At 42.8% G+C, this 144179-nt stretch overlaps 3 protein-coding genes across 7 annotated transcripts in view; 1 reads left to right on the top strand and 2 right to left on the bottom strand.

The window, feature by feature from the left end:
• Positions 1-47247: 47247 nt before the first annotated feature.
• Positions 47248-80292, bottom strand: LOC124034519 (major facilitator superfamily domain-containing protein 3-like). Of its 2 annotated transcripts, XM_046347826.1 has the most exons (6): positions 80236-80292; positions 77947-78712; positions 69170-69317; positions 62296-62396; positions 55012-55121; positions 47248-48679 (listed from the first exon to the last, which is right to left on the bottom strand). In XM_046347826.1, exons 2-6 carry the CDS (start codon positions 78635-78637, stop codon positions 48488-48490), a joined length of 1242 nt encoding a protein of 413 aa, XP_046203782.1. In that variant the 5' UTR covers positions 78638-78712; positions 80236-80292; the 3' UTR covers positions 47248-48487. The 2 variants fall into 2 exon arrangements, with proteins under 2 accessions (XP_046203782.1, XP_046203783.1); XM_046347827.1 differs by lacking the exon at positions 80236-80292 and having other exon boundaries at positions 77947-79141.
• Positions 80293-93075: 12783 nt separating this feature from the next.
• On the top strand, positions 93076-118216 carry LOC124034518 (annexin A1-like). 3 transcript variants are annotated; one of them, XM_046347825.1, is made up of 13 exons: positions 93076-93154; positions 109928-109987; positions 110882-110972; positions 111426-111520; positions 111710-111823; positions 112974-113064; positions 113154-113233; positions 113325-113381; positions 113520-113613; positions 116366-116461; positions 116851-116909; positions 117223-117345; positions 117801-118216. In XM_046347825.1, exons 2-13 carry the CDS (start codon positions 109940-109942, stop codon positions 117858-117860), a joined length of 1008 nt encoding a protein of 335 aa, XP_046203781.1. In that variant the 5' UTR covers positions 93076-93154; positions 109928-109939; the 3' UTR covers positions 117861-118216. The 3 variants fall into 3 exon arrangements, with proteins under 3 accessions (XP_046203781.1, XP_046203779.1, XP_046203780.1); XM_046347823.1 differs by lacking the exon at positions 93076-93154 and adding an exon at positions 108835-108928; XM_046347824.1 differs by lacking the exon at positions 93076-93154 and adding an exon at positions 108897-108997.
• Positions 118217-124394: 6178 nt separating this feature from the next.
• The window catches only part of LOC124034517 (annexin A1-like), a 20028-nt gene continuing 243 nt past the window's right edge, over positions 124395-144179 (bottom strand). For both annotated transcript variants that reach the window (XM_046347821.1, XM_046347822.1), the window contains exons 2-13: positions 143373-143444; positions 142870-142960; positions 142162-142256; positions 141861-141974; positions 137514-137604; positions 137346-137425; positions 137211-137267; positions 137002-137095; positions 126245-126340; positions 125799-125857; positions 125386-125508; positions 124395-124783 (exon numbers count right to left, since the gene is read on the bottom strand). In XM_046347821.1, coding sequence (XP_046203777.1) covers positions 124724-124783; positions 125386-125508; positions 125799-125857; positions 126245-126340; positions 137002-137095; positions 137211-137267; positions 137346-137425; positions 137514-137604; positions 141861-141974; positions 142162-142256; positions 142870-142960; positions 143373-143444 — 1032 coding nt within the window. In that variant the 3' untranslated portion in view covers positions 124395-124723. The remainder of the gene's footprint in view (positions 124784-125385; positions 125509-125798; positions 125858-126244; positions 126341-137001; positions 137096-137210; positions 137268-137345; positions 137426-137513; positions 137605-141860; positions 141975-142161; positions 142257-142869; positions 142961-143372; positions 143445-144179) is intronic.

The following is a 144179-nucleotide window of genomic DNA, read 5'->3' as shown; positions in this document are numbered from 1 at the left end:
AGCCCTATTTTAACAGTAAAATATAACAATAGCATATTGTCAACCCACAATTCATGACATTCACTGGATTAGGTTGCACATCACAATATTTTGAATCTGTAACGATGTGCGCTGAAAGTCAGGAAGCAAGTTCAGGGAGTGAGTGTTTTAATAAAAATAAACAGACCATAATACAAAACAAGAAGCACTAACAGTACACAGACAAGAAACTGGAACAATGCCATCTGGGGATGGAACCAAAGGGAGTTACAGATATAGGGAAGGTAATCAGGGAAGTGATGGAGTCCAGGTGAGTCTGACGATGCGCATGTGCGCGTAACGATGGTGACAGGTGTGCACCATAACGAGCAGCCTGGTGACCTAGAGGCCGGAGGGAGCACATCTGACAGAATCATGCATTCCTGCTGTGACATGTTAGATGAAACAACTTATTTCTTAAATAGCATATCTCAGTAGTCTATTATTCAGTCCAAAGCACTGTGAATGACTTTATAAGGTGATAAAAACAATATATACATATTGCGTGGCGCTGCAGAAAAAAATTGGTGCGACCAAATCATGGGCTGATGCCACCAACTGAAAAGGTTAGTGGCACCAGTGCCACCTGGGAATAGTGTAAGTCTGGAGCCTTGTCAAGGGGTGTGATTTTTCATCTGCTGCAGAGTAATTGGTTCTTCTGCCAATTTGTCTGTTGGGAAGAGAATGATTGCGATAGGATGTTATGCCGAAAAATATGTTGGTTGGACAAGGTTATGTAGGTTTGTGCACATGGAAGTCAGTGATTTATGTTTACTATTGGTTAATGAGGCAATACATATCTGATGTGACTAACTAAAATAAAAGGGCATTTCCACTGATAAGAAAATATAAAGGCAACATGTAAAGTGTTGGTGCCATGTTTTATGAGCTGAAATAAAATATCCCAGAAATGTTCCATATGCACAACAAGCTTATTTCTCTCAAATGTTGTGCACAAATTAGTTTACATCCCTGTTCGTGAGCATTTCTCCTTTGCCAAGATAATCCACCCACCTGACAGGTGTGCCATATCAAGAAGCTGATTAAACAGCATGATCATTGCACAGGTGCACTTTGTGCTGGGGGAAATAAAAGGCCACTCTAAAATGTTCAGTTTTGTTACACAACACAATGCCACAGATGTCTCAAGTTTTGAGGGAGCATGCAAGCGGCATGCTGATTGCAGGAATGTCCACCAGATCTGTTGCCAGATAATTTAATGTTCATTCCTCTACCATAAGTTGCCTCAAACATTGTTTTAGAGAATTTGGCAGCACACCCAACCGGCCTCACAAGAAACAAACCTATCTGCGTGCTTGTCGTCCTCACCAGGGTCTTACCCTGACTGCAGTTCGGCGTCGTAATCGATTTCAGTGGGAAAATGCTCACCTCGATGGCCATCCTGAGGCCCATTGTCATGCCATTCATCCGCTGTCATCATCTCATGTTTCAGCATGATAATGCACAGCCCCATGTTGCAAGGATCTGTACACAATTCCTGGAAGCTGAAAATGGCTCAGTTCTTCCATGGCCTGCATACTTACCAGAAAAGTCACCCATTGAGCATGTTTGCGATGAACTGGATCGATGTGTACAACAGCATGTTTATATTTTATATTTATATTTGATATTTTTAAGTGTAGTTTAATAAAATGGCCCACTGTTTGTCAGTTTGACAATAACTGGATTAAATCACGATTCAAATGATAAAAATGTCACTACGACTTACTGATATTTTAGTGAAAATGACTCAAACTAGAATCAATTTGAAAAAAGAGTGTCAAAATGAACGTTGCTGTAAAGACAATCACACATACACACACACACACGCACACACACACACACACACACACACACACACACACACACACACACACACACACACACACACACACACACACACACACACACACACACACACACACACACACACACACACACACACACACACACACACACACACACACACACACACACACACACACACACACACACACACACACACACACACATACTCAGCCAACACCAGATTTGGCTGCAAAACACCAGAAGAGACCAGAGTGTCCACCCATCATCAATAACAACAGGTTTGTCTGATCTACTATTGTCTGTAGAAGTCACAACGTCTTGACATCCATGTTTATTCAAAGTTGTATAACATTATTACCTCTAATGTGGATTTAGGGGTTAAATGTAACCATGGTCCTTGTGTAACGTACTTGAGTCAGACTCATGGTCTCGTGACGAGGTAGCCCCTACCTGCGACTTCAAAACCAGTTTCACCCTCGTCCCAAGAGGGAATTTCCCCTTGGTCGAACGCAATACCTTAGTTACTCCCATGGGAGACCTGGGTTCAGATACCGCCCGTGACACCTGGTTGTTCCTCTAGATTGCAGAGAGTGTGACGTCGGCCTGGATTCAAAGGAAACCAGATAAACGACATGTGCCTGTAAAAGTGATGTCTTTTTAAGCCGACATCTGCAGCGTTGGACATTTAAAATGGACACCATATGTAACTTCACCTCCACTTCAAAGATGCAATGCTAGGCATTATGTCCTCGTACTGTGTCTTCCACATCCTAACATCATGCTTACTGTTTATTACATTCATTTGCTTTCATGACCAAACAGATACATTCAACTCTAGCACATATAAATTACAACATGTCAAGCAACATCTACAATGGCTCCACCATAACATCTATTTCATACATTACACTGTAAGACCTTTAACGACAAGAGGTTCATATTAGATTCTAATACGCTTAATGAAAACTTGTCAGATGTACAACATACCCACTATCCTTTAAACATCCCATACATGACAGTATAATACCATCACCCCAGAAATCTCCATCTGCTAATACCACTACCAGATTGAGCATACACACACCCATAGCAACTAAACATAGCAACTAAACATGCAGGTTACATTATGTATAATTATCAATTGAAATCAAATGTTCATTGTCACATGCATCAAATACAACAGGTGTAGGTAGACCTTACAGTGAAATGCTTACTTACCAGCCCTTAACCAACAGTGTAGACCTTACAGTGAAATGCTTACTTACAAGCCCTTAACCAACAGTGTAGACCTTACAGTGAAATGCTTACTTACAAGCCCTTAACCAACAGTGTAGACCTTACAGTGTAATGCTTACTTACAAGCCCTTAACCAACAGTGTAGACCTTACAGTGTAATGCTTACTTACAAGCCCTTAACAGTATAGACCTTACAGTGTAATGCTTACTTACAAGCCCTTAACCAACAGTGTAGACCTTACAGTGTAATGCTTACTTACAAGCCCTTAACCAACAGTGTAGACCTTACAGTATAAGTAACCAACATAATGCTTACTTACAAGCCCTTAACCAACAACAGTGTAGACCTTACAGTGTAATGCTTACTTACAAGCCCTTAACCAACAGTGTAGACCTTACAGTGTAATGCTTACTTACAAGCCCTTAACCAACAGTGTAATACAGCTTACTTACAAGCCCTTAACCAACAGTGTAGACCTTACAGTGTAATGCTTACTTACAAGCCCTTAACCAACAGTGTAGACCTTACAGTGTAATGCTTACTTACAAGCCCTTAACCAACAGTGTAGACCTTACAGTGTAATGCTTACTTACAAGCCCTTAACCAACAGTGTAGACCTTACAGTGTAATGCTTACTTACAAGCCCTTAACCAACAGTGCAATTTTAAGAAAAAATACACCAAAAAATGAAGGGGAATAAAAGAAGAAAAATGTAAATGCTAAAAATACTAATAAAATGAAAATGTGCATAAATAAATATAAAAAAAAAGTTTTTTAAAATAATGACAAATAATATAATAAATAATAACAATAAAAAATATAATTCAAAAATAAATAAAAGTAACAAATTGATATATAGGGCAGCAGTAAAATATCAATAGGGAGGCTATATACAGGGGGAACCGGTTAGTCAAGGTAATTGAGATAATATGTACATGTAGGTAGAGTTATTACGGGGGGGGGGGGGGAGTGCAAATAGTCTGGGTAGATATTTGATTAGATTTTCTTAGTCTTATGGCTTAGGGGGTAGAAGAAAGAACAGTTTTTAGGGCCTTCCTCTGACGCAGCCTAGTATAGAGGTCCCGGATGGCAGGAAGCTTGGCCCCAGTGATGTATTGGGCCGTACACACTACCCTCTGTAGTGCCTTGTGGTTGGAGAACAAGCAGTTGCCATACTAGGCAGTGATGCAACCAATCGATGTTGCAGCTGTAAAAAATAATTGAGGATCTGAGGACCCATGCCAAATCTTTTCAGTCTCCTGAGGGGGAATAGGTTTTGTCTTGCCCTCTTCACGACTATCTTGGTGTGCTTGTCATGTTTTGTCTTATATTGTCTTGTCATTTTGCTTTTCCTTCTGTTCGTTTTCCCCCTGCTGGTCTTTTTAGGTTCGTTCCCCTTTTTCTCTCTCCCTCCCTCTCTCTCTTCTCTCTGTCGTTCCGTTCCTGCTCCCAGCTGTTCCTATTCCCCTAATCAATCATTTAGTCTTCCCACACCTGTTCCCTATCTTTTCCCCTGATTAGAGTCCCTATTTCTCCCCTTGTTTTCCGTTTCTGCCCTGTCGGATCCTTGTATATTGTTCACCGTGCTGTGTCTTTGTATCGCCCTGTCGTGTCGTGTTTCCCTCAGATGCTGCGTGGTGAGCAGGTGTCTGAGTCTGCTACGGTCAAGTGCCTTCCCGAGGCAACCTGCAGTTTATTATCGAGTCTCCAGTCAGTTCTCGTGATTACGAGTGATATTGTTTTTATGCTTTATTTACCACTCCGATTTGTCTAGGAGTATTGCTATTTCCTTAAACTAGATTAAAGACTCTATTTTCGCCAAGTCGCTTTTGGGTCCTCATTCACCTGCACAACAGAAGGATCCGACCAAAGAATGGACCCAGCGACTACAGACGCTCGTAACACTGCCGTCGAGATCCAAGGAGCCATGCTCGGCAGACACGAGCAGGAATTGTCTGCTGCTCGTCATGCCATGGAGAACCTGGCCGCTCAGGTTTCCGACCTCTCTGGACAGTTCCAGAGTCTTCGTCTCGTGCCACCTGTTACTTCCTGGTCTGCCGAGCCTCCGGAACCTAGGGTTAATAACCCACCTTGCTACTCCGGGCAGTCCAAGGAGTGCCGCTCCTTTCTCACCCAGTGTGATATTGTGTTCTCTCTCCAACCCAACACATACTCTAGAGAGAGAGCTCGGGTTGCTTACGTCATTTCACTCCTTACTGGCCGGGCTCGAGAGTGGGGCACAGCTATCTGGGAGGCAAGGGCTGATTGTTCAAACAATTACCAGAACTTTAAAGAGGAGATGATTCGGGTTTTTGACCGATCAGTTTTTGGTAGGGAGGCTTCTAGGGCCCTGGCTTCCCTATGCCAAGGTGATCGATCCATAACGGACTACTCTATAGAGTTTCGCACTCTTGCTGCCTCTAGTGACTGGAACGAGCCGGCGCTGCTCGCTCGTTTTCTGGAGGGACTCCACGCAGTGGTCAAAGATGAGATTCTCTCCCGGGAGGTTCTTTCCAGTGTGGACTCTTTGATTGCTCTCGCCATCCGCATAGAACGACGGGTAGATCTTCGTCACCAAGCTCGTGGAAGAGAGCTCGCGTCAACGGTGTTTCCCTGCTCCGCATCGCAACCATCTCCCTCCTCTGGCTCAGAGACTGAGCCCATGCAGCTGGGAGGTATTCGCATCTCGACTAAGGAGAGGGAACGGAGGATCACCAACCGCCTGTGCCTCTATTGCGGATTTGATGGACATTTTGTCAATTCATGTCCAGTAAAAGCCAGAGCTCATCAGTAAGCGGAGGGCTACTGGTGAGCGCTACTACTCAGGTCTCTCCATCTAGATCCTGTACTACTATGTCGGTCCATCTACGCTGGACCGGTTCGGGTGCTACATGCAGTGCCTTGATAGACTCTGGGGCTGAGGGTTGTTTCATGGACGAAGCATGGGCTCGGAAACATGACATTCCTTTCAGACAGTTAGAGAAGCCTACGCCCATGTTCGCCTTAGATGGTAGTCATCTTCCCAGTATCAGATTTGAGACACTACCTTTAACCCTCACAGTATCTGGTAACCACAGTGAGACTATTTCTTTTTTGATTTTTCGGTCACCTTTTACACCTGTTGTTTTGGGTCATCCCTGGCTAGTATGTCATAATCCTTCTATTAATTGGTCTAGTAATTCTATCCTATCCTGGAACGTTTCTTGTCATGTGAAGTGTTTAATGTCTGCCATCCCTCCCATTTCTTCTGTCCCCACTTCTCAGGAGGAACCTGGCGATTTGACAGGAGTGCCGGAGGAATATCATGATCTGCGCACGGTCTTCAGTCAGTCCCGAGCCAACTCCCTTCCTCCTCACCGGTCGTATGATTGTAGTATTGATCTCCTTCCGGGGACCACTCCTCCTCGGGGTAGACTATACTCTCTGTCGGCTCCCGAACGTAAGGCTCTCGAGGACTATTTGTCTGTGTCTCTTGACGCCGGTACCATAGTGCCTTCTTCCTCTCCGGCCGGGGCGGGGTTCTTTTTTGTTAAGAAGAAGGACGGTACTCTGCGCCCCTGCGTGGATTATCGAGGGCTGAATGACATAACGGTTAAGAATCGTTATCCGCTTCCCCTTATGTCATCAGCCTTCGAGATTCTGCAGGGAGCCAGGTGCTTTACTAAGTTGGACCTTCGTAACGCTTACCATCTCGTGCGCATCAGAGAGGGGGACGAGTGGAAAACGGCGTTTAACACTCCGTTAGGGCATTTTGAGTACCGGGTTCTGCCGTTTGGTCTCGCCAATGCGCCAGCTGTTTTTCAGGCATTAGTTAATGATGTTCTGAGAGACATGCTGAACATCTTTGTTTTTGTCTACCTTGACGATATCCTGATTTTTTCACCGTCACTCGAGATTCATGTTCAGCACGTTCGACGTGTTCTCCAGCGCCTTTTAGAGAATTGTCTCTACGTGAAGGCTGAGAAGTGCTCTTTTCATGTCTCCTCCGTTACTTTTCTCGGTTCCGTTATTTCCGCTGAAGGCATTCAGATGGATTCCGCTAAGGTCCAAGCTGTCAGTGAGTGGCCCGTTCCAAGGTCACGTGTCGAGTTGCAGCGCTTTCTAGGTTTCGCTAATTTCTATCGGCGTTTCATTCGTAATTTCGGTCAAGTTGCTGCCCCTCTCACAGCTCTTACATCTGTCAAGACGTGTTTTAAGTGGTCCGGTTCCGCCCAGGGAGCTTTTGATCTTCTAAAAGAACGTTTTACGTCCGCTCCTATCCTCGTTACTCCTGACGTCACTAGACAATTCATTGTCGAGGTTGACGCTTCAGAGGTAGGCGTGGGAGCCATTCTATCCCAGCGCTTCCAGTCTGACGATAAGGTTCATCCTTGCGCTTATTTTTCTCATCGCCTGTCGCCATCTGAACGCAACTATGATGTGGGTAACCGCGAACTGCTCGCCATCCGCTTAGCCCTAGGCGAATGGCGACAGTGGTTGGAGGGGGCGACCGTTCCTTTGTCGTTTGGACAGACCATAAGAACCTTGAGTACATCCGTTCTGCCAAACGACTTAATGCTCGTCAAGCTCGTTGGGCGTTATTTTTCGCTCGTTTCGAGTTTGTGATTTCTTACCGTCCGGGTAGCAAGAACACCAAGCCTGATGCCTTATCCCGTCTTTTTAGTTCTTCTGTGGCTTCTACTGATCCCGAGGGGATTCTTCCTTATGGGCGTGTTGTCGGGTTGACAGTCTGGGGAATTGAAAGACAGGTTAAGCAAGCACTCACGCACACTGCGTCGCCGCGCGCTTGTCCTAGTAACCTTCTTTTCGTTCCTGTTTCCACTCGTCTGGCTGTTCTTCAGTGGGCTCACTCTGCCAAGTTAGCTGGTCATCCCGGTGTTCGAGGCACTCTTGCTTCTATTCGCCAGCGCTTTTGGTGGCCGACTCAGGAGCGTGACACGCGCCGTTTCGTGGCTGCTTGTTCGGACTGCGCGCAGACTAAGTCAGGTAACTCTCCTCCTGCTGGTCGTCTCAGACTGCTCCCCATTCCTTCTCGACCATGGTCTCACATCGCCCTAGACTTCATTACCGGTCTGCCTTTGTCTGCGGGGAAGACTGTGATTCTTACGGTTGTCGATAGGTTCTCTAAGGCGACACATTTCATTCCTCTCGCTAAACTTCCTTCCGCTAAGGAGACGGCACAAATCATCATCGAGAATGTGTTCAGAATTCATGGCCTCCCGTTAGACGCCATTTCAGACAGAGGTCCGCAATTCACGTCACAGTTTTGGAGGGAGTTCTGTCGTTTGATTGGTGCGTCCGTCAGTCTCTCTTCCGGGTTTCATCCCCAGTCTAACGGTCAAGCAGAGAGGGCCAATCAGACGATTGGTCGCATACTACGCAGCCTTTCTTTCAGAAACCCTGCGTCTTGGGCAGAACAGCTCCCCTGGGCAGAATACGCTCACAACTCGCTTCCTTCGTCTGCTACCGGGTTATCTCCGTTTCAGAGTAGTCTGGGTTACCAGCCTCCTCTGTTCTCATCCCAGCTTGCCGAGTCCAGCGTTCCCTCCGCTCAAGCGTTTGTCCAACGTTGTGAGCGCACCTGGAGGAGGGTGAGGTCTGCACTTTGCCGTTACAGGGCACAGACTGTGAGAGCCGCCAATAAACGTAGGATTAAGAGTCCAAGGTATTGTTGCGGCCAGAGAGTGTGGCTTTCCACTCGCAACCTTCCTCTTACGACAGCTTCTCGTAAGTTGACTCCACGGTTCATTGGTCCGTTCCGTGTCGCCCAGGTCGTCAATCCTGTCGCTGTGCGACTGCTTCTTCCGCGACATCTTCGTCGCGTCCATCCTGTCTTCCATGTCTCTTGTGTCAAGCCCTTTCTTCGCACCCCGTTCGTCTTCCCTCCCCCTCCCGTCCTTGTCGAGAGCGCACCTATTTACAAGGTACGTAGGATCATGGACATGCGTTCTCGGGGACGGGGTCACCAATACTTAGTGGATTGGGAGGGTTACGGTCCTGAGGAGAGGAGTTGGGTTCCGTCTCGGGACGTGCTGGACCGTTCACTTATTGATGATTTCCTCCGTTGCCGCCAGGATTCCTCCTCGAGTGCGCCAGGAGGCGCTCGGTGAGTGGGGGGTACTGTCATGTTTTGTCTTATATTGTCTTGTCATTTTGCTTTTCCTTCTGTTCGTTTTCCCCCTGCTGGTCTTTTTAGGTTCGTTCCCCTTTTTCTCTCTCCCTCCCTCTCTCTCTTCTCTCTGTCGTTCCGTTCCTGCTCCCAGCTGTTCCTATTCCCCTAATCAATCATTTAGTCTTCCCACACCTGTTCCCTATCTTTTCCCCTGATTAGAGTCCCTATTTCTCCCCTTGTTTTCCGTTTCTGCCCTGTCGGATCCTTGTATATTGTTCACCGTGCTGTGTCTTTGTATCGCCCTGTCGTGTCGTGTTTCCCTCAGATGCTGCGTGGTGAGCAGGTGTCTGAGTCTGCTACGGTCAAGTGCCTTCCCGAGGCAACCTGCAGTTTATTATCGAGTCTCCAGTCAGTTCTCGTGATTACGAGTGATATTGTTTTTATGCTTTATTTACCACTCCGATTTGTCTAGGAGTATTGCTATTTCCTTAAACTGGATTAAAGACTCTATTTTCGCCAAGTCGCTTTTGGGTCCTCATTCACCTGCACAACAGTGCTTGGACCGTGTTAGTTTGTTGGTAATGTGGACACCAAGGAACTTGAAGTTCTCAACCTGCTCCATTACAGCCCCGTCGATGAGAATGGGGGCATGCTCGGTCCTCCTTTTCCTGTTGTCCACAATCATCTCCTTTATCTTGATCACGCTTGATCACGATAATGGTGTTGTGAGCCATGACCAGCCTTTCACAGCACTTCATGTCTACAGACGTGAGTGCTACGGGTCGGTAGTCATTTAGTCAGGCAACCTTAGTGTTCTTGGGCATAGGGACTATAGTGGTCTGCTTGAAACATGTTGGTATTACAGAGTCAGACATGGAGAAGTTGAAAATGTCAGTGAGACACTTGCCAGTTGTTCAGCGCATGCTCGCAGTACACGTCCTAGTAATCCGTCAAGCCCTGCAGCCTTACTCACATCGGTTACAGAGAGCGTGATCACACAGTCATCCGGAACAGCTGATTCTCTCATACATGCTTAAGTGTTACTTGCCTCAAATCAAGCATATAAGTCTTTTTAGCTCATCTGGTAGACTCGTGGCTGTGCTCCATTTGTAGTCTGTAAAGTTTGCAAGCCCTGCCACATCTGACGAGCATCAGAGCCGGTGTGGTAAGATTTAATCTTAGTCCTGTATTGACGCTTTGCCAGTTTGATGGTTTGTCAGAGGGCATAGCGGGATTTCTTATAAACTTCCGAGTTAGAGTCCCGTTAATTGAAAGTGGCAGCTCTACCCTTTACCTCAGTGCGGATGTTGCCTGTAATTCATGGCTTCTGGTTGGGGTACGTACAGTCACTTTCGGGACAATGTCATCGATGCCCTTATTAATGAAGCCAGTGACTGATGTGGTGTCCTCCTCAATGCCATCGGAAGAATCCTGGAACAAATTCCAGTATGTGCTAGCAAAACAGTCCTGTAGCTTAGCATCTGCTTCATCTGACCACTTTCTTATTGACCGAGTCACTGGTGCTTCCTGTTTTAGATTTTGTTTGTATGCAGGAATCAGGAGGATAGAATTATTGTCAGATTTGCCAAATGGAAGGAGAGGGAGAGCTTTGTACGCGTCTCTGTGTGCAGTAAAGGTGGTCTAGAGTTTTTTTTCAGTCTGGTCGCACATTTAACATGCTGGTAGAAATTTGGTAAAACGGATTTGAGTTTTCCTGCATTAAAGTCCCCAGCCACTAGGAGCGCCGCCTCTGGGTGAGCATTTTCCTGTTTACTTATGGCCCTATACAGCTAATTGAGTGCGTTCTTAGTGCCAACATCGGTTTGTGGTGGTATGTAGACAGCTATGAAAAATACAGATGAAAACTCTCTTGGTCAATTGTGTGGTCTTCTATCCTGCCAAAAATGATTAAAACCCGCCAGCTATATGTTATTCATGTGGACGTTCAGGGATGACTCGGTGAAACATAAGATATTACCATTTTTAATGTCCCGTTGGTAGAATATACGTGATTGTTGTTCGTCTATTTTATTATGGATTTATTGTACTTTGCCTAATAACACCGATGGTAAAGGTCTCTTTCTCCTGCGAATTACTGGGATGAGGGCCTTGTCGGGCGTCTGAAGTAAATCCTTCCCATCCGACTCGTTGAATAAAACGTATTCCTCCAGTATGGGGTGAGTAATCGCTGTCCTGATATCTAGAAGCTCTTTTCAGCCATAAGACACGGTGGCAGAAACATTATGTGCAACATAACTTACATACACAATAGCACAATTGGTTACAGAATCGTAAAACTGCAGCCACCTCCTTCTGTTCCATTGTCTCTCCTATACAACCCCATATGGCGATGAAGACTTCTGGCTGGGCTGTCAGGGTTTGGCTTTATGTTGTAGGAGTGGGTGGGCAGTGTTGACTGTGCGTATTCCTTCACTCACTCATTCATTAATTTTCACTTGGGTTAGCCAGAGGCAGGGTAATGTAGCATATAGACAGTATGTGCTGCTAATATGGCCACCACTACTGACGGTCATCTAGATAGCCTTTATAAGCTGGAAAATAATATTTGACATATTATGTTTGTTAATATTATGCCTGTGAAGGTCCAACTACTGGAGTAGACCACTACTGTTGTGGCTGATGTCGTATAGGCTACTTATGCATTTAAAAAGGTTCAGACGCTATAGCCCTTATTGTACTAGCTGTTTACCAATCACTTTGTATCTTTACTAGATGAAGGTTTGAAATAAAAGTCTCTCATACTGTAAACATGTACACACACACACACGCATACACACACGGACATGCATACACACATTGACACACACACACACAGCTACGCTCACACATATGCACGCACACACACACACACGCACACACGCACGCACGCACGCACGCACGCACGCACGCACGCACGCACGCACACACACACACACACACACACACACACACACACACACACACTATAGTCCTGTATCTACAGGGGCAGAGGAGACAGGATTTGATCATCGGAAAGAATCTCCATGTATGTAACGTGATAATGAAAAGGAAATATTCATATTAGGGGAAAACAAACTATTGAAAAGCTCCTCATTAGACCTCATTAATATATGCAAATGCTCTTAATTAGACAGAGGACCTTGGGATTCCTTCTTTCTCTTTGGCTTGTTTTTCCCCCCTGTTTGTTTTTCTCTTTTTGTTGTTTTGAAGTCCTTTCCCATTCCCTTTCGTCCTCCTTCTCCCACTTTCCCAGCCCTACAGTATCTTCCTCTCCCCCCCTCGGGTTCCTCTTACCGTCCTTTCATCCCTGGGGTGACAACCTGACCTGTCCCTTCTCCTCTGACACCCACAGCTTTCTGCTTTACTGTACTGGAGGATGGAGCTGCTCCACAGGAGGAGTCCTGGTTTGGTGTCTCTCTCTGTCGTTCCGGCCAAACCCCATCACTCACAATGACTGGCACAGGCCCAATCTGTCATCCACAGTGAGCTTCTAGTAAAGACACTTTCAATTGGGGCTCATGAAATCTCATCAAGGCTGTATAAGTTTGATTAAGTGTGGTGCCTTAACAAAGTCAAGGTGAAGGTATGTTTTAAGAGCTGAATGACATGACTTTTATGACCCACTCCAGTTCAAGTTCCATATACATTTATTTGCCGTTTGTAACATTGGAATATCTCCTCGACGAGACCTGGTAAAAAAAACGAAAGAAATATATATATATTTATATATATAAAATCTATACAAATAGACACTCATTGAACATGCAAGTGTAAGTGAGATGTATATATGTGTTATACTGTTATTTTCTACAGGTGCACATTTGTCTCATAATTTACGGTGAACTTATATCGCTTTTATTTTTGGCACTTGGTTATTGTTAATTAGTTACAGACATCTAATTGGCTCTTGTGTTCAGGGCAAAGGAATTGTTCATCTTAAGGGGTTTGGTGCCACCGCAATTTCCTTTTCCCATTTTTACAACATTTTTACAGTATTCTCAGTATTATTTACAGTATTCTCAGTATTATTTACAGTATTCTCAGTATTTTTACAGTATTCTCAGTATTATTTACAGTATTTTTACACTACAATTTTCCCCACTAAGTCATGTAGTCAGTCAGAACATTAAACCTTGAGTCGCCTTTGCATCACCATTATGAGACCCTCGGTCAGCTTCTGCTAGTAACCAAAATAAATTGGTTTCTTACTCAGTAAGAAAACTCCAAGCAAACAGAAAAGTAAACAAATTAAGATCAAAATTGAACAGAGGAGTAAACTGAAGGTGCAGCAGCAGGCTGCCAAGATGTGACGTGATTGACGGCTCAGAGGAATCACAACTTTTGTTTAACATAATCCCAGGAGTGTGACAGGGTGTCCCTTACACATGGCCTACATGCAGCCCATACTCAGGGCCGTACCTACATATGAGGACACCAAGGTCTCGACATTTTGTTTGTTACTTTACAGCCTTATTCTAGAATAGATTAAATATTCCCTCATTGATCTACACACAATACCCCATAATGAAAAAGTAAAAACAGGTTTTTAGAAATGTTTGCAAATGTATATATATATATTAAAAAAAAACTGAAATATCACTTTTACATAAGTATTCAGACCCTTCACTCAATACTTTATTGAAGCACCTTTGGCAGCGATTCTAGCCTTGATTCTTCTTGGGTATGACGCTACAAGTTTGGCACACCTGTATTTGGGAGGTTTCTCCCATTCTTCTCTGCAGATCCTCTCTAGCTCTGTCATGTTGGATGGGGAGCGTCGCTGCACAGCTATTTTCAGGTCTCTCCAGCGATGTTCGATCGGGTTCAAGTCCAGGCTGGCTGGGCCACTCAAGGACATTCAGAGACTTGTTCCGAAGCCACTCCTTTATTTTCTTGGCTATGTGCTTGGTGTCGTTGTCCTGTTGGAAGGTGAACCTTGGCCCCAGTCTGAGGTCCTGATTGCTCTGGAGCAGGTTTTCATCAAGGGTCTCTCTGTACTTTGCTCCATTCATCTTTCCCTCAATCTTGACTAGACTCACAGTCCCTGCCGCTGAAAAACATCTCCAGAGCATGATTCTGCTACCACTACTACCACTGTAGGGATGGTGCCAGGCTTCCTCCAGTTGTGACTCTTGGCATCAGACCAATGAGCTCAATCTTGGTTTCATCAGACCAGAGAACCTTCATTTTTATGGTCTGAGAGTCCTTCAGGTGCCTTTTGGCAAACTGTAATGTGCCTTTTACTGCGGAGTGACTTACGTATGGCCGCTCTACCATAAAGGCCTGATTGGTGGAGTGATGCAGAGATGGTTGTCCTTCTGAAAGGTTCTCCCATCTCCACAAAGGAACTCTGGAGCTCTGTCAGAGTGACCATCGGGTTCTTGGTCACCTCCCTGACTAAGGCTCTTCTCCCCCAATTGCTCAGTTTGGCCGGGCGGCTACTTCTTCCATTTAAGAATAATGGAGGCCCCTGTGTTCTTGAGGACCTTCAATGCTGCATACATTTTCTGGTACCCTTCCCCGAATCTGTGCCTTGACACAATCCTGTCTCAGAGCTCTACGGGCAATTCCTTTGACCTCATGGCTTGGTATTTGCTCAGACATGCACTGTCAACTGTGGGACCTTATATAGACAGGTGTGTGCCTTTCCAAACCATGTCCAATCAATTGAATTTGCCACAGGTGGACTCCAATCATTGCATAAGTCATGTCAAACTGTGTAGAATTGCAGGAAATTTGCTTTGAAAAATGTAAAAACCTCTCTCCACCCTATTGCAAAATGTTTAGATTTGCGGGAAATTTGCTGTAAAACTGCAACAACAAAAAAGTTTTGTAAAGCAAACATATTGGTTTACCTTTTGTTAATAAAATACCTTTTTGTATTAAACGTGTAGCGGCTAATTGTATAGCTAATAGGCTATGTGTTTGTCGATCGACTGAGGTGAATGAAGCTACAGCAACCAATGTGATGATGGCTGGGGTCATTTCTTCTTGTTTTTGCTGTACTCTAAATAGCCTTTTATAGTTTTTTTAATTGTATAGAAATGCAGTGAGACACCCCTCTGGACCTCACTGAAACTCAGACCCTGGATACAGCTCTGGCCATACATACTGTCACGCCCTGACCTTAGAGAGCCTTTTTTATTCTCTATTTGATTAGGCCAGGGTGTGACTTGGGTGGGCAAATCTAGGTTTCTATTGCTTTGTTGGCCTAGTATGGTTCCCAAAAAGAAGCAGCTATTTATTGTTGTCTCTGATTGAGGATCATACTTAGGCAGCCCATTTTCCCACCTTCAGTTGGGGGATCTTGATTTTGTTAGTTGCTGTAAAGCCTGCAGAAGTTTACATTCGTTTATCTTTTTTTTGGGGGGGGGGGGTGTTCATCAAAATAAAGAGAAAAAAAAATTGGGGGGGGGGTACTGTCACGCCCTGGCCATAGAGAGGCTTTTATTCTCTATTTTGGTTGGCCAGGGTGTGACTCGGGGTGGGCATTCTAGTTTCTATATGTCTATGTTTTTGCCAGGTATGGTTCTCAATCAGGGACAGCTGTCTATCGTTGTCTCTGATTGGGAATTATACTTACTTAGGCAGCCTTTTTTCCACCTGTGTTTTGTGGGTAGTTGTTTTCTGTATAGTTTAAGCATCTTTACAGAACTGTTTCGGTTTTCCCTCTTGTGATCAAATAAAATCATGAACACTTACTACGCTGCGCTTTGGTCCGATCCTCATTACGACGAGAGCCGTGACACATACAGTACATGCATACTGTACATTCTGAACGTACACACTCTGACACATATAAGTGTTATAGTACATACAAACACTGTTTAAAATGAAGCGTTTCACAATATGCAAGTACACTGTCACCATTTTTGACAGTGTTGGGAATCACCTGAAAGACTGTGCAAAAGGTGTTTCTGCTGCTGCTTTACAATTAATCTCATGAATGTTAACTTAACAATACATCAATAACCAGTAATATTGCATTGTAAAGCATACCCATAAAGAAGCACATTACAGATCCCTTTCAGGTGTATCCAAACACTTGCAAAAGGGTGGCAGCTGGTTGTGAGAATATATACATTTTTGTGTGTTTCAGATCTGTTTACTGTATACATAGATACATCACTACTCTGATGATTTAAACTCAATTAAATCAAACCCATTGTTTATTTGTTACGAAGAAGGCTATTTTTCCCAGGGTCACATTAATATAGTTTTTTGATACTGTAAAAAAAACTGTTACTGTTACCAGGTAGACTGCTCTCACAGGGAGATGGTTGCAGTTTTCAGTCTTGGAAATAGACGGCTTACTAAAGTAGTCTGCTGCTGGACTGCAAACGCATTCTCTAAGCGCTCAACAGAGGAAGACATTATGATTATTTCAATGTTACAAAAACACCCGATGGACAACTCATTACAGTAAATGACCCAAAATAATTGAACTTATTCAAATGGTCTTCATCTTTCAGTCCGTAGGCGAGCCTCCGCTGGCATGAACTTTCCTTTTGATTCTTATGTTGTTTCCCCCCCCCTGCTTTTAATTATTCAATATTTGTTTGAATAAGTGAACATGAAAAATAATCTCTGTAGACTAAAGAAAGCAATAGTTAATTGGAGTTCAAGAAAAGTTGAGCAATTTCTTCTTCTTTTATACGTTTCTTGCATTGTACCATTGGACTTATTTATGCTTTCATGTCAGTTCATTACATTTCATTTATTAATATCCAATATTTAATGTGCCAAAAATGTCAGATTCAAAGACGTGAAAATGGGGCATTTTTTCCTCGTAAGGGGATGCTCAATCTGTTTGGTGCCTGTTGTTGTGACTCAGGGGGGCTCAGACATAGAGGGAGGGTAAGGAGAGAGACAGAGGGAGGGTAAGAGAGTGAAAGAGTGAACTCATCAGTCAGACCTGAAGTTTATCTTTAAACTATGCTCTGAGTCCCAAACTACAGTTCTGCTGTGTGCCAAAAGGCATAACTTTACTCAAACTAACCTCAAAACACAATATAAGACAGTTACAACTTAGCATAAACAAACATCAGTTCAGGGCTGTATTGAAGGCAATAAGAACTTTACTCAAACTAAACTTAACCCAAAACAAAAATATATTTTCAGACAGTTACGGTGCTGTCAGGACTGCAGAAGAGTTCATGGTGTCTATACATGAAGTTTAGACACACACACACACACACACGCACGCACGCACGCACGCACGCACGCACGCACGCACGCACGCACGCACGCACGCACGCACGCACACACACACACACACACACACACACACACACACACACACACACACACACACACACACACACATTGATCTGCTGGCTGTTTGCCCTTGACGTCTGTCCCTCTTTCAGTAGAGATGATCGATATTTCATTGACTGGCCGGGAGAGACACCAATACACACATTCACATTTACACACACACGCATGTACGCACACACACACACGCATCCACACATACACACAAAAACACACACATACACACACACCTGAGTTTACTGCATTCTTGACAAACATCATTTTACGGCAAGATTCTGCATCAGAACAGTTTGCTTGCACTGTCATAGGAAATGACGTGGTTTGAGATGCCGTTCATCCACTCTCCTTTTCCTCTTTGTTCAGCAGCAGGCCGTTGTGACAGAAGCTCTAGTTTCTCCTCGTCTCTGATATCCCAAGTATGTCCCAGGTATAAGTAGTGTAATTACTAACAAATGACAGCTATGAATGGGATGACGGGGGAAACTATTGTCATGTTTATTCATAGCACTTTATTCTCTCCTTCAAGGGCACTCACCGCAACACTAAACACACATTTAAAACTCTTCAACTGTGAGTGTTCTCGGAAAAGCTACGTAAAAGACAATGCGAGAGTTTCAGACAATAAGGTATCTGCATTTTTGTCAAAATTGTGTTATTGATATAGCCTTGTTGTGTTCAATGTTCTCTAGCTATACAGTAGTTTAAATAGTTCAATTCATGTTGTTAAGTTCAAAAGAATACAATATAAAAATAGCTGACACCATTCAAGCCAAACAGCATTTGGAAATTTAAAGCCAGTTTTCTCAGAATCATCTATTTGCAAATAGAACCTTATAGTCCTAAGCTCTTGAATAACCACATACATTAAAGGTACATGTGTTTGTGAGTTTGAAAGACAGAGGTGAGACAGAGGTATGTGAGAGAGTGAGTGAGTGAGAGAGTGAATGAGCAAGTGAGTGAGTGAATGAGTGAGTAAGTGAGAGAGTGAATGAGCAAGTGAGTGAGTGAGTAAGTGAGAGAGTGAATGAGCAAGTGAGTGAGTGAATGAGTGAGTAAGTGAGAGAGTGAATGAGCAAGTGAGTGAGTGAGTAAGTGAGAGAGTGAATGAGCAAGTGAGTGAGTGAGTGAGTGAGTAAGTGAGAGAGTGAATGAGCAAGTGAGTGAGTGAGTGAGAGAGTGAATGAGCAAGTGAGAGAGTGAGTGAGTGAGTGAGAGAGTGAATGAGCAGTGAGTGAGTGAGTGAGTGAGTGAGTGAGTGAGTGAGTGAGTGAGTGAGTGAGTGAGTGAGTGAGTGAGTGAGTGAGTGAGTGAGTGAGTGAGTGAGTGAGTGAGTGAGTGATTGAGTAGCACATGTGTTTGTGAGAATGAATGAGTTATTCAAAATGCACATTACTCGTCTCTGTCTGACTGTGTGAATCAGACTGTGTGCCCTTAGCGGAATCGATTGATAATCATGTGTGACTCAATCATTTCCTGATACACACACATCAAATATAGAGTTTCTATGGCAACCTCTGACTAGCACAGAATGTTCAGGAGGCAGTTTTGCGTACCATTTGCCAATTTGGTTAATTTAGTCTTTGTGCCGGTGAATAGGGCTTGATTTCCCCCCACCCTCCCCATCTCCTCATCTCCAGCTACAGCCAGCAATAACCCAGGCGGCAGCAGTGCAGAGAGTCTTCTGTGTACTCTCTCTCTCTCTCTCTCTCTCTCTCTCTCTCTCTCTCTCTCTCTCTCTCTCTCTCTCTCTCTCACACACACACACACACACACACACACACACACACACACACACACACACACACACACACACACACACACACACACACACACACACACACACACACACACACACACACACACACACACACACACACATTGTTTGGGGGGCTGGAAGCCGGCGGACACAGGAACAGAGTGCGCGGTAGCCCTAATGAGTGACTGGCTGTCAGAAACGGTTAGGGCGCTGCACACAGAGAGGCGGGGCCAGAGAGGGGCGGGGGTGCCCAGACTCAGTTGTGGAGGAGGGGAGGACATCTCTCTCTGCATCTGTCTCTCCTAGTCCTCTTTACTAGATCACAATCTCTGGCTGTCTTTCTCTCTACATCTGTCTCCTAATCCTCTTCACCAGCTCACTATCTCTGGCTTTCTCTTTCTCTCTTCATCTGTCTCTCCTAGTCCTCTTCACGACCTCACTATCTCTGGCTGTCTTTCTCTCTTCATCTGTCTCTCCTAGTCCTCTTCACTACCTCACTATCTCTGGCTGTCTTTCTTCATATGTCTCTCCTAGTCCTCTTCACCAGCTCACTATCTCTGGCTGTCTTTCTCTCTTCATCTGTCTCCTAGTCCACTTCACTAGCTCACTATCTCTGGCTGTCTTTCTCTCTTCATCTGTCTCCTAGTCCACTTCACTAGCTCACTATCTCTGGCTGTCTTTCTCTCTTCATCTGTCTCCTAGTCCACTTCACTAGCTCACTATCTCTGACTGTCTTTCTCTCTTCATCTGTCTCCTAGTCCACTTCACTAGCTCACTATTTCTGACTGTCTTTCTCTCTTCATCTGTCTCCTAGTCCACTTCACTAGCTCACTATCTCTGGCTGTCTTTCTCTCTTCATCTGTCTCCTAGTCCACTTCACTAGCTCACTATTTCTGACTGTCTTTCTCTCTTCATCTGTCTCCTAGTCCACTTCACTAGCTCACTATTTCTGACTGTCTTTCTCTCTTCATCTGTCTCCTAGTCCACTTCACTAGCTCACTATTTCTGACTGTCTTTCTCTCATTCCCTCTCTTTCTCCCCTTTTGCTCCTTTTGCTCCTTTTCTCTCTCTCTCTCTCTCCCTCTCTCTCTCTCTCTCTATCTCTCTATCTGTCTCTCTCTCCCTTTCTCTCTCCCCTCTCCCTCTCTCTCCCTCTCTCTCTCTCTCTCTCTCTCTCTCTCTCTCTCTCTCTCTCTCTCTCTCTCTCTCTCTCTCTCTCTCTCTCTCTCTCTCTCTCTCTCTCTCTCTCTCTCTCTCTCTCTCTCTCTCTCTCTCTCTCTCTCTCTCTCTCTCTCTCTCTCTCTCTCTCTCTCTCTCTCTCTCTCTCTCTCTCTCTCTCTCTCTCTCTCTCTCTCTCTCTCTCTCTCGCTCTCTCTCTCGCTCTCTCTCTCTCTCGCTCTCTCTCTCTCGCTCTCTCTCTCGCTCTCTCTCTATCTGTCTCTCTCTCCCTTTCTCTCTCCCCTCTCTCTCTCTCTCTCTCTCTCTCTCTCTCTCTCTCTCTCTCTCTCTCTCTCTCTCTCTCTCTCTCTCTCTCTCTCTCTCTCTCTCTCTCTCTCTCTCTCTCTCTCTCTCTCTCTCTCTCTCTCTCTCTCTCTCTCTCTCTCTCTCTCTCTCTCTCTCTCTCTCTCTCTCTCTCTCTCTCTCTCTCTCTCTCTCTCTCTCTCTCTCTCTCTCGCTCTCTCTCTCTCTCGCGCTCTCGCTCTCTCTCTCTCTCTCTCTCTCTCTCTCTCTCTCTCTCTCTCTCTCTCTCTCTCTCTCTCTCTCTCTCTCTCTCTCTCTCTCTCTCTCTCTCTCTCTCTCTCTCTCTCTCTCTCTCTCTCTCTCTCTCGCTCGCTCTCTATTTCAGTCTGTGTTTCACATCCTCTTGCATGCATCTGTCAATTCCAGTACCAAAATAAAGTGAAGGTGACCACAGCTCATATACCTCCTCCTTTCCTTCTTCAATTCATACTACAGACGCGTCCACACAGACACAGACACAGACACATACAGTACAGTAAACACAATACAACTCACACACACAAATAAGTGCACAAATGATCCAACGTATCTGCACAGGAAACGACTCTCCTGACATAAAACATGAGCACACATATAGGTGGTATGTGTGGTATGTGCGGGTGGTAGCCTCGTGTTTAGAGAGTTGGTGGTTTGAACACTGGAGCCGATAAGGCACTTAACCCTAATTTATCCAGGGGTGCTGTACAATGACACCCCTAGTCATGACCACAGTCTCTGCACGTGTCTTGGGGGAAGTTGGGATATGCAAAAAAACACATTCCCATTACACACTTGTATATAACAGGGAAAATATCATAATAAGTATTATGTTTGTAATTGTCAGGGCAGAAGTGTTTGTGTGTTTGTGTTCTTGTTCTTCTAGCCTCCTGGAGACCTGAAATCCCCCAAAGTCCCCACAAGGATAGTAAAACAAGTAAATTCTCCCTCATGGGGACATGTCTCACATCCCCACGAGGACAAAGTTAGGGTTAGGGTTACAATTAGAGGGTAAGGTTTAGGGTTCGGGTTAACATTAGGGTTGGGAAAAATAGGATTTTGAATGGGAATACAGGTCCACATGAAGATAGAAAAACAAATGTGTGTGTGTGTGTGTGTGTGTGTGTGTGTGTGTGTGTGTGTGTGTGTGTGTGTGTGTGTGTGTGTGTGTGTGTGTGTGTGTGTGTGTGTGTGTGTGTGTGTGTGTGTGTGTGTGTGTGTGTGTGTGTGTGTGTGTGTGTGTGTGTGTGTGTGTGGTTTTTGGTTGAACGTGCAGCCTTTAGTACGACTCAATGAGTCCTGCTGTCCACTACATATGTCTGGTATGTTCCTCTGCCTCCATTACATAAATGTGCAAACAAGCTCTCATACAATGACAACCATCTGTCTCCCCTGCCCCAGTCCTCGCTGCATCTCCAAAGTGGAGGGGAAACTGTTCCGCTTTTACAGCAGATCAAAATCAATACACACCTAACAATAGTTCATCAAATGACAATTGTTCTCAATGAAACTGTAACTTGCTCCGTTGCCTCTCACTCGCCAACAGATGTCAGAAAGCTGTGGAAATGGGTTTATCAGGGCACACAAAGGAACACGTTTTAAAACCTTTTGCAACGGAACAGAGGTCACCTGATTCAGTCTGTTTAGAATCTCACATACTGTGCATTCAGAAAGTATTCAGACCCCTTGACTTTTTCCACATTTTGCTACATTACAGCATTATTCTAAAATGGATAAATAAAACATTTTCCTCATCAATCTATACAAAATAATCCGTAATGACAAAGCAAAACATTATTTATTATATATTTTTCAAATTCATATTTTTATTTTTACAGAAATACGAGACTTGATATTGAGCTCAGGTGCATCCTGTTTCCAATGATCATCCTTGAGATGTTTCTACAATTTGATTGGAGTCCACCTGTTGTAAATTCAATTGATTAGACATGATTTGGAAAGGCACACACACCTGTCTTTATAAGGTCCCACAGTTGACAGTGTATGTCAGAACAGAAACCAAGCCATGAGGTTGAAGGAATTGTCTGTACAGCTCTGAGACAGGATTGTGTCGAGGCACAGATTTGGGAAAGGGTCCAAAAAATGTCTGCAGCATTGAAGGTCCCCAAGAACACAGTGACCTCCATCATTCTTAAATGGAAGAAGTTTGGAACCACCAAGCCTCTTCCTAGAGCTGGCCTCCCAGCCAAACTGAGCAATCTGGGGAGAAGGGCTTTGGTCAGGGAGCTGACCAAGAACCTGATGGTCACTCTGACAGCGCTCCAGAGTTCTTCTGTGGAGATTGGAGAACCTACCAGAAGGACAAACATCTCTGCAGCACTCAATCAGTCCTTTATGGTAGAGAGGCCAGACGGAAGCCACTCCTCAGTAAAAGGCACATAACAGCCCGCTTGGAGTTTGCAAAAAGGCACCCAAAAAATCTCAGACCATGAGAAACAAGATTGTTTGGGCTGATGAAACCAAGATTGAACACTTTGGCCTGAAGTCAAGTGTCACGTCTGGAGGAAACCTGGCACCATCCCTACCGTGAAGCATGGTGGTAGCAGTATAATGCTGTGGGATGTTTTTCAGCAGCAGGGACTGGGAGACTAGTCAGGATCGAAGGAAAGATGAATGGAGCAAAGTACAGAGATCCTTGATGAAAACCTGCTCCAGAGCACTCAGGACCTCAGACTGGGGCCAAGGTTCACCTTCCAACAGGACAATGACCCTAAGCACTCAGCCAAGACAACACAGGAGTGGCTTCGGGACAAGTCTCTGAATGTCCTTGAGAGGCCCAGCCAGAGCCCGGACTTGAACCCGATCAAACATCCCCATCAAACCCGACAGAGCTTGAGTGTGGATCTGCAGAGAAGAATGGGAGAAACTCTACAAATACAGGTGTGCCAAGCTTGTAGCATCATACCTAAAAAGCCTAGAGGATGTAATCACTGCCAAAGGTGCTTCAACAAAGTACTGAGTAAAGTAGGGTGGCTATAAATGAATGTTTTTACTATTGTCATTAAGGGGTATGGTGTGTAGATTGTAAAAACTATTTAATCCATTTTCGAAAAAGGCTGTAACGTAAAACAAAATTTGGAGAAAGTCAAGGGGTCTGAATACTTTCCGAATGCACTGTAGCATGCAAATAAAACAGTTAAACCCACAGAGATTTTCCAAAATGGTACCCTATTACTTCAGAAGGCCTGTGTAGTATGTCTGTTTGTGTGTGTGTGTGTGTGTGTGTGTGTGTGTGTGTGTGTGTGTGTGTGTGTGTGTGTGTGTGTGTGTGTGTGTGTGTGTGTGTGTGTGTGTGTGTGTGTGTGTGTGTGTGTGTGTGTGTGTGTGCGTGCGCGTGCGCGTGTGGTGGACGTGTTTAGCTATTGTTTTGGGGACCAAAACTTGTTGGTCCCCACAAGGTCAAATGCTATTTCTACGGGGCTTAGTGTTAAGTTTAGAATTAGGGTTAGGATTAGGTTTCGGGTTAAGGTTAGGAGCTAGGGTTTGTTTTGAGGTCAGGGTTAGGAGCTAGAGTTAAGGTTAAGGTTAGATTTTGGGGTTAGGGTTAAGGTTAAGGTTAGGGTAAGAGTATGGGCTAGGGTTAGGGGTCAAGGAAAATGACAAGGTCAGCTGTTCACGACTGTGTGTGTGGTCTAACTTGACTATCCTTTTGGGTTTCAAAAGTCTTCACAAGGACAGTAATAACAAAAAAGATACTAAAACAAGAAAAAGTGGAGTTAAATTAGGGTTAGGGGTTAGGATTAGGGTTAGGATTAGGGTTAGGATTAGGGTTAGGATTAGGGTTAGAATTAGGGTTAGGATTAGGGTTAGGATTAGGGATTAGGGTTAGGATTAGGGTTAGAATTAGGGTTAGGTGTTATGTTTCAAATTTGTTTTAGGGTTAGGTGTTAGAATTAGAGTTAGAATTAGGGTTAGGATTAGGGTTAGAATTAGGGTTAGGGTTAGAATTAATGTTAGGGTTAGAATTAGGGTTAGTGTTAGAATTAGGGTTAGGTGTTATGTTTTGAATTTTGTGGGGTTCGGGTTAGGGTTAGGGTTATTTGTGTGTGTGGGTTGTGTTTTCATGTGCCACTTAGAAATCTGACGTCTGTCCAGGCACAAGGGACTTCGGGAGATGCTTTCAAGACCGGCCACTAGGTGAGAGCTATTACCATCAAGTAGGCTTTCCATGTTGTTCTCTGGAGGGGGATGGCGGATGGCCATAAACCGTGAGCTTAGGCTCTGAGGGTCTCTTGTTCAATCCCAGTAATAGGCACACATTTTTTTTTACCCTATCCCAAACCTTAATGATCTGCAGATGGACCCCCCCCCCACCAGCCATGAGTAATCTGATGAATAGTTGTGGATTACAGTTAATTCATATACATTTTTTAAATCGCAGAAGAGATGCTGGTGATGAGGAGGATGATTGTTATCATTACCATAATCATTACACTTCGTCTACACGTGTCTGTGTGTGTGTCTGTGTGTCTGTGTTTGTGTATGTCTGTGTGTTTGTGTATGTCTGTGTGTGTGTGTTTGTGTATGTGTGTGTGTGTGTGTGTGTGTGTGTGTGTGTGTGTGTGTGTGTGTGTGTGTGTGTGTGTGTGTGTGTGTGTGTGTGTGTGTGTGTGTGTGTGTGTGTGTGTGTGTGTGTGTGTGTGTGTGTGTGTGTGTGTGTGTGTGTTTGTGTATGTCTGTGTGTGTGTGTTTGTGTATGTCTGTGTGTTTGTGTATGTCTGTGTGTGTGTGTATGTCTGTGTGCGTGAGTTGTGTTGCGTGGCCGTGTAAATACTGTATACCCGCTCTTAGAGGTTTATAAACTCATATTCATTTGCATTTTGTCTAGACATGACATCACAATTATCCTTTTGTTTTCCATAAACAATATGTATTGACCTTGTGTCAGTGGGGACGGCATCTCTACTTACGCTTTCAGACCGTCCGATAACAACACAGATAAAACCCCTTTTGTTTTAAGAGAGGGGGGACAGGAATCAAAGACTCATTTCCCATCTCTCCTCCTCTCTCATTCCATAGACGAGGTTGAGACACGGAATGAAACATAATTATGAATGCATGGATAATGTGATAATGTGGATAGACAACAGGGAGGAATGTCTTCAGCAGAGGGATGCTGCTACAAGGTCAAGGTTAGGCCAAAGTGCCCATGGGGTAAGTCATCAATGCTTTAGTGGTGGCTTTTGAAACAACAAAAAAGGTCCTCTTGCAGCATGCAGACTGAGCCTCTCTATCTCTCTGTCCAGTTACAGCAATACGGCGATCTCAGAAACAACAGGGAGGAGCAGCACAGCCAGTTATAGGTTTCCCTATGTAGTGTTCTCCTTGAGACCAACTCTTGCCCAGCTCCACTCATGCTTAGATGCTTCAATAACTTGTGTAACAATGACTTCAAGCATGGCTTTGGAAAGAACGCATAGATATACGCCACATGTCATATTTGTCATATATTGTAAACAACATATGTCATATATGTAACATGTATAAACCGGGTGGTTTGAATCCTGGTTGCTAATTGGCAGAAACAGCATTCCAGTCATATGTGTCAGATGATATACCACGGGTACGAACCAAAAATACTTGTTTAATGTTCTATCTTATTATCACTGCACTGTTCTTGATCTGCCATGGCAAATGACAAAAGAAAAGCAATTAAAAAAGCTTTTATTAACACACTATTTACCCGTGCTAACGTCTAACCTAGTATTTGGTTTACAACAGTGGGGGTTTGTATTAATCTTCCTGTCTTCCGCTGTGACCTCGGCAACAATGTTTCAATTTAGAAATGTAATCTCCCGTTTACCATAGAGACTGAACGTTGTCCTGACAAGACAACAACTTTTCTGAGCCAGGTGAAACCAAGTACCAGCATCATTATTATTGATATGTTCAAATAAATGTCAATAGAAAATAGCTAACAGAAAACAAAAATGAAGCTAGTTTTGCTATCATTCCAGCTGACGAGTTTGACATGATTTTGTTAGCTGTAGATGGCTAGCTAACAAGGTAGAAGAAGGTTAGCCGGTCTGCATAGCAACCATCCATGTTTATAGACCCTAGGATCAAACTCAAGCAACGTCTTTGTGCTACCACTTAACTGCAGCACTTGATTTTGACTTCCAAGATAACAAGCCTGGTTTTCTCCTCAGCGGAGATCCACAATAGAAGACATGATCATAGAGAGATTGTTAACACTCAATCTCACTGGATGAATATCATTTGGAGTGGGAGACATTAAGCCTTGTTAAACATCGTTAATGTTACTATAGGACATCCCTGCCAAACTCAGGCTTGACGCGTGAGACTATGGGAGGGAGTCTAGTTGGACATGGAGAGGCGCTGGGAGAGGTGAGGCTGTCACTTCAGCTGTCTGTCTGTCCATGGCGAGGGTGGGCGTGAGGACGAGACTGGGCGCCCCTAACGAGCAGGTCCCTAAAAGCCAGCCGATTACCCCAATTAAGCAGCATTCCCATCACCATCCAACAGTTCCCATCACCAGCCCGGCAGCCTGTCTGAATCAGTTTACTTAGACCACACTGACAAACCCAGCGCACATCACCCCCCCCCACATAGATACGCAAACTCATTCCCAACACACAAACTCAAGCCCCATCACAAACCCCCACCATCCCACATATACATACACATCACCCCCAGACACCCCTACCCTCCATCAGATAGAGAACATACACATGCCCCCCCCCACCACACACACTGCCCTCCTAAAACACACACACACACTGCCCTCCTAAAACACACACAGACACGACAGCTCCTGTAACTCCTCCCATGAAGCAACCCTACTCATTAGAGGCATTGATTTAATGCACCGGGCCAGTCACTCTGTCTGAAGGACATCCTCATACACAGCCTACACAGGAACAGTGTGGACACACACATTCACACGCACACACACAGCGCGCTCCTCTAGTCCCATTCTGTGTCTGGCTGTCACAGCCCCATGGTTGGGCCTTCTGCTCATTCTGACAAGCCCTCTCTGGGCAGATCATATTTAGACAGATTAGAGAACCCACGTCCAGCTGTCTACATCAGCAAAACACTGCCTCTCTGATCTTTTAACCTGATATGCTCTCTCTCTCTCTCTCTCTCTCTCTCTCTCTCTCTCTCTCTCTCTCTCTCTCTCTCTCTCTCTCTCTCTCTCTCTCTCTCTCTCTCTCTCTCTCTCTCTCTCTCTCTCTCTCTCTCTCTCTCTCTCTCTCTCTGTCTCTCTCTCTGTCTCTGTCTCTGTCTCTCTCTGTCTCTCTCTCTCTCTCTCTCTGTCTCTCTCTCTCTGTCTCTCTATGTCTCTCTCTCTTTCTCTCTCTCTATGTCTCTCTCTCTCTCTCTCTGTCTCTCTCTCTCTCTCTCTCTCTCTCTCTCTCTCTCTCTCTCTCTCTCTCTCTCTCTCTCTCTCTCTCTCTCTCTCTCTCTCTCTCTCTCTCTCTCTCTTTATTTGTGTGTACTTTGTTCCTGTAAGAATGTTATTTTGTGCTGGATGTTTGTCGACTGCTGTCAGGGTTTTTTGCTGCTGAATTAGATTAGGTCAGGTGTTTCTGAGCATGACTGTGTAAGCCTTTTTTCCTCCTTGAAGAACATATACAGTTATCCATGTACAGAGCGAGAGATTGCAAAATAACAACGCTTCCATTAATGATAATATGAATCTAAACAATAATGTGCATAAGCCTGTGTGTGAGTGTGCATGTATCAGTCTGTTTTGTGTGTGTGTGTGTGTGTGTATGCCTAATGCTTGCCTGCAACCACTTAAATATCCATTCGTTCCTAATAAAACTTGTGTCCGAGCCCACACACTGGAAATGTAAAGTAAATATCTCATTATCTCTGCTTTGTTTACATATGACCACTGCCCCTTTGGAGCCAAAATGGAAGATGATTTTCCAGGTTCACCAAGCCTACTGTTCTTTGGGACTGCCAAGGGGGAATGAGCAGGTCCCTCTTGTCAGGGAGTGTGTGATGGCTGAGGGTTATTCTAGTGAATGTTCTAATGACACAACAAGTGCTTTGAAGGGGGATTAGAGGTGTTTACAGTACATGTGCACTCAACAAACCTCCCCTTTGCACTTTCTCCCCCTCCGTCAGTATCTGCCTGTATGTGTAGCAGGTGAAGAGATAGGGGGAGGAGGGAAGCGTATAGGGCCCACGATGACGAGACAGATTGCAGAGCAACAGGTCTGTATAGTTTTGAGACCATTGAAAAGACGATAACAGGAAACCGACATAGTCCTATGTAATGCACCATATGCATTTCTCTGTGGACAATGTATTTGGCAGTTTGTTTTCTTTCTTACCGTGTTGTCGTTCAACTCACATGAGTTTTATCCAGGAAGAACCAACTGACTTCTCATCAGGCAGAACACGGCAGAGTTTTCATTTTCAATGAGGTGAGAGGGATGGAATGTGGTGAAAGAAGCAGAGGAGGGAAGGACAAGTGGTCTGCATCCACCAGTGCTGATAAGAGAGAGACCTCCTTCTGCAGGCGCCAGACTGGCAGGATGTTCCCTGCAGAGGGGAGACCCTCCTGCCACAGTTACCATTGTTGTGACTGATGTATGGATCTCTGTGAAGATCTCAATTGCATACACCTCTTGCATACACCTCTGATTCTCAAAACCCATTGGAGGAGAAGGTCATTGGAGGAGAAGGTCAAAGGGGAGGGACCTCTGGCTTTCTCATCTAATGTGTTTTGAGAAGGAGATGAGGAGAGAGAACATTCCCTACGTTGTCCTGACACATTTAGTCACGCGGTTATAGACTGACAGTTATCGTCAGTTATTTACCTTTAGGATAGAACAACTGTCTGATTATGGAATAAAGCTGGAAGATCTGTGGTGAAGCAAAAAATGTGTTTGACAGAAACCAGTATAGCAATATTGCAATATAAAGAAATCGGTATTGCAATATATAGAAAACAGTGTTGCGGTATTGCAATATATAGAAACCAATATTGCAGTATATAGAAACCAATATTGCTAGTAAATGACAATTCAACTGTTTTGTGTCTTTCTCTGAATTCCTTGACTGTCCTCATCCAGAGTAGGTCCAGGAGGAAGGGATGCCCGTTTCACACAGTAACAATTAAGATGGGACACAGAGGTGGTCAATAACACCAACTTTATATGCGTATCACATAGACGTTCAGGGAAAGGACAGGCCCCATCAGGCCCTATTATGGTTCCAATCAGACCCCATCAGGCCCCATTCAGCCTGTGCCAAACTGTAAGCTATACAAATACACCCCAAAACAATAGTCAACAGACCAAATAAAAACCCTTTATTTAAAACGTAGGAACAGAACGACAGAGAGAGGGTTCTCTGACTGTTGCACCATCTACCATCGGGGAAGGAACAGGGAGGTAGAGATTGCAACATGTTTTAATCCCAGCAAACAAAAGTTTTGTTTCTTCCATTTTGTCGCCTCGGAGTCCCCCGAGGGGGAAGAGGTGTCGTCTTTTTGCGCAGCTATTGTCTCGCGGACGGCAGAATGGCCTGCTGGGTAACCTGAGCTGGGAGGTAAGGGGCGAGCCGGATCATCAGGTGTTGACCTTTTGTTTGATTTATAATAATAAGAGACATGGACACCTCTCCAGGTCTGATCCTATCCCAGCACAATGCCACTTTGTTTCCTTCCCCTTCTCCTCTTCATCATCCTCACCATCATCATCTCCTTCCCAAGTGTTTATCAATCCGAAGCTTAAATGTGTTCTTCTGATTAATAAAAACAAACATTCACATTGGGACCAGACTATCTTTAGATTTCCCTGTATGAACTCTGAAAGGTGTTACAGCATCCACGTCAATCCAAATCAAATCTCATTTTATTCGTCACATACACATGGTTATCAGATGTTAATGCGAGTGTAGCGAAATGCTTGTGCTTGTGCGGTAATATCTAACAAGTAATCTAACCTAACAATTTCACAACAACTACCTTAAACACACAAGTGTAAAGGAATGAATGAGAATATGTACATAAAAATATATGAATGAGCGATGGCCAAACGGCATAGGCAAGATGCACTAGATGGTTTTAAGTACAATCCATGTCCTTTCTATTAAAATGAGTTACTCTGCTTTGGATTGCGTTGTCGATTCATGTCTTTATTATTTATACAACAGGCTGGGGTAAGGATATGTCATGGAGGGGCAGCTATAACTCTTAGCAGGGGATGATGATGACTTGAGGAAGTCAATAAGGTGGAGACCATGTGACTGGGGATGATACAGAGTGTCTGTGTGCGTTTGTGTGTCTGTGTGTGTGCGTGCGTGCATGTATGTCTGCGTGTGTGCGTGCCTGCGTGTGTCTTGTGTGTGCGTGCCTGCGTGTGTCTTGTGTGTGCAGGCTCAGGGTGACCTGGAGGCCAGGATGCCCTTCTCTCTCTGAAACAGCAGCAGTATATATTACTGTATGTGTTGTATTATTATTCGTTTTACAGATCCACTCAATATAGGTCTATCTGACACACATACACACACACATTGTCTGTAGAATGTAGAGGGAAGTGTTTTAGTTATATATTTTTTTACATGGGAGATGGAAAGCTCAGGAGAAAGGGTGCTGCAGCCAAATCCAGAGCCACTACAGTAACATCAAATGGGGTGGCAGGGTAGCCTAGTGGTTAGAGCGTCTGCCTAATAACCGAAAGGTTGCAAGTTCAAGTCCCTGAGCTGACAAGGTACAGATCTGTTGTTCTACCCAGTACCCACTGTTCCTAGGCCGTCATTAAAAATAAGAATTTGTTCTTAACTGACTTGCCTTGTTAAAGACAGGTAATAAAAATCCCATCAGTCTCCTCTGAGTTCACAGATTGAAACACCCAGAGACAGGTGTGACTTATTTGCATGTATTATCTAACTAGCAGTTCTATTGGTTAATCGACAGATCATGTGACTTTAAGTCAGTGTATTTAAACCCCCTTGTCTTCGTCTGCACACAGGAAGTGTATGGAGGTTGTGGTCGGGATCCCCTGCTCAGACGTAGCAGGCATCAAATAAAAGTTGTATATCATCGACTGTTCTGTCAGGCACCAGGTTAACCTGATACATGCACCTGGGCTGAGGAACGCACCCTTTGCCTTTGTCTCAGCATGTAGTGCAGTGTTTCCCAAACTCGGTCCTGCCCCCCCCACTGGATACAAGTTTATTTTTTTGCCCTAACACTACACAGCTGATTCAAATAATTAACTAATCAAATTTGGATCATTTGAATCAGCTGTGTATTTTTTCAGCAAAAACCAAGTTTGGAAAAGGCTGATGTAGCCGCTTAGCTTGGTGAGAGCACATGGTGGTTGTGCTAAATTGAGATCTTGAAAAAATGGAAGCCTGCCTCCTGGACTGCACCACGTCTGTCATTTCAACTAGCATGGTTTTTCAACTGAAAAGTAACAGAATGTCAGTTATGGAACATTTGTCAAATCTAACTATCAGAAAGCTATTCCCATATGTTTGTTGAAACTATTGTCTTCCTCAACTTTACCTGCTCAACTCATACCTAAAATAATTTGTCACTTTTCCACCTCGTGACAGGACGGCCACAAACAGCCAGCATACAGAGAATTTGAGCACACCATGGCAAATGGTCTATTAGCATTGAATGATGCAACTGCTGGTTATATTTGTTTCACATTCATCATGAGCAACATTAGATGGCTGCTGTAAATAACATCACAATGAGTTGGGGCTATAAAGGATGAACCTTTATTTCCCTCAAATTTGAATCGGGGACTGATTTAGACCTGGGACAGCAGGTGGGTGCAATTCATTATCAGGTTGAACATAAAACCAGCAGTACTCCGGACCTCGTAGGGTAAGATTTGAATACTCCTGCTATATATTATACATTTATGGACCTTGCTGTGGACTTTTTAAAGCTAGAAAAGTATCGCATTTACCTTACAATATAATTGACACGATTTTAAGGGCTCTTGTATTGTTACCCCTTGATAAGGTGTATTACTCTGAAAAACAATATAATTATACTGAAATGAAAGGTGCAATATGTAGAAATTGCTCTGCCATTTCCTGGTTGCTAAAATTCTTATAGTTTACCTTCCAGTTTATGTGACAAAACAAGCTATGTATATTGTAGAGAATCATTATACCATCTAAACTGCTGTGAAATATATTTTCAATAACCCAAGATATTGTACTTTCAGCTGTTTGAAGATGGTATATAAAACCGAAAGTAAAAGATGCAAAAATTCAACTTAAGAACGGGGAGCATAGTAATAGGGCACACAGAACAGATCTACAGATTCTTAGACTTGCTTTCAATGAGAATGACAGATTTATAACTCATTTATAACTCTAATTGAATGCCACTGGGGTGGTTTGGTATGACTCCTTTGGGGTTCCATAAAAAGCGGGAAAAACACTTCTAAGTGAATAAGGTGATATGCCTCCGCCTGTAATATTTTATTTTGATTTAAAATGGTGGGGTCAAGTTTACCTGTCGGGCCCTGGTGAAGACGTTGTGTTGGAGGCCGAACTGTCTCCTTCCTACTCCTCTGCTGTTCCTATGGTGGGCACTCTATGGTGTGGGAGGTTTTCATCCAAACATTGATTGACAATGAATTGATTATGATCGAGCTCTCCTCAGAGCCTGGAGAGGAGAGGGTGTGTTCTGACCCTTTCCCGAGGCTTGGAGAGAAAATGATTGCACTGTAAAATGTTCCTGGGAGTGGCACAGAAGAAGTGTCACTGCTGGGAGGTCTGGAGACAACCCCCAGTGTCCACTGTGCATCGTTTGGGGGAGAATGCTCCCTTACGTACTTCAACAAAGGCCCATACGGGGAAGTTTGTGCCCTCGCATCAAAAGGTTAGTGGATCGTGTTTAGGGCAAAGTGTTCATCTGCCTCAGGGAAACTTTTCCATTCACCAAACGGACATACCATGTTGGTCAATATGTATCATGTACCCAGTGCTCTTTTGGAATGTGCCATTCTGCCTTGCTGTCACATGTCCATTACTTTGGGTAGTGTGTGCTTTTAAATCAGAAATACCGTAATGCCGTAATGCTTCCAGTTGAAGTCAAAATGACCACTGCTACTTCCTGACAATGTTTGAGGTTACTGCTTATGTGTGAGGAATGTGCCTCGAGAACCATTTAAAATGTTGAGACTGGAATAAGGGGAGGTGTGTGTGGTGAAGACAGTCTATAGACACGTCTCTCTCGACTCCTACCAATTCGTGCGCACTATTTGTTTCATTGTGTCAATTGTTTGTCAATGTTTGTCAATACCCTGTGAAATATATATTAATATGTGAAGTTACTGTTAATCCCAACATATTCACCCATTCATTTAGAATGTTGGGTTTTAGGAATGTTGATAGTTCACTAAATATAATATACATTCATACCATTCTCATTTTCCAAGTGGACATATTGTTTGAATTGCATCTACCAGTTTACTGTCCATTTATTTTATTTTTTTGTATGGAGAGAATGGTATTTAATGAATTATCAACATTCCCGAAACCAAACATTCTAAATGAATGGGTGAATATGTTGGGATTAACAGTAACTTCACATGTGTTCGGTTTCTCTATCATGTTTAATGTTGTGTGAATGTGCAACCTTTAGTGTGCATAGACATCCCTGGCCTGTACGCCAAGAATAGTAGTGGCAAAATGTATTTAATTGCCCATTTGGGGATGTTCTAGTCTAGTTAGTTCCCTTTTGGGTATCTCAAGGGGCGGCTGAATCTGAGCCTGGTAGACCCCACCTGTTCATTATTGGTTAAGACAGGTGTTGCCTGATGAGAGGCTTTTTCTTTTGAATGTGGACATTTTGAAGTCAAAACTTTGTGTATATATATATATATATATATTTATAAATATATATATGTATTACCGACATCTTTGAAACACCAGCACTGAGTAAATACATCCAACACTCATCAGCACCTCTACATGCCTGCCTCCTGCTGAATTACATTTACATTACATTTAAGTCATTTAGCAGACGCTCTTATCCAGAGCGACTTACAAATTGGTGCATTCACCTTATGACATCCAGTGGAACAGTCACTTTACAATAGTGCATCTAAAACTTAAGGGGGGTGAGAGGGATTACTTATCCTATCCTAGGTATTCCTTAAAGAGGTGGGGTTTCAGGTGTCTCCGGAAGGTGATGATTGACTCCGCTGTCCTGGCGTCGTGAGGGAGTTTGTTCCACCATTGGGGGGCCAGGGCAGCGAACAGTTTTGACTGGGCTGAGCGGGAGCTGTACTTCCTCAGTGGTAGGGAGGCGAGCAGGCCAGAGGTGGATGAACGCAGTGCCCTTGTTTGGGTGTAGGGCCTGATCAGAGCCTGGAGGTACTGAGGTGCCGTTCCCCTCACAGCTCCGTATGCAAGCACCATGGTCTTGTAGCGGATGCGAGCTTCAACTGGAAGCCAGTGGAGAGAACGGAGGAGCGGGGTGACGTGAGAGAACTTGGGAAGGTTGAACACCAGACGGGCTGCGGCGTTCTGGATGAGTTGAAGGGGTTTAATGGCACAGGCAGGGAGCCCAGCCAACAGCGAGTTGCAGTAATCCAGACGGGAGATGACAAGTGCCTGGATTAGGACCTGCGCCGCTTCCTGTGTGAGGCAGGGTCGTACTCTGCGGATGTTGTAGAGCATGAACCTACAGGAACGGGCCACCGCCTTGATGTTGGTTGAGAACGACAGGGTGTTGTCCAGGATCACGCCAAGGTTCTTGGCGCTCTGGGAGGAGGACACAATGGAGTTGTCAACCGTGATGGCGAGATCATGGAACGGGCAGTCCTTCCCCGGGAGGAAGAGCAGCTCCGTCTTGCCGAGGTTCAGCTTGAGGTGGTGATCCGTCATCCACACTGATATGTCTGCCAGACATGCAGAGATGCGATTCGCCACCTGGTCATCAGAAGGGGGAAAGGAGAAGATTAATTGTGTGTCGTCTGCATAGCAATGATAAGAGAGACCATGTGAGGTTATGACAGAGCCAAGTGACTTGGTGTATAGCGAGAATAGGAGAGGGCCAAGAACAGAGCCCTGGGGGACACCAGTGGTGAGAGCGCGTGGTGAGGAGACAGATTCTCGCCACGCCACCTGGTAGGAGCGACCTGTCAGGTAGGACGCAATCCAAGCGTGGGCCGCGCCGGAGATGCCCAACTCGGAGAGGGTGGAGAGGAGGATCTGATGGTTCACAGTATCGAAGGCAGCCGATAGATCTAGAAGGATGAGAGCAGAGGAGAGAGAGTTAGCTTTAGCAGTGCGGAGCGCCTCCGTGATACAGAGGAGAGCAGTCTCAGTTGAATGACTAGTCTTGAAACCTGACTGATTTGGATCAAGAAGGTCATTCAGAGAGAGATAGCGGGAGAGCTGGCCAAGGACGGCACGTTCAAGAGTTTTGGAGAGAAAAGAAAGAAGGGATACTGGTCTGTAATTGTTGACATCGGAGGGATCGAGTGTAGGTTTTTTCAGAAGGGGTGCAACTCTCGCTCTCTTGAAGACGGAAGGGACGTAGCCAGCGGTCAGGGATGAGTTGATGAGCGAGGTGAGGTAAGGGAGAAGGTCTCCGGAAATGGTCTGGAGAAGAGAGGAGGGGATAGGGTCAAGCGGGCAGGTTGTTGGGCGGCCGGCCGTCACAAGACGCGAGATTTCATCTGGAGAGAGAGTGGAGAAAGAGGTCAGAGCACAGGGTAGGGCAGTGTGAGCAGAACCAGCGGTGTCGTTTGACTTAGCAAACGAGGATCGGATGTCGTCGACCTTCTTTTCAAAATGGTTGACGAAGTCATCTGCAGAGAGGGAGGAGGGGGGAGGGGGAGGAGGATTCAGGAGGGAGGAGAAGGTGGCAAAGAGCTTCCTAGGGTTAGAGGCAGATGCTTGGAATTTAGCGTGGTAGAAAGTGGCTTTAGCAGCAGAGACAGAGGAGGAAAATGTAGAGAGGAGGGAGTGAAAGGATGCCAGGTCCGCAGGGAGGCGAGTTTTCCTCCATTTCCGCTCGGCTGCCCGGAGCCCTGTTCTGTGAGCTCGCAATGAGTCATCGAGCCACGGAGCGGGAGGGGAGGACCGAGCCGGCCTGGAGGATAGGGGACATAGAGAGTCAAGGGATGCAGAGAGGGAGGAGAGGAGGGTTGAGGAGGCAGAATCAGGAGATAGGTGGGAGAAGGTTTGAGCGGAGGGAAGAGATGATAGGATGGAAGAGGAGAGAGTAGCGGGGGAGAGAGAGCGAAGGTTGGGACGGCGCGATACCATCCGAGTAGGGGCAGTGTGGGAGGTGTTGGATGAGAGCGAGAGGGAAAAGGATACAAGGCAGTGGTCGGAGACTTGGAGGGGAGTTGCAATGAGGTTAGTGGAAGAACAGCATCTAGTAAAGATGAGGTCGAGCGTATTGCCTGCCTTGTGAGTAGGGGGGGAAGGTGAGAGGGTGAGGTCAAAAGAGGAGAGGAGTGGAAAGAAGGAGGCAGAGAGGAAAGAGTCAAAGGTAGACGTGGGGAGGTTAAAGTCGCCCAGAACTGTGAGAGGTGAGCCGTCCTCAGGAAAGGAGCTTATCAATGCATCAAGCTCATTGATGAACTCTCCGAGGGAACCTGGAGGGCGATAAATGATAAGGATGTTAAGCTTGAAAGGGCTAGTAACTGTGACAGCATGGAATTCAATGGAGGCGATAGACAGATGGGTAAGGGAGAAAGAGAGAATGACCACTTGGGAGAGATGAGGATCCCGGTGCCACCACCCCGCTGACCAGACGCTCTCGGGGTGTGCGAGAACACGTGGGCGGACGAAGAGAGAGCAGTAGGAGTAGCAGTGTTGTCTGTGGTGATCCATGTTTCCGTCAGTGCCAAGAAGTCGAGGGACTGGAGGGAGGCATAGGCTGAGATGAACTCTGCCTTGTTGACCGCAGATTGGCAGTTCCAGAGGCTACCGGAGACCTGGAACTCCACGTGGGTCGTGCGCGCTGGGACCACCAGAGTAGGGTGGCCGCGGCCACGCGGTGTGGAGCGTTTGTATGGTCTGTGCAGAGAGGAGAGAACAGGGATAAACAAACACATAGTTGACAGGCTACAGAAGAGGCTACGCTAATGCAAAGGAGATTGGAATGACAAGTGGACTACACGCCTCGAATGTTCAGAAAGTTAAGCTACGTAGCAAGAATCTTATTGACTAAAATGATTAAAATGATACAGTACTGCTGAAGTAGGCCAGCTGGCAGTGGGTGCGTTGTTGACACTACACTAATCAAGTCGTTCCGTTGAGTGTAATAGTTTCTGCAGTGTTGCTATTCGGGGGCTAGCTGGCTAGCTAGCAGTGTTGTTTACGTTACGTTGCGTTAAAAGAACGACAATAGCTGGCTAGCGAACCTAGAAAATCGCTCTAGACTACACAATTATCTTTGATACAAAGACGGCTATGTAGCTAGCTATGTAGCTAGCTACGATCAAACAAATCAAACCGTTGTACTGTAATGAAATGAAGTGAAAATGTGATACTACCTGTGAATGCGACCGGGTTGTGAGTCTATTCGGTAGACGTCGGCTAGCTGTTGGCTAGCTAGCAGAGTCACCTACGTTAAGGACGACAAATAGCTGGCTAGCTAACCTCGGTAAATTAAGATAATCACTCTAAGACTACACACTCTAAACCTAAACAACACAATTATCTTGGATACGATGATACGAAGACAGCAAAGACAGCTATGTAGCTAGCTAACACTACACTAATCAAGTCGTTCAGTTGAGTGTAATAGTTTCTCCAGTTAGCTAATCAGTGGACGTTAGCTAGCTGGCTAGTGAAGACTACGTTAGGACGGCGAAATACGATAATTACGCAATTATCTTTGATACAAAGACGGCTATGTAGCTAGCTGAGAAGAAATTGCTAGGATTAGACAAATCAAACCGTTGTGCTATAATGAAATATAATGAAAAAGTTATACTACCCGCGGGAGCGAAGTGCAGATGCGACCACTCGCTCCAACCGGAACAGTAGACTGAATCTTTGTCCTTACGACTGCTGCTATTTTACACTGATACAGCTCAGCGGAGATGGGCTACAGATTTCCCGCCAACCTGTCACTTCAAAACACTCAATGATCTCGGAGTGTCTGCATTTGAACTTTATGTTTATTATGGTATACCGTGATGTAAGCAGAATTCAATATAATTCCAATGCAAGAACTCCCAAAAATGTAGCCCCCTCGCCGATTTCAACTTCCCCCCTAGTCCCTTCATCCTGGCACCGGGACTGGCCTGCCTTAGTTACAAAACAGATGCAGGTGATGGATAGATACAGTAGCAGCAGTGGAATTTCCCTTCCCTCCCAGTTGGCTCTCAACAGGCGGATGCACATGAAGCACAGGTCACATGACGATAGCACCAATTTCTACATGATTTAAATTCAATTAGTAAACCTATCCAGCTCGGGCTGGTGATGCAATACCACGAGGTGATACAATGTCTCTTCTGGTGAGTGACAAATGGTCCTTGGATGTCATCAAAGACAGACCTTTTAGAATTGGGAGCATCACACTAGGGTGGCTTCCTTAGCCAATGGTGACAGGACCTGTACATTGTTCACCCTCATGTTGGTAGCACAGGCCTAGCAAGTGATTTCTTCTAATTATATCTGACCATGTTTAGTTTAAAATATGTTACATTACTGGAGGAATTTAAAGATAGTGATGCACAAAGTAAACTGCAGTATCGGGGCAACTTCCGCAACAACTAAGAGTGAGAAGCTAAACTTCTTGGCTTTTGTTGACCCGCAGCAGAGGGAAGTGGACATGTGCAAATACTCTGTTTGAGCAGAACAGCGTCTTGCATGGAACTCATCTGCAATTTCTTCAGATCATCCTGCTGCTCGTGGCACCATCATATCAGGGATTCTCAGTTTAATCTTCAGACTTGAAATCAGATCCTGGTATCTGTACCGTGTGTACTAGCGGAATATATGCATTCAAGTAGAGCACTACATTCCATAGTCATTTAATTTGTACAAAAGTCATTTCAATATAGAATCTGTACTCCCTGCCAACATAATCAGTCAGCTATTTTTAGAGGTGTACTCTAATCTGCATGAGTATTCCAATGAGATAGCAGAGGCACTTGCCCTCTCACAGGACACTATTCATCACGATCAGACGGGATTTTTAAAAGGAAGATATATTGGAGACAATATTAGACAACTACTAGAAATAATGGGAAACTATGAGAATACAGGGAAACCAGGTATAATCTTTGTAGGAGATGTTGAGAAAGCATTTGATACAGTATGATACAGTATGTCTAGAATCTGTTTATAAGTGCCTGGATTTTTTCATCTTTATAGAATCTCTCATGTACAACAATTATTTATATTTAAAAAATGATAATGGTTACATCTGAGAACTTTGAAGTGTCAAGAGGCATAAAACAAGGTTGCCCTCTGTCACCATACATACAGTATTTATTATGGCCATTGAATTGTTAGCTTTAACAATCAAATCTAAATATAACAATCACATGTAAAATTAAGGAATTAGAGTATCAATGTACGCATATGATTCAAGTTCTCTCTTGAGTCCTTAAACTTGAAGGGCCTCATTGAGGAACTGGATAATTTCTCCAGTTTCTCTGGACTAAAACCCAACTATGATAAGTGTACTATATTACGGATTAATTGCTATGTGGTCTCTCGATTTAAATGGGTGGATGGTGAAGTTGATGTACATATCCTGGAAAAGTTTAGCAATTTTGCAACTATTAAATTTCATACCAAATGTAGCAAAATATTGAGAATTTTGAAACCATGGAGATGGAAAAACCTATCCATTTATGGGAAGATTAATATTTATGAAGGAGATTGTAAACAAGAACTGTAAAATTATGTCACACAAGCAAGCAATTATGTCACACGATACAACTGTGTATGGTACAAAATTATAACCAACTCATCGCGGCTTAAAGAAGAAATGAAAGAATTTGCTGTCAGCCATTAAAATTCACCAATGGCTTAAATTGATTAGTATAAATTGAGAAATGTAGCAGACTAAATCACTTTTTTGCCCGCTTTGAGGACAATACAGTGCCACTGACACGGCCTGCAACGAAAATATGCGGACTCTCCTTCACTGCAGCCGAGGTGAGTAAGACATTTAAACGTGTTAACCCTCGCAGGGCTGCAGGCCCAGATGGCATCCCCAGCCGCGCCCTCAGAGCATGCGCAGACCAGCTGGCTGGTGTGTTTACGGACAAATTCAATCAATCCCTATACCAGTCTGCTGTTCCCACATGCTTCAAGAGGGCCACCATTGTTCCTGTTCCCAAGAAAGCTAAGGTAACTGAGCTAAACGACTACCGCCCCGTAGCACTCACTTCCGTCATCATGAAGTGCTTTGAGAGACTAGTCAAGGACCATATCACCTACACCCTACCTGACACCCTAGACCCACTACAATTTGCTTACCGCCCAAATAGGTCCACAGACGATGCAATCTCAACCACACTGCACACTGCCCTAACCCATCTGGACAAGAGGAATACCTATGTGAGAATGCTGTTCATCGACTACAGCTCGGCATTCAACACCATAGTACCCTCCAAGCTCGTCATCAAGCTCGAGACCCTGGGTCTCGACCCCGCCCTGTGCAACTGGGTACTGGACTTCCTGACGGGCCGCCCCCAGGTGGTGAGGGTAGGCAACAACATCTCCTCCCCGCTGATCCTCAACACTGGGGCCCACAAGGGTGCGTTCTGAGCCCTCTCCTGTACTCCCTGTTCACCCACGACTGCGTGGCCACGCACGCCTCCAACTCAATCATCAAGTTTGCGGACAACACAACAGTGGTAGGCTTGATTACCAACAACGACGAGACGGCCTACAGGGAGGAGGTGAGGGCCCTCTGAGTGTGGTGTCAGGAAAATAACCTCACACTCAACGTCAACAAAACTAAGGAGATGATTGTGGACTTCAGGAAACAGCAGAGGGAACACCCCCCTATCCACATCGATGGAACAGTAGTGGAGAGGGTAGCAAGTTTTAAGTTCCTCGGCATACACATCACAGACCTCAGGAGGCTGAAGAAATTTGGCTTGTCACCAAAAGCACTCACAAACTTCTACAGATGCACAATCGAGAGCATCCTGGCGGGCTGTATCACCGCCTGGTACGGCAACTGCTCCGCCCTCAACCGTAAGGCTCTCCAGAGGGTAGTGAGGACTGCACAATGCATCACCGGGGGCAAACTACCTGCCCTCCAGGACACCTACACCACCCGTTGTTACAGGAAGGCCATAAAGATCATCAAGGACATCAACCATCCGAACCACTGCCTGTTCACCCCACTATCATCCAGAAGGCGAGGTCAGTACAGGTGCATCAAAGCTGGGACCGAGAGACTGAAAAACAGCTTCTATCTCAAGGCCATCAGACTGTTAAACAGCCACCACTAACATTGAGTGGCTGCTGCCAACACACTGTCATTGACACTGACCCAACTCCAGCCATTTTAATAATGGGAATTGATGGGAAATGATGTAAATATATCACTAGCCACTTTAAACAATGCTACCTTATATAATGTTACTTACCCTACATTATTCATCTCATATGCATATGTATATACTGTACTCTACATCATCGACTGCATCCTTATGTAATACATGTATCACTAGCCACTTTAACTATGCCACTTTGTTTACTTTGTCTACACACTCATCTCATATGTATATACTGTACTCGATACCATCTACTGTATCTTGCCTATGCTGCTCTGTACCATCACTCATTCATATATCCTTATGTACATATTCTTTATCCCCTTACACTGTGTATAAGACAGTAGTTTTGGAATTGTTAGTTAGATTACTTGTTGGTTATTACTGCATTGTCGGAACTAGAAGCACAAGCATTTCGCTACACTCGCATTAACATCTGCTAACCATGTGTATGTGACAAATAAAATTTGATTTGATTTAAACTCAAAAGGTTTCACTGTAATACCATATCAAATTCAAGTAAGTTGGGAACAGGTTTTTGACGTCCCATACCTTGGCTTCGGGTCAATGAACTGACATGAAACAATTGCATTCATATATTATTCAGACCTCTTCCCTTTTTCCACATTTTGTTACGTTACAGCCTTATTCTAAAATTGAATAAATTAACATGTCCTCATCAATCTACACACAATACAGCATAATGACAGTGAAAACAGTTTTAAAAAATAATTTAAAAAACAGAAATACCTTATTTACATAAGTATTCAGACCCTTTGCTATGAGACTCGAAATTGTGCTCATGTGCATCCTGTTTCGATTGGTCATATTTCAGATGTTTCTACAACTTGTTTGGACATGATTTGGAAAGGCACACACCTGTCTTTATAAGGTCCCATAGTTGCCAGTGCATGTCAGAGCAAAAACCAAGCCACGAAGTCGAAGGAATTATCCGTTGAGCTCCGAGACAGGATTGTGTTGAGGCACAGATATGGGGAAGGGTACCAAAACAGTTCTGCAGCATTGAAGGTCCCCCAAAACACAGATTTCTCCTTCATTCTTAAATGGAAGAAGTTTGCAACCATCAAGACTCTTCCCAGAGCTGGCTGCTTGCCCAAACTGAGCAATCGGGGGAGAAGGGCTTTGGTCAGGGAGGTGACCAAGAACCTGATGGTCGCTCTGACAGAGCTCCAGCGTTTCTCTGTGGAGATGGGAGAACCTACCAGAAAGACAACCATCTCCTCAGCACTTCACCAATCAGGCTTTATGGTAGAGTGGCTAGACGGAAGCCACTCCGCAGTAAAAGACACATGACAGCCCGCTTGGAGTTTGCCAAAAGGCACCTAAAGGACTCTCAGACCATGAGAATCAAGATTCTCTGGTCTGATGAAACCAAGATTGAACACTTTGGCCTGACTGCCAAGCGTCACGTCTGGAGGAAACCTGGCACCATTGCTACGGTGAAGCATGGTGGTGGCAGCATCATGCTGTGGAGATGTTTTTCAGCAGCAGGGACTGGGAGACTAGTCAGGATTGAGAGAAAGATGAACGGAGCAAAGTACAGAGAGATCCATGATGAAAACCTGCTCCAGAGCGCTCAGGACCTCAGACTGGGGTGAAGGCTCACCTTCCAACAGGAAACAACCCTGTGCACAGAGCCAAGATAACGCAGGAGTGGCTTCAGGACAAGTCTCTGAATGTCCTTGAGTGGCCCAGCCAGAGCCCGGACTTGAACCGGATCGAACATCTCTGGAGAGACCTGAAAATAGGTGTGCAGCGAAGCTCCCCATCCAACCTGACAGAGCTTGAGATCTGCAGAGAACAATGGTAGAATCTCCCCAAATATAGGTGTGTGAAGCTTGTAGCGTCATACCCAAGAAGATTTGAGGCTGTAATCGCTGCCAAAGGTGCTTCAAGAAAGTACTGAGTAAAGGGTCTGAATACTTACGTAAATGTCATATTTCAGTTTTTATATTTAATATATTTGCAAAAAAATCAAATTCATTATGGGGTATTGTGTGTAGATTAATGAGGATTTTTGTTTTTTAAAGCACTTTTAGAAAAAGGCTGTAACATAACAAAATGTTGAAAAAGTATGCACTATAGTCTACATTTTTCATCATCAATTAATTTGGTATCTTGTGTCATGGCTTAATCGACTCCATGAAAACAAAATCAATTAATAGCCTATCAAATAGATGAAAGAATATGCCACTTGAGTGTTATAAGAATCATTACTGAAGACAAAATGACCAGTGATCAGTTCTCAGCGGGGTTGTTGTGAGAAGATCTATTGCTCTGAGTAACAAGACTGAATCAGAGATAAAGTGAAATAACTTTCACTGGCAGTTACAATCAAAGAGGATAAGAGTGAGATTGCAGGCCGATGGTGGCTCGCCAAACGCAACATTCCACCGCTGTGGATGGTCAGTCCTTGCATCCATTGCTCTGTCTATGAATTGGAAAGTGGTTACATGTTTCCAGTTGTGGGGAAACCGCTTGTTGTTGTTTGAATCACAGATTTCCCCTTTAATGGACACCTATATATTTTCCGAAAATACCTCATTGGACAGAATAAGGGGCAAACAGTTACATGCCCAGAATCAATTAACATTTTATAATTACTGCATCCTCACGTTTGTAACTGCAGTAGTGCCGTCATTTTGTAGTTCAACTGTAGATATTTAGAGGAAACACTGCAATTACTGCGTCCAAATTAACATTGTTAATTTAAAAAAAAAGCAGGTATCAAGGTAACGAGGATTGCCTGTGTCAATGTCTTTTTAAGAGTTACCTACATATTTGTTTGTTGTGATAAATCTGTTGGCATTAGTGAGAGGAAACCTTTTTTCCCTTTTTCACTGCTGTCCATAATTGAAAACACATAAATCACATTCCTGCCCATGATGAGTGACTATCCATCCACACCTGTAGCAGGCAACCAGCAGACACCACCCACTGATCTGCTAGAGCCTACCTGGCCACGAGGGTTGTCATCTTAGGTCAATGGCGTATGTAAAACCAAACGCCTAGTTATCTTAGCTGTCTATGGTGATGTGTTTGGTAATGGGAGTTAGTTTGTATAGTGAAGTACTACTGTATAAAGTGATAGAAGCTGGTGTGTAGGGAAAAGTCCAATAGAGAGGGTCCTATAGAGTGCTTTCTGATGGGTGGAGATGTGACAGGCTGCCAGCTCATATGGTGTTGTGCTTGAGTCACTTCACAGTGGGTCGTGGGCCCCTCTCGCCCCCATCCCTGGCCTCAACCCTATTCTCTCAAAGCCTCGTTTGAGCCATTAGGGCCATAGCAGAAGACGCCCCATGTTTCAAACCACCCCTCTCTGCACCCCACCTCCCTATCCCTTCATTCCTCTGCCCTCTACTACAACTCCATCCCATAACCCCCTCTGTGTCTCATAGACAACCTGTCGTGACACGTTGGCTGAGGGCCGCATCACAGTGTTCAGGGTGTTGTGAAAAGCCCTCTCTAACGATGCCATGATTACATGTCTGTCCATCAGCCAGTGCTGTAGCAAATCCACAACTCTGAGAGGACTTGAAGGGGTTAACTGCCTTTGTATGATTGATTGAATTGAAGTGATTCATCAGGATACTCTGTCTCACATTCAAGGGAGTCGAATGAATATGTATCTTTGTGTCATTTATCTTTGTTGTATCTATCATTTTCCATAAACAAATATGAAATGATCTGGGAAGTGTGTTAAGCTATGCCCTTTTAACTGGCAAGGGGAAAAACATTGGGCTGGTAGGGGTTATCTGGATTTTCTGCCAGGTTACCTATTGTACAGATGAAGACTGGTGTTTTCCCTAATCTGGTACATAACACCTGTAGCAAATACACGGATTACAACTGACTTGAAACAGACAAATTAAGCAATGTAATACTCAACAGTGCTGTACTGCAGAAAAACTGAACACTGCACATGTAGCGACATCATCGCTCGATGTTACGTTAGAATTTAAATGGGTCTATTGATTAAATGGCCATTCATTGTTCCAAACACCTGTGTTTTGAATCCCCGACAGAGAACCGAACCTGATCAATGTGTGTTGAAAATGCCACCTGTGATTTCTGAGAAATATCAATGCTGTAGCTAGAATGTGGTGAGTGTATTGCATGGAGCAAGGGGAGAGGTATAGGAGATGGACTCACACACACACACACACACACACACACACACACACACACACACACACACACACACACACACACACACACACACACACACACACACACACACACACACACACACACACACACACACACACACACACACACACACACACACACACACACACACACACAGAGCTGTGGTTATCAGGAGGATAGACATGTGTGAGGAAGACATAATTATGCTTCTATCTTTCAAATGTACAGGTGTTTACTATGATTCTTTTTTAGACTGATGCCAAAGTGACAGTATTTAAAACAGGTATGTTCAGGTAGAGGATTATTACAGGATATGACATTTGGGTAGCAGCTTTATTTTGTGACAATCTCTCAGCATGTGTCAGAGGCAGGGGTGTGCTTTGCAACAGGCGCTTTACATTAGCGTGGACTTGGCTGTATTGGTCAAAGTGACCTTGCTGATCATGACAGTTCATAACATGGCTGCTCTGGTTCTATCTGAAACTGCCTAGGCCTAGTGTCACTATGCTACTTCTGAACTGTCATCCCTTTGACTTGTCCCCTGTGATTGTCATCCCTGTGACTATCTGTTATATTGTAATTCAGCCATCACAATGTGTGATACGGTAAACAAAAGACAGATGATATTCAATCAGTGTGAGGCATTGGTTGAATATTTCAGTCCTTTTGACCAGTCAAATGAACTGTACCACAATCTAAATTGCTTCAACTGCTGTGATTAGATAAGGTGTGTGTTATTCTTAAGAACTTTACACATTATTTAACAACTCAAACAAGCAATATCAGCAGGTAGTAAAACAACCAGCATCTATGTAAAATTACATATAAATATCATTTTCATGTTTTTTTTGCCAATCTTGTAAAACTAACCACCATACAAAATGTAAGGCTACAGTACTGTTATCGGTAATACTTTATTTGGATAGTCCATCTGTAGACATAGACCATCAGTAACATTTCAACTATCTACTAACCCTAGCTGTAACCCTAAACTTAATCATAACCCTAAGCTTAGACCGTAACCTAACCTTAACCCTAAACTTAATCATAACCCTAAGCTTAGACCGTAACCTAACCTTAACCCTAAACTTAATCATAACCCTAAGCTTAGACCGTACCCTAACCTTAACCCTAAACGTAATCATAACCCTAAGCTTAGACTGTACCCTAACCTTAACCCTAAAACTAACAGTAACCATAACAAGCAGTTGCTTATCAACAGATAGTTTGTTGATAGTATGACCATCTTTAGAGCATCTACAGATGGAAAATCCGGACTATATATTTAAAGTCTGACCTGGTTCTCTAATTGCGCTAACAACTAACCTAGGCTAGCAGAGTAATGGTTCAAGCAAGCTACTGCTAATCAAAATTGCACACTAGCTAGCAAATGTTGTATTCTACTGCTCACTAGACTCTTCTGCATATCTTACAGTGTTGATAAGAGGTAGTAGGGATTCATTCATAAACGTCACCACAGAACAAGTTCAAAAAGGAAACTGATATGACACATATAACCTTCATCGCAGGCTAATCAATGACTAAGTAGAACTGCTGGACTACATTTTACTGCAGCCTTGGCAAATATGAAAATGGCTCAGATGGTACTGTATGTCCTCCAACAACCCCTTAACAGCTTTCCCATTTATTGTCCCCCCTATCCCTTATGCTACTGATCCGATCCCCCAACTCAATATAGCTACTAATCAGTGTCCTGGAAAAATCTTGTATAAAAAAGTTTACTTTTCAGGAATCTGAAACAATGTTGTTGTTGCCATATATTAATGGGAATTCACATGGCTTTTTGAATGACTTATATTAGTACTAGATTCATTCATCTTTCACAGAACATGGAGTGGAATGTTCTGTGAAACTTTCCATTTATGTTTAAAAAAAAGTGAGATAAGAGTTTTTCTAGGACGCCGACGTACGACAGAATTTGCTTCGCACTCATGCAACACACTACTTCCTCCTCCTCCTCAATCTCAGTGATCACCATCCCTAGTCCTGGGCACCTATAGGGTGTGGAGGTTTTTGTTCCAACCCTACACTCACACAGCTTGTTCAACGAGTCAACTGATTATCGACCCCTTGAGTAGCTTGATCTGATGTTAGTAAGGGCTAGAACAAAAAGCTGATCACTTGGGCTCTTCCCTGAGGGCCCCTGTGTCTGTGGCCTTCCAGATGTGGAGGGCTGTTCCGGCAGAGAGGACCAGGAAAAGGAGGAAGGCAGTGGGGAAACCCACCCAGTCCACCAGGCCCCCTGCCAGGGCACCGAACATCAGCTTCCCCAGTACCTCCAGAGTGGACAGGAAACTGTAGTGGGTGGCCTGTAGAGAGAAAAGGAGAGGGTTAGGTAGGGACGAGCTCAGAGAGAGAAAAACTAGAGGCCACACCGACACAGATGACCTAACATCTCAGACTCCAACTCTCAGGCCCACAGAAACACAACAGGGCAACATAGCCAACGCATCTCCATGGGTCTCCACCCTCCACTGACACCTAAATGTTCACACAATGGCAACCCTGTTCCATACACTCAGGTGTATGACATAAAGACTCTACAAATGAAACAATGTAAACTGCTAACCTCTTAACTGAATGGATTTATTTCAGCAGAAACCACTAAGACATCCGCTGTGGCATGCATAGTTATCAGTACAGTTCTGCCTATCCCTAACTCCACATGATCAATGTGAGATGGATCTTAATAAGGGGAGGAGTGATCATGGTGAGCAGATGACTTAGATCATTAGAACTTTGGGGCTGTGAAAAGGCGACAAGGTCTTCCTTAGTTGTGCCTTTGACGCCATGTAACATAGCTCCTGTGTGGCTAATTGTAATTTAGCCAGTTACCTGACTCGGACAAATGTCACCGGTGACGAAACGAGCAAACTGTAAAGTAGACATTACCCAGGCATCTTTGCTGGGTCTCAGTATTGAGAAAAGTGCTGATTTGAGCCAGGTTCACACAGTTGAAGTGCCTGTAGACCCGAGTTTAGTGAAGTGCTTTTATTCGGGCTAACTTGCTTAAGAGATACCGTTTCTCTCTCCTGGGTCATCGACAAGCACTCACGGTATCAGCTTTCTGTCACTGGATATGACCTTAAAAAGGTAGCTATATGTGTCACTGTCATGAGAACATTTCAAATTAACCCCAGAGGTTATTAGCTTTGTTTCATTAGGTTTTTCTTCCTTAATTGCCCAGATACAGCCCTGTATCCTCCTTGCTGTAGTTTTCCTAGTCAACGACTCTTTGTTAGAACTGTGGTAACTCGTCCCCTTCAGAATTGATTGAGTGACGATTGAGAGGCTGCGAACAGAACACCTCCAGGCAGCGATGGCCCAGTTTAAACAGGACAAAATAAGTTATGTAAAAGGAGAGGGGTAGAGAGGGAAATATAGATATGTAAAAGGAGAGGGGTAGAGAGAGAAATATAGATATGTAAAAGGAGAGCGGTAGAGAGAGGGAAATATAGATATGTAAAAGGAGAGGGGTAGAGAGGGAAATATAGATATGTAAAAGGAGAGGGGTAGAGAGGGAAATATAGATATGTAAAAGGAGAGGGGTAGAGAGGGAAATATAGATATGTAAAAGGAGAGGGGTAGAGAGAGGGAAATATAGATATGTAAAAGGAGAGGGGTAGAGAGGGAAATATAGATATGTAAAAGGAGAGGGGTAGAGAGAGGGAAATATAGATATGTAAAAGGAGAGAATTAACGGTAGCAAGAGAGGGAAATATAGATATGTAAAAGGAGAGGGGGTAGAGAGAGGGAAATATAGATATGTAAAAGGAGATCTGAAGGGGGTAGAGAGCGCCGGGTTCCACTCACTAGAGGAAATATAGATATGTAAAAGGAGAGGGGTAGAGAGAGGGAAATATAGATATGTAAAAGGAGAGGGGGTAGAGAGAGGGAAATATAGATATGTAAAAGGAGAGGGGGGTAGAGAGGGAAATATAGATATGTAAAAGGAGAGGGGTAGACAGGTGGGAAGAAATGATGATTAGGGAATAGATATGTAAAAGGAGAGGGGTAGAGAGAGGGACATATAGATATGTAAAAGGAGAGGGGTAGAGAGAGGGAAATATAGATATGTAAAAGGAGAGGGGTAGAGAGAGGGAAATATAGATATGTAAAAGGAGAGGGGTAGAGAGAGGAAATATAGATATGTAAAAGGAGAGGGGTAGAGAGAGGGAAATATAGATATGTAAAAGGAGAGGGGTAGAGAGAGGGAAATATAGATATGTAAAAGGAGAGGGGTAGAGAGAGGGACATATAGATAATATAGATATGTAAAAGGAGAGGGGTAGAGAGGGAAATATAGATATGTAAAAGGAGAGGGGTAGAGAGGGAAATATAGATATGTAAAAGGAGAGGGGTAGAGAGAGGGAAATATAGATATGTAAAAGGAGAGGGGTAGAGAGAGGGAAATATAGATATGTAAAAGGAGAGGGGTAGAGAGAGGGAAATATAGATATGTAAAAGGAGAGGGGTAGAGAGAGGGAAATATAGATATGTAAAAGGAGAGGGGTAGAGAGAGGGAAATATAGATATGTAAAAGGAGAGGGGTAGAGAGGGAAATATAGATATGTAAAAGGAGAGGGGTAGAGAGAGGGAAATATAGATATGTAAAAGGAGAGGGGTAGAGAGAGGGAAATATAGATATGTAAAAGGAGAGGGGTAGAGAGAGGGAAATATAGATATGTAAAAGAGAGAGGGGTAAAAGGAGAGTAGAGAGGGAAATATAGATATGTAAAAGGAGAGGGGTAGAGAGAGGGACATATAGATATGTAAAAGGAGAGGGGTAGAGAGAGGGACATATAAATATGTAAAAGGAGAGGGGTAGAGAGAGGGACATATAGATATGTAAAAGGAGAGGGGTAGAGAGAGGGAAATATAGATATGTAAAAGGAGAGGGGTAGAGAGAGGGACATATATATATGTAAAAGGAGAGGGGTAGAGAGGGAAATATAGATATGTAAAAGGAGAGGGGTAGAGAGGGAAATATAGATATGTAAAAGGAGAGGGGTAGAGAGGGAAATATAGATATGTAAAAGGAGAGGGGTAGAGAGAGGGACATATAGATATGTAAAAGGAGAGGGGTAGAGAGGGAAATATAGATATGTAAAAGGAGAGGGGTAAAAGAGAGAGGGACATATAGATATGTAAAAGGAGAGGGGTAGAGAGAGAGAAATATAGATATGTAAAAGGAGAGGGGTAGAGAGAGGGTCATATAGATATGTAAAAGAGAGGGGGTAGAGAGGGAAATATAGATATGTAAAAGGAGAGGGGTAGAGAGAGGGAAATATAGATATGTAAAAGGAGAGGGGTAGAGAGAGGGAAATATAGATATGTAAAAGGAGAGGGGTAGAGAGAGGGAAATATAGATATGTAAAAGGAGAGGGGTAGAGAGAGGGACATATAGATATGTAAAAGGAGAGGGGTAGAGAGAGGGAAATATAGATATGTAAAAGGAGAGGGGTAGAGAGAGGGAAATATAGATATGTAAAAGGAGAGGGGTAGAGAGAGGGAAATATAGATATGTAAAAGGAGAGGGGTAGAGAGAGGGAAATATAGATATGTAAAAAAGGAGAGGGGTAGAGAGAGGGAAATATAGATATGTAAAAGGAGAGGGGTAGAGAGAGGGAAATATAGATATGTAAAAGAGAGAGGGGGGTAGAGAGAGGAAATATAGATATGTAAAAGGAGAGGGGTAGAGAGAGGGAAATATAGATATGTAAAAGGAGAGGGGTAGAGAGAGGGAAATATAGATATGTAAAAAAGGAGAGGGGTAGAGAGAGGGACATATAGATATGTAAAAGGACATATAGAGGGGTAGAGAGAGGGACATATAGATATGTAAAAGGAGAGGGGTAGAGAGAGGGACATATAGATATGTAAAAGGAGAGGGGTAGAGAGAGGGACATATAGATATGTAAAAGGAGAGGGGTAGAGAGAGGGACATATAGATATGTAAAAGGAGAGGGGTAGAGAGAGGGACATATAGATATGTAAAAGAAGAGGGGTAGAGAGAGGGACATATAGATATGTAAAAGGAGAGGGGTAGAGAGAGGGACATATAGATATGTAAAAGGAGAGGGGTAAAAGGAGAGAGAGAGGGACATATAGATATGTAAAAGGAGAGGGGTAGAGAGAGGGACATATAGATATGTAAAAGGAGAGGGGTAGAGAGAGGGACATATAGATATGTAAAAGAAGAGGGGTAGAGAGAGGGACATATAGATATGTAAAAGGAGAGGGGTAGAGAGAGGGACATATAGATATGTAAAAGGAGAGGGGTAGAGAGAGGGAAATATAGATATGTAAAAGAAGAGGGGTAGAGAGAGGGACATATAGATATGTAAAAGAAGAGGGGTAGAGAGAGGGACATATAGATATGTAAAAGAAGAGGGGTAGAGACAGAGGGACATATAGATATGTAAAAGAAGAGGGGTAGAGAGAGGGACATATAGATATGTAAAAGGAGAGGGGTAGAGAGAGGGACATATAGATATGTAAAAGGAGAGGGGTAGAGAGGGAAATATAGATATGTAAAAGAAGAGGGGTAGACAGAGGGACATATAGATATGTAAAAGAAGAGGGGTAGACAGAGGGACATATAGATATGTAAAAGAAGAGGGGTAGAGAGAGGGACATATAAATATGTAAAAGGGGAGAGAGAGTTAGCTAGGGGAAGAATATGGCCTTGTTAGTCCCAGCTCAGGGGTGGGTGTTGTTGCTGTGAGGAGGGCTACCTGTCCTGGCTGTTGACATCGTAGGATATAATCTATCTCCAGGAGTTTCCGTTTTGCTCGCTAACATAACAGACCATTTCAGAGGCCATCGGGTTTCAGAGAATTCTGTCTTCTTATATAAAAATCATCTCCTCCAAGTGGAGGTAAAAGGATGAGAGCCTCACACCGTAAATGTGTGCATAGCCTCAAAGATTGGGCCACAGGCAAAAAATGCATCCCCATGGCAAATAGCACTTGATTTCTGACACATCTCAACACAATTTTATCTTTATTTAACTAGGCACGTCAGTTAAGAACAAATTCTTATTTTCAATGACGGCCTAGGAACAGTTGGTTAACTGCCTTGTTCAGGGGCAGAACGACAGATATTTACCTTGTCAGCTCGGGGATTTGATCTTGCAACCTTTCGGCTACTAGTGCAACGCACTAACCATTAGGCTACCTGCCGCCCCAATGTACTGATGATGTTAGACATTTGTACTTATCTCAGTCACATTCACCAAAATCAAGGGGTATACAGTTGAAGTCGGAAGAAAACATACACCTTAGCCAAATACATTTAAACTCTGTTTTTCACAATTCCTGACATTTAATCCTAGTAGAAAGTCACTATATTAGGTCAGTTAGGATCACCAATTTATTTTAAGAATGTGAAATGTCAGAATAATAGTAGAGAGAATGATTTATTTCAGCTTTTATTTATTTCATCACATTCCCAGTGGGTCAGAAGTTTACATACACTCAATTAGTATTTGGTAGCATTGCTTTTAAATTCTTTAATTTGGGTCAAATGTTTCAGGTAGCCTTCCACAAGCTTCCCACAATAAGTTGGGTGAATTTTGTCCCATTCCTCCTGAGCTGGTGAAACTGAGTCATGTTTGTAGGCCTCCTTGCTCTCACAGGCTTTTTCAGTTCTGTCCACACATTTTCTATAGGATTGAGGTCAGGGCTTTGTGATGGCCACTCCAATACCTTGACTTTGTTGTCCTTAAGCCATTTTGCCACAACTTTGGAAGTATGCTTGGGGTCATTGTCCATTTGGAAGACCCATTTACGACCAAGCTTTAACTTCATGACTGATGTCTTGAGATGTTGCTTCAATATATCCACATAATTTTCCTACCTCATGATGCCATCTATTTTGTGAAGTGGACCAGTCCCTCCTGCAGCAAAGCACCCCCACGACATGATGCTGCCACCCCCGTGCTTCACGTTTGGGATAGTGTTCTTCGGCTTGCAAGCCTCCCCCTTTTTCCTCCAAACATAACAATGGTCATTATGGCCAAACAGTTTCATTTTTGTTTCATCAGACCAGAGGACATTTCTCCAGAAAGTATGATCTTTGTCCCCGTGTGCAGTTGCAAACCGTAGTCTGGCTTTTTTATGGCAGTTTTGGAGCAGTGGCTTCTTCCTTGCTGAGGTTATGTCGATATAGGACTCATTTCACTGTGGATATAGATACTTTTGTACCTGTTTCCTCCAGCATCTTCACAAGGTCCTTTGCTAACCCTTTGCTGCTGGGATTGATTTGAACTTTTCGCACCAAAGTACCTTCATCTCTAGGAGACAGATGACAGGTATGACGGCTGCGTGGTCCCATGGTGTTTATACTTGCGTACTATTGTTGGAAAAATTACTTGTGTCAAGCACAAAGTAGATGTCCTAACCGACTTGCCAAAACTATAGTTTGTTAACAAGACATTTGTGGAGTGGTAAAAAAACTAGTTTTAATCATTCCAACCTAAGTGTATGTAAACTTCCGACTTAAACTGTATGTGATTATTTAATATCACTGAAATAAATTCAGATGTCTGTCTTTAATACGTGTTTCTCACATAAAGGACCTGCCTTTGCCATGGGAAACAATGTTCTAGGTTGACAGGTGTGTAGAGGGTGACTCTTACCTGTACACTCTCCTCCGCTCTCTGTGTGCAGTGCATCATGGTTGTGAAAGTGAGCGTTGTGATGAGGCCTCCCAGGAAGTGCTGAATGCTCAAACTCAACACGGCCATACCTGAGGGGCAAACACAGTAACAGCCTTGACACTGTCTCAACACAATATTGCGAAACATTATGGGTGCTTACATTTGTTCTATTTCACACGTGTGAATTGGGAGTGTGTTTTTTGCACATCCCACTCTCCCTGAGACCCTTGGAGAGTGGGGTCAAGGCCAGGGTCTGCCATTATCAACAGCGACCCTGGAACAATTAGGGGTTAAGAGCCTTGCTCAAGGGCGCATCGACAGATATTTCACCTTGTCGACTCAGGTATTCGAACTAGTGACATTTCGGTTACTGGCCCAACGCTCTAACCCCTAGTCTACCTGCTGCGCTCCTTTCTTAAAGTGGTGTTATCTAAATTTGCCTCTTTCTTTTCACTCAAAGTCCCTACTGGATGGTGTGAGAAGGAGAGCTCAGTGGCACAGCGTATTTCAGTGGAGCCTGATCTGTCGCTGAACCGAGACAACAAAGGTGGAAGTGAGGGGGGTGCTGTCTCCTCGCGTTCCCCCAAACAAGTTGTTCCCTCTCTGAAGACAGCAGAACACAGGCGACACAGAGTGGCTCACAGCTCCCACTGACGCTGAATTATTCACCAGAGATGTCGAGTTTTAAGACTTCTCCATTTCACAGGATTCCGAGAGCGAGACACTAACTCAGCTTATCAGAGTGAGAAAATGGGGCACTCATGTAATATTGAGAATTTTACAGCAAAATATTTTTTAATCTTTGACATCATTGTTCCTGCTCTAAAGAGGGAGGCCTCCACTTCCAGAGGTTCCCAGAGTGAACAGCTCAACATAGGTTCAAACAGGTCACTGAGAAAGCTTCTGTTCTGCTTTCAGCTTTCCTTCAATTTAGTCATGAGATTAAAATGGGATGTTTGTGAGAGATGCTCAAAGCGCTGTAAACGGACCTCTTCACGCACCTCTTCTTCCACCACATACAGTGCCTTCAGAAAGTATTCACACCCCTTGACCTTTTCCATATTTTGTTGTGTTACAGCCCAAGTTTAAAATAGCTTAAATTGAGATGTTATGTCACTGGTTTACACACAATACTCAATAATGTCAAAGTGGAATTGTGTTTTTTGAAATGTTTACAAATGAATAAAAAATGAAATGCTGAAATGTCTTGAGTCAATACGTGTTCAACCTTTGTTATGGAAAGCCTAAATACGTTCAGGAGTAAAAATGTGCTTAACAAGTCACAATAAGTTGCATGGATTCCCTCTGTATGCAATAATAGTGCTTAACATCTTTTTTTTATGACTACCTCATCTCTGTACCCCACACATACAATTATCTGTAGTCCCTCAGTCGAGCAGTGAATTTCAAACACATAGACCAGGGAGGTTTTCCAATTCCTCTCAAAGAAGGGCAGCTATTAGTAGATAAAAAGCAGACATTTGATATTGCTTTGAGCATGGTGAAGTTATTAATTACACTTTGGATGGTGTATCAATACACCCAGTCACTACAAAGATACAGGCGTCCTTCTAAACTCAGTTCCTGGAGAGGAAGGAAACTGCTCAGGGATTTCACCATGTGGCCAGTGGTGACTTTAAAACAGTTACAGAGTTTAATGTCTGTGACAGATTTTTACCTTGTGAGCTCAGGGATTTGATCTTGCAACCTTTCGGTTACTAGTGGAACGCACTAACCACTAGGCTACCTGCCGCCCCAATGTACTGATGATGTTAGACATTTGTACTTATCTCAGTCACATTCACCAAAATCAAGGGGTATACAGTTGAAGTCGGAAGAAAACATACACCTTAGCGAAATACATTTAAACTCTGTTTTTCACAATTCCTTTAAAACAGTTACAGAGATGAATGGCTGTGATAGGAGAACACTGAGGATGGATCAACAACATTGTAGTTACTCCACAATACTAACCTAAATGACAGAAGGAATACAAATATTTCAAAACATGCATCCTGTTTGCAATAAGGCAATAAAGTAAATTTGCATTTTTGTTGTTGTTAAAGTAATGAACTTTAAGTCCTGAATACAAAGCGCTATGTTTGGAACAAATCCAACACATCACTGAGTACCACTCTTCATATTTTCAAACATGGTGGTGGCTGCATCATGTTATGGGTATGATTGTCATCGGCAAGGAATAGAGAGTTTTTTTTAGGATAAAAATAAACGTAATAGAGCTAAGCACAGCCAAAATCCTAGAGGAAAATGTCTGCTTTCTAACAGACTCTGGGAGACAAATTCACCTTTCAGCAGGACAATAACCTAAAACACAAGGCCAAATATACACTGGAATTGCTTACCATGGTGACATTGAATGTTGCTGAGTGGCCTCATTAAAGTTTTGACTTTAATTTTGACGGCTTAAACATCTATGTCTAGATATGATCAATAACCAACTTGACAGAGTTTGAAGAATTTAAAATTGTACAATCCAGGTATGCAAAGCTTTTAGAGTCTTACCCAGAAAAACACAGCTGTAATCACTGCCAAAGGTGATTCTAACATGTATTGACTCAGGGGTGTGAATACTTATGTAAATAATATATTTCTGTATTTCATTTTCAATTCATTTGAATAAATGTCTAAAAACATTCATTATTGGGTATTGTGTGTAGATGGGTGAGGATTATTATTTTTGAATCCATTTTGAATTCCAGCTGTAACAACTTATGTATTTTTTATTTTACCTTTATTTAACTAGACAAGTCAGTTGAGAACAAATTCTTATTTACAATGACGACCTAGGAACGGTGGGTTAACTGCCTTGTTCAGGGGTAGAACGACAGATGATTTTTACCTTGTCAGCTCAAGGATTCGATCTAGTAGCCTTTCAGTTACTGGCCCAACACTCTAACCACTAGGCTACCTACCGCCCCCCAAGACTAACTTAATGTGAAGGGGTATGAATACTTTCTGAAAGCACTGTATGTGTGTGTTGTATGTATAGGCCTTATGTACCAGTTCTCTAATGAAAAATGTATTTCTATCTCAACGAGACAAACCTGGTTCAATAAAGGTTCAATCAAGAAGGCCTGAATGTGAACGGGTTACACATATATTTATTTATTTATGTATAGGCCTAAATGTAGATGGGTTACACATATATTTATTTATTTATTTATTTATGTATAGGCCTGAATGTGGATGGGTTACACATATATTTATTTATTTATGTATAGGCCTAAATGTGGATGGGTTACACATATATTTATTTATTTATGTATAGGCCTAAATGTGGATGGGTTACACATATATTTATTTATTTATGTATAGGCCTAAATGTGGATGGGTTACACATGTATTTATTTATTTATTTATTTATTTATTTATGTATAGGCCTAAATGTGGATGGGTTACACATATATTTATTTATTTATGTATAGGCCTAAATGTGGATGGGTTACACATATATTTATTTATTTATGTATAGGCCTGAATGTGGATGGGTTACACATATTTATTTATTTATTTATGTATAGGCCTAAATGTGGATGGGTTACATGTATTTATTTATTTATGTATAGGCCTAAATGTGGAAGGGTTACACATGTATTTATTTATTTATGTATAGGCCTGAATGTGGATGGGTTACACATATATTGATATATAAGCCTAAATGTGGATGGGTTACACATATATTTATTTATTTATGTATAGGCCTGAATGTGGATGGGTTACACATATATTTATTCATTTATTTATTTATGTATAGGCCTGAATGTGGATGGGTTACACATTATTTATTTATTTATGTATAGGCCTGAATGTGGATGGGTTACACATATATTTATTTATTTATGTATAGGCCTGAATGTGGATGGGTTACACATATATTTATTTATTTATGTATAGGCCTGAATGTGGATGGGTTACACATATATTTATTTATTTATGTATAGGCCTGAATGTGGATGGGTTACACATATATTTATTTATTTATGTATAGGCCTAAATGTGGATGGGTTACACATATTTATTTATTTATTTATGTATAGGCCTGAATGTGGATGGGTTACACATATATTTATTTATTTATGTATAGGCCTAAATGTGGATGGGTTACACATATATTTATTTATTTATGTATAGGCCTAAATGTGGATGGGTTACACATATATTTATTTATTTATGTATAGGCCTGAATGTGGATGGGTTACACATATATTTATTTATTTATTTATTTATGTATAGGCCTGAATGTGGATGGGTTACACATATATTTATTTATTTATTTATTTATTTATTTATGTATAGGCCTGAATGTGGATGGGTTACATTTATTTATATTTATTTATTTATGTATAGGCCTAAATGTGGATGGGTTACACATATATGTATTTATTTATTTATTTATTTATGTATAGGCCTGAATGTGGATAGGTTACACATATATTTATTTATTTATTTATTTATTTATTTATGTATAGGCCTAAATGTGGATGGGTTACACATATATTTATTTATTTTTATGTATAGGCCTGAATGTGGATGGGTTACACATATATGTATTTATATATTTATTTATTTATGTATAGGCCTAAATGTGGATGGGTTACACATATATTTATTTATTTATTATGTATAGGCCTGAATGTGGATGAGTTACACATATATTTATTTATTCATGTATAGGCCTGAATGTGGATGGGTTACAAGTGACAAAATGTTATATGTATAGGCATAAATGTGGATAGGTTACACATATATTTATTTATGTATAGGCCTGAATGTGGATAGGTTACACATATATATATTTATTTATTTATTTATGTATAGGCCTGAATGTAGATAGGTTACACATATATTTCTTTATTTATGTATAGGCCTGAATGTGGATAGGTTACACATATATTTCTTTATTTATTTATGTATAGGCCTGAATGTGGATGGGTTACACATATATTTATTTATTTATTTATGTATTGGCCTGAATGTGGATGGGTTACACATATTTATTTATTTATGTATAGACCTAAATGTGGATGGGTTACACATATACTTATTTATTTATGTATAGTCCTAAATGTGGATGGGTTACACATATATTTATTTATTTATTTATTTATTTATGTATAGGCCTAAATGTGGATGGGTTACACATATATTTATTTATTTATGTATAGACCTAAATGTGGATGGGTTACACATATACTTATTTATTTATGTATAGGCCTGAATGTGGATGGGTTACACGTGACAAAATGTTTTTTGTATAGGCCTAAATGTGGATGGGTTACACATATATTTATTTATTTATGTATAGGCCTGAATGTGGATGGGTTACACATATATTTATTTATGTATAGGCCTGAATGTGGATGGGTAACATAAGACACAACGTGTTATTTGTTTCGCTATGGGGTCAGGGGGTTAGAGTGTGGCCGTTGTAGATGCATACGATGGGTATCCAGTAAAGTCCATCATGTGTAGCAAAGCGGATGGATCTGCGAGCCCAGTGGGTTTGTTCATAATAGTCTTGACTACCTGTGTGAGTCAGTGAGGTCACATGGAGATGCCTGCCTTCATTCATCAGAGTCACACATTCACCTGCCTCCTGCTCCCACTTTGTGCAAGGTGAAAGAAAGATATCGAGCTACGGATAGACAAACAGATGTGGCTTGTGGGGGACTAGAGATGCGTACAGGTCTAGATCAGTGGAAAAGGACAGCCTGGTTAGAGTCAATGGTGTATGTCCATGGTTTGTGATCAGATGATATTTACCCATATACAATAACTGCAAAAAGCTTGTATCCTGGTCATAAGAAACCCAGATAAGATGCCTGGGATATGCTGATGAGATATGTAAACATCTTATGCCATTTACTGTTGTTTTTCAGGCTGCGTTGTGCAAATCATGGTTGTTGTGCATTCTATTGTGTTGTGCATTCTATGGTGTTGTGCAAATCATGGGTGTTGTGCATTCTATGGTGTTGTGCATTCTATGTTGTTGTGCATTCTATGGTGTTGTGCAAATCATGGGTGTTGTGCATTCTATGGTGTTGTGCAAATCATGGGTGTTGTGCATTCTATGGTGTTGTGCATTCTATGTTGTTGTGCATTCTATGTTGTTGTGCATTCTATGTTGTTGTGCATTCTATGGTGTTGTGCATTCTATGTTGTTGTGCATTCTATGGTGTTGTGCATTCTATGTTGTTGTGCATTCTATGGTGTTGTGCAAATCATGGGTGTTGTGCATTCTATGGTGTTGTGCATTATATCAATAGAATGAATGCATGAATCTCGTTAACACCAGTAAAGTTGTTTGGTTTAGGAACCGGGGAGAAAACCCAATAACTCCAACACAGTGGAAAGATTGGTCCGGTGCAGAATGTCCAAATGTCATCAGTTTGACCGGTTTTAAGGAAAGGAAGCTAAGAAACACTAAACAAGTTTCTGATAAGAATTCAGTTTGTCTTGGCTGCATATTTTATGTGGTTGAAATACTGTCTGCTTGCATAACAGTGTCAAAGACAAAACATTACACGCACATTCACATTTTCTCAAATGATGCTGGAAGAAAGAAATCAGACTTTTCCACTCCTGTTCTAGATACAAAATTACATTTGTTGTCTAATTTTACTGCAAGAAATGCATAATTCTGCAGAGTTAATATTTTATTACTCTACATGTGAGAGGTTACAGGCCTGCAGTCAGTGTCCAGATTTCAGTTACTATTCCATTTAACCCATATGAATTTAAAATGAGGAATATTCAGTTTATTCATGGAAACCGGGATATTCGTGAGCGGGATATCAAAGGTGCATGTAAACAGCTTATCCTGAACAAGACAGTGGCTTATTGAACAAGCGGGATACAGTGGCTTATCCTGAACAAGACCTTAAGCGGGATACAGTGGCTTATCCTGAACAAGACCTTAAGCGGGATACAGTGGCTTATCCTGAACAAGACCTTAAGCGGGATACAGTGGCTTATCCTGAACAAGACCTTAAGCGGGATACAGTGGCTTATCCTGAACAAGACCTTAAGCGGGATACAGTGGCTTATCCTGAACAAGACCTTAAGCGGGATACAGTGGCTTATCCTGAACAAGACCTTAAGCGGGATACAGTGGCTTATCCTGAACAAGACCTTAAGCGGGATATGAGCTACTATCCGGAATACTATCCGGAATACGCATGTAAACATGGTCAATGCTGCCTAGTCAAGTTGTGGTCAGAGTGCGGTCTGGTCTTCTCTCACCTTTCATGAGCGGGGAAGGTTCCAGCACGGTCAGGAGGGAGCTCTGGAACACCATACTGACAGTCCGCATCACAAACACACGCCTCATCAGAGAGCCAATACTGTGGAGACACACAAGACAGACAACCAGTCACAAATTCCATTTGACACACACACAGGCAAAGAATACTGTGTCGTATGTGTATGCTAACAAAAACAAACACCATATTTCCTTCTACAGTAGCACACACACCCACACTCCAGGTTTCCATTAGGAAAATGTGCCACCGGACATTTGACTGGCAGCATTTTCATTTACTGGCCATTTGAGAATTTTTCTCCCCAATTTCGTGGTATCTAGTTGGTTTTTACAGTCTTGTCCCATCACTGCCACTTCCGTACGGACTCGCGAGTGGCGAAGGTCGAGAGCCGTGCATCTTCCGAAACACAACCCAGCCAAGCCACAATGCTTCTTGACACAATGCCCGCTTAACCCGGAAGCCAACCGGACCAATGTGTTGGAGGAAACACTGTACACCTGGCGACCGTGTCAGCGTGCATTGTGCCCGGCCCGCCACAGGAGTCACTAGTGCGCGAAGGGACAAGAACATCCCTGCCATGGGTCTCCCGGTCGCAGCCGACAGTGACAGAGCTTGGACTCGAACCCAGGATCTCTCGTGGCACAGCTAGCACTGTGATACCTGACATTTGAGAAATTTACCAGTCCCCTACGTATTTGGTGCGTAACATGATCAGGTCGTCCACCCACGGTATTCAGAATGACAGAAATCACATTTAAAATAAAGTAATTCATCTTAACAAATCATGAACCTCAAGGATGAAACGGTGTGGGTCCTTCTTGCCGAATTCCATTTAAAGATGTTAGAATAACTACCACATTTACTTTTTCTCAGCCAACAAGATGAGTAATGAACAACCAAACCACAAGCCCATATCAATCTACTAACCCCAATTTGTTAGTTTTTTAGGCACTGTACTCCAGCACTTTGAATTTGAAACGATACAATGTCTATGAAGTTAAAGTGTAGACTGTCAGCTTAATTCAAGTGTATTTTCATCCATATCAGGTGAACCGTTTAAAAATTAATGGTAAATAATGTAATCATTGCGTGCTAGGAATATGGGACTACTTTAATACTCATAAGTGAATTTATCCCAATACTTGTTGTCCCCTAAAATGAAGGGACTATGTACAAAAAGTGCTGTAATTTCTAAACGGTTCAAGGTAGCAGGTAGCACTGAAGCCTACCTGCCATTATAGGCACTTAGAATGGCGAATGGGAAGTGCACTTCCAATACCAGTTGAGAAATAAAAATAGTAGCTCTTTTTTTATCATGCTATCAAAATGGTTTTTAACACAAGATTTCAGTTAGAATTGTTGCGCAATGATTGGGCTTATAAAAGCACATTTCCCTCCAGCAGCACCAGGAGCTGAAGCAGCAGGTCTCGTGCTGTCAAAGATGTTCAGCTTAAACTAGGCTCTGTACGCTAGGCTCTGTACGCTAGGCTCTGTACGCTAGGCTCTGTACGCTAGGCACCGTACGCTAGGCTCCGTACGCTAGGCACCGTACACTAGGCTCCGTACGCTAGGCTCCGTACGCTAGGCTCCGTACGCTAGGCTCCGTACGCTAGGCTCCGTACGCTAGGCTCTGTATGCTAGGCTCTGTATGCTAGGCTCTGTATGCTGTGCATGTGTGATAAATAAGAATCATAACGACTAACAAAAATATAGACATGCCAATTTAATTCCACAAAATTATGGAAATTAACCCATAGACCAATAAGCATGACTGGTCAAATGTATTTACATCAACTGGCATTTCCATCAATGGAAATTGATGGATTATGCTAAAAGGCATAATCTTGCTATGGGATTTTTTTCCCTCTCCCAGACAATTGGCCGGTACAAATTTTATTTATCAGATAAAAAAATATTTATTGGCCATAAGCCGGCTATTACCGGCTAACGGAAACCATGATACGCACACACACACCCCCGACATGTCCCCAGACGCTAATTGATTCCTTGTTAGTCTAAGAGCTGTGCCTCCCGATAGGCATGGCTCATGGGGTAATCAATAACCCAAGGAGCTCCCCACTTCTCACCCCCTTAGAGCATTGTGTTGTGTATGTGTGTGTGTGTGTGTGTGTGTCTTCCAGGGATTACCACTGTGCCAATCAGTCCCCAAAGGATCCTGTCTATCAGACGAACCAGACACGTGTCACTGTCTGGTATCTGACATCTATACCATCTGACAAGGACATTACCACATGGACATTACCTTTACCACTATACTTATATCTGATACCAAATAGTACCTGTCCATTCTGTCAGTCTTTACGTCTACAGGCTCTACAACACCTCTCTCATTTCTCCTTCTTTACCCTTTCCAACAGAAAACCAATCTGCTATCATACACATGCTAAAGACATTGTTTCCCTCACTTTTTATTCTCTCCTTCTCAATGACACTCTTTCAAATCTGTCTCTTTCAAATCTGTCTCTCTGAGGAGTTGCAGTAGTGATGGGGTGAGAGGAGAACCTGCCTCGCTACTGACACCTCACACGGGCTGGTCTGCGATACCATATAGGCTCTTGGGGATCTGTGTGAGGCGGTCAGTCTCTGGCCACTCAGACGTTTCTGATGGGGCCCAGGAGAAACGTTCAAATTTGATTTGAGAGCATTGAGATGGCTTGGTGGATTGGCTTTGTGTAGTGTGTGTATGTGTGCTTGCGTGTTGGGAGGTGGGGGAGAGTGGTGGTGAGTCATTCTGTGGGAATCTGGACTGGGTGTACAGTGTCAGGTGAACGCAACTCTGTGTGTGAAAATGTGACAATTCTGCCCGTGTCCTAATGAAGATCAAAACTATGAATTAACACATATGGAATCATGTAGTCACCAAAAAAGGTGTTAAACAAATCTAAATATGTTTTATCTTTGAGATTCTTCAAATAGCCACCCCTGGCCTTGATGACAGCTTTGCACACTCTCGGCATTCTCACAACCAGCTTCATGAGGTAGTCACCTGGAATGCATTTCAATTATCAGGTGTGCCTTCTCAAAAAGTTAGACAGTTAGAAAGAGTAGAAGTACCCCAAAAATTTGACAGCGCTTTTGTGAAAGAGATTCCAAACAACATTGTTTTTGGTCATATTTCTTCATGGGTAGTGTGACAAATATCTGGGAGCCAGCATCAGAGACCATATGGTGATGTAATTAAAACAGGACAGACCACAGACTTCTGCAGACGTTTTATAGAAAGACAAGAAATTGGTATTCTCTTCATATAGGGCCTATTTCAGCTCGATGCTAATGCTTATCATTAACCAATCTAGCATTGTGAGTGCTAGCAATGAACAAGGTGATGTACACTACATGACCAAAAGTATGTGAACACCGGCACTTCGAACATCTCATTCCAAAATCATGACCATTAATATGGAGTTGGTCCCCCTTTGCTGCTATAACAGGGAAGGCTTTTCACTAGATGTTAGAACATTGCTGTGGGAACATGTTTCTATTCAGCCACAAGATAATTAGTGAGGTCGGGCACTGATGTTGGGCGATTAGGTCTGGCTCGCAGTCGGCATTCCAATTCATCCCAAAGGTGTTTGATGGGGTTGAGATCAGCGCTCTGTGCAGGCCAGTCAAATTCTTCAACACCGATCTTGACAAACCATTTTTCTTTGTGCATGAGGGCATTGTCATGCTGAAACAAGAAAGGGCCTTCCCCAAACTGTTGCCACAAAATTCGAAGGACAGAATCATCTAGAATGTCATTGTATGCTGTAGCGTTAAGATTTGTCTTCACTGGAACCAAGGGGCCTAGCACAAACCATGAAAAACGGCCCCAGACCATTATGCCTCCTCCACCAATCTTTACAGCTGGCATTATGCATTGGTGTAGGTAGCGTTCTCCTGGCATCCGGCAAACCCAGACTCGTCCTTCGGACTGCCAGATGGTGAAGAGTGATTCATCATTCCAGAAAACGCTTTTCAACTGCTCCAGAGTCCAATGAATGCAAGCTTTACACCACTACAGCCGACGCTTGGCATTGTGTGTGGTGATCTTCGGCTCGTGTGTGGCTGATAGGCCATGGAAACCCATTTCCTGAAGCTCCCAACTAACAGTTCTTGTGCTGACGTTGCTTCCAGAGTCATTTTGAAACTCGGTAGTGAGCGTTGCAACCGTAGTGAGCATTGCAACCGGGGACAGATGATTTGTATGTGTCACACGCTTCAGAACTCGGTGGTCCCATTCATGAGCTTGTGTGGCCTACCACTTCGCGGCTGAGCCGTTGTTGCTCCTAGATGTTTCCACTTCACAATAACAGCACTTATAGTTGTCCTGGCAGCTCTAGCAGGGCAGAAATTTGATGAACTGACTTGTTGGAAAGGAAGCGGGGGCAGCAGGGTAGCCTAGTGGTTAGAGCATTGGACTAGTAACCGGAAGGTTGTAAGTTCAAATCCCCAAGCTGACAAGGTACAAAATCTGCCGTTCTGCCCCTAAACAGGCAGTTAACCCACTGTTCCTAGGCCGTCATTGAAAATAAGAATTTGTTCTTAACTGACTTGCCTAGTAAAATAAAGGTAAAAAAAAAAAAAAAAGCATCCTATGAAGGTGCAACGTTGGAAATCTTCAGTAAGGCCAATCTACTGTCTATGGAGATTGAATGGCTGTGTGCTCAATTGTATACACCTGTCAGTAACAGGTGTGGCTGAAATAGCCAAATCCAATCATTTGAAGGGGTGTCCACATACTTTTGTATATATAATGTATGTCTCATGCCAATGCCCAGTGTGGGAAAATACATACGTATTGTTGTTATTTATAGATTGCATTACATCACATGTATTGTTTTATGCATTGGAGGTTGAGTTAGGGTAGTGTATGTGCTGTAATGGCAGTTGGAGAAAATGTAAGGTTAACTAGCAATTGAAAGGAGAACTGTAATCTCTAGAGCTGAGGCATCCCTGCTTTGTTGTGCAGCTGCTGCCTTTCCAAATGTATGTTCTACTAACGTTTGCTAGGAACTTCAATATTATTCTTAGAAAATAAGATGACGTCAAGGAGAGTCTATAGGAGTGACATTTTTCATGAGCAAATGGTGCTGCTGCAGATTATAATGACTTTTAGGCTAAAGTCTGATCTGTGATCTCTCTTAAAAATAACACATTTAGTTCACTTCATGTTAAGTCAATAGAAATAGTTGATTATTGGTGAATGCTTTGAATTATCAGCTGTAGAACACAGAAGACCTAGTGTTGCTGCTGGGGCCTGTCTCCAGCAGCAACATCACTGGAGGCTACAAAGCATTTCCCCGTGCTGTTCTCCTACAACACACAGTGGGCTATAGACACGCACACACACACACACACACACACACACACACACACACACACACACACACACACACACACACACACACACACACACACACACACACACACACACACACACACACACACACACACACACACACACACACACACACACACACGAGATGAGGGGAGGTGATGGGGTGAAGTGATATCTGTGCCACAGAAAGGGACGCTAAAATGGGCACAGTGTTGCTTCTGAACGCTAACAGGAGAGTGCTGCCTCTCAACGCTAACAGGAGAGTGCTGCCTCTCAACGCTAACAGGAGAGTGCTGCCTCTCAACGCTAACAGGAGAGTGCTGCCTCTCAACGCTAACAGGAGAGTGCTGCCTCTCAACGCTAACAGGAGAGTGCTGCCTCTCAACGCTAACAGGAGAGTGCTGCCTCTCAACGCTAACAGGAGAGTGCTGCCTCTCAACGCTAACAGGAGAGTGCTGCCTCTGAACGCTAACAGGAGAGTGCTGCCTCTCAACGCTAACAGGAGAGTGCTGCCTCTCAACGCTAACAGGAGAGTGCTGCCTCTCAACGCTAACAGGAGAGTGCTGCTTCTGAACGCTAACAGGAGAGTGCTGCCTCTCAACGCTAACAGGAGAGTGCTGCCTCTCAACGCTAACAGGAGAGTGCTGCCTCTCAACGCTAACAGGAGAGTGTCACGTCTGAACGCTAACAGGAGTGTCACGTCTGAACGCTAACAGGAGTATTACGTCTGAACGCTAACAGGAGAGTGCTGCCTCTGAACGCTAACAGGAGAGTGCTGCCTCTCAACGCTAACAGGAGAGTGTCACGTCTGAACGCTAACAGGAGTGTCACGTCTGAACGCTAACAGGAGTATTACGTCTGAACGCTAACAGGAGAGTGCTGCCTCTGAACGCTAACAGGAGAGTGCTGCCTCTCAACGCTAACAGGAGAGTGCTGCCTCTCAACGCTAACAGGAGAGTGCTGCCTCTCAACGCTAACAGGAGAGTGCTGCCTCTGAACGCTAACAGGAGAGTGCTGCCTCTCAACGCTAACAGGAGAGTGCTGCCTCTGAACGCTAACAGGAGAGTGCTGCCTCTCAACGCTAACAGGAGAGTGCTGCTTCTGAACGCTAACAGGAGAGTGCTGCCTCTCAACGCTAACAGGAGAGTGCTGCCTCTCAACGCTAACAGGAGAGTGTCACGTCTGAACGCTAACAGGAGTGTCACGTCTGAACGCTAACAGGAGTATTACGTCTGAACGCTAACAGGAGAGTGCTGCCTCTGAACGCTAACAGGAGAGTGCTGCCTCTCAACGCTTACAGGAGAGTGCTGCCTCTCAACGCTAACAGGAGAGTGCTGCCTCTCAACGCTAACAGGAGAGAACTGCCTCTCAACGCTAACAGGAGAGTGCTGCCTCTCAACGCTAACAGGAGAGTGCTGCCTCTCAACGCTAACAGGAGAGTGCTGCCTCTCAACGCTAACAGGAGAGTGCTGCCTCTGAACGCTAACAGGAGAGTGCTGCCTCTGAACGCTACCTGAACTGGGAGAGCAGCAGGCCACCGAGGGAGGAGCCACAGATTGAGAAGCACATGGCGATCATGCCGTTCCAGAACCCCAACTCCCGGGCTGTCATGTGATGGTCCAAAAGGAAGAGAGGGAACATGGTCACCGCACCCTGCTCACCTGTGGATAGAGACAGAGAGATAGGACAAACCAGTTGGAGTTCAGGTTAGACAAGAGAGAGTTAGACTCTAAACACAAATCTGTTCATCTGTAGTTTTAGTCATCTTATCTACAACATAGCCAAGAGTCAACTACGATGGATTAGCAACAATCCACCTTCCTGTGACAGAGCTAGTTAAAGGAAAACAGGAAGAAGAAAACAATAGTGGATGTCTTCACTGTGTATGACAACTCCAACTTTCTTAAACACTGTGACAGTGCACAAAGCAGTTACCTTTCATAGACTGGACAATGTTATATTGGTGCTTTCTTAATCTAACAACATACACTATTCCTAGATAGTATCAATAATAAAACGATGAATATCCTGCGTCATTTTTCAAAAGGGCCTAATGTAAAACTTCCTCAGATAACACAAGCCTCAGTCACAGAGCTTTCTGGTGAAATAAAAGTTTGTCAGTGAGACAATAGTGCCTCTGTCGCTGTGTGGTTTCGAAGGCGGGACAATTTTCTGCCCGAACGACGCTGTAAAATATTCAGCGCTGCCGCCATTATTAATGGAGAGTGACTTCACAAAGACAGGGAGACGGAGTGCTGAGTGACAGCTCAGAGACTGCTGTCAAAGAGACGACACACTCACACACCACACACTTGGCCAGAAGAAAAACAACAATAGAGAGAGAATCTTTCACATGAAATGGAGAAGGATATCAAAAGGAGATCTTAAAGAAGACGCTCAAAACCTCCTGGCACACGGGAACGCTACGACAACGCACAAGGGAACGCCACGACAACGCACACGTTATGCCAGCGCTATGTGACAGCCAAGCTGAATGTATGGCAGGAGAATGAGAGGGATAAACAGAGGCTGCTGTGATGGCATATTCATTCAGCGTCTATATTCTATATTCCAAGGCAGCACGAACATAAACAGCTATCAGCTACTGTATTGCTCACTACTTCCCACCATCACCGGTTGAAACCTGGGGAACTTTTTATCATCCAACAGGGTAGATAGTTTGAGGCAAGACATTACTTAAATGGACAATCTGCCATTGCTACATCCATTTGTTTTACTTTGAAATGATTGATATACACCGATTGATTCTTGAAGAATATATACTGAGTGTATAAAACATGAGGAACACAAACCTAATATGGAGTTGCACCCCATTTTGCCCTCAGAACAGCCTCAGTCCGTCAGGGAATGGACTCTACAAGGTGTCGAAAGCGTTTCACAGGGATGCTGGCCACAATTGTGTCAAGTTGGCTGAATGTCCTTTGCGTGGTTGACCATTCTTGATACACATGGGAAACTGTTGAGCGTGAAAAGCCCTCAAACCGGGGCGCCTGGCACCTATTTCCATTCTATTTCCATTCCCTGTTCAAAGACACTTAAATCTTTGTTTTTGCCTATTCAACCTCTGAATGGCACATATACACAATCCATGTCTCAAGGCTTAAAAAGCTTTTTTTAACCTGTCTCCTCCCCTTCATCTACACTGATTTGAAGTGGATTTAACAAGTGACATCAATAAGGGATCATAGCTTCACATGGATTCACCTGATCAGTCTGTCATGGAAAGGGCAGTTGTTCCTAATGTTTTGTACACTCAGTGTAGTTCAAATGCCTCATGAGCTTAGTTCAATTCTTTTACTCCATCAAAACCCCAAATATACATTTGTTTTACTCATTTGTTTGTAAACAGTGTAGGTCTTATTGTAAACAAACACTGCATCAAAATAGCCTAAAAATATGCTTCTAACTATAATTTTGATGTCATATTTAATTTTTACATTTTAGTCATTTAGCAAATGCTCTTATCCAGAGTGACTTACAGTTAACTTATCTTAAGATAGATATCTTAAGATAAGACAACCACAACCACATATCAGTTATAGTAAGTACATTTAAGTAAATTTTTCCTCAATAAAGGAGCTATCAGCAAAGTCAGAGTTAGTAAGGAAAGAAAAGTGTTAGTTCGCAAAATGCATTTTTATGCAGGGGGGGTGGTGCTCTGCAGTTCTAGCTTTAGGGGGAAGCCAGTTCCACCATCGGGTTGTGCAAGGAAAGAGAAGAGCTTGGACTGGGCTGAGCAGGAGCTGGAGACCAGAGGTGCTCGGGTTGGGGTGTAGGGTTTGAGCATAGCCTGAAGGTAGGGAGGGGCAGTTGGTCACTCGTGGGATGGTCATTCCTAGCTCTGTCTATGAATTTGAGAGTGGTTACATTCCTCCAACCCCATCCCTGAGATATTTACCAAAACACTGGATGGGGTAACACCTTTGTGGTTGTTTGAACAACAGATTGTTCTTTTAAAGCCTTTATTTTTATTTTTTTATTTCACCTTTATTTAACCAGGTAGGCAAGTTGAGAACAAGTTCTCATTTACAATTGCGACCTGGCCAAGATAAAGCAAAGCAGTTCGACAGATACAGCGACACAGAGTTAGACATGGAGTAAAACAAACATACAGTCAATAATACAGTATAAACAAGTCTATATACAATGTGAGCAAATTAGGTGAGAAGGGAGGTAAAGGCAAAAAAGGCCATGGTGGCAAAGTAAATACAATATAGCAAGTAAAACACTGGAATGGTAGTTTTGCAATGGAAGAATGTGCAAAGTAGAAATAAAAATAATGGGGTGCAAAGGAGCAAAATAAATAAATAAATAAATAAAATACAGTTGGGAAAGAGGTAGTTGTTTGGGCTAAATTATAGGTGGGCTATGTACAGGTGCAGTAATCTGTAAGATGCTCTGACAGTTGGTGCTTAAAGCTAGTGAGGGAGATAAGTGTTTCCAGTTTCAGAGATTTTTGTAGTTTGTTCCAGTCATTGGCAGCAGAGAACTGGAAGGAGAGGCGGCCAAAGAAAGAATTGGTTTTGGGGGTGACTAGAGAGATATACCTGCTGGAGCGCGTGCTACAGGTGGGAGATGCTATGGTGACCAGCGAGCTGAGATAAGGGGGACTTTACCTAGCAGGGTCTTGTAGATGACATGGAGCCAGTCGGTTTGGCAACGAGTATGAAGCGAGGGCCAGCCAACGATTGCGTACAGGTCGCAATGGTGGGTAGTATATGGGGCTTTGGTGACAAAACGGATTGCACTGTGATAGACTGCATCCAATTTGTTGAGTAGGGTATTGGAGGCTATTTTGTAAATGACATCGCCAAAGTCGAGGATTGGTAGGATGGTCAGTTTTACAAGGGTATGTTTGGCAGCATGAGTGAAGGATGCTTTGTTGCGAAATAGGAAGCCAATTCTAGATTTAACTTTGGATTGGAGATGTTTGATTATGGGTCTGGAAGGAGAGTTTACAGTCTAACCAGACACCTAAGTATTTGTAGTTGTCCACGTATTCTAAGTCAGAGCCGTCCAGAGTAGTGATGTTGGACAGGCGGGTAGGTGCAGGTAGCGATCGGTTGAAGAGCATGCATTTAGTTTTACTTGTATTTAAGAGCAATTGGAGGCCACGGAAGGAGAGTTGTATGGCACTGAAGCTTGCCTGGAGGGTTGTTAACAGTGTCCAAAGAAGGGCCGGTATACAGAATGGTGTCATCTGCGTAGAGGTGGATCAGGGACTCACCAGCAGCAAGAGCGACCTCATTGATGTATACAGAGAAGAGAGTCGGTCCAAGAATTGAACCCTGTGGCACCCCCATAGAGACTGCCAGAGGTCCGGACAGCAGACCCTCCGATTTTACACACTGAACTCTATCAGAGAAGTAGTTGGTAAACCAGGCGAGGCAATCATTTGAGAAACCAAGGCTGTCGAGTCTGCCGATGAGGATGTGGTGGTTGACAGAATCAAAAGCCTTGGCCAGATCAATGAATACGGCTGCACAGTAATGTTTCTTATCGATGGTGGTTAAGATATCGTTTAGGACCTTGAGCGTGGCTGAGGTGCACCCATGACCAGCTCTGAAACCAGATTGCATAGCAGAGAAGGTATGGTGAGATTCGAAATGGTCGGTAATCTGTTTGTTGACTTGGCTTTCGAAGAGCTTAGAAAGGCATGGTAGGATAGATATAGGTCTGTAGCAGTTTGGGTCAAGAGTGTCCCCCCCTTTGAAGAGGGGGATGACCGCAGCTGACGTTATGATGTCTAATAAACCGCAGGCTACTGTTGCACATGGAAACCATGTGTTTGATGTATTTGATACCAATCCACTCATTCCACTCCAGCCATTACCACGAGCCCTGTCCTCTCCAATTAAGGTGCCACCAACCTCCTATGCTTGATTCTTTACCAGTGTTTCTGTGTCTCTACAGCATTCAGTGCTCCCACTGCTTCAAACTCATTATTTCTTTAAAAGGGGAGTGCAGACAAACACAACAGGGCTGATTATTCAATTCTATAAATATTCGCAAAGCAACAATTGTCCATTTCATTTGGGATTTCATTAGGCATCCACAAAGAAGAAACTAGTAGAGAGGGGAGTATGGGAGAAAGATAGAGACAGAGAGTGGGAGAGAGACAGAGGGGGATAAAGACACAGAGAGAGAGAGAGAATGACAGAGAGACAGATAGAGAGAGAATGACAGAGAGACAGATAGAGGGAGAATGACAGAGAAACAGATAGAGGGAGAATGACAGAGAAACAGATAGAGGGAGAATGACAGAGAGACAGAGAGAGAATGACAGAGAAACAGATAGAGGGAGAATGACAGAGAAACAGAGAGGGAGAATGACAGAGAAACAGATAGAGGGAGAATGACAGAGAAACAGATAGAGGGAGAATGACAGAGAAACAGATAGAGAGAATGACAGAGCGACAGATAGAGGGAGAATGACAGAGAAACAGATAGAGGGAGAATGACAGAGAAACAGATAGAGGGAGAATGACAGAGAGACAGATAGAGGGAGAATGACAGAGAGACAGATAGAGGGAGAATGACAGAGAGACAGATAGAGGGAGAATGACAGAGAGACAGATAGAGAGATAGAGTGACAGAGAGACAGATAGAGAGAGACAGATAGAGAGATAGAGAGAGACAGATAGAGAGAGAGAGAGAGAGAGAGAGAGAGAGAGACAGAGACAGAGACAGAGAGAGAGAGAGAGAGAGAGAGAGAGAGAGAGAGAGAGATCCTAACATTCCATGTAGGACTGGGCGATATGGCCAAAATAACATATCACAATATATTTCTCATTCTTTTGACTGCATGGCAGTGTTTGACGGTATTCTATGTTTCTGAATAATACAAGCTAGAAATATGTTTTATGAGTAGTGTATAACCCTAGGAAAGCAACAGATTCATTCTAATTGGTTTAATGGTCTTTCTCCTTCCTGATTGCTTATTACTCAACCAAACTAAGACAAATCTGACTTTTCATTTATTTAGCACTGTATCAACATATCGTTATAGATGGTTTTATAAAAATCCATACCGGTATACCTTGAAATATGATATATCACCCTGCCCTAACTACACGTTACCAGTGTATTTTTTATTTTTATTTTACCTTTATTTAACCAGGCAAGTCAGTTAAGAACATATTCTTATTTTCAATGACGGCCTGGGAACAGTGGGTTAAGTGCCTGTTCAGGAGCAGAACGACAGATTTGTACCTTGTCAGCTCGGAGGTTTGAACTCGCAATCTTCCGGTTACTAGTCCAACGCTCTAACCACTAGGCTACGCTGCCGCCGTATTGACCAATGATTGATACCTATGCTGTTGACAATGTAAACAAACACTGACTATGCAATCTAGGGGAACAGAGTTATGGACAACCAAACAGGGTCACTTGTTGGTTTGGCTCCTGTATTGAAAAAGTCCTGTTATATCGTCCCAATACTGTCCTCTCTCTTTAGGCCTCTTTGCCATTATCCATCGCTCTCTGTCTCCCTCTGGGCACCATGTGGTGGTTCTTCATTAATTCATCCCCCCTTCAGCCTCCCTACCGTCCTCCTTTCTCCCGCTGGAAAATTAACCCCACCCCCCCCACACCGCTCTCTCCCCCCACTTCCCAGGCCCCCTCTCTCTCACGCATTCTCTGCCATCCTCTCTCCCATGTCTCACAGTCTATCCAGTATGGCTGTGCATGGCAGAGGTTGGCGGTTTCCCATAGCAGGAAATAATCCTGAAACAACAGGACATTTAAATTATTGCGTGGATTATAATTAATGGACATTTTTGTAGGGGTTGATACATTTTGTTGTTAGTGCAAATCAAGTCTGACATTTTAAAGTGGAAATTACCTGCAACAACAGGATGATCAAATTAAGATCTTACATCTGTAGACGTTGGCCCCAAGTTAACCACTGACTGATACAGGGTCAGTTTTTCTCTTTTCTCTGTTTGATTAGTGGTTAAGGTTATTATTGTAGGGAAGATTATTCTGATCCTAGATCAGTGGGTACTAAACCCAATAAGAGCAGCGCTATCACTTTCCCATCTACCAATACTAGCCCATCCCTCCATCAGTGTTCCCCGGACTACAATACACAGGTTCATTCTCCTTCTATCCCTTTTGCCCCCGACTCTCTCTCTGGGATTCTGCCCAGACAGCAAGTCCCATGTCCGCGACCTCAAATGACACAGGGGTCATCCAAACGGCTCCCTCTCATTGGTTGTGCGGTTCTACACAGAGCAAACTCGCTGTGTTCATTAAGAGTAAGTGGGAGAGGGGTCTGAGATGAGTGTGTTTGTGTGTTGGGGGAGGGGTGGTTTAAGGCAGACCTTTCACTTAAAATCTCACACACAAACAGTCTCACATTCACGCGGATTGTTGAGTTTCACCCGACAGTTGCACACAAACAGTCTGACCTTTTTATTCTGAAATAAAGAGCGGACAACTAAGCCGTTTTTTTGTAAATGCTGATTATATTAGATGTGATTATTATGTTAATATTGATAACATCATGAGGATGAGGATGGTAACGATAATGGCAATGATGAAAATGATTGCTATGGAGAGGGTGACAGTGGTGATGATGACAATACTGGTGAACCCCTCAAGCGAACTGTCTTACTCTCCTGTCTAGTGTCTGCCTGGGATCATCCAATTACTGTGCCACCCCTAACACACTCTCTCTCAAACACACACAAACACATACAGGAAAAACAATGGCACACACATTCACATGTATGCAAATGTATACAGACCATGTTTTCCCAACACCCAAACAAACACACACACTAGTGTGACGCTGCGTCTTCCATTTCAATTTCCATGAAAAAAACACCAGACATACAGACACACTAATCCTTACATAATCCTCCTGCTGCCAGACACCAAACTCTGTTCCTACCAATTCTCGCTCACACACACATACATACACACGCTGCTTAACACCAAACTCTGTTCCTACCAATTCTCACACACACACACACACACACACACACACACACACACACACACACACACACACACACACACACACACACACACACACACACACACACACACACACACACACACACACACACACACACACACACACACACACACACACACGCTGCTTAACACCAAACTGTGTTCATCATAGAACGTTTTCTCTTGCAAATATAAACTTGGAGACAAATACATTTTTTAAAGGACAACATTCCTAACATCTCACTAGCCCTAATATATTGCTGTTACTTTGTACATAAATGCTATTCACAGAGTTCAAAATGTCATATTTTCTAAAAAATGGAACGTTAAGTAGGTTCTGGACTCATTACCAAGTCCCTGGGAATAACATACTAATTCCCTTTATTCATCAACAGACTAGATGATCAGTCTAGATCAGGGTCATCGTTAGTTACCCCAGACACAAATTATATATTAAACCTAACCTTAACCATACTGCTAACTTTATGCCTAACCTTAAATTAAGACCAAAAAGTACATTTTTACAATATAGCCCTTTTTTTTACTTTGTGGCTGTAGTAAATAGTTCAGGGCAACAGTGGTAAGAAATGAGACCACAGCTGAATGGAGAAAATATGATTCTGTCTTGCTTACTGTCTTGTTTACTTCATTTATACATTTTAGTCATTTTGCACACGGTATTATCCAGAGCGACTTACAGGGGCAATTAGGGTTAAGTACCTTGCTCAAGAGCACAAACAGATTTTATTTTTCACCTTGTCAGCTCAGATATTTGAACAAGCGACCGTCCGGTTACTGGCCCAACGCTCTTAACCGCTAGGCTACCTGCCACCCACTTCACAAATGAGGCTACAGGTCATCAGGCTTGTATTCAATAGGCACCAAATGGAATAAAACAGACTGAAACAGACAGGGACTATGAGAACTTGTCCAATAAGAAACTTTTTGTTTTTGTATTCCGTTGCAAAATGTTTTGCTATGTTTTGCATTAAATAATGTAGGACTACTATTGGAAGAAAACATGCTTTGGCTAAGTCATTTATGGAATAGTGGGTTTCTTATGTAGTAGCCTTGTAGTGGATCAGCTTTAGTGTACAGTAGATGAGAGTGGAGGTTAGTGTTAAGACTTTTAGCTACTTCTCCAGTTGGTACAGTAGATGAGTGTGGAGGTTAGTGTTAAGACTTTTAGCTACTTCTCCAGTTGGTACAGTAGGTGAGTGTGGAGGTTAGTGTTAAGACTTTTAGCTAATTCTCTAGTTGGTACAGAAGGTGAGTGTACATGGTTGTCAGACTGACTAGCAGATTTACCCAGTTTGTATGTGAGAACGTAGATCATGGTCCAGGGCGTCCCAGGTACTGACATCAGCTTCCGCCACACCCTCCAGGGATGCACAGCGTCCGACTGGACCCCCTTCCTCCCCTCTGCCTGGCCCCTCAACAGCTCATTGTCCAGCACGGGGGCCCCCAACACAAACAGTGCCACCCCGAAGTACACAAAGGCCAACAGCATAAACATAGGGCCCCACCCAGCCACGTCAATCACAGCCAGGAGCCCGCCTCCGGCAAACACCGAGCCGGCCTTGTAGCCCACCACCTGAGCCATGTTGCCCAGGCCCAGCTCGCTACGGCCCTTCAGCAGTCCCACAGCGGCCCCGTCCACTGTGATGTCCTGAATCGATGCCAGGGCGTTCATGGCCAGTAGAGTCCCCACCACTCCCCAGATGTGGGCCTCCGGGGCCAGAGCGGCACTGGAGAGACAAGTAAGCGCCAGGCCAGAGACCGTGGCCACCAGCCAGCGCCGCTTGGTGCCCACACGGTCCACCAGGGGTGCCCAGAGGACCTTGAGCACCCAGGGGAAGTAGAGGATTTTGGTCAAGCCGATGTGGGTGAGGGAGTGGCCCGCCCCACGGAGGTAGACAGGGAGTAACAAGGACTGGAGACCATAGGGGATCCCCTGCACAAAGTACAGGAGGCCCAGAAAAACCAGCTTGTCATTCATGATTAAATAGGAAAGGGACAATTCGTCAGGTCATGACGATGTTCCACCAGGAGCTGATCAAATGGGTCGATCAGCCTAGGAGAGATGGGGAAGAGAGAGGGGGGATCATTTCACTGACGGAAAACATGAGCAAATGGGTGCCGGAGTCTGGTCTAGTTAGTCCGCCAGACTCCAGACCACACATGCAAGCTAGTGACGGGGTTCCAAATTCCACCTTGCTCCCTATACTCTTTCTCCCTCTGTATCTGTCACCTTGTCTACCTTCCGACTGCCAAGGTACATGAAAAAATTATATATAAAAATAAAATCATGAGCAAATGGAATTCCCCTCATGATAAATAGTTTTGGTTTTTAGTATATGTATTAAATTAAGGAAACTCAGGTTTCATTATACACTGAACAAAAATATAAACGCAACATGTAAAGTCCTGGTCCTATGTTTCATGAGCTGAAATAAAAGATCCCAGAAATGTTCTAAATGCACCAAAAAAATGTTTATCTCAAATGTTGTGCACAAATTAGTTTACTTCCCTGTTAGTGAGCATTTCTCCTTTGTCAATATAATCCATCCATCTGACAGGTGTGGCATATCAAGAAGCTGATTAAGCAGCATGATAATTACACAGGTGCACCTTGTACTGAGGAAAATAAAAGGTCACTCTAAAATGTGCATTTTTGTCACACAATACAGTGCCACAGATATTGCAAGTTTTGAGGGAGCGTGAAATTGGCATATGGACTGCAGGAATGTCCAATAGAGCTATTGCCAAGGAACTGTATGTTAATTTCTCTACCATAAGCCACCTCCAATGTCATTTTAGAGAATTTGGCAGTATGTCCAACCGTCCTCACAACCACAGACCACGTGTAACCATGCCAGTCCAGGACCTCCACATCCGGCTTCTTCACCTGTGGGATAGTTGGATACCAGCCACCCCGACAACTGATGAAACTGAGAAGTATTTTTGTCTGTAATAAAGCCCTTTTGTGGGGAAAAACACATTTTGATTGGCTGGTCCTGGATCTCAAGTGGGTAGCCTATGCCCTCCCAGGCCACACATGGCTGCACCCCTGCCTCGTCATGTAAAATCCATAGATAGGGCCAAATGAATTTATTTAAATTGACTGATTTCCTTGTATGAACTGTAACTAAGGGAAATCGTTAATAGTTGCGTTTATATTTTTGTTCAGTATAGATTCTGGCAAACTGATGCATCAGACAGCTGTCAAGCTTTATTCACAAGCAATAATGAACTTTCATAACTAGTTCATCTTCCTTTTAATTAAACGTATAACACATGGGACCGTGTAGATATCCGTTTACGCCCCAAACTTGACCTTTCGATAGTAACAAGCTAAACTGATGTTTCGGTAACTTGGCTAGTTATACCACAAGCTAAAATCAATAAACATGCATGGCCAAATAGCTAGTATTCAAGCTAACGCTGTCATACTACCAATTCAGAGTAAGTTAAGTATCAGCGCGTGCCAATAGCTAGCAAATTCCGTGGTGAAGTTTTATAAATACTATATTATAAAACGTTAATCTGAGTGCAATCTGTTATGATAATTGTGTCGTTAGCTAGCTGGCTACATACTGGAAAGGGAGAACCTGCTTTCAGCGTCTCGTCAGCAACACTAACAGAGTACATCCGGGTCACGGAATTTCCAAATAAAAGCCCCCCAAGTAATAGTAGAAACGTTTCAATAACCTGTATTTACTCATGATATATGAACAACTATTGTCTTAACATTAACTATGATTCCTATTTGTTCATATTTAAGTTACATTTGCATTAAACCTGGGTTTTAAAACTTGTTCCAAGGTCAAATAAATGGCCACAATATGAATCACCATATGGAATACATATTGGTTTAAAAATGCAAAAACTATTCTGGGTGTCGCAGTAAAAGTATTGTAGGAAATACTCAGTAGGGTCTGTAGAATGTATATACTGTATGTATGGTGTCATTTCATAGGGCTCTGAATAATACAGAGTGTTGCTAGCCTTTTACTCAACCCATTCCATTGGCCACAATGGGAATAACTGTATATGGAATACATATTGTCTTATAGAGAAAAAAAACTATTCTGTTTTCCGCAGTAAAAGTATTGAAAGGAATTATCAGTGCGGTCTGTATAATATATATATATGATGTTATGTCACGGTGGACACTTTTATATGCCCAGCGACACTTTTTACACCACCCACTCCCTTGGTTCCAATGCAATACACTACAGGCCAATATATTACATATTTTCTTATAGAGAGAAATATAGTTTAGGTGTCGAAGTCAAATGTACAGTACCAGTCAAAAGTTTGTATACACTTACTTATTCAAGGGTTTTCTTTATTTTTTCAAAACTATTTTCTATGTTGTAGAATAATAGTGAAGACATTAAAACTATGAAATAACACATATGGAATCATGTAGTCACCAAAAAAGTGGTAAACAAATCAAAATATATTTTATATTTGAGATTCTTCAAAGTAGCCACCCTTTGCCATGATTACAGCATTGCACACTCTTGGCATTCTCTCAACCAGCTTCATGAGGTAGTCACCTGGAAATGCATTTCAATTAACAGGTGTGCCTTGTTAAATGTTAATTTGTGGAATTTCTTTCCTTCTTAATGCATTTGAGCCTATCAGTTGTGTTGTGACAAGGTATGGGTGGTATACGGTTGATAGCCCTATTTGGTAAAAGAGAAACGACAGTCCATCATTACTTTAAGACATGAAGGTTAGTCAATCCGGAAAATGTCAAGAACTTTGAAAGTGCAGTCGCAAAAACCATCAAGCACTATGATGAAACTGGCTCTCATGAAACTGGTTCTCCACAGGAAAGGACGACCCAGAGTTACCACTGCTGCAGAGGATAAGTTCATTCGAGTTACCAGCCTCAGAAATTGTAGCCCAAATAAATGCTTCACAGAGTTCAAGTAACAGACACATCTCAACATCAACTGTTTAGAGGAGACTGTATGAATCAGACCTTCATGGTTGAATTACTGCAAAGAAACCAACCAAAGGACACCAATAATAATAAGAAGACTTGATTGGGGCAATAAACACAAACAATGGACATCAGTAGTGGAAATGACCAGTGGAAATTTGAGATTTTTGGTTCCAACCGCCGTGTCTTTGTGAGATGCAGAGTAGGTGAACTGATGATCTCTGCGTGTGTGGTTACCACCATGAAGCATGGAGGAGGAGGTGTGATGGTGTGGGGGTGCTTTGCTGGTGACACTGTCTGTGATTTATTTAGAATTCACTATTCACAATATAGTGGCAATATCCAGGAAATCCAAAGTTCCAAAAGCTGGGCTGAGAATTTGCTTCGACTTATGTGGATGATGTTACAAATATTTGTTGGTCTGATGTGATTAATAAGGTGCATCCAGATGCTGCACCTGTTAAGAGACTCACTGTTAGAACTGTTTAAGCTCCATGGACTGAGGAGGACTTGAAAAACTGTATGGTTGAAAGAGAAGGAGCAAAAAGAGTGGCTAATAAGTCTGGCTGCAAATCTGACTAGCTGATTTACTGCAATTTGAGAAATTATGTGACTAAACTCAACAAAAAGAAACATAAACTGTATTATGTTCAATGCTATATGAATGATGATGGAATGATGGTCTTAACACTAACCTCCACTCTCATCTACTGTACCAACTAGAGAAGTAGCTAAAAGTCTTAACACTAACCTCCATACTCACCTACTGTACCAACTGGAGAAGTAGCTAAAAGTCTTAACGCTAACCTCCATACTCACCTACTGTACCAACTGGAGAAGTAGCTAAAAGTCTTAATACTAACCTCCATACTCACCTACTGTACCAACTGGAGAAGTAGCTAAAAGTCTTAACACTAACCTCCACAATCACCTACTGTACCAACTAGAGAAGTAGCTAAAAGTCTTAACACTAACCTCCACACTCACCTACTGTACCAACTAGAGAAGTAGCTAAAAGTCTTAACACTAACCTCCACTCTCATCTACTGTACCAACTGGAGAAGTAGCTAAAAGTCTTAACACTAACCTCCACTCATCTACTGTACCAACTGGAGAAGTAGCTAAAAGTCTTAACACTAACCTCCACTCATCTACTGTACCAACTGGAGAAGTAGCTAAAAGTCTTAACACTAACCTCCACTCATCTACTGTACACTAAAGCTGATCCACTACAAGGCTACTACATAAGAAACCCACTATTCCATAAATGACTTAGCCAAAACATGTTTTCTTCTAATAGTAGTCCTACAGGTCTAGGCGATTACTCTATCAATGTTCTGTGCAGTGGCGGTTCTGGGAGGTTGGGGGGCAGGGGGGTCCAGTGCCCCTGTGACAACAATTTTGGACCCCCTTGTGGCCCCCCTAAATGTGGTGTATGAAATCATTTTTACATAACAAATTTTTGCTATGGTTCTTTTTTTACATCCGCTATTAGACATTGGCAACGATGATGATTATGAACATGGTCTTTTGCCTGCTAATGTCTGCAATGCAGTGAAGAAAACGATGACAACAGTAACATCTAATGTAACTGGCCTCTCTAACAGTACAACTGGCCCCAGCTTGGCCCCTCCAGTTGAAATGGTCTGGAACCTCCACTGGTTCTGTGCCTGTGTTGAAAAGCACAGCGATTAATCCATATATTATATCTATGTTGAAAACCCCTCCATCACTTCATAATTTATCTCCACGTTGAAAAGCTTTACTGTAGAGACTGGTTGAAGTTGTCTTGTGTTGTATCAGTACTTTCCCTGCATTTGAACACCACCGTTTTCATTAAAATAGCCTTAACGAGTTCTCTACTCATTCTCTATGTAAGTGGGGATTAGGTCATCGAGTTCAAGTGACAGAGGAGTTTTCACTACAGGTAGTGTCTGTTTGACTCCTGTGAGAAAGCACACAAAACCTTTTGGGGTTATATTCATTAGTGCATAATGTAGCAAAACATTTTGCAATGGAAAATGAAAACAAGCGTTTCTTATTGGACAAGCTCTCATAGTCCCTCCCTGTTTCAGTCTGTTTTCTCCCGTTTGGTATTAATGAATACAACCTTGATGACACCATTCTAAACATCTCTTTCTCTGGGTCGTGTTCACTAGGGCATGCAAAAGAAAACATTGAATTTATTTTTAACCTGGCAAGTCAGTTAAGAACATATTCTTATTTTCAATGACAGCCTGGGAACAGTGGATTATCTGCCTGTTCAGGGGCAGAACGACAGATTTGTACCTTGTCAGCTCGGGGGTTTGAACTCGCAACCTTCCGGTTATTAGTCCAACGCTCTAACCACTAGGCTACGCTAGTGGTGGTGAAGTGTTTCATATTGGTCCGATCCAAGTAATCCCCTTGCTGTTTCAGTCAGTTTTCTTCCGTTTAGTGCCTAAATGAACACAACTCAGATGACCTGTAACCTCATTTGTGAGGTAAGCAAGACTGAGTCTTTTCTCCATTCAGCTGTGGACTCATTTCTTACCACGTGATGTCACTGTTTTCATGTCTAAGAGGGCCCAGATCTAGGTTTTCCACTCGTTACAACAGCCACAGTAAAAAAATTCTATATCATAAACATGTATGAAAACGTAACTTACATTTTTGGTCTTAATTTAGGGTTAGGCATAATGTTAGCAGTGTGATAAAGGTTAGTGTTAAAATCATATTTTAAGAAGAGAAATTGTTGAAGTTAAGCAGGGTTTATAGCTTTGTGGCTGTGGTAGTAACGACCCTGATCTATACTGGTCAACTAATCTGTTGATGAATAAAGGGAATGAGTGGGTTATTACCAGGGACTTGATAGTGAGTCCAGAATCTAGCCTACTTAAAATCCTGTTTTTGAAAAAAAATGCAATTTTGAGCTGTGTGAATAGCATTTATGTACAAAGAAACAGGTACATACATTTATACACTGCTCAAAAAAATAAAGGGAACACTTAAACAACACGATGTAACTCCAAGTCAATCACACTTCTGTGAAATCAAATTGTCCACTTAGGAAGCAACACTGATTGATAATAAATTTCACATGCTGTTGTGCAAATGGAATAGACAACAGGTGGAAATTATAGGCAATTAGCAAGACACCCCCAATAAAGGAGTGGTTCTGCAGGTGATAACCACAGACCACTTCTCAGTTCCTATGCTTCCTGGCTGATGTTTTGGTCACTTTTGAATGCTGGCGGTGCTTTCACTCTAGTGGTAGCATGAGATGGAGTCTACAATCCACACAAGTGGCTCAGGTAGTGCAGCTCATCCAGGACGGTACATCAATGCGAGCTGTGGCAAGAAGGTTTGCTGTGTCTGTTAGCGTAGTGTCCAGAGCATGGAGGCGCTACCAGTAGACAGGCCAGTACATCAGGAGACGTGGAGGAGGCCGTAGGACGGCAACAACCCAGCAGCAGGACCGCTACCTCCGCCTTTGTGCAAGGAGGAGCAGAAGGAGCACTGCCAGAGCCCTGCAAAATGACCTCCAGCAGGCCACAAATGTGCATGTGTCTGCTCAAACGGTCAGAAACAGACTCCATGAAGGTGGTATGAGGGCCCGACGTCCACAGGTGGGGGTTGTGCTTACAGCCCAACACCGTGCAGGACGTTTGGCATTTGCCAGAGAACACCAAGATTGGCAAATTCGCCACTGGCGCCCTGTGCTCTTCACAGATGAAAGCAGGTTCACACTGAGCACACGTGACAGACGTGACAGTCTGGAGACGCCGTGGAGAACGTTCTGCTGCCTGCAACATCTTCCAGCATGACCGGTTTGGTGGTGGGTCAGTCATGGTGTGGCATTTCTTTGGGGGGCCGCACAGCCCTCCATGTGCTCGCTAGAGGTAGCCTGACTGCCATTAGGTACCGAGATGAGATCCTCAGACCCCTTGTGAGACCATATGCTGGTGCGGTTGGCCCTGGGTTCCTCCTAATGCAAGACAATGCTAGACCTTATGTGGCTGGAGTGTGTCAGCAGTTCCTGCAAGAGGAAGGCATTGATGCTATGGACTGGCCTGCCCGTTCCCCAGACCTGAATCCAATTGAGCACATCTGGGACATCATGTCTCGCTCCATCCACCAACGCCACATTGCACCACAGACTGTCCAGGAGTTGGCAGATGCTTTAGTCCAGGTCTGGGAGGAGATCCCTCAGGAGACCATCTGCCACCTCATCAGGAGCATACCCAGGCGTTGTAGGGAGGTCATACAGGCACGTGGAGGCCACACACACTACTGAGCCTCATTTTGACTTGTTTTAAGGACATTACATCAAAGTTGGATCAGCCTGTAGTGTGGTTTTCCACTTTAATTTTGAGTGTGACTCCAAATCCAGACCTCCATGGGTTGATACATTTGATTTCCATTGATACTTTTTGTGTGATTTTGTTGTCAGCACATTCAACTATGTAAAGAAAAAAGTATTTAATAAGAATATTTCATTCATTCAGATCTAGGATGTGTTATTTTAGTGTTCCCTTAATTTTTTTGAGCAGTGTATATTGTGTGTGTGTGTGTGTGTGTGTGTGTGTGTGTGTGTGTGTGTGTGTGTGTGTGTGTGTGTGTGTGTGTGTGTGTGTGTGTGTGTGTGTGTGTGTGTGTGTGTGTGTGTGTGTGTGTGTGTGTGTGTGTGTGTGTGTGTGTGTGTGTGTGTGTGTGCAAGAGTTGATATGAACAGAGTTTGGTGTTTGGCAGCAGGAGGGGATTATGTAAGGATTAGTGTGTCTGTATGTTTGGTGTTTTTTTCATGGAAATTGAAATGGAAGACGCAGCATCACACTGGTGTGTGTGTTTGGGTGTTGGGAAAACATGTTCTATGTACATGTACATACATGTGCTTGTTTTTGAATGTTGTGTTATTAATTATAATCCACACAATAATTACAATTTCCTGTTGCGGCAGGATTATTTTCCTGTTGTGGGAAACTGGTCCCCTCCCTTCCATGCACAGCCATACTTGGAGGATAGACTATGAGACACGGGAGAGATGATGGCAAAGCATGGGTGAGGGGAAGAGGGGGGAGGGATGTGGGGTCATTTTTAAGAGTGAAAAAGGAGGACGGCTGGGAGGCTGAAGGGGCGATGAATTAATGAAGAACCACCACATGGTGCCCAGAGGGAGACAGAGAGCGATGGATAATGGCAAAGAGGCCTAAAGAGAGAGGACAGTATTGGGACGATATAACAGGACTTTTTCAATAATGGAGCCAAACCAACAAGTGACCCTGTTTGGTCTTCCATAACTCTGCTCCCCTAGATTGCATAGTCAGTGTTTGTTTACATTGTCAACAGCATAGATATCAATCATTGGTCAATACACTGGTGTAGGGCTGGGTGATATATTATATTTCAAGGTATACCGGTTTTGTCATAGTTTGGTTGAGTATAAAATCCGACAGGAGAAAGAACATTAAACCAATTAGAATTAATCTGTTGCCATCCTAGGGTTATGCACTAGTCATAAAACATATTTATAGCGTGTATTATTATTAAACATCTTAGTTAGATGTAAAATTGCCGACTAAGATCTCCTTGGCAAAAATGTCAAAATTAATGACAGATTTCTGGAGTTATCTTAGAAGATGAACAAACAGTTCTATTGCATATTTTTTCTAGTTTTTCAAGCGAATGAATTTTAAGAGAGTATGCGAGCCACTCGTTCAGTTCACCTAGTCGAGTTCGGCTAGTCGCTAGCCAGCATGCTGATGCCTTTATTACTCATCTCCACCTTTCTCCCTTAACCCTCTCTGTGTCCTTCTCCTTTACCCCTCTCTGTGTCTTCCTCCCTTACCCCTCCCTGTGTCTTCCTCCCTTAACCCTCTCTGTGTCATTCTCCTTTACCCCTCTCTGTGTCTTCCTCCCTTACCCCTCTCTGTGTCCTTCTCCTTTACCCCTCTGTCTTCCTCCCTTACCCCTCTCTGTGTCCTTCTCCTTTACCCCTCTCTGTGTCTTCCTCCTTTAACCCTCTCTGTGTCTTTCTCCCTTACCCCTCTCTGTGTCCTTCTCCTTTACCCCTCTCTGTGTCCTTCTCCCTTACCCCTCTCTGTGTCCTTCTCCTTTACCCCTCTCTGTGTCCTTCTCCTTTACCCCTCTGTCCTTCTCCTTTAACCCTCTCTGTGTCTTTCTCCCTTACCCCTCTCTGTGTCCTTCTCCTTTACCCCTCTGTCCTTCTCCTTTAACCCTCTCTGTGTCTTTCTCCCTTACCCCTCTCTGTGTCCTTCTCCTTTACCCCTCTCTGTGTCCTTCTCCTTTACCCCTCTGTCCTTCTCCTTTAACCCTCTCTGTGTCTTTCTCCTTTAACCCTCTCTGTGTCTTTCTCCCTTACCCCTCTCTGTGTCTTTCTCCCTTACCCCTCTTTTTCTCTCTCTGTCTTTCTCCCTCTCTCGGTCTCTGTCTCTCTCCCACTCTCTGTCTCTCTATCTTTCTCTCTTACCCCCCTCTCTACTAGTTTCTAATTTGTGGATGCCTAATGAAATCCCCACTGAAATGGACAATTGTTGCTTTGTGAATATTTATAGAATTGAATAATCAGCCCTGTTGTGTTTGTCTGCACTCCCCTTTTAAAGAAATAATGAGTTTGAAGCAGTGGGAGCACTGAATGCTGTAGAGACACAGAAACATTGGTAAAGAATCAAGAGTTGATTATTTCAGTGTAGGAAATGTGATGAACTGCAACAGTAACCTACAGATTATTAGACATTATAAAGGTTTATAGTGCTTATAACATGTTATAACACATTATACCTGCAGGCTTTAAAAGGGCAATCCGCTGTTCAAGCAACCACAAAGGTGTTACCCCATCCAGTGTTTTGGTAAATATCTCAGGGATGGGGTTGGAGGAATGTAACCACTCTCAAATTCATAGACAGAGCTAGGAATGACCATCCCATGAGATCAAAATAGAGTAGAGTTTTAACCATACTTTGAGGCTATACAGTGCTTATTTACAATAAGGCCTACACTGTTTCCAAACAAAGGAGTAAAACAAGCTTATATTTTGGGTTTTGATGGGGTACGACAGTTTAAACTGGTGCTGGTGGGGAATAGTGATTAGTAGAGTAGCTGATAGCTGTTGATGTTAGCTCTGCTGTGGAATATAGAATATAAATGTGATGAATATCACTGTTTATCCCTCTCCTTCTCCTGCCATAAATTTAGCTGTCACATAGTAATGTCAGAACGTTTACGTGTGCGTTGTCTTAGCGTTCCATCGCTCCTGGAGGTTTTCATCTTCTCTGAGAACTATTTTTAATTTCCTTCTCCGTTTCATGTGAAAGGTTCTCTCTCTCTCTTTTTCTCTCTTCCTCTCTTTTTCTTTTTCTCCTGGCCCAGTGTGTGTGTGTCGTCTCTTTGACAGCCGTCTCTGAGCTAGAGGTCTTCACGGATATACCCTAACCTGATTACCTGAGATCTGGGTGTCGGATCACGCTCGGTGGCCACGGACCTCGAATCTGTCTGAAAATATGTGACATACCTGCAAATCCAAAATTATACCTGAAGAAGAAAATATCCTGATGAAAATAAATAGATCAAAGGACATATTTCAGCCCGTCTAGTGTCCATTGCTCGTGTTTCTTGACCCAAGCAAGTCTCTTCTTCTTTTTGGTGTCCTTTAGTAGTGGTTTCTTTGCAGCAATTTTACCATGATTCACGCAGTCTCCTCTGAACAATTAATGTTGAGATGGTTCTGTTTAATTTAAAAAATATATTTTTAACCTTTATTTAACTAGGAAACTTGAACTCTGTGAAGCATTTATTTGGGCTGCAATTTCTCAGGCTGGTAACTCTAATGAACTTATCCAGAGGTAACTCTGGGTCTCCCGTTCCTGTGGCGGTCCTCATGAGAGCCAGTTTCATCATAGCGCTTGATTGTTTTTGCGACTGCTCTTAAAAGAAACATTCAAAGTTCTTGAAATGTTCCGGATTGACTGACCTTAATTTCTTAAAGTAATGATGGACTGTAATTTCTCTTTGCTTATTTGAGCAGTTCTTGCCATAATATGGACTTGGTATTTTACCAAAAAGGGCTATCTTCTGTATAACCCCCCTACCTTGTTTCAACACAACTGATTGGCTCAAACACATTAAGAAGGAAAGGAATTCCACGAATGAAGGCACACCTGTTAGTTGAAATGCATCTGAAATCCAGGTGACTACCTCATGAAGCTGGTGAAGAGAATGCCAAGAGTGTGCAAAGCTGTCATCAAAGCAATTTATTTTATGTTTAACTAGGCAAGTCAGTTAAGAACAAATTCTTATTCACAATGACAGTTTACCCCAGCAACACTGGCCAATTGTGCACCACTGTAACGATCATCGTTGCATGAAGGATCGGACCAAAGAGCAGCGTGGTAAGTGTTCATGATTTTATTGGATCAACAAACACTCGCCCAAAATAAACCAAGAGGGAAAACCCAAACAGTCCTGTCAGGTGCAGAACACTAAACAGAAAACAACTACCCACAAAACACAGGTGGGAAAAGGCTGCCTAAGTATGGTTCCCAATCAGAGACACCAATAGACAGCTGTCCCTGATTGAGAACCATACCTTGCCAAAACAAAGAAATACAAAACATAGAAAAATGAACATAGAATGTCCACCCACATCACACCCTGACCAAACCAAAATAGAGACATAAAAATCTCTCTAAGGTCAGGGTGTGATTTTTTGACTGAACCAACTGCCATGTGTAGCAAATGTGATTATTTTCATAAGGGTATTTATTTTCATCAGGATATTTTCTTCTTCAAATATAATTTTGGATTTCCAGGTATTTCACGTGACAACCGTCCTATGGGACACCCAATCACGGCCAGATATGGTACAACCTGGATTCGAACCAGGGACTGTAGTGACACCTCTTGCACTGAGATGCGGTGCCTTAAACCGTTACTTTGAATCTCAAATCTAAAATACAATTTGATTTGTTTAACACTTTTTTGGTTACTAAATAATTCCATATGTATTATTTCATAGTTTTCATGTCTTCACTATTATCTTCACTATTATTCAAAAATGAAGAAAAAGCGTTGAATTAGTCAGTGTGTCCAAATTCTTCACTGGTACTGTAGGTTCCGGTACTCATTTTGGGTGCCAGTACTGTTTATATTTTGGTGCAGAAGCTCCACAATAATTTTGAGCTAATTTTCTATAAGAGGAACAGAAGTTCAATCGGTACCAGATTTTAGGTGCCGGTACTCAGCTCCAGTGTGCTTCTGCCCAAGTCAAGCACTGTTCAGCAATATGTTTCTATTTCACACCGTGGCGCGGTGCTTAGCCTACTTAGGCCTATGGAAAGGAGAGTGTTGATGATAAGATTGTTCAAATACAGTAACTACTGTCATGTCATCAGACTTGTCTATACATAACTATTAACAGTGTAAAAAAAATTGTCCTGTGTGCTCAGTTGGTAGAGCATGGCGCAGGGTTGTGGGTTTGATTCCCACGGGTGTCACGCCCTGGCCATAGAGAGGCTTTTATTCTCTATTTTGGTTAGGCCAGGTTGTGACTAGGGTGGGCATTCTAGTTTATTTATTTCTATGTTTTCTGTTTCTATGTTTTGGCCGGGTATGGTTCTCAATCAGCTACAGCTGTCTATCGTTGTCTCTGATTGGGAATCATACTTAGGTAGCCTGTTTTTCCACCTTAGTTGTGGGTAGTTGTCTTTGTTAGTAGCCTGTATAGCCCTAGTAAGCGCCACGGTCCTTTATGTTGGAGACATTTATAATAAAGAGAAAATGTATGCTCACCGCGATCAAATCAAAAGTATTTATATAGCCCTTCGTACATCAGCTGATATCTCAAAGTGCTGCACAGAAACCCAGCCTAAAAAGGCAAACAGCAAGCAATGCACGTGTAAAAGCACGGTGGCTAGGAAAAACTCCCTAGAAAGGCCAAAACCTAGGAAGAAACCTAGAGAGGAACCAGGCTATGTGGGGTGGCCAGTCCTCTTCTGGCTGTGCCGGGTGGAGATTATAACAGAACATGGCCAAGATGTTCAAATGTTCATAAATGACCAGCATGGTCAAATAATAATAATCACAGGCAGAACAGTTGAAACTGGAGCAGCAGCACGGTCAGGTGGACTGGGGACAGCAAGGAGTCATCATGTCAGGTAGTCCTGAGGCATGGTCCTAGGGCTCAGGTCTTCCGAGAGAGAGAAAGAAAGAAAGAGAGAATTAGAGAGAGCATACTTAAATTCACACAGGACACCGGATAGGACAGGAGAAGTACTCCAGATATAACAAACTGACCCTAGCCCTCCGACACAAACTACTGCAACATAAATACTGGAGGCTGAGACAGGAGGGGTCAGGAGACACTGTGGCCCCATCTGATGACACCCCTGGACAGGGCCAAACAGGAAGTATATAACCCCACCCACTTTGCCAAAGCACAGCCCCACACCACTAGAGGGACATCTTCAACCACCAACTTACCATCCTGAGACAAGGCCGAGTATAGCCCACAAAGATCTCAGCCACAGCACAACCCAAGGGGGGGCGCCAAACCCAGACAGGAAGATCACATCAGTGACTCAACCCACTCAAGTGACGCACCCCTCCTAGGGACGGTATGAAAGAGCCCTAGTAAGCCAGTGACTCAGCCACTGTAATAGGGTTAGAGGCAGAGACAGCAAGGGCGATACACCTTGGTCTGGTCATTTCCACGATGACGACGGTCATGACAATGGGACTAGCACAGAGAAAGTGTAAAAAAATGTATTACTTAAATAAAAATGAATCTTTATGTTGGCAAATGTATTGCTAGCTTGACGTTTCTTAACATTACAGGATGCAATATGCAAAAAACACCAGATCTCTCATTTTCAGAGAACAAAGGATTATTCTGCCATTATGTCAGAAGGTCTGTTGCTGACTAGTTCTTCTGGAACATTTCAACATAGTCATGAACATAAAATATTTCCAATAAACTTTAAACCAAAATGCATCTCATTTATTTTAATACAAATCTACCCCACCTGTAAGCTCGAACTGTAACAACTTGTCAACTGTTTTCTTTTTTTACATAGAGCTCAGTCTTTTGTTGCTGTTTGTTTGACTTAGTATTGAACAAGGGCACTGCGTTCATCCACCTCTGGCCTGCTCGCCTCCCTACCACTGAGGAAGTACAGCTCCCGCTCAGCCCAGTCAAAACTGTTCGCTGCCCTGGCCCCCCAATGGTGGAACAAACTCCCTCACGACGCCAGGACAGCGGAGTCAATCACCACCTTCCGGAGACACCTGAAACCCCACCTCTTTAAGGAATACCTAGGATAGGATAAGTAATCCCTCTCACCCCCCCCCCCCCTAAGTTTTAGATGCACTATTGTTAAGTGACTGTCCCACTGGATGTCATAAGGTGAATGCACCAATTTGTAAGTCGCTCTGGATAAGAGTGTCTGCTAAATGACTTAAATGTAAATGTATTGGCACTGTGGTACGAAGCAGTTGTCCCATCAGCAGTTGTGCCGGGCTGAAGCCATTCTGAAGTGGAGTTGACCAATAGGCCATCAAAGCAAGGTAAGGGTCTGCTGTTTTCTTGAGGTTCTTCACTGTCTGAATGATGTGTTCCTCCTATCCTTTGCTTTGAGGGAACTTTGGACTGCTAGTGACATGACAAAATCCATACTCTGCAGCGAAGTCCGAAATAGGTCTTCCAGAGAACTGAGGACCATTGTCCGTAAACCAGGACCTTAGGTACCCCAATGTGAGTGACACACTAATTCATTCGCTGCACACTTCTCTTGGATGTGCACAGCTTTTGCCACAGTTTAGACACTTTCACTACTTTTTGTCATTAGCTTGAGCATTTCCATGGCTAGCTTTTTCAAGCTGAAATTTCTGTTTCCAATGATACAGCCTGCCTTTCTGCATAACTCTATCCACCGAGCATGCCTCTTTTTGGTATTACGGTGTCACCTCGCAGGCAATTTTGCAACTTTAGTTTTCCACGCCATCTCAATGGCTCTTTCTACCGTGAGATATTTATCTATCCATTCTAACAGATGCATATCTGCTAACCCAACGACTAGCCTGTCTATAATTAGCTCACCGTGCAAAAGTCCATTGTTGCATTGCTCTGCTAGGGCATAAAAGGCTGTGACAAAATAATCCACTGTTTCCCCGTCTCCACAAGTTAAAGCAGGGTCTCTCATAGATCATGTTCTTTGATTCTCCCTCATCCTGGACATATTTTGGGCCGGATCTGGTCCATCTCGAATCCGAATCGAATCTGGTATTATCTTTCCAAAAATAACTGGGCCTTGTCGGTGTCGGATGGGAATTTCACGTATCCAATCATTTCGGGATCTGAGAAGACCTCTTCTCTGAGCTGTCATTCAATGCTCCATCTCCCTGTCTTTGTGAAGTCACTATCACTATCCATTAATAATGGCGGCAGCGCTGAATATTTTACAGCGTTGTTCGGGCAGAAAATTGTCCCTTCACAGCGACACTAGTCTGACAAACTTTTATTTCAATCCAACTCTGACTGAGTCTTGTGTTATCGGAGGAAGTTTTACATTTTACCGTCTAGACGACTAAAACTACAGATCAACTGGTTTGTGTGGGGGGGGGGGGGTAAATGTGGGTGTGTGGTGGTGTTTGCCACTGTAGAGGGTAATAAGTGTTATTGTTAGCATAAACATACCCCACCGCATTCTTCGCCTTTGTGTGTCAAATGGCATTTTGTGACTGGTTGTCTTGGCTCTCTGAGGCGGGTGTTTGTGATGCGGACTGTCAGTATGGTGTTCCAGATCTCCCTCCTGAACATGCTGGAACTTTCTCCACTCATGAAAGGTGAGAGATGACCAGGCTGCACTCTGACCACAACTTGACTAGGCAGCATTGTCATCAGTTCACACACACTCTAACCATGGACATACACCATTGACTCTAACCAGGCTGTCCTTTTCCACTGATCTAGACCTGTACGCATCTCTAGTCCCCCACAAGCCACATCTGTTTGTCTATCCGTAGCTCGATATCTTTCTTTCACCTTGCACAAAGTGGGAGCAGGAGGCAGGTGAATGTGTGACTCTGATGAATGAAGGCAGGCATCTCCATGTGACCTCACTGACTCACACAGGTAGTCAAGACTATTATGAACAAACCCACTGGGCTCACAGATCCATCCGCTTTGCTACACATGATGGACTTTACTGGATACCCATCGTATGCATCTACAACGGCCACACTCTAACCCCCTGACCCCATAGCGAAAAAAATAACACGTTGTGTCTTATGTTACCCTTCCACATTCAGGCCTATACATAAATAAATATATGTGTAACCCATCCACATTCAGGCCTATACATAAATAAATAAATAAATAAATAAATATATGTGTAACCCATCCACATTCAGGCCTATACATAAATAAATAAATAAATAAATATATGTGTAACCCATCCACATTCAGGCCTATACATAAATAAATAAATAAATAACTATATGTGTAACCCATCCACATTCAGGCCTATACATAAATAAATAAATATATGTGTAACCCATCCACATTCAGGCCTATAAATAAATAAATAAATAAATAAATAAATATACGTGTAACCCATCCACATTCAGGCCTTTACATGAATAAATAAATATATGTGTAACCCATCCACATTCAGGCCTATACATAAATAAATAAATATATGTGTAACCCATCCACATTCAGGCCTATAAATAAATAAATAAATAAAATATATGTGTAACCCATCCACATTCAGGCCTTTACATGAATAAATAAATTATGTGTAACCCATCCACATTCAGGCCTATACATAAATAAATAAATATATGTGTAACCAATCCACATTCAGGCCTATACAAAAAACGTTTTGTCACGTGTAACCCATCCACATTTAGGCCTATACATAAATAAATAAATAAATATATGTGTAACCCGTCCACATTTAGGCCTATACATAAATAAATAAATATATGTGTAACCCATCCACATTCAGGCCTATACATAAATAAATAAATGAATAAATAAATAAATAAATATATGTGTAACCCGTCCACATTTAGGCCTATACATAAATAAATATATGTGTAACCCATCCACATTCAGGCCTATACATAAATAAATAAATATATGTGTAACCCATCCAAATTTAGGCCTATACATAAATAAGTATATGTGTAACCCATCCACATTTAGGCCTATACATAAATAAGTATATGTGTAACCCATCCACATTCAGGCCTATACATAAATAAATAAATAAATATATGTGTAACCCATCCACATTTAGGCCTATACATAAATAAATAAATATATGTGTAACCCATCCACATTTAGGCCTATACATAAATAAGTATATGTGTAACCCGTCCACATTTAGGCCTATACATAAATAAATAAATATATGTGTAACCCATCCACATTCAGGCCTATACATAAATAAATAAATATATGTGTAACCCATCCACATTTAAGCCTATACATAAATACATAAATATATGTGTAACCCATCCACATTTAGGCCTATACATAAATAAATAAATATATGTGTAACCCATCCACATTTAGGCCTATACATAAATAAATAAATAAATGTGTAACCCATCCACATTTGCCTATACATAAATAAATAAATATATGTGTAACCCATCCACATTCAGGCCTACACATAAATAAATAAATAAATATGTGTAACCCATCCATATTCAGGCCTATAAATAAATAAATAAATATATGTGTAACCCATCCACATTCAGGCCTTTACATGAATAAATAAATATATGTGTAACCCATCCACATTCAGGCCTATACATAAATAAATAAATATATGTGTAACCCATCCACATTTAGGCCAATACATAAATAAATAAATATATGTGTAACCCATCCACATTCAGGCCTATACATAAATAAATAAATAAATATATGTGTAACCCATCCACATTCAGGCCTATAAATAAATAAATAAATAAATAAATAAATAAATAAATATATGTGTAACCCATCCACATTCAGGCCTTTACATGAATAAATAAATATATGTGTAACCAATCCACATTTAGGCCTATACATGAATAAATAAATATATGCGTAACCCATCCACATTTAGGCCTATACATAAATAAATAAATATATGTGTAACCCATCCACATTTAGGCCTATACATGAATAAATAAATATATGCGTAACCCATCCACATTTAGGCCTATACAAAAAACATTTAATCACGTGTAACCCATCCACATTTAGGCCTATACAAAAAACATTTTATCACGTGTAACCCATCCACATTTAGGCCTATACAAAAAACATTTCATCACGTGTAACCCATCCACATTTAGGCCTATACAAAAAACATTTCATCACGTGTAACCCCATCCACATTTAGTTATTTGTTGGTTATTGAACCTTTATTTATCCAGGTCAGTCTCATTGAGATATAAATCTATTTTTCAATAGAGACCTGGTACATAAGGTCTACACGTACAATACACACATTGGTGGTGGAAGAGGTGAGTTTACAGCGCTCTGAGCATTTAGAAAGGCGCTATATAAATGCAATCAATGATTTATTCTTTATTTTATAATACACCCAATCCATTTGGTGTGCTGAATTAGCCCATAAGCCATGCATGCACCTCAGCAGTCATGGAAAAAGTACTAAATTGTCATACTCGCGTAAAAGTAAAGATACCTTCATAGAAAATGACTCAAGTAGAAGTGAAAGTGACCCAGTAAAATAATATTTGAGTCTAAAAGTATTTGGTTTTAAATATACTTAAATATCAAAGGTAAATGGAATTGCTCAAATGTTCTCAAGTATCAAAAGTATAAATAAAATTATGAATAATTTCAAATTATTATATTAAGCAAACCAGACGGCACAATGTTCTTGTTTTTAAAAAATTGATGAATAGCCAGGGGCACACTCCAACACTCAGACATAATTTACAAAGAATTTGTTTAGCGAGTCTACCAGATCAGAGGCAGTAGGGGTGACCAGGGATGTTCTCTTGTGTGAATTTGACCATTTTCCTGTCAGAATGTAAAGAGTACTTTTGAGTGTCACGGAGAATGTATGGCATAAAAAGTACATTATATTTATTTAGGAATAAAGTAAAAGTTGCCAAAAAAATAAATAGTAAAGTTTAGACACCCCCCAAAAACGACTTAATTAAGTAGTAACAAATATGTTTTACTTAAGCACTTTACACCACTGCACCTCAGCCAGGCAGACGTGGAATTAAATACTTATTGTTGTCAAAAAAAGGATGGAAAGTGCTGCTAGGATAGACTAGGAGATCTACAAATCTCAGACCACCCCCACTTCTCTCTCTGCTCTCTCTCACAAACATCCAATTTTAATCTATTCCAAGTCATCTTGGCTTCTGGACCCATTTCAAGGCTGTGTTGAAACAATGGCTGGTAAATGTTCCAAGACCAGCTCAGTTAATCCCTACCATTGTGACAATGAGTCATCATAATGCTGCATCAAATGTACATGGTCTTTGGAAAACACAATGTAAGTAATTTAATTTATGTTCCCCTAATTGCACCAAATACATCTGTTTATCCTACAGCTACTGTAAGCAGTAATCGTGAGCCTATAAACCAGAGTTACACTGTCAGCACTGAGGCGGTGTCCCATAGTAGGAAGACCACTTAGTGCAGGGTGATATGCATAATCAGCTCCAATGTAGATAACATGAGTAAGTCTACCTCTGAAATAATGTCTTGCAACATTGGGCTGTTGTGTTGATACAGCAGCAAGGCTCTTTTTCCGCCCCTCAGGTGTGGCCGTGTTGAGTTTGAGCACTTCCTGGGCGGCCTCATCACCACACCCACAGCTGCGATGCACTCTACACAGAGAGCAGAGTCACCCTCTACATTAATTAAATTTAGCAATTACAGTTAAGAGCTTTACTCAAGGGCACATCAATAGATTTTCACCTTGTTAACTCAGGGATTCAAACCAGCAACCTTTCAGTGACTGGCCCAATGCGCTTAACCACTAAGCTACCTGCTGTCCTCTACACACCTGTCAACATAGAACATAATTTCCCATGGCCAAGTAAAGTCCTTTGTCTGAGAAACACACATCTGCATCATCTGCATTAAAGACGTCTTCATTTTCCCCCCAGTAATTTTAAATAATCACATATTTGACCCACCGCCTCAATTTGGTCTTTTGTAGCAACATTTTTTAAATAAAAGTAGAGACTCAGGGCTACAAAATTATATATTGTGCAGTTGAGGAAGAATTGGAAAGTAATTCTGCTTTGAAAGTTGATAAACTTGTAAACCAACTTTTGAGAAAATGGCCCTTGAATATTTTGGTACACCTACAGGACAGCTCTTTGTCTACACCTATTCATCATTGTTCACACCCTCTTAAGCTCCACCCATCTCTTTAAGGATTCACATGAGGCAATGTGGTAAACAGAGTGAGTAAGGTAGTTAACATCCAAAGATTTCAAGACTAAAAGTGGTGAAAGTAGTAGCCTACAATAAGGAAAAACGCCAGATAAAAATACACTTTATCTAGTCCTTGGCATATATCCTAATCTGACTTTGAAAGTGTCCAGATAAAAATATTGTATAAATATTAGATTATGCTTACTCAGACACTTGTCTAAATGAATGGGTCATGTGAAATAAATGCTATAACCACCCCCAGCCACATCTAGCTAAATTGATGGGTCACTATTGTCTAGACATGTACACATGTTCATGAAATACAATAGATGGCCATAATCACCCCAAGACACACCTGGCTAACTTGATGGGTCATGTAATCATTATATTTTTTATCTAGCTAGCTAAACAATTAACCATAATCTCAACCCATTATCTACAGGACAAATGGATTGTTATAGCCAGCCACTATGCATTATGCTGGAGTATAAATCTGCAAATAGCTAAAGCTAAGCAACTAGGTCAATGTTAGCTAGCTTGCTCACATTGGGCTATAACTAGCAATAAATGTATTGACTAAATGACTAACTGACTAAATTAGGAACATAATATCTGAAAATGTAGCTAGACCTTTACCCATATACATGCATGAATGCTTCCATTTGGTTTGTAGCTAGCTACACATTGTTTGGCCCGTTGTTGTGTCAAGTCACTCCGGTTCACACTGGCAATGTGCATAAAGTAGTCATCACATAAATTCTGGGCAACAATGTTGTTGAGAGCATTAGCAACACATTTGCAGATCTCCATGTCTAACGTTATATATACAGTGCCTTACGAAAGTATTCGGCCCCCTTGAACTTTGCGACCTTTTGCCACATTTCAGGCTTCAAACATATAGATATAAAACTGTATTTTTTTGTGAAGAATCAACAACAAGTGGGACACAATCATGAAGGGGAACAACATTTATTGGATATTTCAAACTTTTTTAACAAATCAGAAACTGAAAAATTGGGCGTGCAAAATTATTCAGCCCCTTTACTTTCAGTGCAGCAAACTCTCTCCAGAAGTTCAGTGAGGATCTCTGAATGATCCAATGTTGACCTAAATGACTAATGATGATAAATACAATCCACCTGTGTGTAATCAAGTCTCCGTATAAATGCACCTGTACTGTGATAGTCTCATGCACCTTGGTCTGGTCATTTCCACGACAACGGTGATCGTGACAAGAAGCTCTTATCCAGAGCGACTTTCAGTAGTGAGTGCATACATTTTAATTTGTGCTGGTCCCCCATGGAAACGAACCCACAACTCTAAATTGCAAGTGCCATGCTCTACCAACTGGGACCTTTTTTATATATATATATATTTTTTTACATCAAATCAAATTGTATTTGTCACATGTGCCAAATGCAAAAGGTGTAGACCTTACAGTGAAATGCTTACTTACAAGCCCTTAAGCCCTTAACTAACAATGCAGTTTTAAAATAATACCTAGAAAAAATAAGAATTAAAAGGAACAAATATTTAAAGAGCAGCAGTAAAATAGCAATAGCGAGGTTATGTACAGGGGGTACCGGTACAGAGTCAATGTGCGGGGGCACCGGTTAGTTTAGGTAATTGAAGTAATATGTACATGTAGGTAGAGTTACTAAAGTGTGACCATGCATAGATAACAACACAGAGTAGCAGCAGCAGTGTGGGGGGGGGTGCAGTGCAAATAGTCAATAGCCATTTAATTAGATGTTCAGGAGTCTTATGGCTTGTGGGTAGAAGGTATTTAGAAGCCTCTTGGACCTAGACTTGGCACTCCGGGAGCAAAGAGAACAGTCTATGACTAGGGTGGCTGGGGTCTTTGACAATTTTTAGGGCAATTCCTCTGACACAACCTGGTATAGGGGTTCTGGATGGAAGGAAGCTTGGCCCTGGTGATGTACAGGGCCGTACACACTACCCTCTGTAGTGCCTTGCGGTCGGAGGCCGAGCATACCAGGAAGTGACGCAACCCATCAGGATGCTCTCGATGGTGCAGCTGTCGAACCTTTTGAGGATCTGAGGACCCATGCCAAATCTTTTCAGTCTCCTGAGGGGGAATAGGTTTTGTTGTGTCTTCTTCACGACTGTCTTGGTGTGATTGGACCATGTTAGTTTTTGGTCATGTGGACAACATGGAAGTTGAAACTCTCAACCTGCTCCACTACAGCCCTGTCGATGAGAAAAGGGGCGTGCTCGGTCCTCCTTTCCTGTAGTCCACAATCATCTCCTTTGTCTTCATCACGTAGAGGGAGAGGTTGTTGTCCCTGCAGCACACGGTCAGGTCTCTGACCTCCTCCCTATAGGCTGTCTCATCGTTGTCGGTGATCATGCCTACCACTATTGTGTCATAGGTAAACGTAATGATGGTGTTGGAGTCGTGCCTGGCTGTGCAGTCATGAGTGAACAGGGAGTACAGGAGGGGATTGAGCACACAGTCCCAGGGTCCTTAGCTTACTGATGAGCTTTGAGGGCACTATGGTGTTGCACGCTGAGCTGTAGTCAATGAATAGCATTCTCACATAGGTGTTCCTTTTGTCCAGGTGGAAAAGGGCAGTGAGGAGTCAAATAGAGATTGCATCATCTGTGGATCTGTTGGGGCGGCATGCATAATGGAGTGGGTCTAGGGTTTCTGGGATAATGGTGTTGATGTGAGCCATGACCAGCCTCTCTGTAGCACTTCATGGCTACAGACGTGAGTACTATGGGTTGGTAGTTATTTGGGCAGGTTACCTTAGTGTTCTGGGGCACAGGGACTATGGTGGTCTGCTTGAAACATGTTGGTATTACAGACTCTGACAGGGAGAGGTTGAAAATGTCAGTGAAGACACTTCCCAGTTGGTCAGCGCATGCTCGGAGTACATGTCCTGGTAATCTGTCTGGCCCTGCGGCCTTGTGAATGTTGACTTGTTTAAAAGTCTTACATCGGCTGCGGAGAGTGTTGTCACAGTCATCTGGGACAGCTGATGCCCTCATGCATGTTTAAGTATTACTTGCCTCGAAGTGAGCATAGAAGTTATTTAGCTCGTCTGATAGGTTCGTGTCACTGGGCAGCTCTCTGCTGTGCTTCCCTTTGTAGTCTAATAGTTTGCAAGCCCTGTCACATCCGACGAGCGTCGGAGCCGGTGTAGTACTTCACCACATTCCTAAAGAAACATTTAAACTTTTTATTCCTTACATTTTCCCTGACACCCAAAGTGCTTGTTACATTTTGAATGCTTAGCACGACAGGAAAATGGTCCAATTCACACACTTATCAAGAAAACGTCCCGGGTCATCTCTACTGCCTCTGATCTGACGGACTCACTAAACACAAATGCTTAGTTTGTAAATGATGTGTCACACACTGATCTGTTTCACCTGTCTTGTGATTGTCTCCACCACCCGTCGAGGTGTCGCCCATCTTTCTCATTATCCCCTGTGTATTTATACCTGTGTTCTCTGTTTGTCTGTTGCCAGTTCATTTTGTTTCGTCCAGTGTTTTCCCCTCTGCTCCTGTCTCTCGATTGTTCCTGTTTTCTAGATTTCCCGGTATTGACTATTCTGCCGGCCCTGAGCCTGCCTGCCTGCCGTCCTGTACCTTTGCCCCACCTTTCTGGATTACTGACCTTTGCTTGCCCTGACCCTGAGCCTGCCTGCCGTCCAGTACCTTTTCCCCACCTATCTGGATTACTGACCTCTGCCTGCCCTTGAACTGCCTTTTGCCTGCCCCCGTTTGACAAATAAACGGTTGTTACTTCGACGTTGTCTGCATCTGGGTCTTACCTGAAACGTGATAATACGAACTGGCCATGACTGACCTAGCAGACTCGGACCAGCTGAGCAACGCCATCTCCTCCCAAGGAACCACCATTGGTAGGCACAAATTTCTTTGTGACCTTATGGAAGGGGTCCACACCTTGGCCAAATGCCATGACCGGGTGTTGGACCTCATTCTGGAGCAATTCCGCGGGTTGGCTTGGAGGCAGCCTGCTACGACGGTAACCTCACAGCTCCACAGTAACTCGGCTGTTAGCCGCACCACCTCACCGGTCACTCCACCTTCCGGGGAGCCCCGCTTACCTCCCCTGGAACGCTTCAATGAAGAGCCTGGCACCTGTTGGGTGTTTCTATCTCAGTGTGCCCTCATCTTTGAGCTTCAGCCCTCTTCCTTCCCCTTGGCCTGTTCTAAGATAGCGTGCCTTATCACGCTGATGTCCGGGAGGGTGCTCGCCTGGGCTACAGCTGTATGGGAGCGACAGCCGGCCATATGTCAGTCTGGCGTAGTTTGTGGGAGAGGTCAAGAAGATGTTTGATTCCCCATTCTCCAGGAGAGTGGCTGCCCGGAAGCTAGGTCTCCCGCAGTGTGGCGGACTATGCATTGGGTTTCTGCACGTTGGCAGCTGAGAGTGCCTGGAACCAGGAAGCGCTGTTCGACATGTTCCTACACTGAGTCTCGGAGGAGGTCAAGGACGAGCTTGCCACCTGGGAATTACCGATGAATCTCGATTCCCTCATCGCCTTGACCATCAGGATTGATGGGCGACTACGGGAATGACGCTCGCCCGTCCAAAGATTCTCCTCGCCATCTCGGAAGTCCCAGACGGCTCTGTTGCCGAGAGAACCCGAGGCTACCCGAGGTTCCCAGAAAGTCGCCGAAGACAGCCAAGTCTCCGCTTCTCGAGCTTATGTAACTAGGCAGAGCTGGGTTGTCTCTAGCGGAATTACCATACAGGTTCAACACTAAGAGTTGCCTGTATTGCAGGACTCGTGGTCATTTTGTGTCCTCTTGTCCATTAGAAGACCAGGCTCACCGGTAGGAGCGAGTACTCTGTTGGGCCATATGGAGAACTTTTCTGCTTCCCTTACTTACACTCTGTTTCATGCCATTCTGCTGTAGGGAAACAAGTCAAAATCTCTTCGGGTCCTCATCAACTCTAGGGCCAATGAGAGCTTTTTGGACTCTACCCTGGCTTCCGAGCTGGTTATCCCCACTCAGCCCCTCTCCATTCCCATGGATGTTAGAGCGCTGGACGGGCGCTCTATAGGCCGGGTCACCCACAATACTACTCCCATCAACCTACATGTGTCAGGGAACCAAAGCAAGGCTATACAGTCTCCTCAGATTCCTGTGGTATTGGGATTCTCATGGCTCCAGTGACACAATCACCTCATTAACTGGTCTACTGGTGCCATCATGGGCTGGAGCCCGTTCTGCCACGCCCATTGCCTAAAGTCAGCACAACCTGCCCCACAATGTCTTCCTGGGGGCTCGGAAGTTGCCCCGGACCTCTCCGCCATTTTCTGCCCGGGCCACTTCACTTCTGCCTCACTGACCATATGACTGCGGGATTTACCTTCTCCCTAGCACTATTTAGACTCGGGGATGACTGTACACTCTGTCGGGACCAGAGACCAAAACAATGGAGACCAACATTGGGGATTCTTTAGCTGCAGGATTCATTTGTCCTTCTTCCTCTCCCGCCGGGGCAGGGTCCTTCTTTGTGGAGAAGAAGGACAAGACCCTACGCCTGTGCATTGACTACCGGGGTTTCAATGACATAACGGTGAAGAACAGCTACCCGCTACCCCTCATCTCCTCGGGCTTCGAGTCACTTCTGGGGGCCACCGTGTTTTCCAAGCTGGATCTACGGAACACCTACCACTGCACCAGGGACAAGTGGAAGACTTCCTTCAACACGGCCAGCGGTCACTACGAGTGTCTGATCAAGCCATTTGGCCTTACTAACGCCCCTACTGTGTTCTAGGCTCTGGTTAATGATGTTCTCCGTGACCGGTTTGTCTTTGTCTACCTCGATGACATCCTCGTCTTCTCCCGCTCCACCCAAGAACATGTGCTTCACGTCCGACAGGTTCTCCAATGCTTCCTGGAGAACCAGCTGTTTGTAAAAGCAGAGAAGTGCTTGTTCCATTGCTCCACCATCCATTTTCTGGGTTACGTCATCGCTGCAGGGAGTGTACAAATGGATCCTGGGAAGGTGAAAGCGGTGGTGGATTGGCCCCAGCCTACTTCCAGGGTGCAGCTGCAATTTGTCCTCGGGTTTGCCAACTTCTATCGCCGCTTTATCCGAGGTTACAGCACCGTGACTTCCCCCTGTCAACACTCAACTCCCCCAAGTTCAGTTCACGTGGTCTCCAGATGCTGACTGGGCATTCTGGGACCTCAAACAATGCTTCACCACAGCTCGCATCTTGGTTCATCCTGACCCATCCCCTCAGTTTGTGGTGAAGGCCGTTGCTTCGGATGTCGGAATGGGTGCTGTCCTGTTCCAGCGTTCTGCCCTGGACCTCAAGCTACAGCCCCGTGCCTTCTTCTCCCAACGCCTTAACGCCACAGAGAAGAACTATGATGTGGGAAATCGTAAGCTTCTCACGGAGGAAGATGGCATTAGAGGAATGGAGGCACTGGCTGGAGGGGGCGGAACATCCGTTCATCGTGTGGACCGACCACAAGAACCTGAAGTATCTCCGCACCGCCAAGCGCCTCAATTTTGCACGCCCAATTTTTCAGTTTTTGATTTGTTAAAAAAGTTTGAAATATCCAATAAATGTCATTCCACTTCATGATTGTGTCCCACTTGTTGTTGATTCTTCACAAAAAAAATACAGTTTTATATCTTTATGTTTGAAGTCTGAAATGTGGCAAAAGGTCGCAAAGTTCAAGGGGGCCGAATACTTTCGCAAGGCACTGTATATCTATCCTACCATGCCTTTCTAAGGTCTTCGAAAGCCAAGTCAACAAACAGATTACCGACCATTTCGAATCTCACCATACCTTCTCTGCTATGCAATCTGGTTTCAGAGCTGGTCATGGGTGCACCTCAGCCACGCTCAAGGTCCTAAACGATATCTTAACCGCCATCGATAAGAAACATTACTGTGCAGCCGTATTCATTGATCTGGCCAAGGCTTTCGACTCTCTCAATCACCACATCCTCATCGGCAGACTCGACAGCCTTGATTTCTCAAGTGATTGCCTCGCCTGGTTCACCAACTACTTCTCCGATAGAGTTCAGTGTGTCAAATCGGAGGGTCTGCTGTCCAGACCTCTGGCAGTCTCTATGGGGGTGCCACAGGGTTCAATTCTTGGACCGACTCTCTTCTCTGTATACATTAATGAGGTCGCTCTTGCTGCTGGTGAGTCTCTGATCCACCTCTACGCAGACGACACCATTCTGTATACTTCTGGACCTTCTTTGGACACTGTGTTAACAACCCTCCAGGCAAGCTTCAATGCCATACAACTCTCCTTCCGTGGCCTCCAATTGCTCTTAAATACAAGTAAAACTAAATGCATGCTCTTCAACCGATCGCTACCTGCACCTACCCGCCTGTCCAACATCACTACTCTGGACGGCTCTGACTTAGAATACGTGGACAACTACAAATACTTAGGTGTCTGGTTAGACTGTAAACTCTCCTTCGAGACCCATATCAAACATCTCCAATCCAAAGTTAAATCTAGAATTGGCTTCCTATTTCGCAACAAAGCATCCTTCACTCATGCTGCCAAACATACCCTTCTAAAACTGACCATCCTACCAATCCTCGACTTTGGCGATGTCATTTACAAAATAGCCTCCAATACCCTACTCAACAAATTGGATGCAGTCTATCACAGTGCAATCCGTTTTGTCACCAAAGCCCCATATACTACCCACCATTCATTGCGACCTGTACGCTCTCGTTGGCTGGCCCTCGCTTCATACTCGTCGCCAAACCCACTGGCTCCATGTCATCTACAACACCCTGTTAGGTAAAGTCCCCCCTTATCTCAGCTCGCTGGTCACCATAGCATCTCCCACCTGTAGCACACGCTCCAGCAGGTATATCTCTCTAGTCACCCCCAAAAACAATTCTTTCTTTCGCCGCCTCTCCTTCCAGTTCTCTGCTGCCAATGACTGGAACGAACTACAAAAATCTCTGAAACTGGAAACACTTATCTCCCTCACTAGTTTTAAGCACCAACTGTTAGAGCATCTTACAGATTACTGCACCTGTACATAGCCCACCTATAATTTAGCCCAAACAACTACCTCTTTCACAACTGTATTTAATTTATTTATTTTGCTCCTTTGCACCCCATTATTTTGATTTCTACTTTGCACATTCTTCCATTGCAAAACTACCATTCCAGTGTTTTACTTGCTATATTGTATTTACTTTGCCACCATGGCCTTTTTTGCCTTTACCTCCCTTCTCACCTCATTTGCTCACATTGTATATAGACTTGTTTATACTGTATTATTGACTGTATGTTTGTTTTACTCCATGTGTAACTCTGTGTCGTTGTATCTGTCGAACTGCTTTGCTTTATCTTGGCCAGGTCGAAATTGTAAATGAGAACTTGTTCTCAACTTGCCTACCTGGTTAAATAAAGATGAAATTAAAAATACATTTAAAAAATAACACTCAAACGGCATATTCTGAATCGGTTTGATAGGTTATTAATAGCTTTTGTTTTCATGGAGTCCATTAAGCCATGACACAAGTAACCAAGTCATTTTGATGATGAAATAGGTAGACCAGGGATGGGCAAGTACAATTTTCCCCCAACCCTAGCAAACACAGCTGATTAAATGTATTGCTTTCTAAACAGAAGATCATGATTAGTTGATTATCGGAGGTGTGTAGGCTTGGGCTGGGATAAAAGTGAGACACCAATCAGACCCCCAAGGACTGGAGTTGCCCATCCCTGAGGTAGAAAGGGTTGTGTAGGTTACTTTCTAAATGTAGTCCGTTACAGTTACTAGCTACCTGTCCAAAATTTAAATCAGTGATGTAACTTTTTGATTACCCAAATGTAGTAATGCAATTGGATAACTTCCAGTGAAATTTTGGATTTGTTATCCCTTAAGAGGCATTAGAAGAAGACAAAAAGGATCCATCAAATGCATTTGGTGTGTCATCTGACTTGAGATCAGACTCGCTCAGGTGGAACAAATTTAAACATGCACCTTTTTTCAAAGCTGAATTGAAAACATAATTTTTTTCTGAATTTAAAAGTAACTCAAGTAATTCAGTAATCATTTAGTTTTTCAAAAGTATCTGTAAGAGTAGCTTTGGAGAGGTTGTAGTGTATTCTTTCTGAGTAACTTGTCCAAAGATCCCCATTGGAATGTTCAAACAAGTTGGACTGGTAGCTTACAGTTAGTGTCAGGTCGCAGACGGTCTTGTGGCCTTGACAACCGCAAGAGGTAGCTAGTAAACCACACCCTTTACCACCAGCTGCAAAGGAGGATTATACATGAGATCAAAGTGATAGTTTTAACCATGTTTTGAAGCTCTACAGTGTTTGTTTACAATTACATTGTTTACAACCAATGTAGTAAAACTAGTTTATATTTTGGGCTCTCATGGGTAACGCAGCTCATTTATAGGTTATACCATTCAAGACTCAATGGCTAATTAATTAAAAAATCCAATAAGGAATCTAGCTAATCCCATTTAAGGGAACCCCTTTAGGCCTACCGGTAATTGCGCCACCCATATCGAGGCACAACTTCCATAGCTTAAGAACTCCCATTTTACTTCAATTTATAGTGTCTACATTAAATACTGATTTTGTTAACATCATCTCAATAGGGAACCTTACTAAACATTCCACATCTGTTTTCATTTCACCAAATTGTGTTAGATCTATCAGTTTTCTTCTACTGCTGGCTGCTATTCATTCACTGACAACTTTACTGGGTTGTATGCAAAGTTTTACACAGTCTCGCAACCAGCAATGCCTGTCCAATGATAGCGTCGAGTGTGGGCTGCACCACTTCTAGGTGGGGTTTTTCATGTATATAAATATATGAGTGCATCTTCCCAAGGCCCATGCAATCTGTCTGAGAAGTTTCACAGTCCCTACCTTTGTCTTGCTGGTAAGATATCCCTTTTTTCATTCAATAGACCTTCTCCAGGAAATTGAGCATCTCGACTTCCAATTCTAGGTAACAATCATTTGTTCAATTCTCTCCTTTTTAGGGACTTTGAAACCATGTTTAGATGGGAATCTAACTTCACACCTGTATGAATACATTCTAAATGCAGTGTAACGTTCCCCTAGGGAACTCACGTCGCTCATATCAGATAGCCAGTGTGGCTGAGGCGTAGTTGTGATATTTCAGAATTATGATTCATTATTTTCTATAACGGATCCATATACCTCAGATCCTGTTATGTCTTGAAAAGCACTGTGAACTGAGGAAAAGGTTCAAGTTTTGAGTGAGTTCTATCTACGTGATTTCAGTTAGGCGTGGTCACCACCAGCTTTTTTGCCAACATTGTGAAATAGATTTGTGCACATTCATAAATAAACATTTCTATTCATTTGTTCTAGGAATATAATGGAATGATGATTAGCAAATATAAGCGGCAGCCTATCATAGGCAGAGACATTGTTTACTTTCGTGTTGGGGATGAGTCCATGAAATACAGTTTGACAAAATATATGCATGGTCTGGTACTGTAGAATTCTGGCATCAAAGAATTAGCTTTTCAACTATAATTATTTTATAAATTCAATAGACTTTGATGTCAATATAGAGGATATTATTAATACTGTACTGTGGTTATTGGGGTGGCAGGGTAGCCTAGTGGTTAGAGCGTTGGACTAGTAACCAGAAGGTAACCAGAAGGTAACCAGAAGGTAACCAGAAGGTAACCAGAAGGTAACCAGAAGGTAACCAGAAGGTAACCAGAAGGTAACCAGAAGGTTGCAAGTTCAAATCCCCGAGCTGACAAGGTACAAATCTGTTGTTCTACCCCTGAACAGGCAGTTAACCCGCTGTTATTGAAAATAAGAATTTGTTCTTAACTGACTTGCGTAGTAAAATAAAGGTAAAATAAAAATGACTGAATCCCCCTGTTTCTCTCTGCAGACCTGTGCCACCATGTCCTTCTTGCAGCAGACTGTCTATCTGGGCATGGCAGATGACTCGGTACGGTTCTGTTCCACTTACTTGGGGGAAAGCCTCAATTTTTTTTATTTCTTGTGGAATGTGGAACACCTTACCAGGCTGTGTTTGTACACTTGTAGCCAGTGATGTACAGTACTTTTGTAAAAAATAAAAATAAAAAAAAAAAACGTTAAAGTACTCTAAGTATTTATGTAGGTTTTTGGGGTTTCTTACTTTATAGATTTTTGGCAACTTTTACTTTTGCTCCACTACATTCCTAAAGAAAATAATGTATTTTTTACTCCATACATTTTCCCTAGCAACCAAAAATGCTTGTTACATTTTGAATGCTTAGCAGGACAGAAAAATTGTCAAATTTGTGTACTTATCAAGAGAACATCCCTGGTCATCGCTACTGCCTCTGATCTGGTCGACTTACTAAACATAAATGTTTTAAAAAACAAGAAAGCCATGCAGTCTGGTTTTCTTAATATAAGGAATATTAAATTATTTAAACTTTTTATTTTACTTTTGATTCTTAATTATATTTTAGCAATTACATTTACTTGTGATACTTAAGTATATTTAAAAACCAAAAACTTTTAGACATTTACTCAAGTAGTATTTTACTGGATGACCTTAACTTTTACTTGAGTCATTTTGACAATTGGGTACTTTTTGTAGCTGGATAAAGATTAGGGGAGGGCGGAGGACAGAGGAAGAGTGAGAGAAAAATAGACAGATGTTAAGGATAGCAACAGAGAGGGTCAAAGAGAGTCTGAGAAACAAACTGCATAATTCCTTCTCTATTCCCACTCTATCCCTATTCCTTGTATGGGATGTTTCTCCCTTTGCTTCTGAACTATCCTCTACATTTTGTGAAGGTATCCATTGATTCACTGCATGGCAGCTAAGTGAAATTGTTCTCTGTCTCAGACCCAACTCAATCAGGGCACTGTGACTCCCTACCCACATTTCAGTGCCGATGGGGATGCAGGCATCTTGGATAAGGCCATCAAGGCCAAAGGTGAGGTTGTCTCACACACACACACACACACACACACACACACACACACACACACACACACACACACACACACACACACACACACACACACACACACACACACACACACACACACACACACACACACACACACACACACACACACACACACACACACACACAAATAATGTTTGAATGTGTTTCATAGCAGAGAAGCTTAGGTGAATAGAACTCACTCCGTGTGTAACATGAGGCAGCATAGAAGGATATTCGGAGAGAATGTGACCGTGTGTACATTTCCAGGTCCGTGTTTTCATTGTCTCTTGCTGGGGAGTAGTCAGAGCTGCCTAATCGTAAGCCCGGGGCCACACAGACACTTAACGTTCATAAAGAAATTGATAAGGGCTCATGGATTAGAGTATGCAACAACGTTTCTTATTGAACAAGTCCTTCCATCTCGTCTCTGTGACGTAGGTGTAGATGAGAACACCATCATTGATGTGCTGGTGAAGAGGAGCAACGCCCAGAGACAGCAGATCAAAGCTAGCTACCAAAAGGCTAGTGGCAAGGTAAGACGGGACACCCACTAGGTGCGTTTGGTTTAGAATGTGCGGATGGCAGCACATGGGTGGAATTCGCACTTTAGGACTAATGGAACAATGCAAAACGTGCATAATCCAGAAACCCTGTGCACCTGGAAAGCTTAAACACACACTTGTGTATGACTGTGGAAGTGTGTATCAACCCTCTATCTGCAGCCTCTGGAGACTGCCCTGAAGTCGGCCCTAAATGGAGAGCTGGAGGATGTGGTTCTGGTACTACTCAAAACGCCAGCCCAATATGATGCCCAACAGCTCAAACTGGCCATGAAGGTACACACTCACTCAGTCACTCACTACTACTAAGAATATACAATACTACTTAGAATACAAACAAATGTGTATCTTTCCCTCCGTTCGAGTGGCCTAGAGACGGTAACAGATATAATACAAATAATTATAGAGTAATGATTACCTTCTAAAGAGGACGCTGGGATGACATCATCCTGTATTCTTGTTCTGCTGTTTAGTCAGACCCACCCACTTCCTGACACCCTACCCATAGTGACTCATTCTGCTTTATTATAGTGTTGTGTAATAACGGTGGGACTTTTAAAATGTGTGGGACTTTCTGTCTTCTTTATACAATGGGTGGAGCTGTTTTAATATGTGAGGAGACAGTAAGAAAAGTGGTGATGAGTACCTACTATACTTTTGGTTTAACGATACACAAGTCTGTGCATGTGCAGTGTGTGGGAGCCCAGCTAGCACATTTGGTTCCTTGGAAGTTGTGGGAACGTACGTTTTTGGTTTCCCATTGGTTCTGGGAACGAAGCCATAAGTTCCCTGACAGGTAAAATGGTTGCAGGGAGGTTCTGTGAATGTTGTTTTAAACGTTCTGAGAACGGAAGTGAAAATGTGTCTTGTTCTGGGAACGTATATTTTTAGGTTGCAGGGAAGTTCTGGGAATGTTTAGAACTCCAACCACTGACGGGACACATGGAAATTCATTTGCCTAAGTATTAATAATGCAAACACATTTATTTTTTATTTTGGCACAGTCAGTGAGGTTTGAACCTTTGACCTTTTGATCTCTATCAATGGAATTATAATTTTAGTGAAGTTTCTTAAAATGTGCTGAGAATGTTTCAATGCCAAACAACTATCCAGCACCATTCCCAGAAAGTTATGGGAAGGTTGTAAGCAGAATAACCATGGGACAACCACAGTCTCACCAATCTCTAAGAAACATACAGTGTTCACAACGTTATGTGCTAGCTGGGAGGTGTCTGGCATAGTGGTAGACCTGTTGGTGCCATGCTTCAGTCTGTTCTGTTCCATTTAGGTTATAATGAACATGGCCCAGCTCTTTATGTGTTTCTGTCATCCAATCATCCAATCCAATCCTTTTGTCTCAGCTTTATGACTGATGTGACCCTTTTGTCCTTGTTGACCCTTTGACCCTCTCACCTATTTCTCTCAGGGATTGGGCACAGATGAGGATACTTTGATTGAGATTCTGGCCTCCAGGACCAATAAAGAGATCAAAGAGATAAAGAAAGCCTATCAGGAAGGTGTGTAATATGTGAATATGTATATGTAGACGTCCTGTACATGATATGATAGTTACAACAAGACAATAATCATGGCTTTTTCTTGCTAGAATACAAAAACGAGCTGCAGAATGACATCAAGTCTGACACAGGCGGAGACTTCAGAAATGCTCTGCTCTCGCTCTGCAAGGTGTGTGTTTATTTATAGTTTCTTTAACCTCAGATGAATAGTATGGCACAATCAACCTCACTGCCCCCACTCTCTCCCTCACATACTGTAGGCTACTAGGAATGAGGACTTCATCGTGAACCAGGAACTTGCTGAAAGTGATGCCAAGGTATGGAGGAGAGCTAGAGTGTGTATTTGTGTGTGTCCGAATTTTTTAAGAAATCAACGTTTGACATTGGCACCAAGAGTCAATGTGTAATTTAATCCCTGTGTGTGTAATGCCTATGCCTACTCTATCAATCCATAGGCCCTGTATGAGGCTGGAGAGAAGAAGAAGGGAACGGACTGCTCTGTCTTCATAGACATTCTGACCACCAGAAGTGCTCCTCAGCTCCGCCAAGGTGAATATGTGACAGCACAGCTCTATGTGAGCTAAATAAAAGTACAGACTCAGAGCTTCTGGTATATCATACACTGTAGTTTGACGAAACATGGAAAATTATGCTGCTAAACTTGTAAAACCACTTAGGAGACAAGTAGTAGAAATGCCCTTGCTAGAGTGCTCCTCTTTGTTTAAGCCCATTCAAAATCGTTCACACCCTTTTAAGCCTTAGCCACACCTATTTAAGTATTCATATTGTAAACGCTGGTAAGTCAGCATGGCATTGTCTTCCAGAAACTAGTCTCGCTACTTAAACTTTCCCCCACTGAACTTTGTTGATAAATAGCACCTGCTCAATTGAGGGCAGAAATGTTGTTGAGAGTTGTAGCAACACTTTTGCAGTTGTCCATAGCTTTCCAAAAATCTGCAGTAGCAAAGATGATCTATATACTGACCAGTATATTAATGTGGATGCTACTGTGATTATAGATAATCATTAATTAATTGTGAACAATGATGAGTGAGAAAGTTAAAGGGATAAATATCATACCCCCCAAAAATGCTAACCTCCCATTATTGGTAATGGTGAGAGCAGGGCCGGCAAACGTGTGGCGAGCAGTCATTTTCCACAGGACTTTTCAATTAGATGAGGCAGTGCTCTACCACTTTTGATTTTGTTAAAAAAAATGTTTTAATGCAAATGTGTTTTAAGTCAAGGACAAAATGTTTATTTGATTGACTTGCCTTGTCTGATAATTTGTCAACTCACACAATTAGTAGCCTATGTCCTTCTCATCAGAGTACTCCAGGTTATCGTGTGGGCTCACACCGTAGAACAGGATTTCCCACACTCAGTCCTGGGGCCCCCCTGGTGCATGTTTTGGTCTTTTCCCTAACACTACACAGCTGATTCAAATAACCAACTCATCATCAAGATTTGATTATATTAATAAGCTGGGATAAAAAAAAAAATGTCCACCCAAGGGAGGTCCCGGGACCGAGTTTGGGAAACCCTGCTGTAGAGCAATAGGATAAAGTGGCTTGCGCTCTGCTCACCCTGACCAAAAATTACACTTCCAGTGTAGCAGTTTTTTTTAAACGACTGCTTTTGCACAAAGACCCCATCACCTCCTCCCTGCCGACACACTTGACCCTCTCCAATTCGTCTACCGCCCTGACAGATCCACAGACAATGCAATCGCCATTGCACTGCACACTGCACACTGCACACTGCACACTGCCCTCAAACACAGAAACAAAAGAAATGCATATCTGAGGCTGCTGTTCATCAGTTACAGCTGGGCCTTCAATACAATAGTGCACTCTAAGTTCATCACAAAGCTCAAAACCCTGAGACTGAACTCCTTATTCAACTGGTTCCTGGACTTCCTGACAGGCCGCCACCGGGTGGTGAAGATAGACAACATTACCTCCACCCCACTAATCCGCAACACGAGGGGCCCCTCAAGGGTTCGTCCTCAGTCCCCACCTGTACTCCATGTATACCCACGACTGCGTGGCCTCATACCGTTCCAACTCCATCACCAAGTTCGCAGACGGCATGGCAGTAGCAGGCCTGATTACCAACAACGACGAGACAGCCTAGGACGTAGGCACCCTGACGGTATGGTGCCAGGTAAACATCCTCTCCCCCAACATCAGCAAAACAAAGTAACTGATTGCAGTATACACATCTCCAATGAGCTGAAATGGTCATATCCACACGGACATCGAGGTGAAAAAGGCACAGCAGCGACTCTTCAATCTCAGGAGGCAGAATATATTAGGCATTTGCCAGAGGGCCCTTACAGTCTCTTACAGGAGCACCATCGGGAGCATACAGTCAGGCTGCATCATGGCCGGGTACGGCAATTCCACCGCCACTGACTGCAAGGTTCTACAGAGGGTGGTACGTTCATCCGAACGTACAATTGAGTGCTTATTGACTGCCATCCAGGAGACCTACAACACCAGGTGTTGCAGGAAGGCCAAGAAGATCAAGGACCTCAGACAAGCAAGCCACAGCCTGTTCTCCCTGCTTCCATTACTCAGACGCAGGCAGTATAGGAGTATTATGACAAAAACTGTCGGACCGACCAATAGCTTCTACCCCCAGACCATCAGGCTGCTGAATAGTCACTAGGCAGCTACCTGCTCCCCCCCTGCCCCTTTGCAGCTCCCCTATGAATATTCTACCCCACCCCCCCAACGAACATTTACGTACGCTCAAGAATTTCACTGTACACTACGATTACATCTGTGACCCTGTGCATGTGACTAATAAACTCATCTAATCTATTCATTGTAAAATCATCTTTAGGGGTGTCCATTATTTGGGACCCATACCTTTTTGATTATTTAACTTGAGCAATAGAAAAAATATAAGCACCCACCAAATTATTATCATTATTTAATTACACACACACACACACACACACACACACACACACACACACACACACACACACACACACACACACACACACACACACACACACACACACACACACACACACACACACACACACACACACACACACACACACACACACACACACACACACACACATTTCTCAACAACTGTTAATTACATTGTAGCCCTATCTATAGGATTCTTTATATTTGTCATCACTTAGACACTGATGAATACTACTACAATCTAGATGTGCGTGTGTTTTCCCTTTTTCGTACACTGCACGTGCAACCACAAATGATTTGATACTGTTTGAACATTTAAAGTACATCTCTCTCTCTCTCTCTCTCTCTCTCAGCGTTTGAGAAGTACTTCAAGTACAGTAAGGTGGATGTGACAAAGGCTATCGACCTGGAACTGAAGGGAGACATTGAAAACTGTCTGACTGCCGTAGGTGAGATGTCACTGCCAGGACCAAGCCTATAATGTTCCAATGTATTTTATATAATCTGTGCATCACCCTCAATCCATGTCTTCTGCTGTATCACACTCTTCACTGGGCATCAGTCCTATAACATTACACTATATCCTTCATTTTCCTCATGCAGAAAAGGCCACGCTGTGAGCAAATTAACATTTTATCTCTCAAGACTAAAATAATAATAACTTTTTAAATAGATGGGATGGCACATTATCCAAGGCAAATTCACTATACCACAACTCCTGCAATGCACTGGTCACCTCATGGCCATTCCGATACCCTTGCGAAGCTTTGGGGAATGCTGCCTCTTGTCTATGCTGCTCTATGATGTCATCTGACTGGTTTTGATATCTGTCTTTCAGTGAAATGTGCTGGAAGCAAGCCTGCTTTCTTTGCTGAGAGACTCAACTTGGCCATGAAGGTCTGTTAACTGTTTAACATACTTACAGTATGTTTTATGTGCCAGATAAGAGTTTGCCCTGGGTCGTGTTCATTAGGGTATGCAACAGAAAAAAGAAAAAAAATGAAAATAAGTGTTGCTTATCGGACAAATCCAAGGACCTGTTACAGTCCATTTTCTACCTAAAGAAAACGACCCTGTTTTAAGATTTGACAATCTACAGAAGAACATGCAAATACTGTACAAGAAAGCACAAACAGATCTAGGTTCAATCTAAGGAATTTGCACCATCTGGTTATAAATCTTCAGTTTGTGTGCCTGTGCCATACCCCAGGGTAAAGGAACCAGGACCAAGAATCTGACCCATGTCATGGTGAGCCGTTCTGAAGTGGACATGGCCCGGATCAAACAGGAGTACAAGAAGATGTTTGGGAAAACCCTCTACCAGGACATTCTGGTGAGCAAACATCTCAAAGTAGAAATAAAAAAAATAAATAAACAAGGAACTGTTTCCCCGACCCAGATTAAGCATAGTACTAAACTAAAAAGCTATTTTCAACAGATCCTCCATTGAGAATGAGTTTAAATCCAGGACTAGGCTTAATCGGGGTCCAGAGTTTTAAGGACATGCATCAGATTGTACGAAGTATTCAGATTTCTGGGTCCAATCTGAGATAGGACAGAAGACTGACCATGTGTGAAATGGGAAAATATGGCATCTGAAAAATAATTGTCAAAATAAAATGTTTATATTTTGTAGAGTAACTCTTATTTTATTTGTACATATTTTATTCAACCTTTATTTAACTACACCGGGCAAACCCAGACGATGCTGGGCCAATTGTGCGCCGCCCTATGGGACTCTCAATCCCGGCCAGTTGTGATACAACCTCTTGTCTCTTACACCCTTAGAATGACACCAATGGCGACTATGAGAAGATCCTACTGGCCTTGTGTGGAAGTGACAGCTAACTTTCTCTCCTCTCTCACCTAGCAAGAATGGCATTCACACCATTTTAGAAAACTGTACATGATGAAACATTCCCCTCCAATGCCTCAATGTACACTTCCCAAAATGCAAAATATAATGGTTCATGACAACTATCTGAAATGGCAGTCCTGATGTATTTTCGCTAAATGCCAACAGCAATAAGCAGTTAGCATGTTAAGCAGCGTTGCATAATTTAGCCTAGCTTCAGCAGACATGGTGATCTATTCCATAGTGCAATATATCACACACTTAACCATTTGTGTGCCAAGAATATACAGTGGCATTGTACCCTGGTTGAATAACTGGTCCTTTGTGAAAATAAAGCTTTTTATGTGGATCCAAATTGTCTGAATTTGACTGTGTATATATTTTTCATTCTAAAAAAACTTATGTTTATTATTAGTATAATTTTTTGCAATTTAGCCTGTAGCCTGTCTATGAAAGTTATAATTTGATAATCACCCACCGAGAATGTACAACCTCAGACCATGTCATAAGTTACATTTACAACACTGTAAAACACAGACATTGTGTAATACAAATTAGATTAATCTCACTCTAGAATTTAGATGTAATTATTTGTATTAGGTCTGTAATATTCATATGTGTAAGCATACTGAATTGTAAACAGATGCATTTTACCGCCATATCATACTGTGCTATGATTGGTTAAGACCACCCAAATGGTTAGATCATGGTCAGTTTGATCCTGGTTTGCGAGACGTGAACATGCCAGTTATAGCTAGCTAATACAGAGCTACGTTAAGAAATATCTTGTAGTCCTTCATTTTATTATTTTGTACAACGTGTGCAAAACAAGACAGGGTCTACAGTAGCAAGACGTAATTTGGAAGGATGGTCACGTAAGACTACAATTACATGTAGGCCATTCTTGAAGACAGAGTAGAATACACGTTTTGAACAAACAACTGACTTCTTAATCTTACTAACATAAGCCTAATTCAAATTCCAACATAAAACTATGGAACCATCTCAGAGGCAAAAAATGTACGAACATTTGTGTTTGTTCGGACCTGGGTGGTCTAATCAATAACACATTGCTAACCATGTAAGTAAAATACATTCAAACTTGTGAATTTCAAAACAGTAGGCCTACATTCTCACGGTCATGGAGGAATTCCGTGTCATGAACCACAGATATAGTAGGCTACTAATAACAGTTTTGATTAGGCCTAAACAGAGAAAGATGTGTGAGTCTTGATTAAACTGAAAAACCCTTGTGGTTTGCTGGAAAAAAATAATGTCCATTGTGGTATGGGTCAGATTGACCCACACAGTTTCAACACACTCAAGAAGAGTCAAAGAATCGCGTAAAAACAGCCAATACTTTATTTTGTCTTGTCAGACCTTTCAGAAATAAGAAATTACAGGAATATTTGATTAAAAAAACTAAATATTACATTTTTTGTAAAAAAATATTTCCTTTCTCACAAACAAGCATTTTCTGGAGCTCATTTTTGAATGTCTGCCAGAGATCTGCTGTTCTTACACTGAGAAGGAGAAGTTTGGGAAAGCTTCCTTTCTCCCAAAGGTAATGATAAAAGTGCAACCAGAACCAGTAAATAAAAAACAAACATCAAAGACACTTGTTTATTTTGGGCCTGTGCAAATATCTAGACAGATGAAAGCCTCCGGGTCAAAATGACCCACAACATCATGTTTGTATACAAAATCTACACAGACATTTCACAATCAAATCAAATGTATTTATATAGCCCTTCTTACATCAGCTGATATCTCAAAGTGCTGTACAGAAACCCAGCCTAAAACCCCAAACAGCAAGCAATGCAGGACTAGAAGCACGGTGCCTATGGAAAAACTCCCTAGAAAGGCCAGAACCTAGGAAGAAACCTAGAGAGGAACCAGGCTAGTCCTCTTCTGGCTGTGCCAGGTGGAGATTATAACAGAACATGGCCAAGATGTTCAAAGATGACCAGCAGGGTCAAATAATAATAATCACAGTGGTTGTCGAGGGTGCAACAGGTCAGCATCTCAGGAGTAAATGACATTTGGCTTTTCATAGCCGATCATTCAGAGTATCTCTACTGCTCCTGCTGTCTCTAGAGAGTTGAAAACAGCAGGTCTGGGACAGGTAGCACGTCCGGTGAACAGGTCAGGTTTCCATAGCCGCAGGCAGAACAGTTGAAAGAAAGAATACTTAAATTCACACAGGACACCGGGTAAGACAGGAGAAATACTCCAGATATAACAGACTGACCCTAGCCCCCCGAAACATAAACTGCTGCAGCATAAATACTGGAGGCTGAGACAGAAGAGGTCGGGAGACACTGTGGCCCCATCCGACAATACCCCCAGACAGGGCAAAACAGGCAGGATATAACCCCACCCACTTTGCCAAAGCACAGCCCCCACACCACTAGAGATATATCTTCAACCACCAACTTACCATCCTGAGACAAGGCCGAGTATAGCCCACAAAGATCTCCGCCAAGGCACAACCCAAGTGGGGCGTCAAAGTAATTCATAGCGCTTTATTATGAAGTAGACTACTGAGGTATTTAAGAAATAAGTTGTTTCATCTAACATGCATGATTATAGATATTTTCATGTGTAACCTAATCCAGTGAATGTAAAGAATTTTGGGTTGACAATTAGACTAAAGTTGCTATATTTCACAGACAAAATATAACTTTTTTTTTAAAAGTCAGGGTTGGGTAGGTTACGTTTAAAATGTAATCTGTTAGTTACTAGTTACATGTCTAAAATTACATTCAGTAACGTAACTTTTGGATTACATAAACTCAGTAACGTAATCTGATTACTTTGTTACTTTTTTATTATTTCACCCATAAAACAAGAAAAAAAAGATGACCAATTAAACAACATTTATTGCAGGATGTTTGAGCCACATTAAAAGACATCACAAAACATTGTGACACAAATGTATTTAAGCCCTCTATACCTGCCTCTAGCCTTCATCCTTCATCCTGATCTTGTCCATTTATATAGATTAATTAATAAGAATTTGTTCTTAATTGACTTGCATAGTTAAATAAAGGTTAAAAAAAATAATGTACACCTGTCTAAAAATGTGGGCACAAACACAATGTGTAGGACAAAGGATACATGTTAAAACTAGTCATATTTGTTCTTAACTGACTTGCCTAGTTAAATAAAGGTTAAATAAATAAATAAGTACGGGCTTAAGTAACACAGCAGCATGGATGATGCTAAACACTTATCCCAAGAGACACCAGTACAAAAATAAAAATGTATGCACCCACTACTGTAAGTCGTTCTGGATAAGAGCGTCAGAGAAATAACAACAATTTGAAATAGAAATATGAAGAAAACAGTGTAATCACACATTTAGTCCACCAAGTAGTTAAAAAAAAAGTTTAAGCAAAAACAAGTGCTGTTTTGTGCAATAAACCCAAATATCAGACATGGCATTTCAGTAGGCCTATTCTGAAGCTAGCCTACTCAGATGATTGAAGGCAGAAATTGCTTTTGTATTGTAGCAAGAGGAGATGCTCTAGATGAGCATCAGACATCCTGTTTCACAGATTGATAAACAGGTTTCCACCATAGCTGAAAAGGCGCTCAACTGGGGCACAGGAGGGCAGTGTCGTGTTGTACTTCAGAAACAAGTTCCGGACTGTAGGGAACAATTTCAAGGAGTCCAAAGACTTGTCTTTGAGGAACTTCCTCACCTCATCCTCTGCAATGCCACTGGCCCTTGTCGTTGCAACTCTGAACACCAAAACAATGTCTTCTGAGTCATCAGACTTATTCTGTGCTCCCTCATCAACCTTTTCAGAGTGTGTTCTCCATAGAAGCTGCTTCTTGAACTAATGTGCTCCACATCTCTCTCTTTCAAGGGTTGAGCGGTATTTTCTCTGAGAGCTTAGACTTCAAGCTTAGTATTGTTGGGATAAGAAAGCCAGGAAAACACTTATCTCCCTGAAGAAGATCAATAGAGGATGTGAGTGGCTGTAGGACTGTACAAGCTAAAGAATCTGACTTCCTCTCCAAGGTCTCCTCCTCGATCCAGTGTCATGTCATAACGATGAAGCTTCCGGTATGGGCAGACCAGATATCTGCTGTGGTGCAGACGGATTTTACAGTCTGGAGTTTGGTAGAGAGAGCTTCTTTCATGGAGTCAAATTCCTATTCAATTCATTCCATCAAACTTTTTCTGCACAGCTTGCAGAATGAAGGCACCTCTACTAGTGAAAAGGGTTGCATATCGTCTATGATTAAGTCAAATACCAGGTGATTAACCTGGCTTTGTGAGGTGTGTGGTCCTCTTGGTTGTAGTTTTGCCTGTTTCAATAATGTACAAGGGGTCTTTTTGGCCATTGTAGATGGCTGTGCATCTCTGCACTCCTCCATGTCATCTGGCTGAATTTTTCTGCTCAGGGTCTTCCATTGAGTGTTATGCATCCTCTGAAAAGTGATTACATTTAGTTATAACTTTGCCACTACAGTAGAAGTAAAATAACAGTGGAGTGAGCACCTTGTTATTGTGTTAATTAAGGATTGTACTTTTATCCAACGTTTGTCCACCCTCTTGAAACATATGTTTCACTTTCTATAGCCTACCCAGGTCTAAAAAACACAGGGCTGGGGTTGGAACATGTAACCACTCACACATGGACAAAGTTGTGGATGCAAGGATGTCTATGGTGGTTCATATTGTTTATCTAGAAATACTCAAATAAAAAAACAATGGAGTATTATACTTTTAGTTACGGACACTCTTACTGACAGTTGTGGCTGCTTTGTGTGATGTATTGTTGTCTCTACCTTCTTGCCCCTTGTGCTGTTGTCTGTGCCCAATTATGTTTGTACCATGTTGTGCTGCTGCCATGTTGTTGTCATGTTGTGTTGCTACCATGCTGTGTGTCTTGTGTTGCTGCCATGCTATGTTGATGTCTTAGGTCTCTCTTTAGGTAGTGTTGTCTCTCTTGTCGTGATCTGTGTTTTCTCCTATATATTTTTAAATCCCAGCCCCCTTCCCCGCAGGAGGCAGTTTGCCTTGTGGTAGGCCTTCATTGTAAATAATCATTTGTTCTTAACTGACTTGCCTAGTTAAATAAAGGTTACATTATCTTTTTTTTTTTAAATACCAGCATTTACTTGGGTTGAAAAAACAATTGAACAGCAGGCAAACTGCAGCGTGTCTAAATTGATTTGGGTGAAACCATAGCTAGTTAGCTAGCTAACTAACCCTGACAGTAAACACCCTATGCTGGGTTACGGGGTGTAACTAGCTTTCAAAATGTTTTTCAAACTTTTGATTTAGCTAGCTAGGCTATGTAGCCCAGTGAATCTTACCCAACTATCTACAACTGATTTCTTAGTTCAAATAGATTTAATTTGCAAAATTGTTAACAAATTAGCACAATAGCATACTTGCTATGATATCTTGCTAACGTTAAGTGAGCAGCATACCACATAGTGTAGGAGAGTTGGCAAGCAAATTAGCTAACAGACTAGTTAACTAGTAATCTGACTAACTAGTCAGCTAATGCTCTCTGAAATCCCCGATATATGCTGTAAGACTGGGAAGACAACCTGTCTGTCTCTAAAGAGTAGTTAGCTAAGAAAGCTAACGCGCCACACCTGCCAATCGTCATCCTTACCTCCAAGTGTTTCTTCAGGTTTGCGGTCGAGTCAATGGATGTCGATAGCAGCTTTCACCATGTGCAAACAGTTTGCACTGAACCGTTACATTCCTTTTCTTCTTTGAACACATTATTTGAAACGCCATCCAAAAATGCACTGGGTGTGCACGCCAGATCCTTTTCTTTTGTGACCATGTATGTTGCTCAGGCGGGAAGATCAAATTAACAGTTTTTCGCAGTTTAATCAAGACACAAACAAGCATCTTTCTCCGTTTAGGCCTAATCAAAACGGTTATCAGTAGCTAATATCTGCGGTTCATGACACTGCATTCCTCCATGACCGTGAGAATGTAGACCTACTGTTGAAATGTCGTTTTTCTCTCATGATTAACATTGCGTTACTGATTAGACTCCCGGGTCTGAACACATATTTTCGTAACCTTTTGCCTCTTTTTTTGAATACAGGTTTTTCCTCATTGAGTTAAAAATCTATTTCTCAAAGGAGACCTGGTTCGATAGTTAATTAGGCTTATGTCTATAAGGTGTCTTCTACTTTTCGGTCTTCCTCAAGAATGGCTTTATATTTAACTAGTCTCACGGGACCATCCTTCCAAAGCCGGTCATGCTACTTACTGTAGGCCTAATACACATATGTCTATCGAAATTCTAGTGAGCTGGATCTTAATTTGTGTTACACACCTAATTTGTGTTACACACCATGTCTGTGTTTTACAATGTTGTAAATGTAACTCGTGACATGGTTCATTCTCGATGGGTTATTATCAAATTATAACTTTTCATAGATAGCATTATTTTTGTATTATTTTGTAGCCTAATTATTAACATGCAATGTTGCATAGAATGAAAAATATATACACAAACAAATTCAACAGACAATATGGATCCAGATAAAATGCTTTATTTTCACAAAGGACCAGTTATCCAACCAGGGTACACTGCCACTATATTCTTGGTGTGTGATATTGCACTATGGATCACCAAGTCTGCTGAAGCTAGGCTAAATTATACAATGCTGCTTAACATGCGAACTGTGCTTATCGCTGTTAGCATGTAGTGAAAATACATCAGGACTGCCATTTCAAATAGTTGTCATGAAACATATTTGGCAAGAGCATTTGAGGCATTGGAGGGGAATGTTTCATGTACATTATTCTCCATTGGCACTCATGCACTGTGGTAGACATTGTCTCCTGGTGAGATAAGAGAGAAAGTTAGTTGTCACTTCCACACAGGGCCAGTAAGATCTTCTCATAGTCTCCATTGGTGTCATCCTAAGGGGGTAAGAGAGAGCACAGAGTTACTCTACAAAATATAAATAATGTTTAGACACCATATTATAAACTGGGTGGTTCAATCCCTGCATGCTGATTGGCTGACGGCTGTGATATACCATAGGTATGACAAAATAGTTATTTTTACTGTCCTAATTACGTTGGTAAAGAGTTTATAGCAATATGGCAGCTTCGGGGTTTGTGATATATGGCCAATATACCACGGCTAAGAGCTGTGTCCAGGCAATCCGCGTTGCGCGTAAGAACTGCCCTTAGCCATTGTATATTGGCCATATACCACACACCCTCAGGCCATATTGCTTAAATATAACATATTTTGACAATTATTTTCAGATTGCATATTTCTCCATTTCACACATGGTCAGTCTTCTATCCTATCTCAGATTGGACTCAGAAATCAGAATATGTCATACAATGTGATGTCATTAAAACTCTGATTAAGCCTAGTCCTGGGTTTAATCTCATTCTCAATGGAGGATTTGTTGAAAAAGCTTTAAGGTCTAGTACTATGCTTACTCTGGGTTTGTGAAAACAGTTCCTTATCTTTTATTGCCACTTTGGCAGTAGAGATGTTTGCTCACCAGAATGTCCTGGTAGAGGGTTTTCCCAAACGTCTTCTTGTACTCCTGTTTGATCCGGGCCATGTCCACTTCAGAACGGCTCACCATGACACGGGTCAGAATCTTGGTCCTGGTTCCTTTACCCTGGGGTATGGCACAGGCACACAAACTGAAGATTTATAACCAGATAGTGCAAGGTCCTTGAACCGAGATATATTTGTGCTGTCTTATATAGTATATGTGCATAAACGTTTTCTCTAGTTCTTCTGTAGATTGTCAACTCTTAAAACTGAGACGTATTCATTAGGTAAAAAATGGACAGAAACAGGTAGGGAATACCTTGATGTGTCCAATAAGAATTTTTTGCTTTAAAAATATGTTTGTTTGTCTAGTACATAAAACGCACTGTAAGTATGTTTAACTGTAAAACAGACCTTCATGGCCAAGTTGAGTCTCTCAGCAAAGAAAGCAGGCTTGCTTCCAGCACATTTCACTGAAAGACAGATATCAAAACCAGTCAGATGACATCATAGAGCAGCATAGACAAGAGGCAGCATTCCCCAAAGCTGTCGCAAGGGTATTGGAATGGCCATGAGGTGACCATTGCATTGCAGGAGTTGTGGTATAGTGAATTTGCCTTGGATAATGTGCCATCCCATCTATTTAAAACGTTATTATTTTAGTCTTGAGAGATAAAATGTTAATTTGCTCACAGCGTGGCCTTTTCTGCATGAGGAAAATGAAGGACATAGTGTAATGTTATAGGACTGATGCCCAGTGAAGAGTGTGATACAGCAGAAGACATGGATTGAGGGTGATGCACAGATTATATAAAATACATTGGAACATTATAGGCTTGGTCCTGGCAGTGACATCTCACCTACGGCAGTCAGACAGTTTTCAATGTCTCCCTTCAGTTCCAGGTCGATAGCCTTTGTCACATCCACCTTACTGTACTTGGAGTACTTCTCAAACGCTGAGAGAGAGAGAGAAGGAAAAGAATGATGTACTTGAAACACTCACACAGTATCAAGTCATGTGTGGTTGCACATACAGTGCATGAAAAATGGAAAACCACACGCACATCTATATTTGAGTAGCATTTGTGGTGCGTTGACAAACATTTTGCCCGACTTCAGTGTCTAACTGATGACAAAAACAAAGAACACTAATGTAACAATGTAATTAACAGGTGGTGAGAAAATAAAGTGTTTGTGTACTTAAATAATAATTTGGTGAGTGCTTAGATTTGTCCTTATTCGCACATGTACAAGTGAATATTAGATGCATGAGTGACTTGAAAATGTATTTTTTGCACATCCCAAATCTGAGACAACTTCTCTCTGTGTGGGTGGAGACGGGATTCAAGAAGTTTGGTTCCTTCTTCACAGTAGGGATGTTAGATTGTTATTATTTCTTCAGAAATGCCTTTGTGAACATTCATGTGCCTTAATAACAAATGTGTATATTTTCTGTAAAATATGACTACGTCTGAAACATGTTTAATTACAAGCCTAGTTTAGCCAAGGACAAAGCACTGAGCTACACTGGAGCTACGAATTCCAGTAGGCCTATCTAAAATTGATCTTTGTGGTTAACTTGTTTAAGCGAAAGATGGACAATTGAGCCCGCTCTGTGGTTGTCGCATTAATTATGCAAGGGATTTAAAAAAAAAAAACTGAACACAGAATTCCAGCAGCCGAACAGTGCTACACTGGGGCGTCACAAAAGCAGTTGATTGTTTTTTACATTAGTGTCTAGTTTGAGAAACTTACGCCTCAAGTCCTCAACTGGCAGCTTCATGAAACAGTACCCGCAAAACACCATTCTCAACAGCAAGGAAGGGACTCCGGGATGCTGGCCATCTCAGCATAGTTCCGCTGTCCAGTGTCTGTTCTTTTGCCAATCTTTTCTTTTGATTGGCCAGTCTGAGATATGGCTCTTTCTTTGGAACTCTGCCTAGAAGAACAGCATCCCGAGTCGCCTCTTCGCGATTGACGTTGAGACCGGTGTTTTGCGGGTACTATTTAATGAAGCTGCCAGTTGAAGACTTGTGAGGCGTCAGTGTCTAGTTTGAGAAACACTAATGTACTTGGCCTCTTGCTCAATTGTGCACCCGGGCCTCCCACTCTTCCTATTCTGGTTAGAGCCAGTTTTCGCTGTTCTGTGAAGGGAGTAGTACATTGCATTGTGCGAGATCTTCAGTTTCTTGGCAATTTCTCATATGGAATAGCCTTCATTTCACAGAACAAGAATAGACTGACGAGTTTCAAGTCGCTCTGGATAAGAGCGTCTGCTAAATGACTTAAATGTAAATGTCTTTGTTTCTGGCCATTTTGAGCCTGTAATCAAACCCACATATGCTGATGCTCCAGATATTCAACTTGTCTAAATAAGGACAGTTTTATTGCTTCTTTATATCAGCACAACAGTTTCCAGCTGTGCGAACTTAATTGCAAAAGGGTTTTCGAATGATCAATTAGCCTTTTTAAATTATAAATTAAAATGCAAAGTTCAATTGGAACACAGGAGTGATGGTTGCTGATAATGGGCCTCTGTACTACTATGTAGATATTCCTTAAAAAATATATGTATATATAAAATTTAAAAGAAATCTGTTTCCAGCTACAATAGTCATTTAAAACATTAACAATGGTCTACGCTGTATTTCTGATCAATTTGATGTTATTTTAAATGGACAAAGACTCAACAACCGACATGTTCCAGGCATGTGACTAACAGAAATGGAATAATGTGTCCCTGAACAAAGGAGGGGGGATCAAAATCAAAAGTCATTATCTGGTGTGGCCATCAGCTGCATTAAGTACTGCAGTGCAGTACTCATGGGCAGCACCAGATTTGCCAGTTCTTGCTGTGAGATGTTACCCCACTCTTCACACCAAGGCACCTGCAAGTTTCCAGACATTTCTGGGGGAAAAAAAAAAAAAAAAAAAAAAAAAAATCGCCCTAGCCCTCATCCAACAGGTCCCATAGGTGCTCAATGGGATTGAGATCCGGGCTCGTCGCTGGCCATGGCAGAAAACTGACATTCCTGTCTTGCAGGAAATGACGCACAGAACAAGCAGTATGGCTGGTGGCATTGTCATGCTGGAGGGTCATGTCAGGATGAGTCTGCAGGAAGGGTACCACTTGAGGAACGAGGATGTTTTTCCTGTAACGCACAGCGATGAGATAGCTCGTTGTCATTGCAGGCACAGTCCGATGATGCTGTGACACACCGCCCCAGACCATGACGGACCCTCCACTTCCAAATCGATCCCGCTCCAGAGTACAGGCCTCGGGGTAATGCTCATTCCTTCGGTGATAAACACGAACCGACCATCACCCCTGGTGAAACAAAACTGCAAATTGTCAGTGAAGAGCACTTTTTGCCAGTCCTGTCTGGTGCAGCGACGGTGGGTTTGTGCCCATAGACGACGTAGTTGCCGGCGATGTCTGGTGAGGACCTGCCTTACAACAGGCCTATAAGCCCTCAGTCCAGCCTCTCTCAGCATATTGAGGACAGTCTGAGCACCGATGGAGGGATTGTGCATTTCTGGTGTAACTCGGGCAGTTGTTGTTGCATGTACCTGCCCGCAAGTGTAAGGTTTGGATGTACCGATCCTGTGCAAGTGTTGTTACACATGGTCTGCCACCGCAAGGACGATCAGCTGTACATCCTGTAACATTGTCTTAGGCATCTCACAGTACGTACATTACAATTTATTGCCCTGGCCACATCTGCAGTCCTCATGCCTCCTTGCAGCATGCCTAAGGCACATTCACGCAGATGAGCAGGGACCCCGGACATCTTTCTTTTGGTGCTTTTCAGAGTCCGTAGAAAGGCCTCTTTAGTGTCCTAAGTTTTCATAACTGTGACCTTAATTGCCTATCATCTGTAAACTGTTAGTGTCTTAACGACCATTACGCAGCTGCATGGTTATTAATTGTTTATGGTTCATTGAACAAGCATGGGAAACAGTGTTTAAACCCTTTACAATATAAAGATCTGTGAAGTTATTTGGATTTTTACAAGGTGTGTGTGTGAAATATATATACAGTTGAAGTCGGAAGTTCACATACACTTAGGTTGGATTCATTAAAACTTGTTTAACCACTCAACAAATGTATTATTAACTAACTATAGTTTTGGCAAGTTGGTTACGACATCTACTTTGTGCTTGACAAGTAATTCTTCCAATAATTGTTTATATAAAGATGATTTCACTGTATCACAATTCCAGTGGGTCAGAAGTGTACATACACTAAGTTGACTGTGCATTTAAACTGCTTGGAAAATTCCAGAAAATGACATCATGGCTTTAGAAGCTTCTGATAGGCTAATTGACATCATTGGAGTCAATTGGAGGTGTACCTGTGGATGTATTTCAAGGCCTACATTCAAACGCAGTGCCTCTTTGCTTGACATCATGGGGAAATCAAAAGAGACTCAGCCAAGACCTCAGAAAATTATAGACCTCCACAATTCTGGTTCATCCTTGGGAGCAATTTCCAAATACCTGAAGGTACCTCATTCATCTGTACAAACAATAGTACGCAAGTATAAACATGGGACCACGCAGCAGTCATACCACTCAGGAAGGAGATGCGTTGTCTCCTAGAGATTAATGTACTTTGGTACGAAAAGTGCAAATTAGTCCCAAAACAACAGTAAAGGACCTTGTGAAGATGCTGGAGGAAACAGGTATAAAAGTATCTATATCCACAGTAAAACAAGTCCTATAATTGACATAACCTGAACGGCAGCTCAGCAAGGAAGTAGCCACTGCTCCAAAACCACCATAAAGAAGCCAGACTACAGTTTGCAACTGTACATGGGGACAAAAATCGTACTTTTTGGAGAAATGTCCTCTGGACTGATGAAACAAAAATAGAACTGTTTGGCCATAACGGCCAATGTTATGTTTGGAGGAAAACGGGGAAGGCTTGCAAGCCAAAGAACACCATCCCAACCATGAAGCACGGGGGTGGCAGCATCATGTGGGGGTGCTTTGCTGCAGGAGGGACTGGTGCACTTCACAAAATAGATGGCATCATGAGGAAGGAAATTTATATGAACATATTGAAGCAACATCTCAAGACATTAGTAAGGAAGTTAAAGCTTGGTCGCAAATGGGTCTTCCAAATGGACAATGACCCCAAGCATACTTACAAAGTTGTGGGAAAATGGCTTAAGGACAACAAAGTCAAGGTATTGGAGTGGCCACCACAAAGCCCTGACCTCAATCCTATATAAAATGTGTGGGCAGAACTGAAAAAGTGTGTGTGAGCAAGGAGGCCTACAAACCTGACTCAGTTACACCAGCTGTCAGGAGGAACGGGCCAAAATTCACCCAACTTATTATAGGAGGCTTGTGGAAGGCTACCCAAAATTTGACCCAAGTTAAACAATTTAAAGGCAATGCTACCAAATACTAATAGAGTGTCTAAACTTCTGACCAACTGGGAATGTGATGAAAGAAATAAAAGCTGAAATAAATTGCTCAACTATTATTCTGAGATTTCACAATCTTAAAATAAAGTGGTGATCCTAACTGACATAAAACAGGGAATTTGTACTAGGATTAAAATGTCAGGAATTGTGAAAAACTGAGTTCAAATATATTTGGCTAAGGTGTATGTATACTACCAACTTCAACTGTATACATACAGAAAGTATTCACCCCCTTGGAATTGTTATTTTTTGTTGCCTTACAACCTGGAATGAAAATAGATTTTTTGTGAGGGGGGGGGGGTGGTTTATATCATTTGATTTACACAACATATTGCAAAACAAGACAAAATTAATGAAAACTTGAGCGTGCATAACTAGTCACCCCCCAAAGTCAATACTTTGTAGAGCCACCTTTTGCAGCGATTACAACTGCAAGTCTCTTGGGATATGTCTCTATAAGCTTGGCACATCTAGCCACTGGGATTTTGCCGATTCTTCAAGGCAAAACTGCTCCAGCTCCTTCAAGTTGGATGGGTTCCTGCTGGTGTACAGCAATCTTTAAGTCATTCCACAGATTCTCAATTGGATTGAGGTCTGGGCTTTGACTAGGCCATTCCAAGACATTTAAATGTTTCCCCTTAAACCAATTGAGTGTTGCTTTAGCAGTACACGTAGGATAATTGTCCTGCTGGAAGGTGAACCTCCATCCCAGTCGCAAATCTCTGGAAGAAGGAAAGAGGTTTGCCTCAAGAATTTACATGCGTTTAGAGCCATCCATCATTCCTTCAATTCTGACCAGTTTCCCAGTCCCTGCCGACAAAAAACATTCCCACAGCATGATGCTGCCACCACTATGCTTCACTGTGGGGATGGTGTTCCTCGGGGTGATGAGGTGTTGAGTGTGTGCCAGACATAGCATTTTCCACAATGGCCAAAAAGCTCAATTTTAGTCTCATCTGACCAGAGTACCTTCTTCCATATGTGTGGGTGTCCCCCACATGCCTTTTGGGCGAACACCAAACGTGTTTGCTTATTTCTTTCTTTAAGCAATGGCTTTTTTCCTGGCCATTCTTCCGTTAAGCCCAGCTCTGTGGAGTGTACGGCTTAAAGTGGTCCTATGGACAGATACACCAATCTCCGCTGTAGAGCTTTGAAGCTCTTTGTTGCCTCTCTGACTAATGCCCTCCTTGCCTGGTCCGTGAGTTTTGGTGGATGGTCCTCCCTTGGCAGGTTTGTTGTGGTGCCTAATTCTTTCCATTACAAAATAAAAAATAATAATCAAATCAAATAAATGGTGCTCCGTGGAATGTTCAAAATTTCAGATATTTCTTTTATAACCAAACCCTGATCTGTACTTCTCCACAACTTTGTCCCTGATCTGTTTGGAGAGCTCATTGGTCTTCATGGTGCCCCTTGCTTCGTGGTGTTGCAGACTCTGGGGCCTTTCAGAACAGGTGTTTATATACTGAGATCATGTGACAGATCATGTGACACTTAAATAAAGTCCACCTGTGTGCAATCTAATTTATTAAGTGACTTCTGAAGATAATCGTTTGCACCAGATCTTTATTTAGGGGCTTCATAGCAAAGGGGGTGAATACATATACATGCACCACTTTTACATTTATAATTAATTATAATTATATATTTTTTTCATTTCACTTCACCAATTTTGACTATTGTGTGTCCATTACATGAAATCCAAATAAAAATCTATTTAAATTACAGGTTGTAATGCAAATCTCTTATCTTTATATTGTAATGAAAGTGTATATTATATATATCAACACATACACTTTCACCGACCCCCCTCAGCTCCCAGCTGTGCCCTGGAAACCATTTGTGAATTGATTGCCCCCCCATCTAGCTTCAGAGTTTGTTCTGCTAGGTGACCTAAACTGGGATATGCTTAACACCCCGGCAGTCCTACAATCTAAGCTAGATGCCCTCAATCTCACACAAATCATCAAAGAACCCACCAGGTACAACCCTAACTCTGTAAGCAAGGGCACCCTCATAGACGTCATCCTGACCAACTGGCCCTCCAAATACACCTCCGCTGTCTTCAACCAGGATCTCAGCGACCACTGCCTCATTGCCTGTATCCGCTACGGTGCCGCAGTCAAACGACCACCCCTTATCACTGTCAAACGCTCCCTAAAACACTTCTGTGAGCAGGCCTTTCTAATCGACCTGGCCCAGATATCCTGGAAGGACATTGACCTCATCCCGTCAGTTGAGGATGCCTGGTCATTCTTTAAGAGTAACTTCCTCACCATTTTAGATAAGCATGCTCCGTTCAAAAAAATGCAGAACTAAGAACAGATACAGCCCTTGGTTCACTCCAGACCTGACTGCCCTCGACCAGCACAAAAACATCCTGTGGCGGACTGCAATAGCATCAAACAGTCCCCGCGATATGCAACTGTTCAGGGAAGTCAGGAACCAATACACGCAGTCAGTCAGGAAAGCTAAGGCCAGCTTCTTCAGGCAGAAGTTTGCATCCTGTAGCTCCAACTCCAAAAAGTTCTGGGACACTGTGAAGTCCATGGAGAACAAAAGCACCTCCTCCCAGCTCCCCACTGCACTGAGGCTAGGGAACACGGTCACCACCGACAAATCCATGATTATCGAAAACTTCAACAAGCATTTCTCAACGGCTGGCCATGCCTTCCGCCTGGCTACTCCTACCTCGGCCAACAGCCCCGGCCCCCCCACAGCTCCTCGCCCAAGCCTCTCCAGGTTCTCCTTTACCCAAATCCAGATGTTCTGAAAGAGCTGCAAAACCTGGACCCGTATAAATCAGCTGGGCTTGACAATCTGGACCCTCTATTTCTGAAACTATCCGCCGCCATTGTCGCAACCCCTATTACCAGCCTGTTCAAACTCTCTTTCATATCGTCTGAGATCCCCAAGGACTGGAAAGCTGCCGCAGTCATCCCCCTCTTCAAAGGGGGTGACACCCTGGACCGAAACTGTTACAGACCTATATCCATCCTGCCCTGCCTATCTAAGGTCTTCGAAAGCCAAGTCAACAAACAGGTGACTGACCATCTCGAATCCCACCGTACCTTCTCCGCCATCGTACCTTCACCGCCATCGATAAAAGACAGTACTGTGCAGCAGTCTTCATCAACCTTGCCAAGGCTTTCGACTCTGTCAATCACCATATTCTTATCGGCAGACTCAGTAGCCTCGGTTTTTCGGATGACTGCCTTGCCTGGTTCACCAATTACTTTGCAGACAGAGTTCAGTGTGTCAAATCGGAGGGCATGTTGTCCGGTCCTCTGGCAGTCTCTATGGGGGTGCCACAGGGTTCGATTCTCGGGCCGACTCTTTTCTCTGTATATATCAATGATGTTGCTCTTGCTGCGGGCGATTCCCTGATCCACCTCTACGCAGACGACAACATTGTATACACTTTCGGCCCGTCATTGGACACTGTGCTATCTAACCTCCAATCGAGCTTCAATGCCATACAACACTCCTTCCGTGGCCTCCAACTGCTCTTAAACGCTATTAAAACCAAATGCATGCTTTTGCAACCGATCGCTGCCTGCACCCGCATGCCCGACTAGCATCACCACACTGGATGGCTCCGACCTTGAATATGTGGACACCTATAAGTACCTAAGTGTCTGGCTAGACTGCAAACTCTCCTTCCAGACCCATATCAAACATCTCCAATCGAAAATCAAATCAAGAATCTGCTTTCTATTCCGCAACAAAGCCTCCTTCACTCACGCTGCCAAGCTTACCCTAGTAAAACTGACTATCCTACCGATCCTCGACTTCGGCGACGTCATCTACAAAATTGCTTCCAACACTCTACTCAGCAAACTGGATGCAGTTTATCACAGTGCCATCCGTTTTGTCACTAAAGCACCTTATACTACCCACCACTGCGACTTGTATGCTCTAGTCGGCTGGCCCTCGCTACATATTCGTCGCCAGACCCACTGGCTTCAGGTCATCTACAAGGCCATGCTAGGCAAAGCTCCGCCTTATCTCAGCTCACTGGTCACGATGGCAACACCCATCCGTAGCACGCGCTCCAGCAGGTGTATCTCATTGATCATCCCTAAAGCCAACACCTCATTCGGCCGCCTTTCGTTCCAGTACTCTGCTGCCTGTGACTGGAACGAATTGCAAAAATCGCTGAAGTTGGAGACTTATCTCCCTCACCAACTTCAAACATCAGCTAGCTGAGCAGCTAACCGATCGCTGCAGCTGTACATAATCTATTGGTAAATAGCACACCTATTTTCACCTACCTCATCCCCACAGTTTTTATTCATTTACTTTTCTGCTCTTTTGCACACCAATATCTCTACCTGTACATGATCATTTATCACTCCAGTGTTAATCTGCAATATTGTAATTATTCGCCTACCTCCTCATGCCTTTTGCACACATTGTATATAGACTCCCCTTTTTTTCTCTGTGTTATTGACTTGTTAATTGTTTACTCCATGTGTAACGCTGTGTTGTCTGTTCACACTGCCATGCTTTATCTTGGCCAGGTCGCAGTTGCAAATGAGAACCTGTTCTCAACTAGCCTACCTGGTTAAATAAAGGTGAAAAAAAATAATAAAAATAATAAAAAATTAGATATAAAGATAGAGGTTCAGTGCATTCGGAAAGTATTCCTACCCCTTGACTTTTTCATTGTTACATTACAGCCTTACAACCTAAAAATACAAATTCAGAATTATCACATTTACATAAGTATTCAGACCCTTCACTCTGTACTTTGTCGTCTACTTGGGTATGACGCTACAAGCATGGCACATCTGTATTCCAGGGGTTTCTCCCATTCTTCTCTGCAGATCCTCTCAAGCTGTCAGGTTGGATGTGGCGCTGCACAGTTACTTTCAGGTCTCTCCAGAGATGTTTGATCGGATTCAATTCCGGGCTCTGGCTGGGCCACTCAAGGACATTCAGAGACTTGTTGTGAAGCCACTCCTGCATTGTCTTGGTTGTGTGCTTAAGGTTGTTGGCCTGCTGGAAGGTGAACCTTCGCCCCAGTCTGAGGTCCTGTGTGCTCGAGAGCAAGTTTTCGTCAACGATCTCTCTATACCTTGCTCCTTTCATGTTTCCCTCGATCCTGACTAGTCTTCTAGTCCCTGCTGCTGAAAAACATCCCCACAGCATGAAGCTGCCAACACTATGCTTCTCCGTAGGGACGGTGCCAGGTTTACTCCAGACGTGACGCTTGGCATTCAGGCCAAAGAGTTCAAAGTTTCTCATGATCTGAAAGTCTTCAGGTGCCATTTGGCAAACTACAAGCTCACTGACATGTGCCTTTTACTGAGGAGTAGCTTCCGTCTGGCCACTATCATAAAGGCTTGATTGGTGGAGTGCTGCAGAGATGGTTCTCCCATCTCCACAGAGGAACTCTGGAGCTCTGTCAGAGTGACCACCGGGTTCTTGGTCAACTCCCTGACCAAGGCCCTCCTCCCCAGATTGCTCAGTTTGGCCGGGCGGCCAGCTCTAGGAAAAGTCTTGTTGGTTCCAAACTTCTTCCACTTAAGAATGCCACTCTTGGGAACCTTCAACCCTACAGAAATGCTTTGGTACCCTTCCCCAGATCTGTGCCTCGACACAAGCCTGTCTCAGAGCTCTACGGACAATTCCTTCGACCTCATGGCTTGGTTTTTGCTCTGAAATGCACTGTCAAATGTGGGACCTTAAATAGACAGGTTGTGTACCTTTCCAAATTATGTCCAATTAATTTACCACTGGTGGACTCCAATCAAGTTGTAGAAACAGCTCAAGGATGATCAATGGGAACAAGATGCACCGGAGCTCAATTTCAAATTCTTATGCAAATATGGTACTTCTGTTTTATATTTTTAATACATTTGCAAAATTGTCTTAAAACCGGTTTTCACTTTGTCATTATGGGGTATTGTGTGTAGATTGATGAGCTAAAATGTTTTAACTAATTTGAGTAAGGCTGTAACGTAACAAAATTCCAGAAAAAGTCAAGGGGTCTGAATACTTTCTGAATGCACTGTATATATGGAAAAATAAATAACGACATATTTTGGTCGACAAAGATTTTCTTGTTGTTGGGGACACCCCTAGTGGTTTTAAAAGTTGATCAAATTTCAAAGCAGCATAACTTTCCATGTTTCGATTAGACTTAAGCTCACAGAGCTGTGCCGTCACATATTCACCTTGGCGGAGTTGAGAAGCACTTCTGGTGGTCAGAATGTCTATGAAGACAGAGCAGTCTGTTCCCTTCCTCTTCTCTCCAGCCTCATACAAGGCCTATGGACCGATAGAGTAGGCACAGGCATCACATACGGGAATCGCATTACACATTGACTTCTTAAATTCTCTCATATATACAGACAAACACACTCCCTCTCTCTTTTCTCCATACCCTGGCATCACTGTCAGCAAGTTCCTGGTTCACCATGGTGTCCTCATTCCTGGTAGCCTACAGTATGTGAGGGGGGGGTTTATTGTTCCAAACTATTCATCCGAAGTTAAACAATAACACACACCACACACACACCTTGCAGAGCGAGAGCAGAGCATTCCTGAAGTCTCCACCTGTGTCAGACTTGATGTCATTCTCCAGCTCCTTTTTGTATTCTAGCAAGAAAAAAGCCATGATTATTGACATGTAACTATCACATCACGTACAGGACATTTACATATTGCAGACAAACATATTACACACCTTCCTTATAGACCTTCTTTATCTCTTTGATCTCTTTATTGGTCCTGGAGGCCAGAATCTCAATCAGAGTATCCTCATCTGTGCCCAATCCCTGAGAGAAATAGGTGAGAGGGTTAAAGGGTCAACTAGGACAAAAGGGTCACATCAGTCATAAAGCTGAGACAAACGAGTCCAGGATGGGATGACACAAACACAAAGAGCAGGGACATGTTAATTATGCCTCGAACGGAACAAAACAGGCAAACAGGGGGGTATTTCACTTACAAGTCTATCACTATACCACCAGACACCACACTGCTAGCATATAATGTTCTAAAAACAAAATGTTTCCTAGAGCTTGGTGAGAGCATGGTTGTCCTATGGTTATTTTGCATACAACCTTCCGGGAATGCAGGATAGTTGCTTGGCTTCATTCTCAGCACATTTAAGGAACTTGAGATAATATATACACACACACACATATGAATTATTCTTCATTACCTTAACATTTACTAAAACCACAAGAAAACATTAGAAATGTTCAAAAGAACATTATAGAGCTAATTTAGGCCAAATTGAGAACTGCAAAAGTGTTGCTACTGCTCTCAACAAAATTACTGCCCTGAATTTAGCAGGCGCTATCGACAAAGATCAGTGGGAAAAGGTTGTGACGGACTACTTTCTGCACACAGTCCGTGTGAACCGGAGTGACTTGAGAACAGGACAAACAAGTGTTCATCCATGTATACGGGTAAGAGTCTAGCTTCATTTTCAGGTATTATACATTTCTAATTTAGTCAGAAATTAGTTGTTTCCATTTTAAGTTAAAGCGTACTGTTAGCTAGCTTGCGGAAGTTAGCTAGCTAGACAGCCAGCAACCTAACGTTAGGTGGATGATCTGCAATCCATTTCCATTGCTAGTTATAATCTAATGTTAGCTAGCTAACATTGAACCTAGTTGGTTCGCTTTAGCTACCTGAATATTCAAACTACACCATTTCATGCATGGTGGCTAGCTACAACAATCCATTTGTACTGCAGTTATGGGTTGGGATTATGGTTTATTGTTCAGCTACCTACCTGTCTAAACAGAAGACTCAACTTCGCCAGAAGTTGACATACCCCATCAAGTTAGCCAGCTGTGTCTGGGGGTGATTATGGTGATCTATTGTATTTCATGAATATGTGTACGTGTCTAGACAATAGTGACCCATCCACTTAGTTTGATGTGGCTGGGTTGGTGGTTATAGCATTTCTTTCACATGAACCATCAATTTAGACAATATTTGTATAACCATTTCACCGTTCCGTTTACACCTTTATCCTGTACAGGTGACAAATACATTTTGATTTAATATACTGTGTATTTACCAGAAACGGCAATATGAAGAACAGGACCTGCAAAGTCAGATTAGGATATAGGCCAAGGACTAGAGTGTATTTTTACTACTATTTTTGATACTACTTTCAGCACTTTTAGTATTGAAATCTTTGGATGTTTACTTTCTTACTCACTGTGTTTAGCATATGGCGTCATGTGAATCCTTAAAGAGATGGGTGGGGCTTAAGAGGGTGTGAACGATGCTGAATGGGTGTAGACAAAGAAGAGCTCTAATAGGTGTACCAAAAAATTCAAGAACCATTTTCTCAAAGCAGAAATACTTTCCAATTGTTCTTTAATTGCAGTGTATGATATACCACTGTAGCTCTGAGTCTGTACTTTTACTATCCAATGTAAAAAACAATTTAAAATGTTGACACAAGACTGAATTGAGGTGGTGGGTCACAAATATAGTTTCCATAACCATTAATATTTTCAGCCGTTTGAAACTTAACGGTAAGCATAGAGAAAGTGCACATAGAACAGATCTACTGCTTCTTAGAGACTTGCTTTCAACGAGAAAGAAATGTGAGGTATATATATCTGTCAATGTGAATTTGGTCGGGTCACCCAAAAAGTTAGTTACACAATGAAACTTTAAATGTATTCAAATGTATTAATTGGCCACACCTGATCTTAATGAGCGCTTATTTTCCTTTGAAATGGTGTTTGTTTGAATAGACTAAAATGAACCGCTTTGTACATGTTAAAAAGATATGGTAATTAACTAATTCTATGGATAGAGAACGGAAGATTTTAGGTTCGAATCAGACTGACTCCATGACACAATTAAAAAATAAGTGTTTGCATGATTAATAATGCCTTAGCAAATTAAGTTCCATATGTCCTGTGATTAGAGTTAACGCAAACTAAGTTAGCAGTGTTATTATACTTAACAAAAATACAACACAAATTCAACAATTTTACAGAGTTACAGTTAATATAAGGAAATCAGTCAAATTAAATAAATTCATTAGGGCTGAATCTATGGATTTCACATGACTGGGAATACAGATATGTAGTTGTTGTTCACAGATACCTTACAAAAAAGGTAAGGGCGTGAATCAGATAACCAGTCAGTATCTGTTGTGTCCACTATTTGCCTCATGCAGCACAACATCTACTTCACAGAGTTGATCAGGCTGTTGATTGTGACCTGTGGAATGTTGTCCCAGTCCTCTTCAATGGCGGTTCAGAGTTGCTGGATATTGACGGGAACTGGAACATGCTATCATACAAGTCAATCCAGAGCATCGCAAATTTGCTCAATGGTCTGGTGTCTGGTGAATATGCAGGCCGTGGAAGAACTGGGACATTTTCAGCTTCCAGGAATTGTGTACAGATCCTTGCGACATGGGGCTGTGCATTATAATGTTGAAGCATGGCAGCGGATGAATGGCACAACAATGGGCTTCAGGATCTCGTCATTTTAACTCTGTGCATTCAAATGACCATTGATAAAATGCAATTGTGTTCGTTGTCCGTCGCTTACACCTGCCCATACCATAACCCCACCATAGGGCACTCTGTTCACAACATCGACATCAACAAAACGCTCACTCACACGTCTGTCATCTGCCCAGTACAGTTTCAACCTGGATTAATCCGTGAAGAGCACACTTCTCCAGCGTGCCAGTGGCCATCGAAGGTGAGCATTTTCCCCCTGAAGTCAGTTACGACACCGAACTGCAGTCAGGCCAAGACAATGGTGAGGACGAGGAGCACACAGATGAGCTTCCCAGAGACGGTTTCTGAATGTTTGTGCAGGAATTCCTCGGTTGTGCAAACCCAGAGTTTCATCAGCTGTCTGGGTGGCTGGTCTCAGACAATCACGCAGATGAAGAAGCCTGATGGAGGTCGAGGGCTGGCATGGTTACACATGGTCTGCGGTTGCGAGGCCAGTTGTAAAATCTGCCAAATTCTCCAAGACAACGTTGGAAGCGGCTTATGGTAGAGAAATGAACATTAAATTATCTGGCAACAACTCTGGTGGGCATTCTTGCAATCAGCAAACCAACTGCATGCTCCCTCAAAACTTGAGACCTGTGGCATTGTGTTGTGTGACAAAAAGGCACATTTTAGAGAGGCCTTTTCTTGTCCCCAGCACAAGGTGCACCTGTGTAATGATAATGCGGTTTAATCAGTTTATTGATGTGCCACACCTGTCAGGTGGATTACCTGGGGAAAGGAGAAATGCTCACTAACAGGGAATTTGTTCCAAAAATCTGAAATAAATAACCTGGGGGGGAGGCTTCAGCTCAATGAAACAGAGACCAACACTTTACATGTTGCATTTATATTTCTGTTCAGTATAACAAAAGTTTAATTGAAACATGTTCACAGAACATTATTAAATTACCTTTAAATAACCTATAATTTCCTTTCTTAGAACATTAATAAAACCTCCCAGGAAAACTTTAAAGGGACAATAGGAACCTCCCTGCAACCATTTTACCAGTCAGGAAACGTATGGCTTAGTTACCAGAACCAATGGGAAACCAAAAACATACGTTCCCACAACTTCCTAGAAACCAAATGTGCTAGCTGGGATCACACACACTGCACATGCACAGACTTGTGTATCGTGAAACCAAAAGTATAGTAGGTACTCATCACCCCTTTTCTTACAGTCTCCTCACATATTAAAACAGCTCCACCCATTGTATAAAGAAGACAGAAAGTACCACACATTTTAAAAGTCCCACCGTTATTACACAACACTATAATAAAGCAGAATGAGTCACTATGGGTAGGGTGTCAGGAAGTGGGTGGGTCTGACTAAACAGCAGAACAAGAATACAGGATGATGTCATCCCAGCGTCCTCTTTAGAAGGTAATCATTACTCTATAATTATTTGTATTATATCTGTTACCGTCTCTAGGCCACCCGAACGGAGGGAAAGATACACATTTGTTTGTATTCTAAGTAGTATTGTATATTCTTAGTAGTAGTGAGTGACTGAGTGAGTGACTGAGTGAGTGTGTACCTTCATGGCCAGTTTGAGCTGTTGGGCATCATATTGGGCTGGCGTTTTGAGCAGTGCCAGAACCACATCCTCCAGCTCTCCATTTAGGGCCGACTTCAGGGCAGTCTCCAGAGGCTGCAGATAGAGGGTTGATACACACTTCCACAGTCATACACAAGTGTGTTTAAGCTTTCCAGGTGCACCAGGTGGCTGGAGTTTGCACGTTTTGCATCGTTCCATTGATCCTGAAGTGCGAATTCCACCCACGAGCCGCCATCCGCACATGCTAAACCAAACGCACCTAGTGGGTGTCCCGTCTTACCTTGCCACTAGCCTTTTGGTAGCTAGCTTTGATCTGCTGTCTCTGGGCGTTGCTCCTCTTCACCAGCACATCAATGATGGTGTTCTCATCTACACCTACGTCACAGAGACAAGATGGAAGGACTTGTTCAATAGATGCATGCGTCGGTGTGGCCAGAAGGTGTGCGTTATGATTCTGAACGGTCAGATAGCTAGCATCAAATGACAAAAAGTTGGTCATGTAGGGAATCGTGGGTGTCTTGCTTCGTCTTGTTTAATATTTTTATTGATACCATGTCTTGTTTTGACTAATGTCCTGTCTATGCTAATATGGCAAAAAAAATGTGCTAGATACCTAACCAACAACTTCAGATGAAGTATAGCCAATCCCATCTGTTTTGCCAAATAAGTAAATAAGTAAACTCGTCGGTTTTGTTGCTAAACAGCCAACCAGTCTCTAGGAAACACCATTGCCTAGCCTAATCCATGAGCCCTTATCCATTTTTTAAACTAACACAAAAAACATCTGTGTGGCCCCAGGCGTACGGTGAGAAATCTTTGACTACTCCCCTGCAAAAGACAATAGAAACAGACATGTACACACATGCTCACATTCCCTCTCAGAATGTCCCCCAATGCTGTCTCATGTTACACACGGAGTGAGTTCTATTCACCTAAGCTTCTGTGCTATGAAACACATTCAAACATCATTGGTGTGTGACAACCTCACCTTTGGCCTTGATGGCCTTATCCAAGATGCCTGCATCCCCATCGGCACTGAAATGCGGGTATGGAATCACAGTGCCCTGATTGAGTAAGGTCTGAGACAGAGAACAATTTCACTTAGCTGCCATGCAGTGAATCAATGGATACCTTCACAAAAATGTAGAGAATAATTAAGAAGCAAAGGGAGAAACATTCCATTCAAGGAATAGGGATAGAGTGGGAAAGGGAAGGAATTGTGCATTTTTGGTTTCTAATGGTTCTGAACCGAAGGGCTCCACCTAATAAATTCCTTCTATGAATCACAAGATAAGTATGGTCAACCATCTCTCCTCCCATGACTCGGTCTCAGACTGACCCTCTTTCTTTACCCTCAACATCCATCACTTTTGCTCTCACTCTGTTCTCCCCCATCCCCTCCTCTCTATCTGGCTAGAAATGTACAAACACAGCCTGGCAAATATTTGCAGATTCAAGGCTATTCCTCAAGCAAGTGGAACAGAACCCTACCATGTCATCGGGCATGCCCAGATAGACGGTCTGCTCCAGGAAGGCTGCAATGAAGGACATGGTGGAACAGGTCTGCAGAGAGAAACAGGGGGATTCAGTAATAACCACAGTACAGTATTAATAATATCCTCTATATTGACACCAAAGTCTATTGCATTTCTAAAATAATTATAGTTTAAAAGCTAATTCTTTGATGCCAGAATATGCTACCGTACCAGTACCAGACCATGCATATATTTTGTCAAACTGTATTTCATGGATTCATCCCCAACACGAAAGTAAACAATGTCTCTGCCTGATAGGCTGCCGCTTATATAGGCTAATCATCATTCCATAGAATACAATTATATGCCTACAACAACTGTATAGAAATGTGTTTATGAGGCTGTACAGCTTATGTATGTCACTGCAGAACAAACTGCCCCCATCTATCGCACAATGTTCGCACAAAAATCTGGTGATGACCCGCGCCTAACTGGAATCATGTAGAACTCACTCAAAACTTTAACAGTTTCGTCACTTTTACTCTGTTAGTACACAATGCTTTTCAATACATAACATTATCTGCTCACTCATGTAAATGTAACCGTTACAGAAAATAAGGAATCAAAATCATTCTGAAATGTTACCACTACGCCACAGCCACACTGGCTACCAGATCGGAGCGACAAAGAAACAGGGAAGTTAGTTTCCCATCTAAACACGTTTTCAACGTCCCGAAAAAGGAGAGTTCCCAAATGCAAAATATAATGGTTCATGACAACAACAAATTATTGCTATCTATGATTGGAAGTCGAGGTGCTCAAT

Source organism: Oncorhynchus gorbuscha, linkage group LG04 (assembly GCF_021184085.1).
Source record: "Oncorhynchus gorbuscha isolate QuinsamMale2020 ecotype Even-year linkage group LG04, OgorEven_v1.0, whole genome shotgun sequence".
NCBI lineage: Eukaryota > Metazoa > Chordata > Actinopteri > Salmoniformes > Salmonidae > Oncorhynchus > Oncorhynchus gorbuscha.
Note: the sequence above shows the minus strand (reverse complement) of the source record. Positions and strands in the feature narration are given on the sequence as shown.

What these genes read in the sequence shown, in the direction of transcription:
- LOC124034518 (XM_046347825.1), top strand. Translation starts at nt 109,940, where the DNA reads ATGTCCTTCTTGCAGCAGACTGTCTATCTGGGCATGGCAGATGACTCG. An exon ending in TGGGCATGGCAGATGACTCG is followed by an intron (nt 109,988 to 110,881) that starts GTACGGTTCTGT and finishes TCTCTGTCTCAG; the next exon opens with ACCCAACTCAATCAGGGCAC. An exon ending in CTCTGCTCTCGCTCTGCAAG is followed by an intron (nt 113,234 to 113,324) that starts GTGTGTGTTTAT and finishes CACATACTGTAG; the next exon opens with GCTACTAGGAATGAGGACTT.
- LOC124034519 (XM_046347826.1), bottom strand. Translation starts at nt 78,637, where the DNA reads ATGAATGACAAGCTGGTTTTTCTGGGCCTCCTGTACTTTGTGCAGGGG. An exon ending in CTGCTGCTCTCCCAGTTCAG is followed by an intron (nt 62,397 to 69,169) that starts GTAGCGTTCAGA and finishes GTGTCTCCACAG; the next exon opens with TATTGGCTCTCTGATGAGGC. An exon ending in GAGCGGAGGAGAGTGTACAG is followed by an intron (nt 48,680 to 55,011) that starts GTAAGAGTCACC and finishes TTCTCTCTACAG; the next exon opens with GCCACCCACTACAGTTTCCT.